Source organism: Lutjanus erythropterus, chromosome 6, assembly GCF_056507025.1.
Source record: "Lutjanus erythropterus isolate fLutEry1 chromosome 6, fLutEry1.hap2, whole genome shotgun sequence".
Classification (NCBI taxonomy): Eukaryota; Metazoa; Chordata; class Actinopteri; order Lutjaniformes; family Lutjanidae; genus Lutjanus; species Lutjanus erythropterus.
The window spans coordinates 4,177,712-4,308,477 of NC_139322.1; the positions used below are offsets into that span (position 1 = coordinate 4,177,712).

The 130,766-nt window shown below is 40.3% G+C and overlaps 6 protein-coding genes across 10 annotated transcripts; 2 read left to right on the top strand and 4 right to left on the bottom strand.

The window, feature by feature from the left end:
• Positions 1–2,710: 2,710 nt before the first annotated feature.
• Positions 2,711–17,201, bottom strand: tspan31 (tetraspanin 31). The gene is made up of 6 exons (XM_084720299.1): positions 17,003–17,201; positions 11,617–11,784; positions 11,376–11,456; positions 8,994–9,134; positions 8,480–8,590; positions 2,711–6,144 (listed from the first exon to the last, which is right to left on the bottom strand). Exons 1-6 carry the CDS (start codon positions 17,063–17,065, stop codon positions 6,070–6,072), a joined length of 639 nt encoding a protein of 212 aa, XP_084576425.1. The 5' UTR covers positions 17,066–17,201; the 3' UTR covers positions 2,711–6,069.
• A 2,786-nt stretch (positions 17,202–19,987) lies between these two features.
• On the top strand, positions 19,988–62,758 carry agap2 (ArfGAP with GTPase domain, ankyrin repeat and PH domain 2). Of its 5 annotated transcripts, none has more exons than XM_084720303.1 (19): positions 19,988–21,491; positions 41,502–41,560; positions 43,319–43,406; positions 43,666–43,751; positions 43,869–44,004; positions 44,185–44,319; positions 45,479–45,597; positions 47,464–47,619; positions 47,778–47,852; positions 48,854–48,958; positions 49,987–50,167; positions 51,527–51,652; positions 51,788–51,922; positions 53,535–53,594; positions 53,894–54,045; positions 56,308–56,398; positions 56,707–56,929; positions 60,309–60,588; positions 62,149–62,758. In XM_084720303.1, exons 1-19 carry the CDS (start codon positions 21,329–21,331, stop codon positions 62,353–62,355), a joined length of 2,577 nt encoding a protein of 858 aa, XP_084576429.1. In that variant the 5' UTR covers positions 19,988–21,328; the 3' UTR covers positions 62,356–62,758. The 5 variants fall into 5 exon arrangements, with proteins under 5 accessions (XP_084576429.1, XP_084576430.1, XP_084576426.1 ...); XM_084720300.1 differs by lacking the exon at positions 19,988–21,491 and adding an exon at positions 31,259–33,630; XM_084720304.1 differs by lacking the exon at positions 53,535–53,594.
• Positions 62,759–67,828: 5,070 nt separating this feature from the next.
• zbtb39 (zinc finger and BTB domain containing 39) lies at positions 67,829–73,613 on the top strand. Its single transcript, XM_084719914.1, has 4 exons — positions 67,829–67,933; positions 69,539–70,825; positions 71,295–71,657; positions 71,756–73,613. The coding sequence occupies exons 2-4, from the start codon at positions 69,581–69,583 to the stop codon at positions 72,722–72,724; spliced, it is 2,577 nt and encodes an 858-aa protein (XP_084576040.1). The 5' UTR covers positions 67,829–67,933; positions 69,539–69,580; the 3' UTR covers positions 72,725–73,613.
• Positions 73,614–78,022: 4,409 nt separating this feature from the next.
• On the bottom strand, positions 78,023–82,555 carry ackr5 (atypical chemokine receptor 5). Its single transcript, XM_084720305.1, has 2 exons — positions 82,395–82,555; positions 78,023–79,504 (listed from the first exon to the last, which is right to left on the bottom strand). The coding sequence occupies exons 1-2, from the start codon at positions 82,542–82,544 to the stop codon at positions 78,416–78,418; spliced, it is 1,239 nt and encodes a 412-aa protein (XP_084576431.1). The 5' UTR covers positions 82,545–82,555; the 3' UTR covers positions 78,023–78,415.
• A 9,277-nt stretch (positions 82,556–91,832) lies between these two features.
• pip4k2ca (phosphatidylinositol-5-phosphate 4-kinase, type II, gamma a) lies at positions 91,833–106,773 on the bottom strand. Its single transcript, XM_084720306.1, has 10 exons — positions 106,261–106,773; positions 103,967–104,064; positions 102,000–102,096; positions 101,702–101,851; positions 97,267–97,413; positions 95,287–95,325; positions 95,068–95,181; positions 93,831–94,095; positions 92,699–92,802; positions 91,833–92,478 (listed from the first exon to the last, which is right to left on the bottom strand). Exons 1-10 carry the CDS (start codon positions 106,417–106,419, stop codon positions 92,398–92,400), a joined length of 1,254 nt encoding a protein of 417 aa, XP_084576432.1. The 5' UTR covers positions 106,420–106,773; the 3' UTR covers positions 91,833–92,397.
• A 10,804-nt stretch (positions 106,774–117,577) lies between these two features.
• Positions 117,578–124,494, bottom strand: igfbp6b (insulin-like growth factor binding protein 6b). Its single transcript, XM_084720307.1, has 4 exons — positions 124,140–124,494; positions 123,295–123,329; positions 122,323–122,442; positions 117,578–119,271 (listed from the first exon to the last, which is right to left on the bottom strand). The coding sequence occupies exons 1-4, from the start codon at positions 124,474–124,476 to the stop codon at positions 119,158–119,160; spliced, it is 606 nt and encodes a 201-aa protein (XP_084576433.1). The 5' UTR covers positions 124,477–124,494; the 3' UTR covers positions 117,578–119,157.
• Positions 124,495–130,766: the final 6,272 nt, after the last annotated feature.

Below are 130,766 nucleotides of genomic sequence, written 5' to 3' on the forward strand. Positions count from 1 at the left end.
TGTTCTTGAGCTCTCCTTCTGCCCCCCCCCCCTCCCCAGCACCCCCACACCCACACATCACTGGACTCGTCCCAGCTGAAGGGATTAATGGCCTTCTGAAGGAATATCTCAGGGAATCAAAACCTCCTGCTCCAAGTGAATTAATTTTAACAGCTGCCATGTCGATGTCTTCCACCTTCAGCTCACAGTCGGTCTGTGTGACGAGAGTCGCAGGAAGAAGACACACACACACACACACACACACACACACACACACACACACACACACACACACACACACACACACACACACGGCTGATAAATTCCCTGCTTGTCCTGAGGTATTTATCCAAATCAGAGCGGCCTGAAATAACAGTCAGCGGTGCACAGAGGAGCGCAGACTCTCTACTGCCATCAGGTGGTGAAACGTGTCGTAACTTCAGTGTCATCACACCTGAACTCTGAAAACATGAACTCAACACAAATACAACACTTTTATATCTTTTTTTTTTCTCCGTCTTTAATGAGTTGAAATAAAAGAGCTCAGACAGGGTTTATTCCTCTTAAAGGGACAGTTCATCCAAAAATCTAAACTATATGTTTTTTTCCTCAGTTTGTAGTGCTGTTCATCCAGTTACAGAGGTTTTGAGATTCGTGCTTTCTCTCTGATACAGAGGTCTGCAACCTTAACTCCCAAAAGAACCGGCCAAATAAAGACAAACAGAAATATCTGTCTGGAGGCACAATTTTATTGCATATTTCCCCAGATGACTTTTTTATGAGAGGGGGTATTTGGGATCCACAGCTGGTCTATGGAGGGTCCACATAGCCACAGCAAAATTTAGAGGAAAAGGCACCATTAATTGTTTAAATGTTTTGTAATTTTGAATATTTTACATCATTATATTTTATTCTATTTTATTTTATTTTATTTGGTGAATAGGCTACAGATTTTTACCCAAAAAATCACCAAAAAAAAAAAACCCTCCAAGGCACTCTCTTTTAAATCAATTAAAATGTCTTTATTGTCCCAGCGTGGTCATGTTAGACCTTACAGTCTCGAGTCTTACTTCAAGGGATAGTTCACCCAAAAATGAAAATTCAGTCACTCACTCTCATGCTGATTGAGGGTCAGCTTTAGTTATTTTTAGTCCACAAAACACTGCTGGAGTTTCACAGGAAAACAGCGCTGCAGAATCTCCCAAAGAATGGAAGTGAATGGTGAGCAGTTTTCAAACATAAAATAAAGAACCAACAGAATAAAATCAGAAAATGCCTCCATGCTTCTCATCTGGTGTAATCCAAGGCTCCATTTTTTATTTTTGGGTGAACTATCCCTTTAACATGGCTGAACACGCTGTGCGGTCACTTCACAGAGACGAAACGCACCCACAGTACATAAAATGTGGTTAGCAAAAAAACTGACCAGGATGTTCCTGCATCCACTCGCATTTTTACAGTTTGCAAGTCAACATGTTTTTTTCTGACTTTTCTGACCCATAATCCTTTGTGATGGGTGTGTGAGCAAGAGGGTCAAAGTTCAAGGCGCCATGTTATGAGGAAGTAGTTTGTCCTAATTGTTTAAAAGAAAGATTTGGAATGCAGGGTAAATATTTTAACATTATAATTATGTAAATGTTTTCATAATTAATTCACATTTTGTCTCACTTAAACTAAAAATGTATGTGTTTTGTTTGCTTGTAGTTTTGTTTTGTTTTTGTTTTTTCTGTCAATGCTGCAGAAGAAGAACTGCATATTATCTGTGCTGCAAGATAAGGTGCAGTAAAAATTGATGGGTGGTAATGGTGGTTGACATTGATTGAGGCTGAGGATTTACTTTAGATTGATAATTAATTGATTTGGAAAGGGTTAAAGATGTAGGATGTGTGGATATATATATATATATGTATGTGTACATGTATGTCATGAGTCAATAAAAAAACTTAATAAATGTCTTTTTAATAATAAAACATCACATTTTAGAGTGAGCTTTGTGACCAGTCTATGACATCATGCAGTCATGTGTCACACCTGTCAGGTTGATGGATGATCCTGACGAAGAAGAAGTGCTCACAAACACATTTTAAGAAATTTGCGCACAAAATTTGAGAGAAATAAACCTCTTGTTTGCACAGAAGAAGTCTGGGATTTGGTTTCTTTTTTTAACTTCAACTCATGAAAACTGGGAGAAAAAACAGAAGTGTTGCATTATATTTTTGAGTGTAATCTCACAGTTTGTTATCAAGCCTCAAACTGACCCCAAAACAAACACAATAACACAATTACACCATTCAGTGTGCTTTTTTTTTTTTTTAAAAGACACCCTTCATTTTTCCAGTTTTATTATTTTTCTATATTGTAGATTAATACCGGAGACATCAAAACTATGAAATATGAAATTATGTTGTGAAACAAAGGAAAATCTTTTCTTTTTAAGAATCTGAGACTGTCTTCTGCACTTGCAATCAGAGATTTAATATCATCATTATAATTAAATCTTTGATTGTATGTGCAGAAAAAGATGTGCAAGACTTTTTGCTTTGATTTGTCGACCCACAGTCATCCTCCATGTATGACTTACACATGTGCAAAAGTTTTCTTAACATTCTTCAAAATAGGCACCTTTTGCTTCGATGACAGCTTTGGTTTAATCTGAACCATTTCTTAAAAAAATAAAGAAAAAACACTGACTGATACTGTAAAAAGTGAAACAAAGTCCAGAGGGAAACCATTTCCAATTGAAGGTTTTATTATTTGGAAAATTAAGTCTCAAAAATTCAAGATACAATTGGAGAACAAGTGCACACAAATTCAAAGTGTAATATCTGGCATAATAATGCTTAAGATCTGTCAAAACGTTTGTCTACACCAGCGATGACTCCAAATCAGCAGCAGGAAATCCACATCAGCCAAGTTGACAGGTTCAAGTAAGACATGTAATTACAGTTAGTGTTAGTCATTTTTAAGTTAAAAGCAATTCAAAAGAGAGAACACATCTTAAAAAGAGAGAATTAATGAGCTTTGATTTTATCAACAGGTGATGATGTCCAACATCGAGCTCGGCATCAAAACTACAACATAACTTTAGCCGACTAATGTGCATCATCAAACTTAACTTAAATAGATTCTGAAAATATTTAAACAAGTTTTTATTTATTTATTTTTTTTAACAAAGCATTTAACACTGATGAACAAAAAACTGATGGCAACAGAGAACAACATAATAATTCCACAAAAGAATAATTCTTTCAAAATATTTCTTTTTAAAAAGAAGAAAAAAATTGCAACCAAGAGAAAACATTTTCACAATTAGCACTATAAAAACAAAACTTTTTACGTTTGTGATGAGGGCTGGGTATCGATACTCGACTGTACCAAGCAGTATTCAAACGTCTCCAGTCAAATGATACCTGGATTTGATCCTGTTTGTACCCAGATCAAGAAAAAAATGACTAAATCTAAGTTTTTATGTAGCCAATCAGTGTTATTTAATTTACAGGAATAGCTCATCAATGTGCTGCTGTAGACAGGGTTAGACAAAAAAAAATCCATATTAGTTCAAGTGGATGCTGTATTTAGGATATTTCAACAGTTTTACCTCACTGTCAGACAGCCTGTTCTGACAGGAAACTGCTGCTGTGTAAGTGAAATATGGCTCTCTCCAAACCAACCGAACTCCACAGGTGAAATCAGTCATTTTACCTGACAGCACAGAGGAGATGTTTACCTGCCGCTACCTCAGTCTGTTAGTATGTTTCTCATTGTGTGATTTTGATGTTTTAAACGGTTTGTTTAGATTCACCAAAGTCACACACACAAACAAACAATTGAGAAAGCAGTAGTCCAGCGACTCCCATGTTCTGCGAGGAAAAATTACTGATTTTGCCTATGGAGTTTGGTTGGTTTGGAGAGAGCGATATTTGTCTTATATAAAAGAGGCTTCCCGTCTGAAAAGGCTGTCTGACAGCAAGGTGAAGAGGTGAAAATATTCTAGATATAGTGCACACATAAACTAACAGTGAATTTTTTTTGGGTGAACCTTTTTTAATTGGCTAACATACGTTTTGTCACTGCCATGTCTCTGCTTCTCCAAACAGGCCACCATCCACTGTACTTCATACACTGACTGATCGGTATGTAACTCATACGACCTCACTTCAAATAATCCAGACTATCCCTTCAATGCCAAGTGTGACTGGCCCTCTACTGCAGCAGCTCCAGCCCACACAGTCTGTGATGTGGTGAAGTTGAGCGCGGCGTATTTGACGGACAAGACGTTCAAAAGCACGGCTGTACGAGACGCTTGTGTTGTCTTCATTCGTGAAATCTTGAAGGATTATTTCAAGAACGCTTCTGTTCACACGATGAGCATCAAACGAAGTATCCTGTTGGTACTTTTATCACTTTAAAGGGAAAATTTGGCACTTTTACATGTGGACGTCCAGTTAGTGTTGATGCTAAATTGAAGCAATAAAATTCTTCAGTGCTGCTGTATTGACAGAGCTGTGCTGGCAATGCCTACATATACCAGGATGCATTGCACATGAGCTCCTACCTCCCACGCCCACGTTGCTGTGTATCACCAATCTAGCTTATAAGTATAATTTTGCTGCCAAAAAACACATAGTGTTAGGTGAGAAAAACACTCATCTATCTCCGCTCCTGTCAACCCAGAGGTGGACTAAAAATCTAAGCTGAAACAGCCTGTAGTTCTTCCTTAACACCAGTGACATCACCGTGACATCACTGGATGCAAGAAGAAGAGATTTTGCAGCAGAAGCACTCTTTAATTTAAAAAAAAAAAAAAAAATTAAACCCTGCATCCACATGAAAAGTGGTGTTTTTTCCCCTTTAAAGGTACAGATATTCTTTTTTTTTTAAAACGATACCCAGCCCTTGTTGTTAGAAGCAGTTTTGGCCAAATTCACCCAATTAATTCAAATCAAACCGCACTTATTAAAATGTACATTTTTGTGTTTTCTTCCAGTTACACAGGAGGTAATGATAACGTACCCGACTCCACGTCTCTACTACCAGAATCTATAGAATACTAAGCAACATCACTGTGCGACACAAAGGAACATAGTAAATACAGGAGGGGTGGATTATTGTGGCCTTCGCAGACCTCAAATATGCAGGCAAACCTCCCGACTAGAGGAGCAACTACATGGCAAACCCATCGAGAATGAACTTCTAAAAGAGTATGTACAACATCAAGGCTGCAGTCCGTTGGCATCCTAATATCTCTGACTGTTAAAAGTTAGCTGGCTCAGTTACAGTTCATAAATATTTGAACCCGAATGACTAGCAACTACCTAAAATCTATTCTTGCTACCTAATCCTGTTTAATCCCGGCATTTGTGGCATCTGGGAAAAAAAAAAAACATTTACATACAATTCAAAAACTACTTTACAACACATGTCCTGTACGTGTCTTTAAGAACAAACCCTGGACATGTTTGGGTTTACAGTTGTACACATCACCGATAGCACTGACCAGAGGAATATATTTGTCGTTAAGTGGTGGCACTAACGTTAGAGACGAGAGGAAAAATTTCAAGGTGCATACAAGTTATTCGTCGAAACACTGCACAGTCATTTGGTTGGTGCGAGGAATGAAATCAACAACAAAGGAGGCTGTTTGTCTGTGCAGGCGGAGGACACATGCAGAGATGTCTCATCGCTTGGAAACTTGGCGGGCCGCAATCGGGAGATCTGGTACTCAAAATCAAGGCCGGGCCGCGACACCAACAAGTCACACTTCTTGGTGCTGACGCGCGATTCCTTTCATACTCGAGTATCCAGGTCCTCCAGCTCGAGCTCCGGCGTCATTTCTGGACAGGTGACGGGTTTGTTGGGAGTGTCTCAGTCTCAGGTGAAGCTGTGTGTGTCGGTTCTCAGTGTTCTGTCAGGTGCTACTGTACATGCGCTCGTCCATTCTGTGCTGTTGCTGTTGGTTGGGTGGTTGGTTGTTGTGGCTCTGTTATCGTATGCCTGAGTGTCTGCCTCTAGATGTGCATTGATGATTCTATGTGTACCAGTGTGTCTGAAACTGCATCTACGGCGCCGCGCTGCGTTCATGGGAACAGACTATAGGAAAGCACTTGGGTTCGCTCGTGGATCCTTCTGGTTCCTGTAGCGCACGGCGAGCCACACCCCCAGGATCTGTTGAAGAAAAAAAAAAAGATGAAGCCTGGTCACACAGTACAGCATAATTCACCCATGGATTATTACAAGCAGAGAGAGAAAGCAACAAAGTACAAATACTTTGTTACTGTGTAAGTTTTACTTTCAACATTTTAACACAAATATCTGTATTTTCTGCTCTACATTTTCACTACAGGCTCATTACTTTAGTTTTAATGCATTTCAGAGGAATTATTGATTATTTTTATTCCACCACCATCCCAACATCAAGACCGATTTCAGCCTAAATGGACAAGAACACGTAGAAAAGAAGATTCCTTGAACTAGACCAAAACGACGTAACAAGATGTAACATGAGGGAAATGATGCAACAGGATGAAAGTGAAGTAACAAGACATCAGAGGAAAACAACGAAACAAGACGTAAAAGGATGTAACAAGACAAAAATGACAAAAGATGAAAACGACATAACAAGACGAAAGCATGTAATGAGACAAAAAGGATGTAACAAGACATGATTATAAGATAACTAAATTAGCCGTCAGCTATTCTGATAATTGATTAATCTTTCTGAGTACTTTCAGTTTCTTAAATGTGAATATTTTCTGGTTTCTTTACTCCTCACTGACAATAAACTGAATGACTTTGTGTTGTGGACAAAACAAGACAATTGAGGACGTCATCCTGGGCTTTCGGAGACACTGATTGACATTTTTCAACATTTTCCAATGTTTTATAGACTAAACAATTAATCGACTGATTGAGAAATGATCAGCAGATCTATAGATGATGACAATAATCATTAGCTGCAGCCCTAGATCTAACACGAAAGATCGAAGTAAACACTCTGATGTCACAGAGAGCATCACTGCTCATATCTTTTATTGTAAAATCTCTGGTGCAATTAGTTGTTTTCATGAGTTTATTACCCGGTGGGAAACTTTCCTCATTGTGGAATGTCTAATTCAGATTCACGAAAAGAGAATATTTGGTTCACACAGTATTCAACCATCGACTCCTGTCTCCTAACTGTCATGAATGTTCATTCTGTCTGCGTCCTTCTTTTGTTGAGCTGTTTATATTCGGACAAAATGGATGTTGCAACACAGTTAATAATCTACGATAGCTTCCTCCATTTCTGACTCCATGTTCCCTCAGAGGTCAGCGCTGTCAAGACAGTTTGTTACTGGTTAACGGCACAAATCTGTGCATCAGTGTTCACCAAAGTCTAACTCGACCCAAAAAGTTTGGATTTACTTCATCCTTGAGGAACAAGTTTACTGACTGACCCCTCACTGACCCCTCACTAAGCCCCGCCCTACTTAGTTACTGTTGCTACGCCTGCTAACCTTTCAATTCTCACACTGCATGTACACATTTTACGGTGAGAACAGTGGCAGATTTCACATCAAAATTGGACGTAATTGTTGAAGCATGAAGTCAGTGGTTCCACGAAGAAGCAAACACAATCAGCTTTTCATTTCTAGCTGATGACGTTGGATTTTGTCGGCTAAAATGACTCTCACAAGCAAATTTCACATGTGCAGCCGACTCCTTGAATTGTCTGAGAAGTCCGTCTCCAGCTGATATTTTAATGTTTCCAATCTGACACGTTTTACTATAAGAACACTGTGAAAGTGTTTATGTAAAGTTAGCTAACAGATGTAACTGAAGCTAAAGCTAGCTCACATCTCAGTAAACATTGGTCGGATGGTGAAATACAGCAGGTATATCTACTTGACAGATGACAGAAATACACAAAAAGGAAGCGCAGGGCCACGATTAGTGCAGCAAACCTTGAGACGGGTCAGACCATAAAGGACAGCTGGGATAAGAGCTAAGCTAACCTGACCGGGACCTGAGACAGATGAGATGCATCGTTGTCGACCCCACATCCTCCTCCTCAAACCCCCACAGAACAAATGCAGAGGCAGTGGGATCTAACAAGTTTGTCTGGAGGTAAAGTTACTGCAGCTAGTAAGCTAGCAGTAGTTAGCTGGACGTGCTAACGTTTTGCAGCTTATGTTCGAGCAGATAAAGACAGAGTCTAATCCATTCACCACATGCATGCTCTTATGTTTCACGTCTTTGAGGGACTACAAAGACCAGACTCATGAAATGTTGAGTATCACCCTTTTAAGAACCTCCAACAACATGGAAAGAAATGGAAAGCTTGACAGTCCTAGTTACGATTGCTGTGGTATGACTGGACAGATGCTGTTTGGAGGCGGGGCTTAGCCTTTCAGAGGAACAAGGACCTTGTTTACTGGATGATTAGCTCAAAAAAAATCTCAGAGACTCTAAATGAGCAGATGGTTTGCAGATGTATGTTTTTTGGGAACTGGACGCTCACCTCTGTGAAGCTGAAGAAGAGTCCGACGCCCCCGAGGATCTTCAGAGCCTCTGTTGCATGATTCAGCATCATATCCCCGCAGGTGTAACAGGAACCTTTCTTTTTGCATGACTGGAGTCAAAGACAGAAAAAAACGGAAGAAAAAGGCCTTTAGTCTTGAGCAGGATGAGTCACTGGTCTGTGAGCTAAACCAGTATTAGCTACCGAAATCTATTCTGAGAACTACAGGGAGGCCTACTTTTAACATATTCTGCTGAAGGGAAACACTTATGTCACAGCATCTGAGTGGGAGATATTGTGTAACTGGAAATACACTAAGAAACTGCCATATTTATATTTATCTATGATGCAAGTGAATAGATCAACATTTGGCTCTTTGTAATCTTAATGAAACAGACACAAAATACTGTTTAATTATGCAGCAACTCAAGTCTGCATCTGTTGATTTTATATAAAGAAATAGTGTCTTTCCTGATGGGTGTAACAATAAAAACATTTGATAATAAAGACTTACAGCGGTGCAGTATTGCAAGTCCTGGTCAAACTGTGTCCGACTGGCCGTGACGTTGAGCAGCCCGCAGCAGTTCAGCTTGCTCTCCAGGTCTATCTTGGTCTTATTGTCCAACATTCCCCAAGCAGAGTTCAAAAGCGTCTCCTGGAAAAGCCAATAAGAAAATAAAATGAAGCCAAAGTCTTGTTAAAAATGTATGTAGACAAAAATATGTTTTGGTATGTTTAAAGCAACATTATGTCATAGGGTGACTGGATGAATATAACGCCGATCGACGATGGGATGAATCCATCACAGGCTGGTTTTCTTGGGTCTTATTTGTCATTTTATTTTGCTAATATAATCTTCTGCAGAGCGACAGATGCTGCTCCACACTGTGCTGAGGAGTGAGAGGGAAACAGCCTGCAGACTCAGACTCTTTGCACCGTTTTCACACGGTGAATTACAATAATAATAAACTTAATTTATATAGCACTTTTCTTAACGAGGTTACAAAGTGCTTCACAAAAAATAGGAACAATAAAAACACCCAAAGCAAAGAAACAGCACAGATAAAACCACAGAAGGTAAGAAGGGAAAGATAAAACATCACTAAAGTTTGAAGGATAGAATGAGTTAACAAAATTAAAATGGCCAGAGCAGAGTGATAAAACCCACTGACTTCAATTAACAATTCATAAACGCCTTCCTTTAAAAAGGGTTTTAAGTGAGGATTTAAAAGAAGCTGATGATGTGGCCTGTCTGATCTCGACGGGGAGACTGTTCCACTGTCTGGTGGCTCTGACAGCAAAGGCCCACTCGCCTTTGGTCACGAGCCGGGATATGGGAACATCCAGCAGAGCCGCGACCATCCAGGCACATAAAGAGTCAGCAGAACCTTTAAATAGTTCTGAGTAAGGCCTCTTGTTCCGTCGAATTAAATTAAGGATTTAATTCTACATAACAAGAGTTGGTGATTGTTGGAAGAGTGGACAGACTAACAAAGTGTGTTTTACGAGGAGTTAGAGAACAACATTAAAATCATTTTGATGCCACACAGACTTCGGTGGGGAAAATGTTGCCTCTGTGATTCCCCCTCTGGCCGGGTCCTAACAAGTGCATGAGGTTTTTCAGCACACACCAGGGTGATGACATAGAACTGGAGCTGGTCCACACCAGGATGTGTAAAATGCAGAGACGGATTCTGACTGTGTAATTGTACTTTGAACAATTGTATATGTCACAGTTAACTTGACCTTTGCCTTCATATTTTATGGATAAACTCCTCTGCCTCAACTCTCTGATTTACAGAGTTTCCTGATGGTCAGTGAAGTAAACAGTTAGCTGTACTGCTGGACTGTAAGGTGGTCAAAAGTATTGGTGCAGCAGTACAGAAGCTATAAAGTGCTTATTCAAGACCCCAGTTTAGTCTTCCTGAAATGTAGCAAGCAGCAAAACCAGTTGTTTGTTTTTTTTAAGAACAAAATGATCCTGCTTTGTGTTTTTTTTCCCTTTCTGCCATGGTACTGAAAGAGGTATAGAGACTCGTTTCTTCATGCTAGTGCTGCATCAAGAGTTTTATATTCTGGTATGGTGACAACTCTCAGAGCACCAGGGGAGTGTTGGTGTTTACACCACCAGCTTGGACCGCCACAAGGACAAAGTTTTGAGGCCTGGAGCAGAGGGGGAACGGTGGCGGAGAGCTGCATCATGCTAGAACCGGAGCTGGGGAGCTGGGGAGCTGGGCAAGTGGGAAAGTGGCTGGAGACATTGTGGCAGAGGTGAAGAGACGGAAGAGGACGTCAATGGAGGAAGATAATAAGTGAAAAAGAGTGACGGAGCAAGACGCCGCTGGGTAAGAATAAATGTTAGACTGGCTTTTAGTCACTGGTGAGAGGCTTGGTGAAATAAAAGGCTGACAGATGCCGAGCTGACCTTCTTACTTTTGGACATGTTAGTAATATTCGTTGGCTTATTATATCTTATGCTGTCATACTTATTTGATGTAATGTAACTGTAACACATACACATGTCCTCTATTTATATCAGTATGAGAAAGGTGAGTTGCGCTTTAAAAAGGGAACCCTTTTTTTTAGCAGATTTTATTTGTCAAGCTTGAGAGAGAAGGCAGAGTATTCTGTTTAAGTCTGAGCTATGAAATGGACTGTAATTTTGTATTTAAAGGAAAGTGTTTGAAACTGTGCACTTTTTGTGTATGACACTAAAATAAAATGAAATCAATCAATCATGTACAGCTGTCCTTATTTATGACAGGGATGTTTAAGTGAATTGCACTCTGAAACTGGAGCACCGAATTGCAAAAAAAGCCCTAAAGAACAAATATTACATAATGTTGCTTTAAAGTGAACATTAATGCAGCATTAGAGACACACAAAAACTGCTCACCTGCTGCCCGCGGTTCATTGCCAAGCAGGAACAGGAAACTCCAAATTGGAAGAGGAAAACAATAAAAAGAATGACCATGTACTGAGAGCGAGAGGTCAAAGAAACAACAGTGCAAAAACTGAGACACACAACAACAACACAAACACATTTTCACATCACTGTTGTATCACATGTCAGTGCAACTGATGTGATAACCATCTTGTGAACTTGGGCGTCAACGTCGACCGCAGGGAAAGGATACAAAGAAGAGCATGACTTGGTGGTGGTGCATCGCTCCGATGAGACCCACGATGGCAATGAGCAGCAGGAAGACGCCCACTGCGATGACCCCTCCGATGATGTGGATGCTCGACACCAGGCCGAACCCCTTCCCCCATGCTGCCACTCCGATCAGCAGCAGCCCGACCAGCTGAAGGGAGCAGAGGGAAGAAAGTTAACCAGAGTCAGCTGAGGCAGCGTGCGTCTGATGGACGACAGCTATCACATGGTCACAGCACAGAGTACCACAAACACCAGTTATCCTATAAACACCAGTCAGGAGCTCTGTGATGACTCAAGTTAAAGTGTTTGTCAAATAAATAATGCAGGTGGAGCACAGAGAAAGAAACAGGCTGACTAGAAGTGAGATTTTAAAGGGATAGTTCGGACTACTTGAAGTGGGGTTTATATGAGGTACTCATCATTGTCAGTGTATTATCTACAGTAGATGTCGGTCAGCATGTCCACAGTTTGGAGAAGCAGCAGAAGAACCGGTGTAGGTAGCTAAGCGATGAACTGCTGTGGACAGGATCCGCAGCAAAATATATTTTAGCCACACTATATTTAGAATATTTTCACACTCCACCTTGTTGTAAGACACCTTTTTCCAACAGGAAACCACTGTTACATCAGCCAAATATCACTCTCTCCAAAGCCACTGAAGACAAAATCAGACATTCTGCCTCTCAGAACACCAGGGTTGTTGGTCAACCACCGCCTCCAGCTGTTAGTTTATGTGTTACTATGTGACTTTGGTGTCTTAGAGCAGTCATTCCCAGAGACTGGGTTATGACCCGCCTGTGGATCACAGCAGATTTTATTTTGGTTGTCAAATTCTGCAGAGCTCAGTTGGTAGAAAAAAATCCCCGTATACAGAGACTAAGCAATCCTGCCAGGATTTCACAGCCTTGTTTTGATTGTTTCGGCTTACAACAATGTGTTCCAGGGAGAATAAACCTGCACTCTGACCTGAGTGCTCCAAGGAACCTTAACAGAAAAAATTTCTGTAATCCTGAACCTAACAAAATATGCTTCATTTGTAAATACAGAAGTGGGCTCGGGAAAGAAGTATAATCTTTTTGGAGCTCAAACTCAGTCAAAACAACAAGCACAAACTTATAAGATATAAAGAAAAAACAGCAGAATATAAATGTCAATAACAATGACAAACATTATGTCCTTTTCAGTACCGTGACAAAATAAAAAAAATAAAAATACAAAAAAAGGTAAACAATAAAACACTGAGTCAATTCACTGAGATGTGCATCTATGATGTTTTTGCAGGGGCTGCTATGATTGGTGGAACTTGCAAACCCAACTTCCTGGAGGAACTGGCTGAGAGTCCTCAGCAGCGTTCATGGCTTGGATTTCTGCCTGTGGCCCTTTGGTGCATGCCCCCCTTCTTTCTCTCACCCATTTCCTGTCCTATCAAATAAAGGCTAAAAAGCTCAAAAAATAATCTTCAAATTATATTTTGCTCCTGACCCTGCCCACAGCAGTACATCGCTAACCTTCCTACACTGGCACTCCTCTCTGCTTCTCCAAACTTGAGCCCTACCGACCACCAGCTGTTGTATATAATACACTGACTGCTTCATGCAGTCCCGCTTCAAAAAATCTGAACTATCCCTTTAATGTTAATTGTTCATGCAGCCCTGTGTCACAAGACTGTCACCCTCTCGACGATTACCGTTTTGATCATCTGAAACTAATTAAAAACACTGAGTTTGCTGTTAGCTTTTGTCAGATTTTTTTGTTTCTTAAAAACTAACTGCAAAAGAAATTATCTATTAAAACATAATACCGACAATTTCATTAACAGATCGAGCATGTAACTACTTCTCTGTTGCCAACTCTGGTCTCAGATGTTGCTTGTAATATCAACAGCTTAAAACAATTAGTTATACTTTTCCCTTTAATGGGAACCAATAAAACTTAACACTGTGTTGTCACGTCTGACCCAGAAGAATTTGTCTTTTCACAAAGGGACTATTTGTCCTTTCTTGTCTTTTCTGTGTCTTCCCGCACTGCTGTCACTGTCCTCATTCTACACAGCAACTACAGCATCATCACACTGATGACAGTTACAGTGACTCAGCTGTCGACAGGATCGGTGGCACGTGTTCATGTTCCAAAGTTTTCTCGCTGGGTGACTCGTCTGTGTCTCTTGTGTTTCTGTCAGCGATAAGCCTTTCACACAGGAGACATTTTGACGTGAAATAGTAGTGTAAACACAGGTGTTACCAATCATACTCATTAAGGTACAGGACCTTAATTACACCTGTGTTTACCCGACTATTTCATATCAATATGGCTGCTGTGAAAAACGTCTATGAGGCGACTGGGACAGCGAGCTCTCAGGCTTACTGTCCAGGATGGCTTGTTTATTTTGAACTGACGCTTGTTAGGTAGGAACGGGTGACGTTAAACAGCGCTGGTTGTTTATTAACTGCATTTTAAAGTACATTCTGTTTCACTTTGGTCCCAAATTTGGTGAAATAATAAAGGATAAAACTGTTAAATTACATTGTGGTTTTAGCTGCGGTAGAAATTCATATTCACTCATTCACAATGCATAAATTAAAACAATTACATAATTTAAAAACATTGCATAATTTAATTTAATTCTAATTCAAATCAGGGCTGCAACTGATGATTATTTTCATTGCTGATTCATTTTTCATTAATCCCGTCAAAATTTGAAAAGTAGGTCCAGACGTTTGGATCCATTTTTCAAGCCTTTCTTGTAATGATTATTTTTATGATTAATTAATGTAGCTATTTTCTTGAGTAATTGATTAGTTATTTGGTCCTTAAAAGGTCAGAAAGTGGTGAAAAATGAGACCAGAAAGAAATAACAAAATATTCACATTTAAGAAGCTAGAATCAGAGAATTTTGCCTTTTTTTTTTTTAAACAATTCAAACTAATTAATCAATTAACAAAACAGTTGATGATTAATTTAAGAAGCAATTAAAATGCAGTAAAATTCCTATATTTTCTGATGTGGAGGGAAAAAATTACACCAGTAGGCAACTTTATTTGCATTTAACGTGTAATTTAAGTTCAATGAGACACTTTGAGGGGTTTTCATAATATTCATAGAAGTGTTTATTTTTCTGTTACCTGCTAATTTTTATTTTATATTACATTTATTTGCAATACAAATATATTTGCAATACATTACATATAGCATGCAGTATTTAAAATATTGTTCTATTTTGTTTTCTTCAACTTAATTAAAGGTTTTTTCCCTGATGGTTATTGGCTTGGGATGATAGCGATTAACCAATTATCGATTCATCAGTTATTAAGAATTTGGCTGATCAAGTAAAGCTTAATCAATCTACTATCCCACAAAGATTTGAAATAAAAGGGGATTATTTTATGAGGGCTCTGTGTGTGTGATCTGATATTCACGTATAAGGATTTAATATGAAGTCCTTCACTTCTTTACACATTTCATTGGCTGTGTTGCTGTGGCAATAAAGCTTTGACTGAGGAGGGAAAAAACACATTTGGTATTGACTGATATACGCATTTTTTTAAAATAATGATTAATTGATTGTTAATGCTACCAATGATTGATTAATGAAAGTGCTTAGAATTTGCAGCCCCTCTAATAGCTAATACCTAAAGCCTAAGACAAGTGAAACCGATGGAACAAATTGAACTGTCAAACTAAACCACTGCTCCTGCAAAATAAAAGAAGAAATAAAAAAGCAAAAGCTGTTTGGTCATTTTAGCAGAGTCCAGTTAAACCTCTGGGCAGGAGGCTCAATCCTTTTCAAGTGGGGAAGCGGCACGTTCTCCTGAACAACTTGACAGTCACAACAACAGACAGACAGTTGCATAGTTTGTCTGCTGTGGTGACTGTTGTGCAACGTTCACTCCAATGTCTTCCTAAATGTGAACACTTGACAAGCTTTAAAAGAATTAAGACAGCAGATACAACAAACCCAATCAGGAGGTTTAATTTCAAAAACTTGATATTTAAGTCATGTCTAAACTAAACTGTGGGTACATTACGGTCTCTAGAAAATTATGAGGAATGCAAATATGACGCACAAACGCATTCACAATTCAATTTAATTATAAGCTCAGCTCAAAGCTTAACTGCAATGCAGCAGAGTTATGCAGCATGACAACAACATTTATGGTTCACCATGTTCTAGATGAACATATCATACCACAATATTAGAGCTGTGATAATTAATCTGACAGTCATTTTCTCATTTAATCGACAAACCATTTGGTCTGTAAAATGAATAATGGCCACTGCAATTTTCCACAACCCTAGATTACATCTTCAGATTGATTTTGTTGTGTCCATGAGTCCAAAACCCAAAGATATCGAATTGTTATGATACAAGACAAAGAAATTAAGGATTCACAACAAATTTTTTTCAGCTGATACTTAGCCTACCTGATTCTCACAGCTGATGTATTTGGGCTGCAATTATTGTATTAAAGGTGACATACAAATAAAGTTTTAATAATTATTATTAATTTTACTTTGTTAAACATCTTTGTCAAGGTAACTACTCATTTTTATGTGACCTCACGTACCTTTTTAGGCTGTCTTTAGTGCTGGACATTATGCCGGAGAGTGATTCTAAATTGTCTCTTTCTTATATGTGAAGGAGTTACAGGACACAATCCAACCTAATGCAGCTCAAACCACAGACTACAGCCTCAGCAGTCACCATAAAGGGCCAGTGTTCACAATGTTTAGCCTTAACAGAGGTAACGTACAAGACAGATGTACTCAATTTCACTAGCACAGGAAGTACAGGGAGTTAGCTATTTCTTGATCTCAGTTTGACCACCATAATCTCACAGTTTATTTTAACTGCTGAGCTGAAGCCAAAATGTTGACTATCACAACTCACATGACTGCCACACAAACACAAGACCTGATTAAATCTTGTTGTGACAAGTCAGAGACACCGATAAGAGAGATGATGTGGGAGACAAACTGTTCAAGCATGTCCATTTCACATTTTAGGTCAGCTGGCCTCCGGCTAACGGAGCTTCTTACACATAATGGCGATAGCTAACAGGCTAGCGAGGTTAGCTGAAGAGCTAAGAGCAGGTACTTTCTACCTATTATTCTAGTAAGCTAACGGACACTACAAATACCTAACTTTTAATATATAATAAACAGAATCGAGTCCATACCGATAATCATCTGTGAAGTGCAAACAGAAGCATGTGAAGTAAAAGGTGACATCATTAGTCATTTGTCTGCGCTGTAGCTAAACTAGCAGCTAGCTTAGCTAACACTACGCTCCTTCATTTAAACGCTAGTTAGCCGGAGCTAATTTAGCTAGCTCAAACTTAGCATGATGATCCATTTTGTTCACTCACCATATAAACCACGTTCAGGGAACAAAGCGCATTTTTGGAGCAGGTGAAGCCGCCACAGACCATATTCACAGACCTCTACCGGCCGACTCACGCTAATAAATTATAAATAAAAAACAAAATTAGAGAGAAATCAGCGCTGTCTGGTTCTGCGGACCGCTAACGTCGGGACAAATGTTTTTGGTCAGCGCGGAGAGGGCGTATCTGATTACGTCAGCGCCGCAAGTGACGTAAGGGTGTCAACCAACGTCATTGTTGTAGGATGAGACAAATATGGAACAATCAGGGCCACATCCTGCTTTATTAATCTGACAAATATTTGTTGTTAAATATTTTTTTCTAACTTAAATGTAGCGTGACGCTGCCACCGCCTTTGGCAACAGAATATTTACCACAGGACAAGGATCTAATACACAGAAAAACAGATATTCACTGAATCATTAAAACTACAACTAGACACCCCAGAACAGGAAAAAAAAAAAAAGAGTTCTGTTTTTTTTTCCTCCTCGGCCCATAGACTTTACATAGTGGAGATGTCACAGATTTTTTTCAGCTTGGGCAAAGTTTTACAAATATATAAAAAATTCACCATAGAAAGAGTCATAATTGAGTTTCTTTGTAGTTTGAGGTGTCCTGTCAACAGTTTTACAAGTATTTCTTTTACAATGGTGGACTATGGAGGAAAATGCTTTTTGGGCAGGTGGGGAATTTTCGCCGCAATACTGCAAGTGGCCTCTAGGAAAAAATTGGCAGCAAGGCTGAGCGGCAAAAACATGTCCTTTAAAATGTGCCTGCTATTTTGAACTTTAATTGGGCCTGAAAAGTTGAGCCCGACAAAATTCTGTCTGAAACCGACTCGAACCCATCCCTCATTAGAATATTTCAGACCAAACCCGATTACAGCCCGACATTTTCCTTAACAAGCTTCCCTCTGCGTCCCAGACAGCAAGAGTCGGCAGTGACAGGGACAATACATTGGGGGAAAATTGAATCTGCAACAACTAAACTGGGGAGAAAAATGAAAAAAAAAGTACTACTACTATTACCAAACCGAACCAGCGCATAAAATATGCGAGAAATAAGGCCCGACCCAAACCCATTGGGTCCTGTCGGGTTCGGGCACAGATCTCAGGCTCTACCACTATTGTTAATATTTGAGGGACGCTGTCAGTGACGACCCTCTTGCCTGCCTCCCTGCATCTTCCTGAATGGCCTTGCAGCTCAGAGGACGAGATGGGCCCACTCCAGTGTTTGGGTCCAGTTGTTTTCACACCCGATGCGGACCACGCCCGAGCACAAACCATGCTCGAGACTACCTTTACAAATGGGCCCGGGCCCGGGCCCGGCTCAATGAACCATGCCCCAGCACGGTACGCAGTGCCCACATTTATCAAACAAACTGGACTTTGGGGTCAGGTATGCTCAGCTCCGTGCCAGGGTCCACACTGTGAAAGAACCCTGTGATTCATGAATGGGAATATATTTTATTTTAGTATATTTCACAGAGTGGTGGTCTACATGTTAGCCCTGCGATGATCTGGCGACTTGTCCAGAGTACCCCACCTCTCGCCCAGTGTCAGCTGGGATAGGCTCCAGCTCCCCGCAACCCTTCAGGGATAAGCGGTTACAGATGATGAATGAATGAATGAATATTTTATGTGAATATAAAAAGGTTCTTGGTAGAACCATCTGGGTGTGTTCTGGATAAAACACTTGGAATATAAAAAGGTTCTGTGTAGAATCCCTTTAGTGTGTTCTAGATAAACCACTTGAAATATAAAATGGTTCTCAGTAGAGCCCTCTGTGTGTGTTCTGGGTAAAAATCTTGGACTGTAAAACAGTTTTCAGTAGAACTAGGTTGGTCCTTGTTGGTACTCTTATAAGGTGGAAAGATTTTACAGAACCTCCAGAGAAGGTTCGGGGTCAAACCATAGATGGGTTCTCTGTAGAACTATATATCTTACAAAAGGTATAAGGTGGAACCTTTAATAGGTGGTTCTAAGTGTAACCCTTTATGTTGTGTTCTAGGTAAAACTCTCTGAAAGGGCACCAAGTGGAATCTTCATAAAAGGTTCTCCCAGCAACCAAAAATGGTTCTCCTGTGGGGACAAGCCAAAGAACCCTTTATGGTTCTTGTTAGCATCTTTATTTCTACAAATGTACAGGTTTCATTTTTATTGTTATTATTATTATTATCATTTTAATGACCCTTTAAAGTTCTGGCCAAGTAGTTTTACCAGCATAAAATCAACACGAAACAGAATAGTGAGATTAAAAAAACACAAAACAAAATATACTCAATAAAACATTAATCCCTTGTCTGCCTCACCTCAAACGCACCTGTTTGAGTTCCTTGAATCCACCGAGAGGAGGAGGAGGAGAGCCGGAGGTCAGCAGCTGTATCCCGGTTGACCAGAGGAGAACTGATCGGTGATGTAACGGATCAAACAGCACCAGTGTGGTGATGAAGAAGCCAAGGTCCGTGGATATTTCTGCAGGATCATGTCTGACAGCAAAGAGGTGAAAATAACAAAATCCACCGTCAATCAATTTGTGACCATAAAACTCGAGCTCTTACACAAATGACACGACACAGGAACATGTCAGCATATTACACAATAAGTTTAAGGTAACAAGTAAACTTATAAACGTAGTTTTAACAGCGCGAAAACACGGAACTTACTGTGACCACGACGTCACTCACCTCATGAAGAACAAAAGCATCAAGGAAGAGATCAAGACAGGAAAGAGGGTGGAGAGCAGCGGGGTATCATGAGTCTGTCAGGGTGACTACAGAGGCCTGAACGTGTCAGGTTAAAACTGTGTACACACACTGTGTTATTATAATACTACATATTACAAATATTTAGAAATTTTGAAAATTACACACAAGGTGTCTGTACTTAACTGAGAAGTCATATTGTCAGTCAGTGGTGGCAAAAAAATAAAAAGGGCACCAGCATGCTGAAAGTTGTGATGCACATTATCACACTTTGGCCACTGGAAGCGCTCTCTCAAGGGCACTTAGTTACATTTTGTTCACTGGAAGTGAACTCTGACAGGCACTTCATTATATTTTGTCCACTGGAAGTGCACTCTGAAGGGCATGTTATCACATGTTGACCACTGGTGGTGCACTCTAAAGTGCACTTTATCACATTTTGGGCACTGGAGGTGCATGCTAGAGGGCACTTTATTATATTTTTTTCTACTGGAAGCGCATTCTCAAGGGCGCTTTACTACATTTTGTCCACTGGAAGTGCACTCTAAAGGGCACTTTATCATCCTGTGTCCACTAAGAAGCACACTCTAGAGGGCACTTTGTCACATTTTGTCTGCTGGAAGCACACTCTAAAGGGCACATCATATTTAGTTCAGAGGAAGCACACTTTATTATGTTTTATGTTTTAAAGACATAGACATAGACAAAGACATAGAGAAAGACATAACAAGACAAAAAAAAGTACATGATGTAACACGATGAAAAATATGTAACAAGAAGAAAAATAGCATAAAAGACATATAAGACAAAGAAGACATAATAGTTAGTAAACAATGTAAAAAACACAAGAAGATAAAAATGACAAGACAAAAAACAATGTAAAGGACATAAAGACATGACATGATGAAGAAGATGTAATGACAGGAAAAACGACATAAAAGACTTAACAAGATGAAAAACTAAAAACTACATGAGAGACTTGGGATAAAACAGACAGACAGAGACTCGACTGTGGAGAAACGGTGAGGTCAGTTAGCTTTGCACAGAAACGGCTGGTAGAAACGTCCTTCAGAGGACGACGTTTTACTTTTATACTTTGAGTACATTTCAGAGCCTGTGCTTTTTCACTTTTTCAGCAGTAAAGAAGTTGATTCAGTACTTTTACTTTTACCTGAGTCTTTTTTTTTTTACAGAAGTATCTGTACTTCTACTCGAGTTCAGAACGTGTCCACCTGTGTTTAAGGTCAATATCAGCCACAGACGCCTTGTCACAGTGCGGCTGCCACAGTAGTCAGAGCTGTAGTATAGTGAGGCATATGGTTTAAAATAAGGAAGTGAATTGTTCAGTTCAAACCTGCAGAGGAAACTGAGACACACATTGTCGTGAGCTGACTTTTGTGGTCTAGAAAGAGAGCTAGAGAGAGAGAGAGAGAGAGAGAGAGACAGCCCGAGCAGCCGCCGCCACCAACCACCGCCGCTTCTTTTTCTGCTGCTTCTCGTGTCTCTTAAGTTCGTGTTCAAGCTTGTGGAACAAACAGCCGGGAGTTCAAATGGGCTGAAGCGCTTGGCCTTTTGCTTCGGTTTTTACAACAGATCCATGTGTCAGGATGAACAGCAACAGTAAATCGGTGAGCTCTCCTGCAATAAAAGCAGAGATCAAGAGGTTTGAATCTCTCCAGAGTGCAATCAACAGACTCTCCAAGCAGTTTGAAAGAGTCGCGGATCAGCAGCTGCGCTCAGGCCTCAAAGTTTACCTCCACAGTATCCAAGGTAAGGTCAACTGTGACTTTTATCTCCTGTATTTAGGGGAGAAAGCAACATATTACCTGCATGGTAACTGGTGAAAGTCTGATTGAGAGGTTATCAGACTTTGGTGGTGGTCTGACTTCCAGGATGCTCGCTTTAATGCATTTCTTGATATGATAAACAGGAAAAGTCATGAACAGTAAATGGTTCATTCTGTTTTTTCATTAGCATTATGGGGTGTTAGGGGAACATGATTGCGTAGGTGATTGATATCTTCCTCTGTGCTTCCTGTGTCAGTTGGTGTGCCTTTTCCGGGGAAGAGTTCCTCTGTCGATGTTCGTTTTCAGTCACAAAAAAAAAAAAAAAAGAATAGAAAATCACCTCCTGGCGTCTGGTATGTAGTGGCATTTATTTATCAGTCAGCCTCTGGACACGGGCAACCAATGGCAACATCCCTCAGCAGCCATCGCCATGGCAGCAGGATGAAACCTGCTGTGCGGCCTACTTCCTGTCTGCCAATCTGCAAAACTGCCCTCAAAGCCACTTCCTTTCAGACAAACAGGGCCTTTACATGAGAAGCAGATCGGTTTTACATCATTTCCTCATATCTCTGCTTCCCACCTTTTCTTGTTAATATGACACAATCTGTCACTATCACACGCGCAGTGTTTTTCTTTTTTTTTGTCTTTATCTGCAACATGTTTATGTAGAAGCAGCATGTGCAAGGTCAGCAGGTGAAAGAAGTATGTGGAGCCTTTACTTAAAGGGACAGTTCACCTGAAATTCAAAAGTACACATTTTTCCCCTGGCCTGTAGTGCTGTTGAGTTTTTGGTGTGAGTTGCAGAGTTTTAGATATCAGCTTCTCTCCAATATAATGGAACTAAATGACACTTACCTTGTGGTGCTCAAAGCACCAAAAATATATATATATATATGAAAAACTCAAAAGCAGTGTCTCTTTACAAAAATCATGATCCGGTTACTCAAGATAATCCACAGATCTTGTTGTAAACAGTTTCATGTAAGAACTACGTAATACTGTGCTTATCACCACCCAACCCCAAGAAAGTGAGGAGAGTTTTGAGATACTTGTACTTTACTTGAGTATTTGCTTTTTGTCCCAATTTTCTACTCCACTACATTTCAGAGGAAACTTTTAACTTACCTACATTATTCTGACGTTTGGAGTTACAGTTACAGCTCAGATTAAGATTTTAAAAACACAAAAAGATTTATGAAATAGAACAACTGTTAAAGATTAAGCCTCTGGTTCCAAAGCATTTTGGCGTATGACCTCTTATTAAAAGGTCGTGTCAGGCTGGGATCCACCTGTCATGTTCTACTTAAAGGTGTAGTTCACCCAGAAATGAAAATTCAGTCATTATCCACTCACCTTCATGGCGATTGAAGGTCAGGTTTAGTTCTTTAGTCCACAAACAACAGCACTGCAGAACCATCCAAGCAATTTAAATGAATGTTTTGTGAATGTTTCTTTACTGCTTGTGTGGCATAATCCAAGTCTCCTAAAGCCCCAACATGTCGTTCACACACCGTCACACCACACACACCAAGTTCAGACTAGGGATGTTCCTGGCGACTAATTTCCTTGTCGATTAAATGCCAAATTTAATTTAGACTAGTCAACTAGTTTAACAGTAAACACTCAGCAAGCTGTCAAAATTGAGCACAACTTAACGTTAGCAGTGCTAACAGCAGCAGCACCTTAGAGGTAACACTTAACTAGCATTGTGCATGAATGAAGTATTGATAAATAGTTTTAATGACTAGTGTTTCTGGTTAATCGTGTAGTCTACTAATCGTGCACACCCCTAGTGCAGATGATGTGCACATGCACATGAATGTGCTAAGGATCTATAGTGAAAATTTTGGTTAAAACATGGTGTAAATGAAGTAAACTTGGCATGTTTTAACTTTAGCATTTTATGTTCTTATTCTGTTGTTTTTCTTACGTTTGAATGATTGATTTTGATTTGATTTTCATTATCAGGTGAACTATCCCTTTAAGTAATAATATGAATCAATGCAAGACTTTTACTTGTCGTGCAACACCTGTGTGATACTTTTACATAAAAGGTCTGAAATCCTCTCTTATCTCAGTTTAGGATGACATTTAGGAAAACATGTTATCTTAGGATAGGAATTTAGCTGAATGGTCCTAAGTGAACAGTTTCCATAGACCCTGACCTGAATTCAAAATAACTGTCTAAAATGGCAGCACCACATCAGGAGCACAACATATTATTGAAAGTTTCTCAAACCCTCTGATGATGTGCCAAATTTCCCAGACCAAGTTTTAAAAGGTATCTATCAACGGCCAAGACGATTCGTTTTGAATTTGATCGACGCGCTTCGTCCATCCAAATTTTCAGCCTGGAACAATAATTTCAAAGAAAACTTACCAAAAAAGGTGAGATTTCCTCTCAACTCATCGAAGCTAAAACTGAATACCCGTCTTTTCTTGTCCATTCACAAGCCAGCCAGTGACACGTGAAGTGAGACAGCTGTTGTCATGCATACTGGCAGTCCAGTGGACATTTTAAACACAGATACAGACATGACAGGACGAGCGCCGACTGAAGAATCGAGTTTACAGCTCCGGTTAGGATTAAGATAAGATACGAGGACTGAGAAAGATTAAGGGAGCTTTCACGCCTTAAAGTCCAGACCATAGTCCAAACCAAGGTGTATTTTCATTTGGTCTGGTTAGTTTTGGTTTCACATTGCAGTTATCCAAGGACTGTGTCTCCCTATATTAGACACTGATTGGTTAGTGGACAGGCGTGTGTCTGATGTCAGTGTGTTTACAGTTCTGCAGGTCACCTGACTTCAGTGGCCATTTATGAAGAGAGATTCACATCACCACATTATTATTATTATTATTATTATTATTATTATTATTATTATTATGTCTAAACTAGGCTGAGATTTAGTCAGAGACGACAGTCTGAGGCTGCTGTACTGTAACTTTATGACTTTATGACAGTTATCATTCTCTCAGGGTTTAGACGTTATTTCTGTTCTCTTTTTGGGATCCTTTCCTTTCTAGGAAGGATGAGGAACCGGGGATCATGATAGACATGTATGTTTATTTGTTTTACAACCTGCTACACAGCAGCTTTTCTGCATTTTCGTATCATTTTCCTACCATTATATGGAATGAATTTTCCACCAGAAGGGGACGTGGCCATGTCAACTTGAGCTGGATGACATATTGCTGGTCTGAAGCGCACAACTCAGACCCGAGCAGGTCTAATCAGACTGAAAACACCTGTGTGCGGCCTTTAAGTGAAAGGGATGATGTACAGCGAGATGGTAATTATTGCGAAATAAACCCCAACAGAGTGACGCATGACCCCGAGGCAAAGCAGAGGAACCTGAAGGGATTTACTTCACAATAACAACCGGCTCACTGTATGTCATTCTGCTTATTACTGTACCTGATTTCTTTAAGTGTCCAAAGCAACGGTCAGTTATACAGAAATAACAGACCTTATAAAGGTGTAACTGATCAACCAGAATCGAGTATTTAACAATAATCTATGATAATACATCGTATTTAGTAAGCTGATTGTTTGTTTTGGACAGGAAAATCAGTGGTAAATTAGTACAAAAGATTTCCCTCTGTGGTGTAGTGGTATAAAGGTCAGACTGGTTGGAATAACCTCATGATAAAACAAGCTTACCTTCTGATTTAATCTGTTTATTCATTAGCAGGTTCCTCTCATTCCCATTTGTCTGTGAATTGAAGGTCAGTCAGCTCCCTGATGGATTTTGAGCTTTGAGGTCTTTTTAGGATCTGGCTGATCTTGAAACACTCTGAAAGGCATCCTCCCCTCTGCCTCCATGTGTAAAAACATTCAGTCGAAGGTTTTTCTTTCTTTCTTTTTTTTTTATGTGTATAATTAGGCTCCTGGAGTGTCGACGGCGTAGTGAGGATCAAAGGCAGCAGAGTTTCCTCTGTGGGACCTGGATCTGTGAGTGTGTAGAGTTCACTGGTGCTAAAAAGAGAGCCACCTCTCTTTTGGACTTAATAAGCGAGTGGGACGTGGTCGACTGAAGCTGTGTGCCAGAGAGAGGATGAGAGGAAAAAGAAAAGAGAAAAAAAAATGTTTACTGCAGCATGACAACAGATTGCTTGTCCCTCATTCTTAAAAACTGCGACAGCAGCTGTATTTTGAGGGGTTTTTGATTTGTACTCTTCGATTATACAGAAAAATATATTTTAAAGGATCAAACTCTTTTTTTTTTAATTAAATGTAGACATCAGAGAGAATAATATAATAATAATATGCTATGAGTAGAGAAGAAAAACTTGTTCAAGAATATTTCTCTGCTGTCACACAGCAGCAAAGCAGATTAGAAAGTTACTGAGAGACATTTATGATCAGCTCTGAGACAAAGCTCAAGATTTCACTGCATAATCTGTGTCATTTGATGAAAACACAGAAAGAACTGAGGATTCTCAGCTCGCCATTTTCATCAGGGGTATTAATGACCAATTCAAAGTGAAAAATTCAGAGTTTGTGTCCAATGCACAGCAAAGTAATCATGACAAATCATGTCCTACCAAACAAACAAACAAACAAACAAACAAACAAACAAACAAAAATAGTTCTAATTCTTTTGTGGAAATATCTTCTTTAAAGATCTATATATGAGAAATATATGTAATTTCTGAAATGTTTTTGTTTGCTTTTTATTTCTAAACTTGCTCTGCCATAAAACACTCCTGTCCCAGACAAAAAAATCACAATTTCAAACAATTTAAAAATGTGTTAAAATAATTTGAAATCTAAAACTAACAATACCTGCTGATAACACAGGTGTAAAAATGTGATATTATAATCATATTTGTTTTAAAATGATTTAATCAGGCATAAAAAGGGTTAGCTCTACCCTAAGGAATTTTTTTCTGTTTAGGAAAAGTTTACGTGGAGGTACAGGAACACAACTCTCAATTCTCTGCAATAATAGAATAATGTTTTTGAAAATAGCACTTTTTAAAATCAATTTAATGAGGTAAAATACATAAATAAAGATATGTCAGTGTCCACTTGGGTGACCCAGTCACTTGTTCTTCCTGTTATATCCATTAAATATATGTTAATAAAAAATAATAAAATGAGTTTACATGAACAAAAACATTCCATGGCACATTATTAAATATTTCTTATATGTTTTATATTATAATACTGTGACTTTTTATGTGTCTGATGACAAAATTCAAGTCCTCAGTTACAAAAAATGCTGTTTAATAAAAAAAAAAAAAAATTCTCGGAGGGAAGGTTTAATAAACAAGAATCTGATCTTTTTAAATATATTTTCCAGCATAGTGAAAATACAAAAATAACCCCCTCAAAAAGACATACAGTTTTGTAAAATATTTGCATTTTATTAATGACAAAAATGTGTTTTTAATGGAAACAAAAAAAAGTGCTTTTTCAGAAATGTTGTTATTTGTTTTAGGAGAGGATGGGAGGAAAAAAAAAAGAAAACAGTGGACGAGGGAGAAAGAAGGGGTGAGGTGGAGCTAAATGAAGACATTTAAATATGAATCTGACTGGTGTTCACTGCAGCATGGCAACAGAGGAGAGAGACTGAGGGGGGAAAAGATGGAGAGGACAGCTCACAGTGAAGGAGAAATGAAAAATCACCCAGCATGACCACTGCCCTTGGCCAGTGTCCATCTGACAGCGCCTGCCCATGGGTGTCAGTGTGTGTGTGCGTGCTTTGTCTGCGTGCATGTGAGTCTCTTCACACACAGAGAAAAGAGTGTTTTCTAAAAAGTGTCTGCCTGAACTGAAGACAACCTGATTTCCTGCGTTTTATGTGGGTGTCTATTTCAAAATAATTAGATTCACTGTGCAGCGCTTCCAACTGCAGCAACCTGACGTGCACCTCAGCTCACATGTCATGTCCTCACACTTGTTAAAAATGGATTTTACACACACGCAACGTCACTCCCCTGCGAGTGTGTGTGGGTTTTTCAAAAAGCAGATTCCTCCGTGAGCCGTTCTTTAGATTCATGACTCCTCTTCTTCTTCTTCTGTGTTTTTAGAGGCTGCGGTCGCTCGCCGTTGCTCTCAGGTTGTGCGTTTTTTTCCCCTTGAACCAAAGGCGGCTGGTTGTCAGAGGTCTTTTGTATTCAGCGAGGGTAGTTATTGCCCTCTCACTGACTGCGGGAGGGAGGGGGAGCGGGCTGAGCAGGTGGACAGTCAGATCGTGTATTATGAGATGATGGTGGGAGGCTGAGAGTGGTGCACTGTGGGTAGAAGCATCCTCTGATTTCACATCAAGGGTATCTTTTTTTTTTTTTAATCAGAGAGTAATTAACACGAAATTACACCGGGTAATAATTCAGGTGATGGGTGTGTAATCGTGTCGGCTGCAGGGTTTTTGTTGCTGCATGCAGCAAAATTCCAGCAGCTCCTCTTGTACTTTTGCCTGTTTGTTTATTTATCGATCAGATTGAAAGGAAATGAACCTGCAACTATCAGTTAATCTTTTAAGTACATTTTCAAGAAAAAAAAAACATTTTATGGTTATAGCTTCTGAAATGTGAGGAATTTCCTGCTTTTCTTTGTCTTACATACAGATTTTTGCTGATATCTGATATGCTGATAGTGTCCAGCTTAGTTTGGGCAATTGCCGATATTTTTTTTTTGGCCACCTAATTGCAGAAAGTATCTCTTGTAATGGAATTAAAATGTTATCAAGCCTACTGTTATCATGATGGCTGATGGCAGATGCATACATAAAATATGCTATTTAAAATGCACACATTCACTTGTAATGATCAGTACCAAAAAGGGATAGTTCAATGAAAATTCAAGTCATTAATTACTCATCCTCATGCCAAGTGAGGGTCGGAAGTGAAAGGTGACCAGTTTTCAAGCGTAACAAAACAACAGAATAAAAACATAAAATGTCTCCATTCTGCTCGTCTGGTGTAATCCACGTCTCCTAAAGTCCTGACATGCCGCTTGCACACCGTCACACCACACACACCCAGTTCAGACGGTGTGCAAATGAACGTGGCTCCACGCTAAAGATCTACAGTGAGGATTCAGGCTAAAAACATGGTGTAAATAACATTTTTTTTTTGGTCAACTTGGCATGTTGGGGCTTTAGGAGACTTGGATTAAACCAGATGAGCAGTATGGAGGCATTTTATGTTTTTATTCTGTCGTTTTTTTATATTTGAAAACTGGTAACCATTCACTTCCATTATTTGGGAGATTCTGCAACTCGGTTTTCCTGTGAAACTCCAGCAGAGTTTTGTGAACTGAAAAACTAAACCCGACCCTCAGTCTGCATGAGGGTGAGTAGATAATGACTGAGTTTTCAACTATCCCTTTAAAGGAGAAATCTGTAATATATTTACTGTAATAAATCATAAAAATTACCATGATATGTCATTAGTTAAAATAGTCACTTCTCTACACTACAGCCACTGCGTCCTTCATGTGCTTTTTTTCATTTGCCCGTTTCACATTTATTCACCTTACATGGAGTTAAAATTAATGCCGAATGAGTTTGTGTCTGTTTACGAGTCATAAGAAATCATTAAAAAATCTTTTAGAAGGAGTAGATTGTGCACGGACGGTTAAATTGATCAAAATATTAATGGAGTTTGGCAGACAGACAGTCACTGAACTCCAAGTCCAGAGTGTGTCTTTTCAGAGCCGTGAGTTTTTATTTTAACTTTACATTGATAGACAGGACTTGTCCTTGCTCTTTATTGTCTTCTTCTATTTTCTTCTAATTCTAATGTTGTGTAGTTTCAGTGTTCCTGCATCCTGCCTGAGCTTTGAGTCTGGGTAGGACTGTCTGTGGACTGGTTGCACAGCAGACACCTTTTGACACGTCATACCCAGAAAACTCACAGGTGTATTAATGACTGCTGCATTCCACTCAGGGGAGGTCCGTCCACTGTTCATACCATTTCGCTGTCACTGTGACCGGGACACCTGCTGGAGTCCACCTATGTTTTTCCTGGTCTGACAAGTCAAAATGTCTGCTGTGCAAACACTACGTTGCTATTTGGACTATTATCAGTACTCACTCTAGTATTGAAAGAATGTGATTGGCTCCTCCTTGTATGAACGACGCTGAGCAATCATTGCAACTTCTCGCATCTTCAGCTACTGTCTTTTTTGGAAAAAAAAAAAAAGCAGTGAACTGTGTACAGTTAGGGGATGATCTTTTTCTTGCCATGAAATAAAAAACATAGACTTGTAAATATAAAGTCTGGCCTACAGGGTCTTACAGAGTCAATGAATTTTTCCCAGTTTATGGTTAACATATGTTGTTGTCTTCTCCATTTTGTAAATATCTACTATAATGTCCATCCATCCATTTACAGTTGCCTTTTTAGCAGCTACCTGCAGTATATTTAATAAATATTCATCCATCTTAAACCATCCTTGAGGTGTGAGACTAAAAAAATACATGCTAGGACTGCAGTGGTTTGGAAAAATATCAAATTGCGATTATTTTGAGTGATTATTATTAGAGGTAATGATGATTTTTACATCATTATTCTTATTTTGATTGAAAAAGCATGTTAAAATGATTTTTTTGAAGGAATCTGTACCAATGATTTTATTTCAGTCCGTGTAGGACAGGACATCTCTGCCTCAGTGACATCCATTCATTAATTAAGTTTTTTGACACGTTGCCTTTAACAAATATCGCACCTCCTGCGATTTGAAAACCGCAGACAGACATATTGCGATTTTGATAAAAATTTGATTAACTGTGCAGCTATATTTTCTCCATGGGCGCCCAAACACATTTTTAAAGGCACAAAACGTTTTTTCACATCCTTCCTCATATGGAAAAATGGCCATCCTACATTTTAATGGTTAGTAGTAAATAATAGTGTGCATGTTTAGTGTTTTTGCATTCCGTGGTCCAACTATTGATGTCCAATATGCTGTTGTCCTCTCACGCCACTGCTCGCTTCATGCTGTGAGCCCAGAGCTTACCCACTTCTGCTAATGAACACAGGCCGTAGTAGGCAATAGACTACAGATCAATACACTCACAGGAAATCTCTTTCACTCACATGTGCACACACAGACACACACACACTCTCACACACACAATGAACCACTCACACAGAGAAACACCATCTTGATACAGAGATTCTGGGAGCGATTGGGATACAGAATGTACCACAGGAGGAGGAGGAGGAGGAGGAGGAGGAGGAGGAAGGACATGGAGGAGATGATTGTGCCACCAGAGCCAGGAAGATTGTAACACCTTAGCAACAAACAAGCCAAGCCTCCTACTGAGGAGGAGCCACACGGAGCCACACACACACACACACACACACACACACACACACACACACACTCTAATAGACAGCTGAAGACAGATGGATGATCTTGATGACACTATTCTGGCAGCTGTATAAATGAGACACCCCGCACAAGTGTCTTTTTTCCTCCACAAACATGCATCCATCTTTTTTTCCCTGTGTGTGTGTGTGTGTCACTCCTAACTAACCCTCCCTTCTTCCTCTTCTTCTTCCGTCTCCCTGCCGCTGATCTTTCCTCCCGCGGTCTCCCCTCATTTAGCAGGTCCGGCCTGTGCGTGTGTGTGTGTGTGTGTGTGTTGTGTGTGCGTGCACTGCTGCTGCTTTTACCACCAGCCGTTACTCGCTGCCTCCCCCTCCTCCCTCCTCCTCCTCCTCTCCGGCACGCAGGGAGAAAGATGGAGGGGAGGGGATGGGGATGGGAGGGATGAGCAATAAAGAGCAGAGCAGGGACCCTGCACAGTCTGAGAGGAGCAGCAGGCAGGAGAAGCGGAGAGAAAATAAAGGAGGGAAAAGCGGTTCTGCATTGTATGGATCGTCCATTGGAACAAGGAGGGGCATGTAGAGGGAGGAGATTCCTATCGGTGCGTTTGTGCGGGAGAGAAACGCAGAGTGTGAGAGGGTGTGAGGGTGTGTGCATGTGTATGTGTGTGTGATTGGACTCGTTGAACCTGTGCCGTGCGACGGACGGCGTCTCCATCGGGAAAGGCTTCGGTCCAGAGGCGGTCGGCGAGCTGCTGGAGCGCCTCCTCCGTGTTGTCATGCTCAACGCCTGATGCGCTCAGAGGACGCAGGCTGCCCGGGAGACAGCGCGAGGGGCGTGATGGCCGGACGCGCCCTGACTCGGTCATGCATCTCCAGATATCCGCCCGGGCTTCTTCTGCTGGCTTCTCCTCCTGATCCCCTTCAGCCCTCATCAGTGTCCTTCCTGTGCGTCTCCGTGAGGCTGCCTGCCTTCCTGCCGCCGCCGCCGCCGCACACTCTGAATGGATGCTGCTGTCAACACACATGTGTGGCTCACAATGAGAGCCCATGATCTGGACTGGATGGTGCACGGTGTCACGCTGCTTTAGGGTGACACTCATGAATTTTTAAAGACTTTTACCTTTTCAGGTTACAGCAGCTGCTGTTGATCACATTCTTGATGACGTATGATGCGGGCCAGTTGTTATTCTGATTTGAATCAAGAGGATGGACTGAGAGACATATGAGATGGAGCTGCTGCACATAAAAATAAGGTCAAGTAAATAATTACCATCAGGAATGAGGCATCAGACACCATAATGAAGATTTATTTGGCTCAGTGGCTGCATACATATTCAGTGGGTAGATTTTAATTGGGTGTTTTCTAGGGACAAAAGAGCTGATTGGACTGCACTGACAGTCTGCTGAAGGTTGTCAGGAAGAGTGGATTTCCTTTTTTCTATGTGCCAGAGAAATGAAAATTGCAGTCAGAGAAGAAGAAATCCGTGACTGACATTAAAATCCGAAACAAAGAAATAGGGATTTGGGGGATGGATGGTTCCGAGGAGAAACTTAATCTCCCTCCGTGTAAGTTTTTTGTCACAGATTGTTTCAGGTCCCAACACGCTGTCGGACTGTCAGTCGTTCATGTCGCTCTGTCTGGTTTCATTCATCTGCTGAAGTGTGTCTACTGAAGCCTGACCACATGAGCGGAGGCGGCGCCCTGCAGCAACGCACCACCTACCTCATCTCCCTCACCCTGGTCAAGGTAGAGGCTGTGGAGGAGAATGGAGGGGAGGCCAAGAACAGCGCCCAGGGGAAGGAGGTGGAGGCCAGGCCGAGAGAGGAGGCCGCACAGAGAGTGGAGGCTGGAGGTGAAGCTCCTGCCCGGGCGGAGAATGGAGCAGGAGTGGATCTGGGACAACCACAAAGGGGTGAGGATGCTGCTATTTTGAAAAAGGCTGAGATAAGTGGTGAAGTCAAAGATGGAGGGAGGAAACCCGTCAGTCCTCTGAAGGATAAACCACCACCCTCCACTGCTGATGTCCCGAGTTTAGGGGGTGAAAAGCCACCATGCAACCTCTCAATCCCCCTACCTGCTGAGAGAGCGTCAGCTCAGAAGACAAAGTCTGCAGAGATCAATTTAACACGAGTTGAGAAGACACTTTCCACGCCCGAGGCAAAGCAATGCACGTCCCCATCGCTGACCATGACACCACCTACGGAGGTGATGGAGCCCAGCCGCACCCCGACCAGGACCAGTCTCCCCATCCGCCCGGTGGGACAGCGTCCTGTGAGCCTGCTCAAGTCTCACAGCAGCGCTGCCACCCGCGGTCGCGATTCCAGAGAGGGTCGAGAGCGCAGCCCTACCTCGGCGCAGAGCCTGGACCGCAAGGACTGTCGCATGCCCACACGCTCGCCTGGCCCCTGCAGGGCCTCGTGGGCCGAGGCGAGCAGGCCCGACGGATGGAGGGACATGCGGGATGAAGGTCAACCTGGAATACCTCTAGAGATTGGAGGCAGCATGGCTGCAGTGATGAGAGATATCCCCAGGAAGGAGAGACTAAAGACGGGCTCGGCCTCCCTGCCTGCGCCTGCCACCCAGGCCTCCACCAAACCTGCACGCAAAGGTAAAAGCCGCACGCTGGATAACAGCGACCTGAACAGCCTCTCTGAAGACCTGGGGCTGGCCAGGGAGGCCCAGCAGGCGCAGCAGGGCCAACGAGGCTCCGCTAAAGACAGGAAGATGCTCAAGTTCATCAGTGGCATTTTCACAAAGAGCAGCTCAGGGGCAGCGGGGTCGTCCTCCACAGCACCTCCTGTCTATATACAGAGAGACTCCAGTGAGGAGGAAGGTAGGAGGTTACAAACGCACACCATAATGCCACTGTCACCTCTTCAGCTCTAAATCCATCCTTAAAGGGATAGTTTGGATTATTTAATGTGGGGTTGTGTGAGGTGAAGCAGAGAGGTGCACCAGCACTGATGCCATGCACTGAGCTGCTGTGGATGGCGTTAGCATCAAGGTATTTTAGCCACTGACAAAAGGTCCACATAAAAAGATCAACATCATTTTAAGTGTATGCTATGTTTAGAAGATTGGCAGCACTTTACTTTGCCACCAAACAGCCTTTTCTGACAGGAAAATCATTACATGAGCCAAATACCGCTTTCTCCAAACCCACCAAACCCCATAGGCAAAATCATTAATTTTACCTCACAGAACACAGGAGCTGTTGGTCTACTGCTGCCTCAGTCTCATAGTTCAGTGGTGTTATTGTGTGACTTTGGTGTCTTAAAAGAATAGTTTGCATTCACCAAAGTCACACAACAACACAGATTGAAGCAGCGACAGACCAGCAACTCCTGTGTCCTGCAAGGTAAAACTGCTGATTTTGCCTATGGTGTTTGGTTTATTTGGAGAAAGTGATATATTGCTCGTAAAAAGGCAATTTCCCATCAGAAAAGGCTGTTTGACAGCAAAGTAAAGTGATAAAAATATTATGAATACAGCACACTCTTAGACTGATATTTATTTTTTCAGGTGGACCATTTTTAAGTGGCTAAATTATCCTTTGTTGCACAGCAGTTCATTTCCAAGCTTCCTAAACCGACACTGCTTCTGCAAACCGGGGGCGTACATCCACCTACTGTAGCTGTGGCACTGACTATCCTAAGTACCTCATACAACCCCACTTCAATAATCTGAACTATCCCTTTAGTGTTGACTACATCCATGACAACAGAACATTATCACACATGCTCCTGTCTTCAGTTTCTTGCCAGACAATTATCAGAGTGTCACCCTCTCATGTGTGCACAGGCATTTAGATTGAGTGTGGGTGGGGTTGGGTGGGGTTGATCTTTTCACAGAACCTCACACAGAATGCATTTACAGCTTATAAAACCGTCACGTGCCCGAGAGACATTTTCCCGAAGCCATGTGCAACTACAAATTGATGACAGATGAAGTTCTTTGATGTGAGGACTGACAATAGAATCGTCTTGGACAGTCTTAATCTAATTCCCCTCAGAGTGCGGGCAGATTTCACACCGCTGGAGGGGTAATCTCTGCACTCACACACACACACACACACACACACGCACCCCACACACTTAAGCAGCGTTTCCCAGCATGGGTTTAAATCTCATAATGAAGCCGAAGGGGAGAGGAGCTGGTGGCAGGATCACAGACGCACCGCTCCAGTTGGTTTTTGCCTCGGCTTTATTTTCCGTGAAGCTGAAGCGGTTGGAAGAGAAGGAAAAGACATGAGGCGATATTTGTTCACCCACGTCAAAATGGGAAGTGTGGATCCACAGCCAATCAAGAACATTTCTAATCCGGGCTTTGATATTCCACCCACTGCATGTTCTACCACTATATGTGGCTTCCTTTTTTTTCACTGTCCCCTCTAACTCTTTGTCTTTGTCTCTGTCGGGAATTCAATTTGAATTCCATCATCTCAAAAGCAGTCATTTTAAGGCATTTATCTGAGCCAAATACAACAATTTCCAAACCAACCAAACTCCACAGACAAAATCAGTAATTTTACCCTGCATAGTGCAGGAGTTGCTGGTCCACTGCTGTTAGTTTGATGGTGTTAAAGTGTGACTTCCTTGTTTTAAAAGGATAGTTTGGATTCACCAATGTCACACAGTATTACAGACAAACTAACAGACAGAGGCAGTGGTGGACCAGCAACTCCTGTGTACTGTGAGATAAAATTACTGATTTTACTTATGGAGTTTAGTTGGTTTGTAGAAAGCCATATTTTGCATGTGAAAAGGTCAGAAGAGGTTAAGCAGTCAAAATATTCTAAATATAGCACACACTTAAACTGATAAATTCCACTCACTGCCAGAAGCCGTCATTTTAAGGTATTTATCTGAGACAAATATCACTTTCTCCAAACCAACAAAACTCCATAGGCGAAATCAATCATTTGAACTCTCAGGAGTCTCCACCTGGTCGTTGTTTTGTGTTATTTTGTGACTTTGGTGAATCCCAACTATCCTTATAAAACGAAGAAGTCACACTTTAATACACACAATCTAACAGATCGAGGCAGTGGTAGACCAACAACCAACTTTAGTTGGTTTGGAGAGAGCGATATTTCACTTATAAAAAAGGCAGTTATTTCTCTGAAAAGGTCTTATGGCAAGGTAAAGCAATAAAAAAAATCTTAATATTGCATACACTTGAACTGATATATTCCAACTGCTGCTTGTTCTTCTACTATATGCGGCTTTTTTTCCGTGTGTCTAACTCTTGTATTTGTCTCTGTCAGGAATTCAGCTTGAGTTCCATCATGTCAAAAGTGGTCGTTTTAAAGCATTTATCAGAGCCAAATGTTTCTCTCTCCAAATCAACCAAACTCCAACTGCAAAATCAATAATTTTACCTCGCAGAACACAGGAGCTGCTGCTGTTCTGCTGCCTCAATCTGTTAGTTTGATGGTGTTAAAAGTGTGACTTGGGTGTTTAAAAGGAAAGTTTGGCTACACCAAAGTCACAAAATTAACACACAAAAAGTAACAGGTTGAGGCAATGGTAGACCAGCAACTCCTGTGTTCTGTGAGGTTAAATTACTGATTTCGCCTATGGGGTTTGGTTGCTTTGAAGAGAGCCGTATTTCGCTTGTAGAAAGGTGGTTTCACGCCGGAAAAGGCTGTCTGACAGCAAGGTAAAGCAGTGACGATATTCTAAATATAGAGTACACTTAAACAGATATATTCTACCCACTACATGTGGCTTTATTTTTGCCACCTTCCCCTCTCACTCGCGTCTTCGTCTGTGTCAGCCATTCAATTTAAATTCATGTCAAAAGCAGTCATTTTAAGATTTAGAATTGTCGGTTGTGAGTCGCTGCTTCTTCCTCGACGCCGTGTGTGTCGACGGCTGCAGCGTACAACAGTGCATCTCTTTCACAAACATGTTTGCTCAAAGAAAGAGCGAGTGTCAGCCGGTGGGAGTGAGTGAGTGTGTGTGTGTGTGTGTGTGTGTGTGTGTGTGTGTGTGTGTGTGTGTGTGTGTGTGTGTGTGTGTGTGTGCGTGCATGTGTGTGTTATGTATTCATTCACTCATTGTGTATTCACACTGTTACACATGCACACTGTGGATTCACTCAAGTAGTGAGACTGGCCCTGCACACACTACACACTATACACACTACACACACACACACACACACATACATACACATACTGAGGGCAGGAGGAAGTGTTGCCATGGCAACCGGCAGGACTGCTGCTTCTGCTGCTGCTTCAGAGGCAGAGAGTCTGATGAAACAGAGGGGTGGAGGAGGTGTGTGTGTGTGTGTGTGTGTGTGTGTGTGTGTGTGTGTGTGTGTGTGTGTGTGTGTGTGTGTGTGTGTGTGACCGTGCGTTGACACAGGCTTGAGAGGGTTCTGACAGAAATCCAAAAGCAGAATTAAGTTCAAAAATTGGCCGTTTTTTTCGGATGCGAGCTACAGGCTGCATACATATGGGGGTTGTAGTGGATCACACATGATTGGTTTGGAGCAGGCAGTGTGGATAATTGGCTTTCTGTAGAAATGTGTGTGTCGAAGCAGCAGAAGGATCACACTGTCTGATCACTTTTGGCAACAGGAGCGGGCCATGAAGAGAGCCTTGAGTCAGAAAGACAGACAAAGATAGACAAAGTGTCTGTGTGTTTTGTGTGGTAGGAGTTGCCCTTTTTTCCCAGGGAGCTGCCTGCAGCAGCAGCAGCAGCAGTTCGTATGTAAGCTCTCGTTTTTTCCCCCTTCCTCTCATCTGAAGCACATCATCACCGGCTGCATCTGCGTACAGTTGGCCTGGACGCTGCGTAGATTTAGAACCAGGCTCGAGTTTAATCATCGTCTGTCTTTGAAGGACACATCACACACTCACACCCAGGAGAGCGGGCACTATATCTGTCAGCCGAGTCTGCCAAACCCTCCTGCTCTCCTCTGTTCTCTTTCTCCGTTTTATTCCTTTTGTCCTTGTGCATTTTCTCTCTGAATCAGTGTTTTGTGACATGTTACAGGCATGAGCCACATGCTACTGACTTTGGTGATTCTCTGACTTCTCCTCAGGAACCATCAACAGGTCAACATTTTAAGATAAGATAAAATAAAATAAACTTTATTGATCCCACACTGGGGAAATTCATCAGCTCGAAAAGTACAGGTAGAAAAAGGGGTGAGAGATAATAGAATACTAATAAAATAAAGATAAAATAGAAGAATATATATATAAAAGAAATAACAGTAACAAGACTATATACACTATGGAGATATATGGACAGATATATGGGTATATATGAATAACTGCAGGATAATTTTACCTAAGTTGTAATACACACATGGTGTGTAGCATTATACACAAATGAAAAATAATATACAAGGCAACACTAAAGACGTTTATAACAACGTTGCTGGAATATTGCTAAAACATCTTGATATGTTAGCTAAAGATACCAAATCCAAAAAAAGAAAAGTCTCCAAGTAGCCCTGCACAATTAATTGCAATGAAATTGCAATATGGCCAAGTGCAATATCCAAATTGCAGCCAGAATCAAACTGCAATTTTTTTTAAAAAGGAAAAATGTGTGAGAAAACAGCATTATAATGAGATACTGCAGTGCTGCAGAGATGACCTGCCTTAAAAATCTTGTTCTCCAGATGAAAGAAACCAGAGCCTCGGTCAGGAGCTCCGACTGGAGATTTGACCGAGCAGACACGTCTGTGATGGTTCAGTCCTCCGCTAACATGAATGGGAATAAAATGATTTTAATCTTTCCAAATGTTATCGGACTGAATGGATCAAATTCTGTTGGTTGGCAATTATATTTCATGGTGGACCACATGAGAAATTGATCAGGCTGCTGTGGGCCAGACACAAATGATATAAGGTCCTAATAACGGCCAAATAATGGAATGGTCAGAAGTGTTCTGTATAGGTCACTTTTACTGTATTGCCATGTGATGAATTGTGGGAAAATATTTTATTGGCAATATCCAAAACTTGATGTTTTACAGTGAACCATGCAGGCTGCATACATGTTACAACAATAGTCGCAGCAAAACTAGAAGAAGAACAACATAAACAACATGGATGTGCAGCACTGAGTGAATAAAGTTATACGGTTCATTATCATTACCAATGATCACAGCACTGACCCCTTTCAAAATAAAGGTCTCTGTATCTGGTAGACCTTTCAGTGGGCCACATCCGGCCCCCCGGACCGCATTTTGCCCAGGTCTGATCTAGAGATTCAGAGACTCGCCTATTTTTTCTGCATTATGTGCGCATTTCTCTGCAAAAATACACGTAAAAAATGATCTGTTGACAGTCATATCGACATCGTATCAGCAACAGGACACCTCTCACTGCAGTTTCATCGTCTGCGTCTGTGCAGTATGTCACAGACATTTTTCCTTTCTCTCTTTTCTCTTCTCATTCCTCCCTCCATCACTAACTCTCTGAACGAGGGGGGAAATCACTTTTCTTCTCTTCAAACTGTTCTGTAAACTCGATGTAGAAAGACGCTGTAACGTGCTGTTGCTGTTGTAGTTAAAGAAGACGTTTCGTGGGAGTTGTGACCCTCAAAAAATGCTTTACAGCCTTTTCTTTCACAGTGTAAACTCATGGAAAAAAGTGTTGTTGGTCTGCTGAACATCACATGGTATTGTAATTACATGGGACGGCCGCTGTGACAAATTGGCTTCAAAGCGCGGCGCTCCTCCTGAGGATCTGATGAAGTTTAACATGACAATCCTGAAAATTACAATGTTTGGGTTTTTGTTTTTGTCTCAAAGGGATGGTTCATCCAGAAATGAAAATTCAGCCATTATCCACTCACCTACATGCAGATTGAAGGTCAGGTTTAGTTTTTTAGTCCATAAAACACTGCTGGTGTTACAGAATCTCCAAAACAGTTTTCAAAAAACAACAGAATGAAAACATAAAATGCCTCCAAACTGCTCATCTGGTGTAATCCAAGTCTCTTAAAGCCACGACATGCTGAGTTCATTCAACCAACAACGTCATTATTTATAAAACTAAAGGGTCTGAAATTTGAAGATTTGGTCGTTTGATCATAAACGAGATTTGCTACTAAAATGCAGACAAAAGGTTTAGACATTAATTCAAATTTTACTGAGTACTAAACCATGATTTTAAAAGTAACTAAGTAGATTACACCTTGTAAGGAATACTTAAGTACGAGCAAAAGTACAGACTTTAACATCTACCCATAAAAAACTACTTAATTACAGTAATTTGAGTATTTATAATTAGTTACTTTCTCCCCTGTGAGCAATAATCAATTTTAGCTCGGTGTTCCTAATAAACTGGTCACTGAGTGTATGTTTTTTTTTCTGTTTCTGAGTCAGTTTTAGCTTCTCCTCGGGCTTCTCTCTCTCTCTGTTTCTCTATTCTCGTCCTGTGAAGCTGCAGCTGGGTGTTTGGGTGTGAGCGTCACATCACATTGAGGGCAGCACACCACCTCTTTTGCCCAGCAGGGATGTTGGCACAGCTGTGTGCAGCCCAGCCCCTGCAGACCACTGTACTGTGTGTGTGTGTGTGTGTGAATGTCTGTGTGGTTTCATCTTCAGCACAATCAAACACACACACACACACCAAAAACAGGATCTCAGTTTTGCAGCGAACACATTAAAACTTGTCTCAGTTCATTTTAGAGCTGAAAGGATTAGTTGATTAGTCAACTGGCAGAAAAATAGCTGCAAGTATTTCTAATTATTTTTTATCTTAATTGTTTCAGTCATTTTTCAAGAAAAAAATTAAAAGTGTTATCTGGTCCTGCAATGTGCTGATTATCATTTTTCCTGTTTTATAGAATATTTCTCTATATTTTTGGGTCGTTGTTGTCATTGTCATTTTGATATTTCCTGGACAAATCATTAATCATTTGATCAATTGAAAGTTGAACCAAAAATACATATTTCTTTCCTCGAACCTGTGGTTTTTTTTTTGAAGAAAGGATTTTTCAAGGGTTCTTTGCACGTGTAAGAGTTCCAATAAGAATCCTTTTTGGAAGAAAAACTTCTGTGAGGATTGTTGAAGTTATGGGTTTGTCAAGGGTTTTCTTGTACCATAATATAAAAAGGTTCTCTGTAGAACCGTATCAGTGTGTTCTAGATAAAACTCTTGGAACATAAAAAAGTTCTCAGTAGAACCCCCTGGGTGGGTTCTAGATAAAACCATGGGAATAAAAACAATTCTCAGTGGAACCCCCTTGGTGGGTTCTTGTTCAAATCCTTGAAATATGAGAAGGCTCTCAGAAGAACCCCTGGATGGGTTCTAGATTAAACCCTTGGGATATAAAAAGGTTCTCAGTAGAACCTCATCAGTGTGTTCTAGATAATTTAAAAAGGTTCTCTGTAGAACCCCATGGATGGGTTCTATAAAAAGATATTGGAGAGCTGATATCGGGGTGGGGGGCGGGTTTGAATCTTTGAACAGTAACTCAGCTGTCCGTCACTGACGTCACATGGGGAGTAAAGTGGATAACGAGCGGCGTGTTGGGTCTCCTGTCGTGACTTAAAGGTTATTTTCATTAAGACGACCGGCGAGGCCTCACATGTGCTCGTGGCGATCTGTCACGTAACAGCTGTGTGATTTATGATGGCTGCCTTTTTTTGTTACTGTACCTGATGACAATGATGAATCTTCCTCTGTGTCTCTGCTTCACTGACGGTTTGTCTCTGTCTGTCTCTCTCTAGTAAATATTGCCAACAGCCAGGAGTGGACGCTGAGCAGATCCATCCCCGAGCTGAGACTGGTGAGACACGAGCGTAACACTCACAGCCAACACACACCTGTAACACAAACACAAGAATTCACTTCATTCATTCCTAACAGTGTATAAACAGTGCAAACTATTGTACCCAACAGTTTTTAATTCAAGTCAGTTTTATGTTACTGTGACCCAAAAACTCATCATATTTTTGGTCAAATTAATTCTTAAAACTCAAATCATACACTACGACTGGATCACAATAACAAAGATTAATTTAATCTAAGATCTCACCAGAGATTAGCTAAAACTAACATTAAAATGAATAAATTTAAATCTAAAACTGTGTGGCATAATTAAAAACAAATATCAGTTTAGTAAATCCTAGTTTATATATTCAAACTAAAATTAAACAGTTTAAACCAGGGAGATGTTTGCTTACCAAAAGTAAAATAAATATAAATAACAAAGAAATATGAGTGCTGTTGGGACCCAGGAAGTAAAAAAAAAGAGCAGAGGAAACGGTTATCTTCTGGCTGCTCTGTATTCCTTAACAAAATGTTATATTGTTTGTTCATTGTAACAGATTGTTACGTTGTTTGCTAGCTAACAATTGCTAAAAAGTTACAAAACATTAACATTGTTTGCTAGCTAACATTAACTAAAAAGTTATCAAAAAGTTACATTGTTTGCTAACTAATGTTAGCCAAAAAGTAAACAAAATGTTACATTGTTAGCTAATGTTAGCTTAAAAGATAACAAAATGTTACATTGTAAGCTTATGTTAGCTAAAAAGTCAATAAAACTTTGTTTGGGGCGGCCCTGTAGCTCAGCTGGTAGAGTGTCCGCCCCATGTATGGAGGCTGTTGGTCCCCTGCAGCGGCCCGCTGGTTTGACTCCTACCTTTGCTCCATGTCATCACCCCATTTCCTGTCTGTTCTTCAGTTGTCTTATTGTAATAAAGGCAAAAAAAAGCCCAAAAACATAACTTAAAACAAAACAAACTTTAGATCGTTTGCTAGCTGTTTCCTAAAAGTAAATAAAATGTTCCATTGTTTGCTAGCTAATGATAGCCAAAAAATTAACAAAGCATTATATTTTAAGCTAACATTAGCTAAAAGGTTAACAAAACATTACATTGTTGACTAACATTAGCTAAAAAAGTTAATAAAATGCTACATTGCTTGTCAGCTGAAGTTAAATGTTACATTGTTTTTGAGCTTGTTAAAAAGCTAGCTAGCTTAGTTAGCTTACTCATAATGGGCAGAGAAGCTCCAGTTTCTCCTCCTTTGAGAAAAACTTATTGGCAGAATTCCATTCAAGTTAATCCTCCTCAAATGTAAACTTAGTTAAAACTGTATCACATGTTAAATTGGAGTTTTTGTATTTTACCCATCTCTCTCGCTGTCCACCTGTTTAAATATTTTCCTGTAAAATTCCTGTATTTTTAAGTTCTTTTTGTGTGTTTTTTTTTAAAGAAAAAGAGTTAGCAGAGCCTGTCAGGCCTGTTTGACATGTTTGCTGCATTCCCCTTTAGTAAAGCAGGTGGAAATACTTTTTTGCAAATTTTGATTCTGATGAAAAGAAAAACGATGCAGATGAAAATGTAAATTCTCCCGACAGATCAGATTAACTGACTGACAGGAACAACAACATTTTTGATGGAGGAACTAAAAGTTTGTTCTCAACATGTTTTAATTCAGCCAGAGGGATATTTGATGCTTTACACTGTGATGGTGCGTTCAAGCTCACCCTGAACGAACCTCATGGTGTTGTATTTCCTTCCCTCCTCTCTTCTCTCAGGGCATTCTGGGAAGTCTGAAAAGTGGCAAGTCAGCGCTGGTGAACAAATACATCACAGGCAGTTATGTTGCACTCGAGAAGCCGGATGGTAAGAAACATAAAGTCGATCCTTCAGGGTTCCTACATCTCAAATTCAAGCACTTTTCAAAAAGCATTTCCAAGTTTTTCAGCACCAAACAACATTGCCACTGCATGTACCTTGGTCATTCTGTGTATTTGTTTTTATTGTCTGTCCTTTTACAGCTATGACAGTTCAATTCTGTGGATTAATAAAGTTGTCTATCCATCTGTCTTTCGTGCGTCTGTCACCTGCTGCTGACTAACTTGTCTGTCTTTGTCCTCGTCAGGTGGCAGGTATAAAAAGGAAGTGCTGGTGGACGGACAGAGTCATTTATTACTGATCCGGGAGGAAGCTGGTCCACCTGATGCACAGGTACTTCTTTGTGTGTGTGTGTGTGTAAGAGACAGTATTTAGTATGCAGAACTGAAATACCTGCAGACTTCAGCGTCGTCATCATCATCATCCATCATCCTCCTCTTCCTCCTGCAGTTCAGCAGCTGGGTTGACGCAGTCATCCTGGTCTTCAGTCTGGAGAACGAGGCCAGCTTCAAGGAGCTGTACGAGCTCTACAGTCAGCTGAGCGCGCACCGCACCGACGTCCCCGTCATCGTGGTCGGCACCCAAGGTCGGCACACCAATCACAGCCATGTATCTGGATTATTTTAAACAAGTTTTTAGACTCAACAAATGAAAATAAGTAGCAGAAGTCAGACTAAACCTCTCTGTTATATAAAATAGACTCTTTCCTGTACTGTTTTGTCAAAAATTACAGTTTTCTGTTCTGTGATCTTGTTTCTTTTTTCAGATAAGATCAGTAGCACCAACCCCCGTGTTATTGAAGACCAGAGAGCCAGACAGCTGTGCATCGATGTGCGTCACTCGCTGTTTTACGAGACCTGTGCCACCTACGGGTTCAACGTGGACCGAGTGTTTTCAGAGGGTGAGTTCGCTGAAGTTCTGTTTGTGTTTCATCAGGGTGAGCAGCCTGATTCAACATGAGGGAAAAATGTGGTTCAACTTTACAGTACGACTGCACTTATAAGTAATGTTAAGGCTTTATAAAGCACTAATAAACAAGTTATAACACAGTTTTCATACATTGATGTTGGCTCACTATTAGGCAAGATCCAGTTACTGCTTACAGCCAATTAATCTTACGAATGAGTTACTAACATCTATAACTGGCAAAAGGAGCGTTACTGTGTGGAGTAAATCACTTCAGCTGATGATTAATGATATTATGATATTATGATGATTAATTTAATCTAAGATTAGTTCTAATCAAAGTTTAGCAAAACCAGGTTTAACAAGGTTTGCACAATTAAAAACTAATCTCAGTGTAGTAAATCCAAATTTAGCAATGTTAAAATTAAATAGAGGTTAATCAATTGACATAATACTACTACTACAAATATTTCATCGTTTGATTGCTAGCTAAAAAGTTACAAGTAAAAACATTACATTGTTTTCTACCTATCAAAACATATATATATATATATATATATAACATATATATTGTTTGCTAGCTAGCTAAAACCTAAGCTAAGTTGTTTGATTTATCAACTGAAGTGAAACAAAGAAACACGTAATAAAATTAGGTTGAATCTATCCATTACCTTTCAAAGTTTTGGTGCGACTGAATCAAATTTAATCTAGGTTTGGAGTAAAAACTAATCTAAGGTTTGTTGAGAGGTTTGGCTTTAACATTTCTTAGTTTGAAGTTTAGTGCAACATAATTTAAAGTTACACTGAACTAAAAATTAATCTTTGTTTGTGTTAGTGAATGATTTGATGCCAAATGAAACTTTCAACTATTAATATTTTCTGATGGTCGTTAAATGTAGAAACTTATTAACAAATATGTGATGAAGCTGACAGGAATAAATGCTGCTGATGGAGAAAATAAAGTCAGCTCAGTAAAGAATGAGATCTGAGGCTTCACAGTGCAGATAAACATGATGTGGGTTCACTATTTGGCAAGCAACAGGTCACTGATTTCCTTTCTGTCTAATGTGTTTTAACAGCTCACCAACACCACCTTTTATGATTACTGCTCATAGTTGGTCGAGTTTAACGGCTGCTCTTTTTTTTTTTTCCAGCTGCTCAGAAGATTGTAGCTCAGAAGAAGCAGGCGGCGCTGCAGGCCTGCAAGTCTCTCCCCAACTCCCCCAGTCACTCTGGAGGCTCCACGCCTGGATCAGCATCGTACCCCAGCCAGGTACCACAGCTGAACATCTGTATTTATTTGTTTTTTATTTCTATATCATGGCAAACATTCAGCCCAAACCACGTGGAATCACAAGACACATATGTGCCTGGTTATAGGTAAAAGTGAGGGTGCAAAATTAGCGCCGGGGAAAAGGTGGTACGGCAGGAGAATCTTCACATGTTCTACTTTTTAGGATTGAGCATGAAGCTTTTAATATCCTCCATCATGAGCCGTCGGTTCTCAGTTTGAGAAATGCGGTGATATTAGAGCGCTGAACACTGATACATTCAGGTGTGAAACTTGTTAAGTTGTCGTTATTGTTCCTCCTTACTGTTTGGGTGAACACAATTTTTCTCCGGTCTAGACAGATATTACATAAGGCCTGATAAAAATAGGACGCAGATGAAAGTGTTCTGCTGTTGCCACGCTGGTGTTTTCTTCAAAATTAAAGTCCTTTTTAGACTTTTGGCTGAGCATTTCTTATTTTTCCGCTCACGTCCACAGAGCTCCAGGAGGGTTTTTTTTAGTAGTGTTGATGTTCTTCTGTTGCCAAAATAGTCCACTTTTTTCTGTGGATTTCAGTACGGACGAATAAAAGAGACAAAATTACCTCTTGAAAATGGCATTCCAAAGAAATGGTAGAATTTTTCAGATTCAAACTGAGAATGTGGAGCTTTTTGTAAGCAGTTTTAGTGCTTAAGCATTCGTCTTAGGATTCTCAAGTGGGGTTTTATGAGATATTTATCCACAGTCAGTGTATTACCTACAGAAGATGGCAGTCGACACGCCCTCAGATTGGAGAAGCAGCGGAAGTAACAGTGTAGGAATCTAAGTGGTGAACTGCTGTGGACAGTTTGTGAAGTGTCAGTTTCAGTGTACACTATATTTAAAATATTTTCACAGCTTAACCTTGCTGTCAGACAGCCTTTTCTGATGTGAAACCGCCTTTATATAGCTCAAATATCACTCTCTCCAAACCAACCAAACTTCATTGATAAAATCAGTAATTTTACATCAAAAAACACAGGAGTTGCTGGTCTACTGCTGCCTCGATCTGTTAGTCTGTTTGTGTTATCATGTGAGTTTGGTGAACCCAAAGTATCTTTTTAAAACACCAAAGTCACACATTAACATCACTCAACTGAAACACTGAGGCACTAAAAGTCCAGCAACTCCTGTGTTCTATGAGGTAAAATTACTGATTTTGCTAATGGAGTCTGGTTGCTTTGGAGAGAGCGATACTTGGCTTTTTAATATCTTTTTAATATCTTTCTTGGCGATTACCACCCACTACATGAAAAGGGTATAATTAACCATGAAATTTTGGGGTCATGTCTAAGAAAATATATTACTTGGTAATTACTACGTATTTACAATAAAATTGTTGGACCAAAGTAACTAATACTCAAAGTACTTTTACTTAAATATTTTTCCAGCACCAGTACTTTTACTTGCAATTGAGTATTATTTTAGTAATGTAGCAGTACTTGTACTTGAGTACAGATGTTCAGTACTCTTTCCACTGCTGCTGACTGTGATAAGTACCTCACATCACCCCACTTCAAATAATCTGAACTCTGTCTTTAAGTATTCATCTTACATGCATTATAAAGTTCAATTCATCAATCAAGCTGAAATGTAATTTTCATCGCCATCTCCAAGACCGTCCATCACTTCCTCTGCATCCACCCCAGCTCACACATTCCCCTCGTCCGCGATGATCGACGACTGAAAAATTCATACTGTCGATCATCACCCCGCTCTCTGTAAACCAGTGTTTCATCTCTCAGCCCATTCTCACTCTCTCCATCTCCACTCCCATCTCCTCCACCCCCCTCCTCCACATGACCTCCTGACCTCCCGCCGTCCTCTCAGGCCAGTAATGGCCCGAGCTGCGGCTACGCCTACTCCCTCCCCTCCACCCCTGTGGTCGGTCACAGAGATCTGCGGGTCGCATCGGGAGAGGGGGGAGGCGGCAGTGTCAACTCACGCGCGCTGAAGAACATCCCCAGACGGCCCTCCCTCTTCAAGGTCAGTTGTCGCCGGCCCGCCGGCGTCTCACACCTTTTAGTCTCCTTGTGTCATCTCTCACTATCATTTCACTCCACTCAGCTCCACCTCCGACTCTCTCTGCTCACATCCTCCGCCGTGTTTTAACACCTCTGCTGCTGCTGCTGGATGTGTTTCAGAACCGGGATCCAGACAAGAAGGCCGGTGATGGTAAAGGAGACCTGAGCGGCGCGCGGGGCGTCCCCATCAAACAGGTTGGGTTCACGTTACAAACACAGTACAATTAAAGGCTCATGCCAGTGGTGGGACACATTCAACCTGGGTACTAAGAATAAATAAAACACAAAAAACAACATAAAATACTGATATTTAAAGATATCGCCTGGAGGGAAAAAAGCTGTGACCAGGAAGTGGTTATAACCAGATGCTCCAACCTCAGAAGATCGGTTAAACATTATTTATGAAACCCACAACAAGGAGAGACAAACCTTTTCTATAAAAATGCAAACAGAAAAATTTAAGGGAATGTGGTCAAAATGGATCTTCTGCTTTTGATTTTTTTTATGCATTTTTTTGAGCACCACAAGCCGAATCCCATTTAGTCTCATTATATTGGAGAGACGTCAGACATCTCTAGGGCTGATATCTCCAAAACCCTGCACCTCACACCAAAAAAGAAAAAAAAAAAATCCAGATGGACAAACAACGCTACAGTCAGGAGGGAAAATGTGCATTTTTGTTTTAGGGGTGAACTGTCCCTTTAAGGACTGTTGGTGAATGAGGCCCAGTGTTCTTAGTTTCTTTGTTTTACCTGATGAAGTGTTGTATCTGTAAATAAAGTTATATGGACATAAAGGACAGCGTGCAGGGGTTCTCCGTTCTCCTCGCACTGCAAACTGTAAAACAAATAAACTGAATTTTAACGAAGTGGGTATTTACATGCTTGCAGCTCAGTTTGCTTGCAGCACAATAATTTGTACCAATTCCCTCTTGAGCAACAAGGTGGGAACAGAAATGCACTCGTCTATTTATTTCATCTTACGTAAGCAGCACAGAAAACATTTGTTTCATCCTCCTCAACCTTTCTCAAGGGTGATCTATTAATACGGAGCTTTCAGCTATTGTTGTTGGCCCACTCTTCACACTTTGAAGGGATCGTCTCTGCTGTGTCGACGCTAAATTTAGGCTGATTTTTCGTTTTGTTTTTCGAGCGCACTGACCTTGCTTGTGTTTTTTTTTCCTTTTTTTTTGACAGAGCATCCTGTGGAAGAGAAGCGGGAGCTCTCTGAATAAGGAGTGGAAGAAGAAATACGTCACCCTGTCCAACAATGGCACGCTGTCCTATCACTCCAGCTCCAGCGTAAGAGAACACCACGAGACAGATCAATACACCAGTAAAACACAGGGAGGATTCAGCCAGCGACCCGAGACAGAGAGAGAGAATATCTGCAGCTTTTTACATTTAACTACACTTTCAGCTTCAGTGGATTTCAGTACAGACACATTCGTCTTAAACTGCTCTGTAATTGCTTTGGAACTTTTGCTCAGCGATTATTGATGGAGCGAGTCAACATTTGTACAGACATTGACTTTTCTGCACCACAGGAGAGGAAGTTTTAGTCCAAAAAAAAAAATCAAAGCAGATTTTAAAATGAGTCTGTGTGATGTTTGTTAAGCCCCTCCCCCCCAAAACAACTACCGTCCAATCATATTTAGGAACTGTAAGGTAAATCAGGCCTGTCAAGCTTTGGATCTCTGCATGGATCGTGATATCAGATGAAGATGTAAAGGATAATGTACAGAGAGCAGATCGTTACTGTGAAATAATACATGGCTATGTTAAATACTCGATTCTGATTGGTCAATTACAGCATTGCAAGATCAATTATTTCTTTAAAGCAGGCTGTTTCTACAAAGAACAGACCGTTGCTGGGGACGCAGTTCTGATCATAGATCCTGGAGGAACAATAAAATCATATTTAAATTTCTAAAATCATTTTTTTTTTTGGTCCATAACCATGTAACCAACATGATAATGTACAGAGAATAAGTCTCTATTGTGACATAAAGCCACTAAGTCAAACACCAGTACTTTTACTTGTACTTGAGTACAGATTTTCAGTACTTTACTTTCCACCACTGTTCAAAACTGTACCAAAGTATAATACTTGAAATTTATTTTCCACCTCTTAATAAGTCATTAACACAGCAGTTTGCTAGCCCTAGCTAACATTAGCCAGTATGAGCTACAGGTCATATCAAGCTGTTTTATTGTTAATGAATTCAAGTTATAATTTGTAAGACGATGAATCACTTTTTCAGTTACAGAATCTTGCTGATTTGCAGTAAATTCCTGGTGAAGATGTCTCATGTTGTTGTTGATTTCAGGACTACACTCAGAATATCCACGGGAAGGAAATCGACCTGCTGCGTGTGACAGTCAAAGTTCCCGGGAAACGTCCTCCGAGAGCCGTGGCTCCCGCAGGCCCCTCGCTCGTCCCCCCCAGCTCTGTACCTGGAGTTAACGGTCTGAGTAAAGACCTGACGGCCGCTGATAACACCAGTACAGGTACTGCTGCTGCTGCTGCTGCTGCTGCTGCTGTCTGTGTGACACTGAGCGTCTCATTTACAGGATAAGGCTGACATTATTCTCCACTTCTCTGATTATCAACAAATGCTATTAAAATTAAATGCTTAATTTTGATGCAGGATAAGTTGAGGGGTTTTGAAAGAAAATAAGCGAACAGCTGAGACACAGGGCTTTGGTCTCACTCACTCCGCATCAGTGAACGACAGCCCGGATGGAGCAGATCTGAGACCCACTACCTGCTGAACACTGACTCAGCTCGGGCAACTACAGAATATAATCGGGCTGCACAATTAATCAGCATTTTATTGAAATCGCAATATGGCTTTCTGCAAGTTTCAAATCGCAGGAGGCGCAAAATGTGTGTCAAAAAACTTTTAAATGAGGCAGAGACATATCAGATGGTACAGATTCCTGAAAAAATCATGTTTTTCAATGAAAATAAAATCAACAATGTAAAAATTATTATTTCCTGTAATATCGCAAATCATATCGCAAAAAAGCACGATCAACATTTTTTCAAAATCATTCAGCCCCAGAATATATCAATTAATTTTCAATAATAATAACAAGAGACCTAGAACAAAAGTACTTGCAGTTTACTTAAATGTACAACCAAGCAGTTTTTATCTGATTATAAAACCGTCTGTTTAATACAGATGAGACCGGGTCAGATTTCCTTATTACTGGTTAATTCCACCAGGCTGAGTACGTCTGCGACACGGTTTTAATCCAGAAACAGATTCAGAAACAGCCGAGTGTTTTGCCTGTCTGAAGTATGTTTACATACTCAGATTTTCATGATTTGATCGTCTTTCCTTGCCGTTTCTGCTTCTACCATCGATAAATACAATATGTAGTGAAATAGTTTCTGTACTGTTTGTATGATCGCAAGTCTGCATGGGGTCTTTTATTTTGAAAATTGATTCTCTTTACTTTTTCTGTGTCTGACTTCCTGCCTGGTGGACTTCAGTCGTTACAGTGCTTATTATAGTTATTTACAGCATGCAGACCAGAAGAGCCTGTGTTTCCATTTTCCCAGGCAAAGTTATGTGACATTGTTCACTTAAAAAGAGGCAGAAGAAGATTTTTCCGTAGATAATTTTATTTTAGAGGCTGTATTTTGCGGAAACAGTACCGCTTTTGTCCACAGGGGCCTCCAAAGTCAACACAATATGAAAGTTCCACGTAGCCACTTTAATTAAATTATCTGTATGTTGTATGATGTTGTGTGTTGACTGATGGTTGCAATTGTGTCAGAGTTTTGGCAGTTTCATTCTTGCACATCATATAAATATTATTTACTGTAAGTAAACCTTACACGTCTTCTCTCGCTGTCAGTTCCTCAGTTGTGTCCGTCGACCCTCTCTGTGGTTGATGACCGATCTGGCGGTTTGTCGCCTCAAGGCGGAGACAGAGGACTCCAACGCTGCCCGTCCTCGCTGTCCACCAAAGCACAAAGTGTTGGTATGTACACAGAAAATGAATAAAAACCTTTTATTTATCGCCACCAGTTAAAAAAAAATCACTGTATCTCCAGTAAGACTGTAGCTGCTGCCATATGTATTCTGTATGATTCATTATTTTTGCGCCAAATGTCAGATGCCCTTGAAGGGGCAGCCAGTCCCTTCGCTGGGAAAGACCCCAACCAGGCGTCTCCCATGAGCGACAGGAAGAAGAACAGGAGGAAGAAGAGCATGAATCAGAAAGGAGACGCAGCCGTCGGGCAGGCTGAAGGTAACATCACACAGAGATTTAAGTCTCAGCTTTTACTACATGCTGTTCTTTGTTTCTGAAATACAACTACTGCTGCTGCTAGTAGTGTGAGAAAAAATAGACTTTTGTAATGTCAGCTGTATAAACATGCAAGTGAATTGTAAGAAGCAACACAGTTTTTTACATTTGCTAACAAGTGTTTACCTACTTAAGACACTTTTTCTAACATAGAAACAGACTTACATCACACATTTAGCCAAATAATCAATTTTCTGCTCTAAATAAAAAAAAAAATGCAAAAAAAAAACTTTCTCTACACGTACAAACTGTTTCCTCCTTCGGCTCCTAACTGTAGTGTGGAACTGTTGGTTATAAAGCTGAGTCTCGTTTCGCCTCAGCTTGGCTCGTTAGGCATCGGTAACCAGCCGTCTGGGCTAATTTCACACAGAGGAGGAGGAGGAGAAGTGAAGTAACTGAACACATGGACCGGGGCTTTATTTGGCTCTTTTTCTTCCCTCCTTCATCACTCTGACCGCACAACTTACAGAGGTTACAGCTGGCCTCACTTCTTATATAGTTCACTGGAGAGGGAGACACACACACACACACACACACACACACACACACACACACACACACACACACACACACACACACACACACACTTCTCTGTGAGCCTAAACAGAGCAACAACACGGCTACATCACAGACAGATGTTACCCCTAAAACAGCCTCCTTAAAGGAGGATGCTCAGGCCGGTAACAAACCTGGTTCAATATCAAACCATTCTTTTAAAACAGGAGTATATTTCAATCACAGCACAACTTTCAAAATGTTACGTAACAGTCGATGAAATGACAAAAACAGCTTGACTTCTTATGACATATTATGTTCCCTGTAGTAGAAAGAAAGTAGTTCTGGTAGATTTTACTGCAGAAATAAAGCAGTTTGTGGATTATCTTGAGTAATCGGGTCATGATTTCTGGAGAGAGACGCTGGTGTAGAGTTTCTCAAATGTATTTTTTTTGGTGGTTTTGGCATCGAAGGACGAGCAGCATCTCTAATACCTCTACAGCCGATATCTCCAAACCTCTGCAACTCACATAGAAAAAGCGCAGATGGATAAACAGCACCACAGGCCAGAGGAAAAACATGTATTTCTGATTTTGGGGTGAACTGTCCCTTTAAGCTTTTTAGAAACATGTTAACTGACTGCAGTGGTACGGTCCACAGACGGGTGTTGTCCTAATTGTGTTTAGAGTTGTTGTAGACAAAAGCGATTGTAAAAATCTAAAACAACAAATAACGAAAAATTGAACGCAATAATAAAATATTTAAGAATGTTTTCAATGTTTTGAAGAAGTGCAGCGTTTGTTATTATAAACAGTTCAAAGCTATCAAAATAATATGTTTACATATTCACATTATTTGCATATTCCTACGCAGTTTTCCTTTTTCTTATGTCTCTGTCGTCTCCTTCTGTCTCCTCTGGGAGGATGAACTGTAGATTAGCGAAGGTGTTTGTCTTTTCTCTGAATGTTTCTCAACAGCCTTTTTCTTAACTCTCGTGCTTGTCTTTCTCTGTTTCTCTTTTTTTCCTCTTCCTGTTCCTGCTTTATCTCTCGCTCTGCAGCCAAACGCAAAATGTGGAAATTAAAAAGCTTTGGTAGCTTGAGAAACATTAATAAGACAGGTAACATGTGAGGGTGATGGAGCTGAATCAGTATCTTCCCCTGTGTCTGTTTTCCTCCTCGCTGTGCCTGACAGTTTAAGTTTGACTTGTTCATTTCACTTGTTTTCATTGTAACAACAAGGTTTTTCTGTTCTCACCTTCCATCAAACTCCTGTTCTGTGTTGTTTTGCATTTGTTTTTTTTGTACTTCCTCCACTCACGATGGATTCATGATGCATGATTCATTATATTAATACAGCTGTCTTTGTACACATGCAAATCTGACCTGAGTTTGTTCCGCTTCCCTTTTTTCCTCGCAGAGGAAGAGAACGCGGACTTCATCATAGTGTCGTTCACCGGGCAGACGTGGCACTTTGAGGCTCAGAGCCTGGAGGAGAGGGACTCATGGGTGACGGCGATAGAGAGCCAGATCCTGGCCAGCCTGCAGTCCTGTGAGAGCGGCAGAAACAAGGTACACTCGCTCTGAAGGCCCTAAAAACCTATTTTCTCAATCAGCTGCTTACAGTGCAAACCCCAATTCCAAAAAAGGTGGGACGTTGTGTGAAACATAAATAAAAACAAGATGCAATGATCTGCAAGAACTCTTCAGCTTGTATTCACTTAAATACAGTAGAAAGACAAGATATTTAATGTTCAAACTGATAAGCCTTTATGGGTTTTTTGTAAATATACACTCATTCTGAATTTGATGCCTGCAGCATGTTCCAAAAAAGTTGTGACAGGAGCAACAAAAGACTGTGAAGGTTGTATAATGCTCAAAAACATCTGTAAACTGGTAAAATAACAGGTGACGGTATCATGATTGGATATTAAAGGGGCATCAGTGGCTCACAAGCAAGAATGGAGCAAAGTTCATGACTTTGTGGGCAAATAGTCCAACAGTTTAAGAACGAGTCTCAACACAAAACTGCAGGAATTTATAGATTTCATCATCTACAATCCATAATATCATTAAAAGATTCAGAGAATCCAGAGAAATCTCTGCCCGTAAGGAGCAAGACTGAAAACCAACACTGAATGTCTGTGACCTTTGACCCCTCAGGCAGCACTGCATTAAAAACTGCATTAAAAACCCACATTATTGTATAAAGGATACTACATGGACTCAGGAACACTTTGGAAAACCGTTGTCAGTAAACACAGTTTGTCTCTGCATCTACAAATGCAAGTTAAGACTCTACCATGCAGAGAGAAAGACAACACATGCTGCCATCCAGATGACGTCTTTTTCAGAGACGTCCCTGCAGTGAGGAAACGCCAAGATACATTGTGGACGTGTCTTCGCAGTCCAGACCTGTCTCCCATTGAAAATGTGGTAAAGTGGTAAACATGATCCTGAACCAACTTTTTTGGAACATGTTGCAGCATCAGATTCAGAATGAGTGAGTTTGAATGAGTTAATCGGTTTGAACATTAAATACCTTGTCTTTGTGCTGCGTTCAACTGAATATAGGTCAGAAAGTGTTTGCAAACCATTGCATTATGTTTTTATTTACATTTTACACAACGCCCATTTTTTTGGGAATTGGTGTTTGTACAATTTCAATTTAATTTCAGTTCAAATGAGGTATTATTGGCGTGGGAAACAGAGGTTTACAGAGCCTGATGCACATTGCGGTATTTCACCCAGCAGATATGGATGTTTTTTGTTTTCAGTCTTTTTGGGTGCTTGTCAGCTGGTAGTATTTAGTCTCTGATGTCTTGGTACAGTTGGCAGGTGGTTCTTACTATGAGGGACCGGATCCTACAATAACACACGTCTTCTTGCCAAAGTTAAACCAGTGACTGCTGCTTTTCTCCACGTCTTAAATGTCTCTGCACCGGTTTCAGTTTAGCGGTCAAATGGAGATCTGACGACGGCTGTGTGATTGTTGTCAGCGCTGTCAGTGAGATCTGATGAAACACAGTCACACAGTCCTGATGACGCAGATTAGCAGAGTTTTGGAGAGGTGAGGCCAAAACAGAGCAGCTTCTAAACCCGCCGACGAGTAGATCAAGATCATCTGAGCAGATTTTTCAAGACGAGTTCAACTTTAGTGATCTTTGACCTGTTCGGTCGCAAGCCTTCTTAATCTTTACTGTGCTGAGCTTTGAAGGAAATGAGAGTCGGAAATGTTATGTTTGCATTGTCTAATCAAACAGTATGTGCAATAATTTACATACATTTCCAAAACCCGGTTCAAAGCTCATGTTTTATTTAGCTGTCATATTACAGTCAAAGGTTTTCACAGAGGGAGTTTTTAATATCTTTTTATCAAACCATAAATCAGAAAATAGTGTCAACAGCCATAAAAAATACATTTTCACCACGTTATTAGGGATTAAATGTCATATAAATCAGGTTATGAATGATATATGATGAAATCCCTCGGTGGAAACCTTCAAAATGAAGATAAGGGGAAAAAAGGAAAGTTTGATGGATGTAAGTGCTGCTGAGGAAGGTGTGAGCATGAAGGCACTGTTAATATTGATCACACAGGAATTTATTGCTTCAATTTTCTTCATTTACCATCATTGGTGACTGGAAATCCACATTTCAAATTTAAAACAATGTTTTTAGGGGCTTTCAACACATTCGGTGTATTGTTCAGCTCTAAAATATGTAACATATGCATAGATGTATAATTTTTAAATATAATTTGCTCTTCCAGTATAAGTAATTGTGCAACAAATGAGCTATTTAAATATGTGTTTGTGCGTTTGTGTTTTTCAGGCGCGGAGGAGCAGCCAGAGTGAAGCCGTAGCGCTGCAGGCCATCCGCAACGCCAAGGGCAACAGTCTGTGTGTGGACTGTGAAGCACCAAGTGAGTTCTTAAATGTCGGCATCTTTCCCTCCAGCTGCTGATTTCCTCCGGAGGATCATCCTGCTCTCATGCTCCGCCCACAGCCTGCGGTGGTGTCAGAGTTTACACACACCAATCACAAGTGATTCTGACACCAGTTTTTCTTTTTTTAAAGAAGCTGTGAGGACAGTTGTAGGCAGCTAATCACATCTGTACTCCACCACTGGGTTGAAAATCTGTTTTTTCAAGCAGTGACTGTATATTCTGATCTGAGTCAGCTCATTATGCACGTACTTCCTGTGACCCGTCTCCTTCCTCCTGCCCCGCAGATCCCACCTGGGCCAGTCTCAACCTGGGTGCGCTGATCTGCATCGAGTGCTCAGGGATCCATCGAAACCTGGGGACTCACCTGTCCCGCGTTCGCTCTCTGGACCTGGACGACTGGCCCGGAGAGCTCACGCAGGTCCTGGCCGCCATCGGAAACCACATGGCCAACAGCATCTGGGAGAGCTGCACGCAGGGCCGAACCAAACCCACGCCTAACGCAACCCGGTGGGTACAAAACCATCAACACAGCTGTTAAAAGGTCCAGAAGGGTCCAGAACTGAAAAAGTTTTGTTGTTGTTCAGCAAAAGTAGTTGCAGGCAGATAATTGAATATGTCTCAGTTTTATATCTTTATATCAGGTTATTGTTTCTACATATTGATCCTGACCTCTGATTTGACCTTTGACCCTATTTTGAAGTTCCTGTGTTCTGCTTTTGCAAAGCTTACCAAACAATATTGGGTCATACCAAAACAAAAGGCAGTAATTTCCATTTTATCTGATCACTTAGCTTAGCTTTAAAAAGACAGCTATGATAAAATTCTGCCATTATCCCTCCTAATATTGTTATAAAATGTATTATATATTGTGGTATGCTTGTGATGTTCAAAGTAACTTTTAAAATCAAATTATTTCAATGGTTTTGGGTCGTTTCTGAACATTTGAAGCTACTATTATTTATATTCTGATGAAATTAAATTTCCCCTGGAGACAGTGCCGTGATCAGATCCTCAGTTTGTTTAAAAGTGACTTTATTTAAGTGTGTAACTCCGTCTGAGTGTGTTTCAGAAACTGTATTATCATTTATTGCCAGTATTCTCTGTATTATACAGAAACAAATCACAGTAACTTCAAAGCGCTAGAAATAACAGAAACTTCACTTTGAAGTGACGCAAAATAAAGATTCAGCATTTCACTGGAAAGTTCAGACGGTGGTTTGCAAACTTTACGATCAAAAGAAAAAAAATCTCTCTTTTCCCTGAACACTGTTCTTTTTTCTGATGGCGAGCTTATGGAGACTCAAGAAGACGAGCCACCGCCAAAATTTAGAGGAAAAAATACCGAGCTGTAGATGTCGGCTGTGGCGCATATAAGTTGACAAAACTCTAAAATTAAAAATATATTTTTCTTCTCTGGATAAACTTGACTCTTTAAGTATTTCAAAAATTGCTCACAGTGAACTTGAGTTATCATTATTTTGGTTCCTGAAAATGAAATGGTTTAAATTGAAAATATAAAAATTCTTAACATCATTCAATTACTCTTCAAAGCTTACTAAATGTTTTTTAATACATTTTTTTTTGTTTTCTTAAAATCAAAGACTCAAGTTTATCTAAAGAAAAGTAACTGAACAAAAGATCAGAAGTTGGTAAAACTTTTTCAGAATCTAAGAGTTTGAGTTTGAGCTCAAAACTCAAAAATCTATTGCAGTACGTTGCCTAGAAACTTTGAGTTCTCTCAACTTTTTAGATAAATGAAAACGTTGTTCATTTCCATATAATTTTTTTTGCCAAAGTCAGAGGGAGCCACCGGAGAGGAGCTGAAGACCCACATGTGGCTCCAGGGCCACAGGTTGCAGACCCCTGGTTCAGGGAGTTCTTGCAGTTACTGTAATTCCGTATATTTGAGAGAAAATATTTGTCCCTGTGACAAAAGATGTCTTTAATGTCACAAATTATGAAAAATGAAGAGCTTGCCTTTTTTCCTTTGTAGAGCTTTATTGCCACAAAATGACAGAAATATAGTATAATATAGTGTTTAATCGCCTGAAAATAAGAATTGTTGTGTTTCTGTTACATTAGAATTAGTCATTTATATCTACAGAAGGTGCCGGTCCTTTTCCACAGAGGACGCCATTTTGCACCGTCACGTTTCTACAGTAACTGAGAACAAACAAACCAAACACTGACTCTACAAACAGCCTCGCACGTTTCTAAATCCTGTGCACTGCTCCTTTAAAATTCATGAATGCATTTTCAGACAGCAGCTGGTTTCAGGTCATGTCTTCACAGCAGGTTAAAACACACTATAATGTAGCTGTAATCAGATATAAAGACATTTTCAAGTGTTTATTAACATATTTGTCACCAATTAATCTTCTCCTATGAATCATCCATGACTGGTGTGAGCAGTTAATGAATTATTGATAACTTGGAATCACTCAGCTTGAGAGCTGTAATCATATTTAATATTTTATGACAACACATGAATAAATCTCTACATTTATTAAATGTTTTGAACAAATCACTCACGTGTGGATTTAAAACGGTTTATAGACGTGTTTAAAACTCATGAAGACACATTCAGTATCAGGGTTTCATCATGACTTTTTTACCTGGCTAAATAAAGGTAAAATAAAATAAAGTACTACAGGAAAAAATAAAGCACATTTGTAATCCTGGATTAGACATCTGTCACAGTTTATCAGCCAGGAAGAGGAGGAAGGATCCAAATGCAGCGGGAGAGTTGGACTTCAAACGTTAAATAAGAAAACCAAACACAAAAGCTCTTACAGAGATGACGGAGGTGAAGCAAAGACAACCAAAACAATCCAACAGAAGAGACACAAAAATCAAAAGTCCAAGAAAAGTAATGATCCAAAAGAAACCATGCAGGGAAAAACACAAAACAAAAAAATCCACAAGAAAACACGAAGATACAGACAAACTGACGAGGACGAAATAACAAATGAAGGAAAAGACATCAGAAACACAACGGAGAGGGAGGAGGACAAAACACAGGAGAGGTCATCAAGAACAGGTGAAAATAATAAGTCATCAAAAAGAAAACAGACAGACACAGGAAGTAAAAAAGACATGCCAAAATAAAACAGGAAGTGACCAGACTTAAACTGAAATAGATGGACTTCATCAGTGTACGATAAGCCCATTGATTGTTGACATTTTTATTGTTTATCTTTAAATTATACTATTTTTATTATCTTTTTAGCATTTTATTATTTTAGAAGGAGATGGCGTATTTGTTGAAGGCAAAATGTGTCAAAAAACTTTTAGATTAATGAATGTTGTGAGACAGGAATAAGAGATGATTTACAAATCAGACTCTACAGACTTTAAAAAAAAAACACACCATAGAAATAGTTTTTCAATCAAAATAAGAATGATGGAAAAATTATCATTACCTCTAACATCGCAAATCATATTGCAGTTTGAAATATCAGTCAAAATAATTATATTTTTATTTATTTTTATTTATATTATATTATATTTTTTCAGAATCGTTCGGCCCTAGTAATTTAGCCTGCTTACAAAATGATGATCTCATAATAAACACACATAAACTTAAGAATGTTTACAAGTTGTTTAAATAAAATCACAATGATAGACTTTTTTCATATTCATCAATGATCAAAGGACCAGATTGCTGTTGTTTAAGGGCCAGATTCGGCCCTCGAATCGGCCGGCCTTCGACCTTTGTCATGACACAGTTTATATACTAATGAAGGCCCCGTTCCATTTAGTGGAGCAGAGTCTTTCCAGTAAGTTTAACGTGTCCAATAGCAGCACTCTGACTCTGAGAACATGGACAAACGTTATGGTTCTTTGAAGAACTGACTGGATCTCCTGTCTCTGTCTGTCCTACAAGTGAGGAGAGGGAGTCGTGGATTCGTGCCAAGTACGAGCAGCGGGCGTTCGTGGCGGCCCTCCAGGCGGCCCTGGGGCCCCAGACTCCAGAGGACGGCATGCCGGCGTGGCTGCTGTCCGCGGTGACAGAGAGGGATCTGCCCAGACTGCTGCTCCTTCTGGCCCACAGCACCAAGGACCAGATCAACGCTCAGCCGGCCGGGTCCACCTCGCCGCCGCGCACGGCCCTGCACGCCGCCTGTCAGCTGGGAGACGTCGTCATGACGCAGCTGCTCATCTGGGTGGGTTTGATTCATACTGTCCCTCTTTGACTCAACACATTACTATCAGCTGCTCATATTAGACAATAAAAATAGACTGTGAAAAGCAAACAGGAATGCAACTAAAGAACAGTACTTATATGTACTTAAGTACAAATTTTAGTCCCTTGTACTTTACTTGAGTATTTCTATTTTATGCAATTTTATACTTCTACTCCACTACATCTCATCTTACTCCTCTACATTTTTCTGACAGCTTTACTGACTTGTCAGATAAGGAAATGTAAAATTTGGTGAATTTTAATTTGTTTCTGATAAACTGAAGGATTAAATGTTCCTTTTACGGCCTGAGAACATTCTCCTACTCCTGCAGTTTATCAACATCAAAGGCACAGAACAGTAAATACATAGAACTTCAGCATGACTCAATTTCGCTTCCTTTTCCTTTTTTTTTCAATGAATCATCAGTCTAAATAGTCTCATCTAAGAAGCTCTTCAGATGAGGTGGAAATATAAACAGGAAGGGGACTTTTAGTTCATAGTTTCATTCTTAGTTTAGTTCCTCAAACAGAGCTTCATACATTCAGAGACTCAGACACCAACCAGGACTGAAATATTTGTGATCATTTGATTGAACTCAGCTTTAAAGATTTAGCAGCGTCTGAGCAAACTTCAAATTTCAAATAAAGTCCTGATTTTGACACAGGGCCCCTCTTCGTAGTAGCCAAATATCACTCTCTCTAACCCAACCAAACTCTGTTGGTGAAATCAGTCAGTTTTCCTTGCAGAACACAGGAGTTGCTGGTCTACAGCGGACTCAAACTTTTAGTTTGTTTAGTCTGTTATTGTGTTACTTTGGTGTTTTAAATGGTTAGTTTGGATTCACCAAAGTTGCACAAACAAACCAACTGATTAAGGCAGCGTCATATCTGCAACTCCTGCAAGGTAAAATTACTGATTTCACCAATGGAGTTTGGTTGCTTTGCAGACAGATATTTGGCTTAAATAACAGCAGTTTCCCATCATTACTTTCAAATCTTGTGGTGAGATTAGAGAGAAGAACATCTATGAAGTTTCCCATGATGTGTATGATGCAACTAGGGCTGTGATGGTATGGATTTGGTGCGATGGCAGTTTTCAGTTTTATTGTATGTTATTGAAGCATAATGTCATAAGCGCAGCGTAGTTTCTTTAAGGAATGTGCATAATATGTGTGTGGCGTGCAAATTATGGAGAGCGAGCAGCAGACTGAGTGACGATGTTCTTATAGTGGAACAGAAAGTTGTCAGTGTGGCAGTAAATGTACATTTCGGGTTTCAGTGCCTCAGTTAATCAACGCTGCAACTCAAGACCAAGAAAAATCTCGTCTGTTGTTTCCCAACTGCTGGAGAAGTGACGGGGTTAGCCCTGAAGTAAGCTGAGCAGGAAAGGCTAACATTAAGCTAATGCTAAGGCTAGCATATCCCATTTAGAAAAAATAGCAAAGAGCTGCGTTTCACTGCACACACAACCTGCCTTTATATTATTTTATCATATTATTATTTAATATTAAGCTAAATATCATCTCTCTCTCCTCCACAGTACGGAATCGATGTGAAAGTGAAAGATAACCAAGGCCACACGGCGATGAGGATTGCCAGAAAAGCAGGGAGCAAAGGCTGCATCGACATTTTGCTCCAACACGGGTGTCCCAACGAGACGTCCCCGCCCACCGCCACACCCGTCCTCTCTCGCCGGTCCAGCACCGCCAGCCTGGGCCGAACCAGCTCCAGGAAGCGGGTGTCGTAGCGTGAACTGAAGACGCTGCCGCGCAGGGATGAGCGGGGAGACGAGAGGAGGACGCTTCCGGTTTAGAAACCTTTTTAAAAAAAAAAAAAAAAAACACGGACACAGGCAGAAGGCCGACGACGGGACTCTATCATAGTATTAAAAAAGACTGAGCAACATATCAAACAACTTTAAAAGCAATATTAATTTGATTTGTTTGATGACAGATATATTGCTGAAATACTGTGTTGTTGTTGACCTCATTTTAAAATGACTCAAGTAGAACTTTGTAGCTGTCGTCTGTAATTTTAGAGCAGACACCTGAACTGCTTCTGTTTCACTTCCTCCACAAGAAGTGCAATAATCCAGCTGTGATGATTGAAAAGCAACAAGTTTTAGAGCGAACCGCGTCGGAGCGCCTGCGCGGTCAGAGAATCAATACATCGAGAGGGTGCTGCTTTTACTCTGATTCATTGTGACTGGACCAAAACAGCGAGCATTTCCTTTGGCTTTACAAAATAAAACCTACAGTATGTCATGTGGTTAGTTAATGTGTGCCTGTCGCAGCGGTACAAAGGTCACGTCGACCGATATAAACTGTTGCTCAGCAACGAATCAGCCGAGATTATTCTGCTTAGACTAGAAAAATGGATGGTTTGGAATATGAAATATGTCAGTGTTACTCTCACAGGTCAAAGATATGGCGTTTTAATATACTGTAAATGTAACTATACTACATACTTAATGTTAAACTGTAACGAAGACACAACTGAAAAATCAAAGACTCAATTTTGTAAATGATTTCTACTGGTAGTTTTGAAAATATGTCAGGTTTGTTTTTTCATTGTCTCTTATAATTTCTTACTCTCCTACATGTCATGAAAGCATAAAGCGGCGAACAAACGCTTTTACGTGTGCGACCACGCGGCCGTTTGTTCAGAGTTCGATTTGGGACGGCCCGAGACGACTGCATAGAGACGATGACATTATTCACGTTCATGTTACTGTTGTGTAGGTCTTATCCCCATGAGTTTACAGTGAAGTATGAAGAGTTGCAGGTGTCACTGGTACTTCTGACACTTTTGTGGGTCGTGTGAATCCCTCATGAGCTAAAAGAAATGGTTACTGGAATAAAATAAACTTTTTTTAATTAGCATTATCGTGAGCATGTTTGTTGTGTTTCGTCTATGCAGTCGCTCCTGTGAGTGAGTGTGTGCGTGATCACTGGACCTGCAGCTTGTCTGCAGCTAATCTAATTTTGCAAATCCACTTAAGTCTTCTAGATATTATTAGAAGTCAAATATAATCCAAATTTGAAATGTTGTCATGTATTGTCATCCACTTTCCTATTTTGGGTTTGACTTGTGCGTGTTTGTGCTTGAAATTTATTCTGAAAATTATCCCATTAACTCTTTCCCCACCACAGTTTTCTTTTTTAAGTTACCAGTCATCCCCAGCATTCAGTTCTCTTAATATGTTGAAAAAGAAAGATTAGATTTTCTAGTTTCGCAAGAAAAATGTTTTGTTCGAGCTTCATTCATTCTTTTTTGATAAGCACTTGATTGTTGGTTGGCTGCATCAAAAGATCCACTTTTCAGACAGAAGAAAACAGTGTTTTTGTGAGACATTTCAAGAGGCCCGGGGGTTGGAGCGCTCTCTGCAGCGGAGCCTCCTCGCTGTGTCGCGGCCGCTGTGGACGTTCGGGGACGACGCTCTCTGACCCCTGGATCAGCAGCTGAGCACCAATGTTTTCATGCTGGATAACACCTTCGTCGTCTTCTGCTGCTCATTCCAGGGGTTCTCTTCTTTTTGACGTCACAGCCTCGCAGTGAAAACAGCAATTAATGAGAAAAATCTCTTCAGTGGCGGAGAAATAATTAATCCTCCATCCAATCATAAAAATCCATTTCAGTTGCCATGTGGGTTCTTCTCTTCTGCTGCAGCTGCTCTTTGACTCTGAGCCAACTCAACATTATATCTCACCTTTAACACAAACAGTGATTTAACCTGCTGCCCAAATCAATATCCCTTTAAGTGTACGCTATATTTAGAACATTTTCTCCACTTTACTTCACTGTTAGACAGTCTTCACCGAGGGCGAACTGAAACCGCTGTCTGTGTACTCTTTACAGCCACAAAACGGTCATTTTTCTGCTGGTCGGCCTCTGCCTCGATCTGCTGCAGGTAACGTCAGGTCAGACCTGAACAAATGTGTTAAAACACCAAAATCAAACAGTAACACAAACTCCTACAACTCTCCGTGTGTCCTGTGAGGGAAAGAGAAGTTTCTGTCCATGGAGTCTGGTGGTTATAAAGAAAACACTGTCTGATGACAAAGTAAGGCCACAAACATGTTTTCTAAAAAAATAGTGTACACTTAAAGTGCTATTGATTTTTTGGTCAAATTTTTGTGGCCCTTTTTTTAAGCAGCTAAAGTACATTTTGCTGCAGCCTGCGTCTCCAGCAGTCCACAGCAGGACATAACTGAGCTTTCATGTTTGGACTGTCAATCAAACTGTGGACACGCCCACACAGTCTGAGAAATGATCTAAACCGCAAACTGAGCTGTTTTTGAACCAGATTTTCTAATAATTATGAACATTTGTTTTCATACAGAATTTTGTGGATGTTTAATGAGAAACTAAACTTTGATATAATACATGTATTTTTTACTTTTTCAAGCTTGTAGTATTAAAACCAAGGTTTTAATACTTAATATCATGACTGTACTGAAGGTTCTCTGTGATTCAGAATTTTTGAAAAACCTTCAACAACTTTTTTTTTATGGCTTCATGTCGCTGTGCAGCTGTGGCCATGGCACTATGGTTTTAGGTCACCCTGTTCTCATTTGAACTTGACATAAATGTTCTCGTGCTCAGTTCAAAGGAAGCTCTTAACTGTGCAGGAAACTAGTGAACAACGGAGCTTCACTTTGCAGGAAGTTGACAAGCAAGATTACCCATAAATCACTGCACCAAAGTCAAACAATAGGACTGACAGATGAGTTTTACATTGCATAAATATGTTTATATTTTTGATATTTATTGTTAATTTACAATTATTCATTTAACAAATTGAGAGGCATCCAGCCAGACCAGCTGGACCACGACCACAGAAGAGAGCTAACTTGGCTTAGACCTGAGACAGCGAGCCAGAGAGAGAAGCATCATCATTCTTCATCAGCCCACATCCTCCTCCTCAAGCCACTTCTCTCTGAATCTCCTGCACACCTTCAACATGTAGAGAAATGGAAAGCTTGTCAGCTCTAGTTATGGTTGCTAAGATACGATTGGACAGTTGCTGTTTGGAGGCGGGGCTTAGGGAAGGGTCAATTGCCCCCTGGTGGCTGGCTGCAGTATAGATACAAAAAGGAGTTTTATGTCATTGACACCTGAGCTCTGCTCATCTCTAAGTCGACCAGCTGTGTGGACAGGAAGTCGATACCGCGGCTCCAACGCTGGTCACCACTGCACAGACTGTAGCACCAAATTACGTCACCAATGCAAAATGATGGCGCTTGTATCTTCTCGTATTTTGGTTTCAGTTTTGTACAATGGGGGGAAGTGTTAAAAGAATGTGATTTATTTTATTTATTTCAGATGCTATCATGCTGACCTTTATTTCACTAAAATTCAGCTTGAATCCTTTTTTGTTAGTTGATTCCCCTGATCATTAATAATTAATCATTAGTAATTGTTGGGTGGGGAGAGGTGAAAGTTTTTCTTCTCCTCACAGATAACATAGTTCAATCAGTTTTTCTCATCACCATTCATGTTCTGTACTTCCTGCTGTAGCTGCTTTCTGCCACCAGATGTCACAATTTGCACTGTTTCCCATTTCCACTGTTTTAAATGGATGACAAGTCTGTGCACAGTGAACACTGAGCTGGTGATAAGAACAATTTTTATCTGACTAACTTCATTTTACAAATATTATGTGTAATTAAAAGTTAAAAAAATTAATAGTTAAACTTGATTCAAGATGTTAAACTGAATTTAAATCAGAAAACTCTGATTTACAGGTCAAGTATGTAAGATTTAGAAATAAATGGAGTATAATATTCACAAGTATGTTTTTATTAGTGTTTTTAGTATGTTTGTTAGAGTAAGAAATTCCCTCAAGGTGTCCTGGAGATATCATGTTCATGAGAATGGTATGACCTGAACACATTAGCAGAACACGCTGCTAGAACTGAGGAACTGATTAACCAGGGAAATTCCACGGACAAACCAGTTTTCCAAGAATAGTTATTTGAATTTATGTGTCTCTATCTCCAAGGAGGAAAGTTAAGTTTATAAATAAAACCTGGAAAGTTTGAAAGATTTTTTTTTTTCCAACATCACAGCTGCAAAGTAACACAAATTTAAGTCTTCCAAGTTTAAAGAACAGGAAATTAAAAAATAAAGTTCCTAAGATCTCTTTGTTCACACAGGGGTAAATCTGCAGAGGTAAGTCAGGATATGACCTCTGCTTTGGTTAAAAAGCATTCTTCCTTCCATTCTTCCTCTGAGGGATAAAACTCTTTGAAGCCATAAATGTATTTATTTTTTTTGTACTTTTCCTATGATTAAAATAAAATCATAATAAAAAAAAACATCTAACATCTTGGTTTCTGTCATAACAATTCCAAGGTTAGTGACTGAACCCAGAACTCCTGAGAGTAAGAACATTAAAAGAGAAATTGATTTAGTGTCTCTTCCACAGAAAGAACACACAGGAGAAATATCTGCTTTGAATTTATTCAAAAATGATTTGTTTAAATTTGTTTAAATAGTATTACTTGTCAGCTTATTTCTAGACGGTACATGCTGATTGTTTCAGTACGTGCGAGAAGAAAACATATTCAGACAAGAGCTTGTTTGTGGAAACTGGAAATTGTAATTTGTGTCTTATAGGCAAATAGCGCATCAATAAATGCTTCCTCAAGTTCAACTTTTCTGTGTTGAACTACAGTACCCCTTTGACTCTGCTTCCAATATAACAAAGAAGGCTGTATGAAATCAGAAATAATCCTATGTAAATAGATAAATAAATAGATAGATAGATAGATAAATAAATCACTTGTGTAATTTAGATTTGAGTTTACATTGCCCTTGTACAGCTTGATTGTCAATATATTAGTTTTATTTTTATTTATTTTGTTGTTTTGTATTTATCGTTTTGTTTATTATATGAATTTTCCGTATGCTTGAATGTAATATAAATTTATTTGTAAAATGTAAATTTTGATACCCTTTCCTCAACAGCTTGTTACCTTTTGCCAGGCCGCCACAGTAAATAAGAACTTATTCTTAATGACTGTTTAAATAAAGTTTTAAAAAAAAAATATATATATATATATATATATATATATGAAAAAAGCTAAATTAAAAATGAAAAGAAATGTAATTTTAAAAAAAGTTTGCGAACGTTTTGCACCGACCCATCCAGACTGCAGGGGGCGCCTTCTGCGCTCTTTTTGTTGACATACGTCATCAACAAGCGACGGACGAGCGAAAGGTTTGTTGTAATTACAACATGAATAATCCGTGGACGACCACCGGAGTGAAAACATAAAGAAAGAGCGGATCGTTCGTCGCCTGCAGACACATTTCAATGGGTGAGTCCTGAAAAACGAGACGAAAACATGAACGAGAGCGAGATTTTATAACGAATAAACGTGTAATCTGTGTGTGATTCAGCTGTTAGTGAACAGTTTTCATCATGTGTCTGGACTGTCTGGAGGGAAAAAACTGAGCTCGGTTAGCTTCATGTTGGACTGATGCGGTTAACATCTTAAATTTAGAGAATAAAACAGGCAGCAACACCTGAAGTGATGTAACTCAACGGTTCTCTTGTTAAATGTCAGTTTTTCTTTGTATCTTTGGGATGAAGGTGACAAATACTTGAGATTATTTAATGTTTTTGCGCTGCTGCAGACAACAAAACAACCAAAGCATGAACTCTACAATGATCTAAAATACATCTAAATCTGGTGCCTGTTGTCTTTGTTCGTAAAGCTGTCCTTTCAACTTCAGTGTAAATGAATCAGTTTTTGATTATCACAAGTAATCGACTAATAATTGATTCCAAAGACAACTATCCATCACATGTTGCCTAAATTATGCCTGATCAGATTTATCTGATCTGAAAACTGCAGTTCAGTTTGAAGTTGTCACTACAGTCGAAAGGTGATTTAGGGTCAAATAAGTTGATTCTATCATTTTTGGGCTGCTATTAACTATTGTTTTCATAGTTGATTAATTTGTTAATTTGATTGATAGTTTTCTTGATTCAGTGGTTAATGTTTGTTTATTTTAAAATGTCAGTGATTGTGGAAAATGTCAGTCAGTGTTTCCTGAAGCTTACAATGACGGCCTCAAATGTTTTGTTTTACTCACAACCCAAACATATTAAGTTCACTGTCATTATTTTCATAATCGATTCATCTGTTGATTATTTTCTCAGTTAATTGATTTGTTGGTCTGTTACTTACTCTCTTACTGTCAGAGAAGTAAAGAAACCAGAAAATATTCACATTCAAGAAGAAATCAGAGCGCACGTGTACGTCCATGTGCTCTCGTTTCTTCTTCGTCTCTGATTTTTCAAGTCTTTAATGTAACAATTATTTTGATTATCAATTTATCTGTCAATCATCATTTTCTCAATTAATCAATTAGTTGATTAGTCCATGAAATGTCAGAAAATCTTGAAAATTGTTGATCACTGTTTCCTAAAGTGTGATGATGACCTCCAATGTCTTCTTTTGTCCACAACTCAAATATATTCAGAGAAAATACTCAAATACACAAAATTACTCAGATGGATTCATCAGTTATTGAAATAGTTGGCAGTTAATTTGATAAGTGATTAATCCTTGCAGCTGTGGTCATTTTGCTGTTATTAGTCTTTGGATTTATTTGTTATGTAGCACATCAACAACAAGACAGTTTAAGAAGGGAGGGATTGTTTACACAGTGAAATCGGAACTTGGACCACAGCTGATTATTTTTGGGGTTGTGAATAAAACACGACATTTGAAGACGTCATCTTGGACTTTGGGACCCACTGATTGACACTTTTTCACCATTTCCTGACATTTTAAAACTATTAATTGATTAATTCAGAAAATAATCAACTATTAAATAAATAATTGTTAATTGCAGCCCTATTATTGTTCATCGTCTTGTCTTCTCTGCTCTGACCGTCTCGTCTCCTCCTGCAGTTGGACTGTAGCGCACCAGGAGCTGCAGCAGCAGCAGCAGCGATGAGGATCCGGCTGCAGGGTCCGGGCCACGCCGCCAGCCTCCTCACTGAGCTCAACCGCTGCCGACAGTCACGTCAGTACTGCGATGTGCTCCTACAGGTGGGTAACCGCACCTTCGCGGCGCACCGTGCGGTGCTGGCCTGTGCCGGGACGTACTTCCGCAACCTGTTCGCCCGGGCTCCGGCCTCATCCTCCACCGCCTTCTCCCTGGAGTTCATCTCCCCCGCAAACTTCGAGAAGGTGCTGACGTTCGTCTACACGGGCGAGATCCTGACTGATCTCATAGACGTGGGCGTGCTGTACGAGCTGGCGGAGCGGCTGGGCGTCAGTGAGCTGGTGAGGGCCTGTCACGCCACCTTCCCCGACCTTCAGGCGTCTGTGTCTGCAAACTGTAAAGCGGGAAGCTCAGGAGACATCAGCTTGGACTCCAGCATGGTGGCTGCTGCGGCGTCCACGGTGGCTGCAGCTTCTGTCTCTGCGTCTTCTGTATGTTCCTCCGCCGCCTCCTGCTCGTCCTTGTCCTCGTCTGCTGCCCCGACCCCCGCTGCCGCTCCGTCACCTCTCTTCCAAGCCAGGACATCCCGGACCGGCCGTGAGGCTCACCATGGAGCTCTGTCTCTGGACCTGAAGGCGGAGGACGTCCAGTCTCACATCGGGTACGGAGAGATGGCAGCAGATCATCAACCACCAGCAGGACACAGTATTCTAACCAGCAGCCTCCCCAGTCAGTGTGACGGCGTGCTGCCTGCAGGGCCGGTGCTGCAGCTGAAAACTGAGCAGGGCCTGGAGGAGGAGGAGGCGGAAGGCAGCTGTGAGGTCAGGGACAGAGACGGACGGACAGGAAGCTGTCTGCCTCAGAGCAGTGACGCCGCGCCGTCCGAGTCCTGCTCTTTCCCAGACTCCTCGGCTCAGCTCGGGGCTGAGGCCTGCGACCCGACGTCGTCCTCAGCAGAGGCCGTCGGCAGCCTGCAGGTGGGGTCGGTGGAGGGCGGCGTGGTGGACGTCCAGAGGGACGGCGGGCTGATGTTCGGAGAGGTGGAGGAGGGGGAGAACGAGGAGGAGAGGGAGGCTCTGCAGGGGAACGGAGCGATGGAGGGGACGGAGGAGGAGCAGTGGAGACAGCTGGCTGGAGAGATCATCGAGCTGAGCGACGACGAGAACTTCATGGAGGAGGGAGAGGAGGAGGAGGATGAAGACGACCTTGTGTGTGTGGAGAACGGAGCGGGAGGGAACTCAAGCAGCCAGGTAAAGTTTGGATTTGTCAACACGATTCTCCTAATGCACAATATGATCGTTTAAAGTCACAATTTGATTCAATTTCAATTTTTTATTTTGCATTGAGGACTCTGCTGTTGTTAAACTGTCGGGTCTTGATTTGTACAAATCAGCTTTTGCAAATTCCTCTTTAAAAAGATCTAAAAAGTCTATGATTAGGGCTGCCACTAAGGATTATTTTTATCCCCAATAATCTGTTGATGATTTCATTGATTAATCGATTAGTGGTTTGGTCTGTAAAGCATCATTAAACCGTGAAAAATGCTGATTGCTGATCGTCCTCAAATGTCTTGTTTTTGTCCAAAAGACAAAGATATTCAGTTTACTGCCATAAGAGGACTAAAGAAACCAGAAAATATTCATTTTTAAGAAGCTTAAATCAGAGAACTTGAACATTTCTTATTAAAAAACAGAATAATAGCGTTCTTCTCTCTTGCAGGTGACAGGGAACATGCTGTCGTGTAAAGCCTGCGCGGTGCCTCTCCCAGCAGACCCGGCTGCCATCAGGAGACATGCTGAGACCCACCTGACGGAGCTCGGGCTCTGCCGGGTGTGCGGGGCCTCGTTCCCGGACCGCGCCGCTGGCGTCACCCACTCCCTCTCCCACATCGGGGTGCAGCTCTTCACCTGCGACATGTGTCACATGCAGTTCTGCAGCCAGAACAAACTGCTGCGACACCACCGGCAGACCGCCTCCTGTTACACAATACCACAGGGGGCGCTGACCAGCAGCAGCAGCCAGGGCCTGAGCGCCGAGCTGCAGTGTGCCGTGTGCACCAAAACCCTCAGCAAGGACTTCCAGGTTAGTGGACTTTTAACATTTTTAAATGTTAAAACCAAGTTTTTCTCCTGCTGATCTCATGAGGTTTACATTTATTTCATGTTCCTTTCCTCCATCAGACGGTCAAAGACCACCTACTGAGCCACGTGTGTCCTCAGAGCCTGAGCTGTGGCGTGTGTCACATCCCGCAGCTCTCTCTCTGCTCCCTGCTGTGGCACGCCCTCACACACCTCTCCCTGCCTGTCTTCACCTGCCCTCACTGCGCCCGCTGCTTCGTAGAGCGCTCCCTCCTGGACAGACACATGGCCGTGCACGCCGAGGAGGCGGCGGCGAAGGAGAGGGAGCGTTCGGCGCTGAGGGCATTCAGAGTTGGGGCGGACGGGGTCGGCGGAGCGGAGGAGCTGCACTGCTTCCTGTGCCCGCAGACTTTCCGCTCCTCCTCTGCCTTCCAGTACCACCTCAGCCTGCACAGCACCGAGTCCCTGGGGCCTGGCGGAGGCGCCGGAGGCCAGAGCTGGCTGGGCAAACGTAAAGCCGACCAGTCTCTGGAGTGTCCTCCGTCCTCTTGCTCCTCCTCCTCTCCGCGGGACGCCAGCGGTCTCGTTAAAATGAGCAACCTGGGTATGGGGCTCGGGATGGGCTTCAGCTTACCTGATAAGTTCTTTCAAGGGTCCATGCACGGACTGTCCTCCGGGGTCCTGACCAACGGGAGCTCGGGGCAGGACGGGCCCGGCGGAGCAGCAGGCGTGCGTGGGAAATGGTACCGGTGTCGCTACTGCGGTAAACGGTTCGCCCACTCGGGGGAGTTCACGTATCACCTCCGCATCCACACCGGGGAGAAACCCTACCAGTGCAAAGTGTGTCTGCGCTTCTTCAGAGGCCGCTCCACCATGATCTGCCACCTGAAGACGCACGCCGGCGCCCTCATGTACCGCTGCACTGTCTGCGGCCTTTACTTCTCCACGCTGAAGCTCGTCTCGTCGCACATGGAGCTGCACAAGGACCACCTGCCGCCGGACTTCAACATCGAGCAGACCTTCATGTACAACGATCACTCTAAAGAACCACTGCCCACTGTGGACACCTAATCGGCTCCGTGTGCCGGTCCGGTGTCTGTCTCCTCGTCCCCTGTTCCCTCTCTGACACGTCCTCTGTGTCTGGTTGTCGTGGACCACATACTGCATATGATAGACTAGGGCTGCTAACGACTATTTTCATTATCGATTTTTGATTAATCGATTAGTCTGTAGAATGTCAAAAAGCCTGTCACAACTGAGCCTTCGCTAAGCCCCGCCTTCGTTAGTAACTCTTGCTGCTCCTGTCAAACTTTCCTCTCCCACAGAGGCAGATTTAATATCGACATTGGGGTAAATCAAAAAAGACCTCACCGTCCAGACAAATGAAACGCAGAGTGTCTCTCTGCTCTCAGCCTCCTGCACAACTTCAACATGTAGAGAAATGGAGAGCTTGACAGCTCTAGTTATGGTTGCTAAGCTATGATTGGACTGTTGCTGTTTAGAGGCGGGGCTTAGCGAAGGGCTCAATTGTCCTGCGTCTATCCAACAAGTTTAAAATGATATAAAACAGAGAAAACTACGGAAGCCTGGTGAGGTGAGTGAGAAATGAGGGGAAAATTGTGGTGATTCATTTTCTGAGTCTAATCTAAATAGTTTTCTCTGCTGTGTTTGTGACTTCAAGGTCCAGTGTGTGAGTTTTACTGGCATTTACTGGCAGAAATAGAAGATAATATTCCATTATTGTATAACCACCTGAAATGACTTGTTCTGGGACACTGGAGAGACATGGCGGTGCAACATGGTGGCCTCCAGGGAAGAGGACCTGCAGCCACGGTGGATATAAAAGTCTCATTCTAACAAAAGCATGATTGTTGTTTTCAGGTGATTATACACTGATGACAGCATTCAAATCCAATTCCAAAAGTTGGGACTCTGTGTAAAACATAAATAAAAACAGAATGCAATGATGTGAAAAAACTATTTGACTTTAATTCAACTGAATACAGAACAAAGACAAGATTTTTAATGTTCAAACTGATAAACTTTATTGTTTTTTTGTAAATATGCCCTCATTCTGAATTTGATGCAGCATGTTCTGGAAAAGTTTCAGGATAATGTTTCCCGCTGTGATACATCAGCTCTTCTTTGAACACTCAGTCAGTGTTTGTGAACTGAGGACACTAACTGTTGAAGTTCTAAAGGTAAATTCTTTCTCATTCTTGCTTGATATACGACTTCAGCTGCTCAACAGTCCACAGTCTCGTATTTTGTGCTTCATAATGCACCACACATTTTCAATGGGAGACACGTCTGGACTGCAGACAGGTCAGTCTAGTACCTGAAGTCTTTTACTACGAAGACACGCTGTTGCTTTTCCACTTTGCGTCAGTCCATCTCAGATGAGCTCGGGTCCAGAGAAGTCTGCAGTGTTTCTGGATGTTGTTGATATATGTCTTTCTCTTTGCATGGTAGAGTCTTAACTTACATTTGTAGATGCAGAGACAAACTGTGTTTACTGACAACGGTTTTCCAAAGTGTTCCTGAGTCCATGTAGTATCCTTTATACAATGATGTGGGTTTTTAATGCAGTTTTTAATGCAGTGCTGCCTGAGGGGTCAAAGGTCACAGACAGTCAGTGTTGGTTTTCAGTCTTGCTCCTTATTTCTCTGGATTCTCTGAATCTTTTAATGATATTATGGACTGTAGATGATGAAATCTATAAATTCCTGCAGTTTTGTGTTGAGGGTTAGGGGTTAATTTCATACTTGTGAGCCACTGAGTCTGTTTGAAACATGTTGTAGGCATCACGTTCAGAATTAGTGTATATTTACAAAAACAGTAAAATTTATCAGTTTGAACAGTTTAATCAGTTTAACTGAACATAAGTCCAAAATGATTTGTTAGATTATTGCGTTCTATTTTTATTCACAATTGACACAATGTCCCAACTTTTATGGAAGTGTTGTTTTACTTATGAATATTATATTCCATTTCTGCCATATGCTGCCAGTAGATCCTCCTAAATGTCTCACACTGGAACTTTAAAACCTTTTCCTGTGAAACTCCAGCAGTGTTTTGTTTTTATTCATTTTTGGGTGAACTATCCCTTTAAGTCACAAACACAGGAGAGAAAGCAGACTGAGAAAATGTTTGTTTTCCTCACTTTTCTTCCATAGAAAGCAGCAAATCCTCACACTTGAGAAGCTGGAACTCTGCTTTATAACTGATCAAAACTGTTGCAGATTACTTTTCCGTTAATCAGCTTATTGATTAATGACATCATCAGCTCTATAATAGACTTAGACTTTTAGAATGTAGTGAACATATCATCTGTCAGATGCCGTTCACTGAGCCTTTAGCCTCTTTGAACTAAGACAAAAAAGAAGCCTGTCGTTCGTCAGTGAAAGAAGGGAAACTGTCTGTATCTTTATAAAACATCAGGATAGGTTTTTAAATGTCAGTGATCGATCGATAATTACACTGTTATTAAAGTAGCACCTCATTGTAGCATAGAAATTATTTTCTTATATTTGCAGTCACTATTTTCACACACTAATTAACTGTACGATTGTTTTTTATGTCTCACTCCACTTAAACACGACCAGCCACGTAAAAGAAGAGTGCTTTTTATTTGTCTGTCATAGAAACATAAGATTTTTGGCAGTTTTATGAAGAATAATGCCATAAATCACATGCTGCTAGAGCGTGTGACGCCTGTCGTGCTGTAAAAACATGATATTTAAGTGCCCATCACATTTTTTTGTGTAATATTTGTGTCTTACCTCATATTTATGACAACAGTGCAAGTATTTATTATTTTGTTGCCTTTATACTTTTTGTTTCTAAAGCTATCTATGAATGTTTGCCTTTTTTTAAATATTGTTTTTGAAAAGAATAAATAATAAATGCCTCTAGGAAGACTGTTATCAGCCCTGAATGATTTTTCTAATCTGTTTTGGAAGCGTCCCACGGCACAAAAATCCGTCCATCATCAGAATTTCAGTGATGAACTTGCAGAATCGAGCGTCATATTATGAACCTCCTGCTTCCAGGGGCTCGTGACCTTTGTCCTCTAAAAGCTCGGCCTCTTCCTGTTATTGTGCCATCTGTGGACCGACATGCCCCCCTCTTTCTTTTTCCTTTTTTCTGCCTTCTTATCGTTTAAACAGAAAATGGAAGATAATGTAATGAAGATCAACAGTAACTGAAAGGAGGGAGAGAGAGAGAGAGAGAACAGCAAAGTGTCTCAGTAAAATAAACACAAAACGCTTCCAAACGTTCATGATGTCCCCACAGTGTTTCATTTCTCTGCTACTCTGTTGACAAAGTTTACAGTTTAACTCTTGAGTATACAGTTTTTCTCATCTGCTTGAAGAGCACACTTGAGGAGGTTTAACTGGCAGCCTGTTTGACGTGGATTGAGCAAAAATAATCAAGTTCTCAAAGGAGAAATTCAGGATGACAAGGCTAACTAACCTTTTAGCAAGCAAGCAAGCAAATAATGTCACATGTAGTTACCTCTTGAGCTAGCTAGCAAAATAACTTTTTTAGTTGGCTAGCAAACAGTATAACTTTTTTTTTTTTTTTACTTTTTAGCTAACCAGTAAACAATGTCACATCTTGTTAACTTTTTAGCTAGCAAGCAAGCATAACGTTTAGTTAACCTTTTTAACTATCTAGCGAATAATGTAACATTTAGTTAGCTTTTTAGCTAGCTAGTTAACAATATAACATTTAGTTTTTTGCTAGCTAGCAAACATTTTGTTGACTTTTTAGCAAACAGTATAACCATTTTGTTTTGGTTTACTTTTCAGCTAATGCTAGCAAACGATGCAGCATTTTATTGAAGAGTACAGAGCAGCATACAGTCATTACACAATGGACAACAACCATTTGTTCTATATGTCTGTGCCATTTGTCGACCATTTGCATAGTTCAGTATGTGCCAGAAAGACAATCAGGAAATATTTCAAAATGAGTCATATTCTTTTTCTCCAAAGATAATTTTACTTGAGAAAACAAATCCTGCTGCAACCTGCACCAGAACTTACACTGTTTTGAGCTGCTCTGTTGAAATACTGTGTAAAAAAAAAAAAAAAAATTCTCAGAAAGCTTTTACAACAGTGAGAACAGTCATATAAACACAAACTCTTCTTGGATCCCTCTGCCTCTCTGATCTGAGAACATTCCAACACAGAGTCACATCTTTCAACAAGAGTTGTGCAAACGAGTTTCACACAGGTGCATTAGAAATCTTTAATTATGCAAATAATTTCTAACAGGTAGAGACCAGCCAGAGAAATTAGAGTTTCTCAGCTGAACCATGAGAACACTTTTTTTTGCTAGCAAGTAAATGTTTAGTTGACCTTTTAGCTAGCTAGCTAACAATATCATTTTTTGCAAAACTTTTTAGTTAGCTAGAAAACAATATAAGCTTTTTTTTTTTTAAAGTTTTTAGCTATCTCAAAAATAATGTAACGTTTTGTCAGTTCTTTAGCTAGCTAGCAAACAGTATAAATGAAAAAAACAAACTTTTAGTTACCTTTAAGGTATCTAACAAACAATACGTTTAGCTAACTTTTTAGTTAGCTAGCATATAAAGTAACACTTAACCTCATAACTAGTTAGCAAACAGTGTAACAACTTTGTTCCTTTACCTTTTTAGTGAACACCAGCTAGCAAACAATGCAGAATTTTGTTAAAGAACAGAGCAGCCGTTTTTTTTCCCCTTTCCTGGCAGCTCTTGAATATATATTTTTTGTTAATTTATTTAGTTTAATTTAATTTGGGTAAACATGCATCTTCATGTTGATAAACATTTATTTCAGTTTACATTAAAAAAAAGACTTGCATTCACTAAACAGACATTAGGTATTAATTGCTAACAGCTCTGCTTAAAATTTAAATTTGGATTTATTCTTTTAAACATTTTTTGCAAAACTCTGTTTCGAACTAATCTTAGATTAAGTGAATCTTTGTTGGTGCAGCCCAGAGTGAATCCTAAACAGTTTGGGGTCTTTTGATGAAATCTGTGTTAACTGATTTGAAGAAGGATGTGAAAAATGTGTGAAACCTTGTAAAAAAGTGTAAACACATTTAAGACAAGACTTCAAGATGATGATGAAGATCAAGTGGATCCCAGTGTCATTAAGCACATCTAGAAAAACTGTGAATGGATACAAACAGTGTGTGACGGAGTTTTATTGCGTTTCAACGGGTGACCATGTTACAGAACGTTCAGATAAATAAGCACTTTAGTAATGTGAGCTGTGATTTATCTGTCAGATTTGTGATGGAATCAAATACCCGTCCACTCAGTTGAGACTGCTCTTATCTGGAACCGGACTTACAGACAGACGGATGGACGGATGGACAGATGGACGGACGGATAGCAGAGTTGTTTACACGCATTCCTGGTGTGGCACTATTCTCCCCCCTGTGCCACGAGATTTTAGAGTTCCTGTGGGAGTCGAGCAGCTTTGAGGGAAAAAAAAACATCAAACATTTCCTGCCTTCCTTTGCTTAAAACTGTGATCAGATACATGATAAAAACAACAGGATGGGGATTATTAGAGGAAGGTGTTGGTGAGCCCATCAGCTACGTAACAAACGAGTCTCTGACCAGGGAGATTAGTACAGTCTGAGCCTCTGAGTGTATTTCTGAAGCACCACCACTGGATTCAGTTCTGTCAAACCCTTCCTCGCTTAGAAAACTCTTTTCACATCTCAGTTCCTTTCTTTCTTTCTTTTTTTTAAATTTTTTTATGAGCCAACGTCAGACTGGCTGGTGCTGGCGTTACTTAACTTGCGTTGCTTCCCCAGGTCGCCCCCGCCTCCGTTGGGAGCGTTGGGCTGGGTCGTCGCTCCCGCCTCGTTCTCTTCTCTGGGAATGCAGTTCATCACGGTGTTGATCAGGTTGTTGCGGAAGCTCTTGCTCAGGAAGTTGTAGAGGATGGGGTTGGCGACGCAGTGGAACAGAGACAGGCCCTGCACCACGGTGAACGAGAAGTAGAGCACCTCCACCGTGTTGCAGCTGAAGATGTAGGGGTTGATGTCGTCGATGGTCATCAGGAACATGACCATGTGGTACGGCAGCCAGCACACGACGAACACCAGGGAGTACACGTGCACCAGCCACACGTCCCGCCGGCTCTGCACGTCCGGCGTCGTTTGAACCGCGCGGGCGATCAGCACGTTGCAGGTGATGATGACGGCCGCGGGGCCCAGGAACTGGAAGATCAGGCAGAGGAACGACACGGAGACGAACCACTCGGTGAAGGAGCTCTCGGGCATCATGTAGCAGCCCGGCTCGTCCCACTCTAGAAGATCGACGTGAATGTTCTCCATCAGAGCCAGGAACAAAGAGAACACCCACAGGCCTCCACAGAGCAACCAGCGGCGCCGGCTCGCCACGGGGAAGAAGGCGGGAAACGTGGGCCTGGTCAGGGACAGGTAGCGCTCCAGGGTCATGAAGGCGAGGAAGAAGGAGCTGCTGTAGAAGTTGATGACGTAGATGAGGTTGGTGACCTTGCACAGGAAGCGGCCCCACAGCCACACTTTGTCCATGGTCACCTCCATCATGAAGAACGGCAGGATGACGATCACCATCAGGTCCGACAGGCTCACGTTGATGATGCAGAAGAGGACCCCGTTGGCCGAGTGGCGTCGGCGCCAGTTGACCCAGATGACCAGCAGGTTCTCCAGCAGGCCCACCATGAAGATGAACAGGTAGAGCAGGAAGAGGGCGATGCGCCGGTAGTTGGCGTCCAGCTCGATGGTGCACTCGTAGATGAACCACGGCGTTCCGTTCAGGAAATCCAAGGAGTGGTTGTACTCGTGGGCGCTCATGGTCTGGAGTGAGAAGCAGAGGAAAATTGTTTCATATCTGGAGAGAGTTCAGATTTACTTTGGGGTTAATCTGATTATGTTTTCAGACGTTACATAACAGAAACACAGGAGGAGGAGGAGGAGAGGAGGAGGAGGAGGAAGAGAGGAGGAGGAGGAAGAGAGGAGAGGAGGAGGAGGAGGAGGAGGAGGAGAGGAGGAGGAGGAGGAGAGGAGGAGAGGAGGAGGAGGAGAGGAGGGTGGCAGCAGACGTGCTGGGTTGAATGGTTTTGAGAGGCCGATATTAAAACCACAACAGGTTATTAGACGCCATTTCACAACCTACAACGTGCAGCTCACAGAGTATAAATGTCTCACTCTGATTGGCCGCCTGCTCAAGCTTTGATTGGTTTAAAATTAAAGTTATACTTCCTGATTTCTGGAATATTTATATTTTACTTTAGGTTTCTATTATGAGGTTTACCTGCTTTCAATAGTTTGTTACTTTTCTACTTTGTACTAAAGTAGATTTTTCAGGTATCTGTACTTTACTTGAGTTGAGATGAGACAAGTTTTTACTTTTACTCTTTACACTTTTAACACAAATATCTATTTGTATACATCTTCAAAACAGTCTTATTACTTAAGTTTTGATGAATTTGAGGGAATTATTATTTTTATTTTGCATCATTGCACATCGACTTCCCAACATCAAGACTGATTTCAACCTAAATGGAAATAAAAATGTCAAAGAAAAGATGATTTCTTAGTGTATTTCTCAGTGTATATCAGGTACAAGAGACCTAACAGGATGAAAAAGACGAAACTTTTTTAGATGTAAGATTCTGAGTTTGAAACAAAATATAGTGAAGACAGTCGCCTTGAAATTATGAGGTAAAAAAAACAACAACAAATCATAAAATGCCTCCATATTGCCTGTCTGAACTGTCTGAACTGTCTGAACTGGGTGTGTGTGTTGTGATTGTGTTGTGTTGATAACATAATCTGTCTATGAAATTTGGTTCCCACAAAACATAAATAAAGCGTCACCTGTGTGGTTATTCCGTATCATAGCAACCAGAATGTCTCAGCTGAAATAAAGCAGCGCCTCCACGGCGCTCTCCTGCGCTCCCAGCTGAGTGTTTTCACAGGAGTGTCTGACGTCGACGAGGAAACAAGGGCCTTAAAGAGACCCGAGCTAGAAGTGTGTTTCAGACAGAAGCTGCAGCTGCGGTCAGTTTGAGACCAATAATTTTAAACATAAACCATGTAAACCTGTTCTGGTAGAACCCAAAATCTTGAAAAGGAGAACAGTATTACTGCTTTAGGTCCCAAACTCATTCCAGATTCAAACCCAAGATACACATAATGCAAATGTGTCACATAGTGATGTCACCATGTAACAGAACAAAGGCTGGATTAAAAAAAAAAAGAGTTTTAGGAAACCTTTTACCTTATAAGTTTATAAGTTACACAAAAACACATTTCATTAAAAGGTATAATCTACTTAGTTACTTTTAAAATCATAGTTGAGCACTGAGTACAGTTTGAGTTAAAGTCCAAACGTTTCATCTGTATTTTAGTAGCCAATCAGGTGATCTGATCACAAACGGGCCAAAGAAAACCAGGACATACAGAAACAAAATGCAGAAATAAAATGCTGCGGCAGCACAAATCTGGAATCAATCATTAATCAATTAATTGCTGTTAAGAATTTAACCAAATTTATGGATATTTAATCAATAGTCATGTCTGGCAGAGCCATTTGTTGAATAAGGAAACTTAAAGACTTAAAATGAGAAAACAAAAAAGACAAAACATGACATGACATCAACTGTAGTAACTAACTAATACTCTGAGTAGTTTTTGACAGATACTTTGCACTTTTACTTAAGTATTATTCTAACACCAGTACTTTTACTTATAATTGAGTATTATTTTAGCATTGTTACAGTACTTGTACTTGAGTACAGATTTTCAGTACTCTTTCCGTCACTGATAATAATGGATCAAAATCACTGCAGCTTTATCACAGAGAGTTTTTTTTTTTATTCCATGATTTTTTTCTACTGAGTTAAAACATGGAGCCTACAGTTCCCACAATGCAGCTCGACCACTAACAGTTCTGTCTGACATTTGGGTGTGTTAAGCTGGTAGCAGTTAATGTAACGTGGAGCCTCTAGTCTGCACAGGGTTCAACGCTGTTTTTTTTTCTGACCACGTTAATAGGTCAGAAAACTTTTTTTTTTTTTTTACATTTGAATAGTGGTCACCATTCACTTCCATTGTTTGAGAGATTCTGCAACACTGTTTTCCTGTGAAACTCCAGCAGTGTTTTGTGGAATAAAAAAATAAAGCTGACCTTCAGTCAGCTTGAGGATGAGTAGATAATGACTGAATTTTCACTTTTGGGTGAACTATTCCTTTAAAATTACTTAAGACACTTAAAGCAACGTGCTGTTTCATTCTCCCTGGAACAAGTTGATTTTGAATGAATTATACAATAAATAAATAAATAAATCACAACTTTTTTTTAATGCAGTTTAGCTTGTTCCTGCAGTTTTTTTTTGCAACAAACACCTAAAAACATTGCAACTTTTTATATGAGCTGCTGTGAAATCATGCATTTTAGGTCGAGACAGTCAGCAAAAAAAGCCTATGAAATCCTGGAGCGATTATTCAGCTCACTCGACACCCTCAGATTTTTTTTACTCGCAGTCTTTCAGCCCCAGCTGATGCTGACTGATGTGACTTGAGGACTTCTCACAGCTCCCTCTGGAGCACAAATGGCTCTCTAACTTTTCTCACACACGCAGTAGTAAAGACCCACGTGTAAAGTCAGTGGAGTTCCCTCTTTATGTGCAAATTTAAGGTGGAAATCATTTGCATATATCAATATAGTTGGACTTGGCCGTACCTTGCTGTGATGATGAGTGTGGTTGAGATGAAGAGGGCAGGTCCCTTCTGTGTGAAGCCTCGCAGACACCAGATGACTTCTTCCAGCTCTGATGCTGAGGACTATCTGAGCCATCGAGCAGCCTGGAGTTTGTACCCTCCCATTTCTCATTCACACACCCACCCACACCCACACACACACACACACACACACACACACACGCACACACACACACACACACACACACACGCACACACCCACCCACCCACCCACACACACACACACACACACACACACACACACACACGCACACACCCACCCACCCACACACACACACACACACACACACGCACACACCCACCCACACGCACACACACACACACACACGCACACACCCACCCACACGCACACACACACACACACACCCACCCACACGCACACACACACACACACACACACACACACACACACACACACACACACACACACAGATCTAACAGGACATCCTCAGTGCGTTGTGGGGAGTGTAGAGGCTCAGGACACACAGCTCAAGAAAATGTGCATTAATTTGGAAAAAAGAGTTCAGAAAGGTGACTGACAAAATATGGATTCAGTACACGTGGGAGAAATTTGTACAAACAGAACGAGACTTAACACAAAACAGTAACAACTCCACACACACACACACACACACACACACACACACACACACACACACACACACAAAGACTTTGCAAAAGTAAAGACTAAAATAAGAACAACACAAAAATAGGAACTGAGGAAACGCTATCATAAATGAGGAAACACCAGAGGCTGGACAAAAACTCAAAACACAAAATAATTGAAAAACAATCAATAAATACATTCATTCATTCATTCATTTTCTGTAACCGCTTATTCCGTAAGGGTCAATCAATAAATAAGTAAATAAATAATAATCAGTGGATAAAATAAGCTGGGAAAACATAATAAGATGTAAAGTTCAAGTAAAGGCCAGGTTAAAAAGGGAGCTCTCTCTGCTTTTAAAAATATCAACACTCTCCGCGGCCTTCAGGTCTTCAGGCTGATCCAGAGACGTGTAATGAAAGGACGCCTCACCGTGGGATTCACGTCTAACAAGGGCTAACTTCAACCAATCAAAGAAATACCCTCCGGCTCTGGTATAACTGATGCTGTCACAGTATCTACGCTAACCTCTTTAAGGAACCGCCATGGACGTTTCTCGCTGTTGTCACACTGACTGGCCGCACCACTTTTCGTGCGGACGCAAATGTTTAACTTGAAGCCTGGCAAGACGGATTCCCGCGCAATCTTGCAAAGTAGGGTTTGGGTATTTACGGCACTTTAATGGAAGAACGTGTAGCAAAAATGAGCACAGCGGTCCAAATAGTGAGCTGGATATACAGTCTAAGGCTGAAGTGAGTTCTCACCCCACACATCATTTTATGATTTTAATTACATAAAATATATTCATTTTATGATGCATTTTAGTTCACGGTGATGAAATAACCTGCAGAATCCTGTATGGTAGAAATGGTGCAGAAAACAGTAAAAAACAGGCCCCACATTGCAGAGAACAATGCCAGGAAGTCCCCCCCCGAGCTGTGGAGCGTGACGGGCCGAGTGTAGAAGGTTGGTGGGAAGCCTGGGCCACATCAACCTCACTGAGGAAGGGGGCTCTTTAACCTGGACGCACACACACACACATCCTTATTATCACCTCATTTCAACACTAAAAAGCGAGCTGCAGTCTGGGTTCACTTCGGCCCCTGCAGGCGATGACGGAGCAGATGAGGTTCCACTTTAATCCAGAACATGATGAGCAGGTTTTTTTCCTTATCTGATGAAATGATGCCTCTAAGCGACCCAGAGACGCTCCTGGTGAGTCAGCTCAGATCGCATCCTCGCTCGAGGGGCAGCAGAGGTCATGACTGAGGCCAGCGTCATACGGACAGAACGCTGGCACGTTTGTGTTGGCTGTGATTCACACTGATTAATGGGTTCTGCTGCCTGGACGTGGTGTTCCTTCTGCAGCCCCGGATCGTCAGCAGTTTGTTGCTTAATGACCCCTTCAACGACGCCCTCCTTCTGCCTCGCTGTTCATCCTTCCCGAGTCCTATTGTCTCAGTCCGTTGGTTTTCTGGTGGAACAAGTAGGAACCAGTCAGCGAATTCTGCCTCCTCTGATGAAACAGGAAGGAACCAGTCAGCAGAAACACATCTTCTGGAAAGAGTGAGACAAACAGCAGTCCCTGACCCTCACCACATTATCTACGACTGGATTAAAACAACTAGAATGACAAACACCTGATATTCCGACCTGCAGAATCTCAGAATAACGTTAACTTCAGGTCAAGACTAAGGCCTGGTATTAACATATGTCCTGAGAGATCCAATCACAAGTGGACTGTTCTAAGTACAGGTGTGAACGCATCTGAGGTCCGATCGCTTGCACCACGTTCGGAGGTGGTCTGAGCCACATGTGAGCACGTTGTTACAGCTGTGTGAAGGCAAACGTGTCCTGGGCCATGTTAAAAGATCGACTATGTAACTGACATCCTGTAGGTGCATCACAAATTACGCACGGACTCTCTTGGGCTGGAGATATACTCGCTTTGAACGATGCATACAAATCCGCATCCGTACGCATCATAGCTGCCTGGCGTCTTCTCGCCTGCGTCCATTTGGAGGGATGGTTGTCCTCAGAAATGCTACGCATGCGTGAATGCGAACGTGTGGTTAAACAAGTATTCAGAAACAGTCAAAAGTTTGGGCACACTTCTAATTCAGTGTTTTTTCTTTATTTTTTTTATGAGAAATGGTTCAGATTAAACCAACAGTGTGAAGAAGAAGAATCTAAAATATCAAAGAGCAAAAAAACATCCTGGGTCAACAGTAAAAAGGAAAAAGACTCTTGCACACTGTTTTTTGTACTTTGAATGAAAGATCTGATTGCAAGTGCAGAGTCCTTTATATTCTAGATTCTTAAGAAGTAAAACCGTACTTTATCTCGCTTTTCACGTCTCACTTTCACTTTTTCTAACCACATAATTCCATATTTTGTAGTTCTGATGTCTCCAGCATGAATGTACAATGTAGAAAAATAATTAAAACAAAGAAAAAACATTGAATGAAAAGACTCGCACTGTGGATGTTAGTGATCACACAAGTGGCCCCTGACTCCATTGAAAAATTGTGCAATTTGTGAGTTACTAAGCAAGGAGGAACTCACAAGTTTGTGAAACTGTGTTCCTGGCAAAATCTATTTGGGCCTTCTTGTAAATTCGACAATGGTTCTACATGATGTTCTTTCTTTCTTTGTGTAAAAAACATTTTGTCTGTACGTCCCAGCAGGCTGCTGGTTAAAAACAACGATGCATTTTGCAAATGTGTTTATTGGCATACAGTGAAAGACACAATGAGACACAGTGTCTTCAAAAAGCACGATAACAAGTGACTTTGTCTTCAATTAAGGCACCAGAAGTGTTTTTATTTGTAGCTTTTTTTTCTCTTTAAATTGAAACAATGAAGGGAAAACGAGCTGCTTCAATGGAAAATACTGACAACACTGAGTCCATGATTCATGGAGGGAGTCAACGAGCGATAATTGCTGGAAATATTCAGTAGTTTTCTGGAAGTAATAACTCTTTGGTATTTTTATATCTGATAATGATGACACTGCAGGATCCGTCTGCATAACTGAACCAAATGTGCCGCTGCTCTGTGACTCAGTTTGTATTTAGATCTGAAAATGTCCTCAGATTCTATTCTGAGTTCTGCTTTCTGTCAGGCATTTATCAAACAGGCCACGCTAAACTGTGATGTGTTAATGAACCACGCGGTTTGTGTTCAGCACGGCTGTTTGTTTGTATTCTGCTGTACCTGTGCTGTTCAGACCAGACCGGGTTCTCTTAATGAAGCAGCAGGTTCTGTTCTCCATAGAGTCTGATTCACTCACACTCACTGACAATGAACAAGAACGGATTCATTCAAACTTTAATTGGTGTCATTTATAAGATTCTTAAACTGAGAGGATGTGGTCTTACATGGTCTTCTGCTGGGACATTATGCAAACCATTGTAGGTTGTTACCGGTTAAATATAGCTCCATATTATCTGTCATATCTTAGACAAAGTTAAATCTATTTTCTAATGCAAAACTTCCTTGACGAGATTATTTTTTAATTTTTGGACAATTTCTTTTTACTTTCTTGAAATTCCTTGTTCTTGCAGTGCAGGACAGAGGCTGTGAGGTGCAGCAGGAGGAACACTGATACTCTCTCTGTTCAGGCCTCTGACTGTCAGTAAAGTCTGAGATTCACACACAGTCAGAAAAAGTGTGCATCGTCCTGAGCGCCTCACAGAGCTCTGCTGCCCGCCGGCTGACAGAGCTGGTTGTTGCAGAGCAGGTAAAACATAAAGCTCAATGTGGGCTGACAGGAGTTTAGTGTGACACTGAACCTAAAAAAAAAAAATGGACAAAGAAATGGCTGATTGGTCAGTGATGGACATTCAGCTGCTCTGAACAGAGAAGAGACCGTCTCTGAACGATCAGATCTCAGATGCGTCCTGAGTGCGTTCAGACCCGTTCTCAGAGGTGTCCACTGGATCTCTCAGGGACCAGGTCTGAACAGAGACTGTGCTTTCAGCTAAATGCTAACATGCTAACATTAGACAGGCGTAATGATTTCCACGTTCAGCATCTCAGTTTACATGTGAGCATGCTAACATTTGCTAATTAGCAAAAACACAAAGTACACCTGAGGCTGAATATCAGTCAGTCCTAAACCAACATCCTGTAAATTTTGACCTGATGGTGGCGCTAGATGAAAAGTTAAGGGATCGCCAACCTGATGATCATTTATCCTGAAGGGAACATGAATGACGCCATCATCCCTGTAGCCCAGCTGTTTAAACAGATGGGAAGTAACTAATTACAAATACTTTGTTACAGTACATAGGTAGTTTTCAGGTTTTGTATATTTATTTTATTCCCTACATTTTAACACAAATACCTGTACTTTCTACTCCTTATATTTTCAAAAACAGGCTCATCACTCGTACGACAGACGTAACAAGACGAAAACAACGTAAAAAAAAAAATGCAACAGATGAAACAGAGAGTCAGCTGTGGAGAAAAGGTGACAGTCACCTTTAAAGGACGTTTGCATCAGCTGTTTCTGTACAGAGGACGACTTTTTACTTTTATTCTTGAGTACATTTCAAAGCCTGTACTTTTCCACTTGTACTTGAGTAAAAAAAGTGAATGCTTTAATTTTTGACACAAGTATTTGTATTTCTACTTGAGTAAATAATGTGTATACTTTTGCCTCCTCTGTAGAGAAACATTAACATCTACAACAGCAGGAAAAGGCTTCTGTTTTTAGGCCCGTTGGATCTGTGTCTTGTCATCATGCACACACTCACACATGCATGTTCCAAACAAACAAACAAAAAAAAAAAAAGAGTCAAACACTTTTCACAAGTTCTTTGTAAAATATATTTTGGTCCAAAAGCTGATTTTGCAAAAATACAACATGTGCAATCATGGAGTAGATGAGGCATCATACAGAGAGAACTGTATCTACGCTGCCTTGCCAGTGTTTTGGAGAGCTGTGTCAGATCACTGAGTTAAGGCTAACTGCATAAGCTACTGAAATGTAGTGTTACTGTCGACGATGTTTTACACAGTACCCTGGTTATCACTAAATCTCAAACGTCATCACAATACACAGACAACAGTTCCTAGTTCTACTGATAGATTTTTCTACATCTTTTCTTATCACAATGATTCACAGAGCGCATGTTTGCCTTTTTTTTTTTGTTTTATGCACAAAACACTAAGAAGGAGAATGTCCAGAATAATGATGGATGGGCTCGTTTTCAGAAGCGTTTTGATGTGACGTTTTTCTCATTAAAAAGGCAGGACTGATCCGAAAAGCTGGATGAGTCGCTTCCGAGGTCGGCCGGTCCACGATCGCTGTGCAGGCCGTGGTAACCGGAGTGTTTACAGGCTAAATAACAAGTCGTGTTTTCTATTTTAATACCACACATTTACTATTTCAAAGGCTGTTCTGTACATCTGATTCTAAATTTAGCAGAGACTTTGGTGGAAAACTGGATTTGGTCCACTGTTTCACTGAACCGCCCTGTCACAACAGAGGTGATTGAATTGTATGCAAAGTGCAAATCCTGCTGTGATAAAGCTTTGATCCCACACATTTGGCACTCGAAACATTCAAATGGCCTGCTTCAATAGATAAATAACTTAGTGTAGAGTCTAGACCACCATTATTTCTCATCTCCGTTTAAGATTAATCATTATTCTAAGTTTTACGGAACAGTTTGACATTTTGGGAAACAAACTTATTCACTTTTTCACTGAGAGTTAGGTAAGCTCCAGCTAGTAATAGAAAGCCACAGCCAAAAGTTAAATTATCTTAGCATAAGGGTTTGAAAAAGGGGGAGACATCTCGTCAAGCTCTGTCCAAAGGTCTCTGAAGCTCATTAAGATATCTCATTTATTTCATCCATACAAAGACTGAATTGCCACAAATTCTCATCTTTAGCAGCACTGGCAGGTGGATTTAGCCATTTTTGGATAAGTCTGACTCATATGACATAGGCTCTTGTGATTTCAGTCGGTATTCTCCACCTTCTGCCTGTTAGCGTTTTCAAAGTCCCTGTCGCTACATGAAACAACAGCCTCCAAACTAGCAACCTACACTCTTAAAAAGGGTACTTTAAACAAAGATATGGTCTGTGCAACAATGCCGTGCGGCTTCTGCTGCAGGGGTTTTAGCCATTATAATACCAGAGCGGCCTACACACACGCACATGTTCCCCCTTGACACCATTTTGCAGGGGCGCCATCGCTGCAGTGCCACCCAGGATGATTATGATTGGTTTAAAGAAAGCCAGAGTGTTTTTTCCCCCTTATAGCAGAATGATAATGTGTTCAGTCAGTGCAGAGGCAGGTCTGACTATGAGAGACTACTACTGACAGAACCAGGCTGAATGTTTCCCCCAGTTTCTTCTATCAAGACTAACCCACGCTAACCATCTCCTGGTGATCACAGATTTTGTCGTCAGACGGCGTACATGTCGCCTCTGTGCGGACGTCCGTGTACTGGCCATTTGTTGTGACCACGCAGACTCATCCGCAGACCTTTCCATACGGCCACTTCAGATGCCGATCGACTGCACACGTGTGGAGCGTTTCCTCCAAGCAGACTTCAGAAACTAACACAAACAGAACTAATAGGCGTCCGCAGCTGTCCGTGCATGTGTCCATTACAGATACTAATAGAAGTTTTAAAGGTGCCCTGTGGAGTTTTCTTAATTATTAAATTAATCCGCTCGAGTCATTAAAATAAAAAAAAAAAAAAAGTCTAAATCCTCTGGTTTCAGCTTCTTAAATGTGAATATTTCCTGGTTTCTTTATTCCTCTCTGACAGTAAACTGAATAATCGTGAGCACAAGGACGTCAACTTGGACTTTGGGAAACACAGATTAACATTTTTAACCATTAATCACTGTTAATCGAAGAAAATAATCAACTGATTAATGGACTATGGAAATAAGTGTTAGTTGCAGCCCTATTTACACGTTACCCACCAAAATAAACTGTCTATCCTTCAGCTGAGAACAAATGTTGAATTTATTTTCTTTGTATGAAACATTTGCAAACCTGATTTAACTTATTTTAAATCCAGCATTGTTTACGTGTTTACTCGCGTGCATAATTACTGTACAAGACACCACCTTTTCGTCTCGTCTCTGCCTGTCAGTCATTATTCATAACGTGTCACTTTGCAGTCTGATGATTATAATATAATAATGTTTATAAATGGTCATTTCTTCATGAGCTCTTTGTGAGACAAACATAAATATAAACATCAGAAGCGTTAAAGTGCTGCATTAACTTCTGTCAGTCAGTGGAATTTGATTTCCTCACGTTGGTCCTGATGATGCAGGACGACAATCGACAAAACTGTCCAGTCACAAAGTTACCTGTCAGTCTGTAAAACTTCATTTGTTTATAAAAAGTCTGAGTGAAGAGGAACTAAAATGCATCATGTGTCATTTTTGTTCCCCCAAAAGGAACCAAACTACAGATTAAGGCTCAATTATTTACTTCAGATATGCATACGCCTACAGACGAAGCCTTCTGTCAGTGCTTGTTTATTTCGTCCATATTTCTGCACGTTTTCTGAAAGCTGACCGATACAGACGAACCAGAGCTGAAGCACCTGTCGTGTGTCGCAGTGAAGCCAGCAGCTCAAGCGAGACACGACCACAGGACACAAGGAAGTTTTAAAAATCCTCAAGTTGCTGCCTCTGCTTCTGCCTCTTTTTCAAGACGTACATTATTACAATCTTCTCATGGTCGCCGTGCTCGACGTATCTGATGTTTCGCTGCGTTTCATCTGTAGTTCCACGTTCCCTCATTCACTCACCCTCAGCTGTTGAGCCACACATGGAGAGCAGACGGCGGGAGAGGAGCGAGGGATTGTTGTACTGAAACACACTCGCCCTTGATCACTTTCAGCCCAAATTAACGTGGATCGATATGTCAGTTGTAGCTTAAGTGTCTTACTTGTTTTTTTACAAATCATCAAAAAATACCTGCAGACTCATTTCAACGAGGCAAAAGCATCTCATGCACTGCATCATGATTATCAGAACTATGACTGCTGCAGGTTTATATCTCACAAAACAGATTTTTTTATTTTCATGCATGGAATGTTAATTAATCTGCATTGTGACTGGTAAATAAATAAATAAATATTTTTTGCAGTGAATGCATGACAGCAATGGATTGTGGGTGACCATCGCTGCAGACTCGCTCCTTCAGCCCCGCGAGGGTCGAGCTCTCAGAGTTCACTTCAGATTTGAGCAGAAATGGAACGACACGTGTGACGATGGCGGCGAGGGGAAGTGAACGGGGGCAAGTTGAACAACCAATGAAACGCAGCAACTGAACTGAACTTTATGGATTTATTTATTTATTGTGTATTTATTCATACATCTTAATCTGTTTGCTGAGCTGACACACCCCTTTACTTTACCTACTTTCTATTATTATCATCATTATTAACATCTATAATTTTTTTCTGGATTATTTTCCTTTTAATAACAAACATTTTGGTTCTTTTTTTTACTTTTTACATGTTCTCTTTTAGTATTTTATTATTTAGTGTTCTTAACTTTTCACTTTCTTTTTATCTACTGTCTGGAGTTTTCACTTGTTTATTGATTGAATTTAATTTATTTTTCTATTCTGAGTTTTTATCCTGCCTCTGGTTTTCCCTTGTTTACGACAGCGTTCTCAGTTCCTGTTTAAAACGAGTGCCCTTTTAATTTGGTTCTTTATCGGGTTTTTATTGTGTGAAGCACTTTGTGTTGCATTCGGTTTGTTGCATGAAAAATATTATATAAATAAAGTCCGACTGATTGACTTTGAGTGGCGCCCAGTAGTGGATTTATTGCTTAAGATCCACGCCAACATGATGCATGTTGGACAATCACAGTTACAAATAGTTTAAAACACAGGTATCTATTTTTGTACATTAAGGGAGCATAAATGAGCCTTTATTTCTTGCACCCTAAATGCATCTTGTCATCTAACTTTTGGAAAGAAAGCAAATAAGCGCCCAGAGTTCCAAACTCTTCCTCTGAATTTCGTTCACGCCCGGGGAACCAGACAAAAGCAGACATTTGATCTTGCACTGATGTGGTCCAACACTTCTGAACACTGATCGACAGCAGTTTGTTTCCGTGTACCCAACTGCTCCAGAGTTATTCTGTTAAGAGTGCTTAATATCTAGAAGAAATGCTCCTTAAATCTTAAAAATAAATATATGCATCAGAAGTAGTAAATAATATTGCTACAATGTAAGTAGTCTCGCCTCGGATCACCACCTTTAAATGCTGATCCGTGTGTGCATACTATTTTTGGTCGATGGTAAAATAGACTTTTAGCTCTCAGTTGGATCGACTTGTGGCAGTGTTCGTGGCTGAGCGTTACGCAAAGATGTTTGAGATGAAGTCGCGGAATCGTTTGGCGTACTGCTCGGGGTGGACTGTGGAGATTTCAGCACCAGCCTGCAGCACAAAAAAAAAAAAAAAAAAGAGACGGAGACAAAGAGCAAAGAAAGAAAAAACAAAACAAAGGTCATTAACATCATCTGTACACAGCGTATGCTTTATGACCTGACATGAGAGCAGACATCAAACGTTTGCCCTCTGCGCAGGTACGACTGAATGTTTTGAGCAGCCTGACAGCAGCCCGCCGCCTCCTTCCTTCCTCTCCTGTGCTACTCACCCCGTGTTTGACAGTTTTTGCTGCATGAGCGGCTTTCTTCTTCGTGTCATACTGAGTAAGTACGTCGATCAGGCCCATGAAGTAGACCTCCCTCTGAGGGGCTCCTGAGATGAAAGGCAACAACCAGGCTCGTGTTATTGAGCTGTACTGACAGTATCGTGTCAGCTGTGACACGTCTTGCGTAACAATCATCGAGATTAAAGCTCCGTGTTAAGAAGTGAATATCAAAACCTGTAAAACTACATCATTATTTTCCAGATGACGTAGATGGTGACAGTGGAGCTGAAATAACAAACGGATATATGTAGAAGATTCCAGAGGAACAAACAGATCCTGACAATTATTTTCTTAATTAACTGCTGCACAAAGTGGAGACTGCAGGCCAAAGTTCACTCACCATTATAAGATAAGAAAAATGTATTTTAAAATAATGTAAGTCACTGTTCATGCGAGGTAAAAATACTCTTTAGGATTCCTAATGATTAAATATTTTTCCTAATCTGAGCACAGCATCAGAGTGACACTTTGCTCCGTCTGTAAGGGAACTTGGGATCTTAGAACCTTTTTGCATCTTAAAACACAAGTTAGCTTTTGGCCCCTGGTGGCCCTTCGTTAAGTTTCAGTTTTGGTTCTCCATGCAGGGTTTGAAATTTGCTCCCGACACCGGCCAAACGAGTGAATTTATGAGAAATGAGTGAATTAAAACTTTGTGGAGACATTTCATTTATTTATTTATTCAGATTTTCAGTCAAGTTCATCAGAAATGCTGCTGAGAGCTCCCTGTCCTTTATGGTGGACTGTTTAAGTTCTGAGTTTGTTAAAGTTTGACGTTAAAAGAGAATTCTGATTTAAAAATGGATCTTGACTGCACTGCTGCACCACTGCTTGGCTGCTTGATGTGAGCAGAGAGAATTAAACATTGATAATCATAAATTAATAAATATTTAATTAAACTTTTTATGGGAAACTTACACAAAACTCAGTTACACATAAAAGTGTGATTGCAAAGTGGTAGCTGGTAAAAAAAAAAAAAAAGTGTAGGAAAAGTCTGAGGATCACCAAAATCATTCAAATTCATCCTCATCCTACTTTTCCCAGACATCACAGTTTAGTTTCAGTCTTGAATCCTCACCTGCACAGCTCTTGACTGCGTACACGTCCACGTAGGGGTCGAACTCCCCGGGCGGCAGGGGTTTGCAGGCAGACATGTAGCCAGCGATTCCCTCTGGAGACGTGCCGTAAGAGCCCACCGTGGCGCCCGCAGCCAGGCCGTTCTCCGCCTCTGGTTCTTCCTCGTTGGAAATCTCCTCGCCTTCGTCCTCCTCCCGTTCAGCTCGACCCACGTCGTGGATCCCGAGCAGCAGGCTGTAGTCCATGATCTTCAGCTTCACCAGAAACTGGAGGAAATGGGAGAGAAGTTTACCGAGAACACTGATTTACTGTTAGATTGCCAATTAATCTATCAATCTGTTGATCTACTAATCATTTTCTGTTGTGATATTTAAATGATCCTCCTATATGAATTTCACACTCATCCTCCTGCTGCCAAAATGGCATCACAGCAGTGGAGCGTCCCTGATGTGCTGCTGCTGCCGCTGTGTGGCAGAGACATGCAACAACACTGAAGAGTCACATCTAAAGATACTGGACAAACTTGTCCAGTGTGCACACGCTTCATGAGTCAGACTGTAATTTTGTGTGCACTCTAACAACATTTATACGCACACATTAGTAAATGAGGCCCATCACATGCTGAGCAGAGACGTACAATTCTGGTTTTATTTTCCAACTAATTCTGGCTGCACACATCTTATCCGTTACCTGTGTTCTCTGATTACATTCAGACACAGTTCTTATAATGTCAGGTCTCAGGACATTTTATCTTTTACCTCTTATTCACACTGAATTTGGCAAAAGTGGGTTCAAATACTCTGCTGCTCATGAATGAATTGAGCTCCAGAAATACATGAAGTTACTTTCTCTTATTTTGTTTGAACACACTGTACTTGTGACTGTTTTTTTCCTTAAATGTTTAAACTGTGTCTGTGAATTATTTGTCTGTCTGTGCTAAAACTTTACATGTTTATATTTGTACACAGGTCTCTCTTGAAAAAGATGTTCCAATCTCAATGAGACTACCTGTTTAAATAAACGATAATACATTTTTTTTCCCCACCAAAGTGCAAAGAACATCACGTCTCTCCTGGTTGACTGGATGTGTTGTTTGTCGGGGTTTCCTCCAGGTGAAATGTCTGATCATGTGTATGTGTCACTGATCACTTGTGTAATGTGTAAACAACAACAACTCACGCAACATTATAAGACAGACAGTTGTGTGATGAGATTAGTACAGGAATCTGAGGACCGACCTCGACGTCTCTGTTGACCTTCTCCATGAACTTCTCCTTGTCCTCCTCGGTCACATACACCTTCTGCATGTTGTTCCTGAAGTCCATGTCCTTGAAGGTAGGAAGCTCTTTTCCCTTCAGGAATAAAAATACATCTTTAACAGGACATACGGGATAAACAGGAGACAACTGGTCACATAATGATATTAAACTGGACAGAAGTTAAGATGTGTCATTTACCCTCTCTTTGTCGCTTGCTTCACGAGCCACCAGAGAGCCCTGCAACAACAAACTGTTATAAATATTGTGATGATATAAAATAAATATACAACACACCAGTCTGTCTGTCTGTCTCATTCTCCGTCTGTCTACATTATGTAAGGGATCATGTACAGCACTCAGGTCATTATTGCAAAATAAACCCTGACAGGTTGATACAGGATCCAGACACAAAGCAGAGCGGTCTTGCATCATCCAGAAGGCGTTTATTTCACAATAATGAGCTGCTCGCTGCAGATTATCACACTTATAACATGCCATTACTCACCAAAAGATCAATAATTTGACACAAAACATTAATTTAAAAGTATTTTTTTCTCTTGTTCTTCATAGGAACGGTCTGTTATACTGAAATAACAGATATTAGAATGCTGTCAAAAATCAATCAATCACACGGCTGGAGCTCGTCCAGAGTCCTCGCCAACACCAAGGGAGTAGAGCAGAGCTTAAGGCACTGTTACTTGTCCATAAAGCACGAAATGGTCTCGGGCCTGAATAAATCTGATTTATTTGCACGTTATGAAGCAGCCTCAGATCATCAGGACCAGGTTCACTCAGTGTTCCCAGGATCAAAACCAAGCGAAGAGAAGGAGCCTTTAGTTTCTCTGCTCCCCACCTGTGGAACAAACTTCCTGAATACCTGAGATCAGCTGAAACTGTCAGCTCATTTAAATCAGACTGTTTCCTGCAGCTTTCCACTAAAGTAGATACACAACCTTTTCAGATAATCTGTAGCTACTGTTTTTATATTTGTTTGCTTTCACTTTTGTTTTTCTGTCTTTTAAATGTAATTTGTATGTTTTAACTTCTTCTTGGATTGCTTTTAACTTTTGTTTTTATCAAATCTCAAATGCAATTTAAACTTGAATGTTTTATTTTAATGTATTCTATGCTCCTGAAAAGCACTTTGCATTGACTTGTATCTGAATGGTGCTATATAAATAAAATTGCATAGCAATACATTTCTTTACTATTAATAAATTAATAAATTTCTCTATTCAATTACAGCTTTCTAAGATCTGTTATTTCTGTACAGCAGACCGTTGCTATAAAGAACAGGCTGCTGCTATGGGCACAATTCTGTTCATAGACTCTGAAGGAACTATAAAATAATTTTTAAATCCATTAAATAACTTCTCAAGTTATATTTTGTGTCAACTTATTGTTTTGTTTTGGTAAATAACCATGTAATAAACTGGATAATACCACACATCTGGGTCTGTCAGGGTTTATTTTGTGATAATGACCTGCTCACTGTACGTTATCTCTTATTTAACACATTATCATATTAAAACAACCAAATACCAAGTATCCTTACTTAATCATATTATATATTGCGCTGGTCTATAATATTTACATGTAATAATAATAGCAATAATAATAATAATAATAATAATAATAATAATAATAATAATAATAATAACAATAATAATAATAATAATAATAATAATAATAATAATGATCTATTTATACAGCAACAGAAGCTACAAACTACTGTACGTAGTTGAACCAAGATTAAAACATTTCAGGACTGAGACAAATAATATCAGATGATTAAAATAACAGAAAAACAAAATGGAATAATAATAAAGATAGGAGCAACGATGCAGATAAGACATGTTGGAAATATATTACGCTTTATATATTTTTATTTCTATTCTTGTTTTTATTTTCTATACTTGGCCTTTTTTTTTTACTTTCACCTTTATCAGCACTTATTTCTCTCCTTGCGCTGCTGCAGCACCTGACTAAAGGTTTATCTTATCTTATCTTGGAACGACGCACAAGGTGTGAAGCAGCAGCTCGTTATTTCCTGTGTCTCTCTGAGCCGTTTTGTTGCTGTCAGAGAGAAATCAGTTCTGCAGGGTTCCACATTGGCGTGACGACAAGTAGGATGTGTGATTAAAGGTCAGACTGTTTTGGCGTGCAGTTCCTCCTCACCTTCAGGTCGTACTTCCTGTGCACCACCAGTCTGTGGCTGAACATGTTCCTCATGACGATCAGGTAGGTCTCCTCGTTGTCCACGCTCACCCGGTACATACCCAGGAACTGTGGCAGCAGGGTGCTGCCGTGACACTTCACGATGTGCTGCGGAGGAGGAAACAGCGGTGAATTTGCATCGCATGTGCAAAGAGTGGAAAAATACATTTGACTATTTTCACAGGTCCCTTTGACTGTAAACCAATTACTGAGTGTATCCAGGTTGGGCTGTTCGCCCAGCTCAGCAGTCACGTTCAGTTAAAATAGACTTCAGACTGACCTCATTCAGCGTCCCATGAAACATGCCGGGCAGGACGTTAAAAAGACATCTCTCTACGCTGCTTTTGTTTTGTGCAAAGATATATAATTTTTTTTATTTCTAACCCTCCTGTTTCAGAGAGTCGGGTTCAGTCTGCAGCTCCAGTGTTTCAGGATGAGCCAGGAGCTCCAGTGAAAACAGCTGGAAGTGTTGGAGAGCTGAACAGCTGATTATTATTTCATTTAATCAGTCAATAGCTGTTTGTTTAACAATATCAGAAAACAGTGAAAAATACATATCAGTCCTCAAATGACCCAACAATAGTCAGATTTTTGCCATACAGGAGTAAACAAGACAACAAATATTCACACTTAAACTGAAATCAGAGAATTCTGACTTTTTTTCTTTAAAAAAAAAAACTCAAACTGATTAATCAATTATCAAAATAATTGGTGATTAATTTAATAGTCAATTGTTGCAGCTCTAATCAGCAGCACCTGAAAAAGTTTGACAGGTGAAAAGCAGCAGTCCTTTGGTCTAGACTTTCAGACTTTTCAGTTTGATCCGGACCAAAGTTTTCAGTTTGTTTCTAGTGTGAAATTTTTGTTGACTTTTGGACCAACTATAGGAAAACAAACACACAAAAACAACCTGAGCCACAGGAGGAGACCAGATGTTTCAGGCGACCTGCTGAACTGTTAACACGCCGCCCGTCTACTAACCAATCGATGTCTGATATAGTGACACGCAGATGACGGCAGGACGTAGGTATGACATGTAAAGTTCTTTAATCCGCTTGTTATTTAACTGGACCAAATGTAAACAGTGTCTCAAAAAATACACCTTGGTTCAGATTTTGGTCTGGACTTTAAGATGCAAAAGCACCTTTAAAGGAGCAACTTAATTTAAATAGAAGCTCCTCCTACCGGAGATGTTGGAGTCCTTATGATGATGAAGTGGTGCATAACATTCATGTTTTAATATGAAGAGCCAGGATTATTCATATCTTTAGTTATTTGCAACAACTGACAACAATTTGAGAACATTTTACACTCCAACTTTTCAGTGCAAATTAAATGCATGAATACATGAGAACTACAGGGAGATGAAGAAGGAGACGAGGCAGAGGAGAAGAGCGAATATAACGCAGATCTATCAGTCTGTTTCTCACTGTAACACAATCTCCAGTCTGCAGCATTGTTCAAACACTTCATGCTACGTCATCCGAAGTTTTTACACCACGCCAACATTTCTGTTCATATTCATACACTCTGTCTCTCTCTCTGCTGCGATCGAGATTAAATCAGCTGATGATGTGAACGCTGCTATCTCTCTCAATCTCTCAATTAATCTCTCATTAATTGCAAAGTGATCCGTTCGATTCACAAAAAAATATGAGCACGTTCAATGAACACTGCTGATATCTAGCCTCACATCACATCGATTTATCATATTGATATATTACTGAAGTGCAAAACAATAGAAAGTGTTTGAAAAGCTGGTTCAAGGTTCAAAATCCCCACACCTGCCAAAAAACATGACACTTCATCCTCAAAATTCTGACAAATCATCCAAATAATTCCTAAAATCCACAAGTACAATGATAAAACTTTCTACAGCAAAGTCACCTCATCTGTTTTAGTACAACATCTCAACATCCAGAGCTTTTGCAGAGATGATTAAGCTGAAAAATATGTCAGGATTTCCTTTGATTAATAGAAAACAGCAGCAAACTAAACACGCAGCCCTGCAACTAAATATTGACAAGGAAACTGATACAATAAACTGCAACCTGCAAACTGTCCTGATGAATGGAGGAAGCTGTGCGATGCCAACGCAGGAGCTCTGATAACAATGAGTTCATTCAGCAGCGAGTGAATTAAAAAACACTCTGAAACAGAGCTGCCATTTTCTTCGTCTCCCTCCCAGTTCTATGTAGGCTGCGTAACCACAGGCTACACATTCCAATAAGAGCTCAAAGCAAGCAGCCAAAAGTTTACTCAGTGGCATGTTTTGCCTGAAGTGAGACCCAGTTTTGAAGCGTCCACGCGACTCAGCCACACAAGCATGAACGCTGATACCAGGCCGGGCGGCAAATGAGAAATAAAACCTGATGGGGACAAACAAAATAGAGGTGAAAGTTTGTCTCCTCGCTCTTATCGCTCCTACAACTGTACGCTAATATTTACATGCGCATAGATGTGTTGATATGAGCATTTGAATATCTTCAATAACACAATTCCATAACGGAGTATTTGTTCCAGTGGTTCTGTGGCGCCGGCTAACCTTGATCATGTTTTGTTTTCGTGTTCTCGTTCCATTTAGCTTTCCCCACAGGGAGGTCAGCAGTCAGATCCAGTTTGAGAGAAGCACCCTAAAGCCACGTTCAGGGTTTTAGCTCAGCAGGACAGATGTTCGCCGTCCTCAGGTTGCATATGTAGCCGTCTTCCTGCTCACTGCACCACTTTGCTGCTCCAGGCGAGATGTTAAATCTAAAAATAGTCATATTTGGGTCGACTTCCCTCACCTACGAGGCAGAAAATAAAAAAAAAATCCCCCTGGAGGTGCTCATTTTAGGAACTCTATGACAAAACGCTCTCGGGAGCTTGTAGCTACAAAAGGTCCAAACAAAGGTTAAAGAGAAAATGTTGTAAGTAGGACACACGGTGCCACAGATGAGAAGCTTCCTACACAGTTCAGTAAAGCAGACAGGAGGTGAACGATCCTGGTTCTGTGTGTGAAGTTATCATGTCTGAAAAACCGAATGAAGGACTGAAAGAACAGAAAGACGACGGAGGAGGAAGGATGCTAGAGCTTCCTACAGCTCAAAGTTCAAATTAAAATTCAACAAATTAACAAGAATAACTCATTATCTTATAGTACATAAACAATTTGGATTCAAAGTCATGTGTGGATGTTTAAAGGACGACTCCTTCTGCGTTCTTTTCTGGGTTTTCCAAAAAGTAGTGACATAGGTTACAGTGCTGATTCCCTCCCCTCCCGTCCCTCAAGCTATGGGGGTTTTTATGCAACAACGTCATCATGCAGAAACCTACGTCAGGTCACATGGCAGAATGTTTTTAGAGAAGCTTGGGAAAATAACATTTTGAAGCAAACACACACGTAATGCCACCAAAAATTGATTAAAAGCCTGGTATCTTAATTCCTCTGTGCCACAGAGCTCCATTGTTGTCCAAAAATGATTAAAAACACATCACTGAGCTACACTGTCGCACTGGGAGACATTTTCAACAGCAACACAGTCACTGTACAACCCCAACTCCAAAAAGAAGTTGTGACGATGTATAAAACATTAATAAAATCAGACTGAAATGATTTGCAAATACTTTATATATCAAAATATTTAATGTTTAAACTAGCTTTTTGTGAATTTGATGTCTGCAACATGTTTCGAAAAAGTTGGGACAGGAGCAACAAAAGACTGGGAAGGTTGTGAAATGCTCAAAAAAACACCTGTTTGGAACATTCAACAGGTAAACAGGTGACAGTATCGTCCTCGAAAGGATCAGTCGTTCACAAGCATGGATGGGGGGGGGTTTCAAGGACTTTTAAGAACAATGTTTCTCAACCAAAACTGCAGGAATTTAGAGATTTCACCATCTACAATCCATAATATCATTAAAAAAAAAAAAATCAGAATCCAGAGAAATAAGGAGCAAGACTGAAAACCAAAACTGACTGTCTGTGACCTTTGACCCCCCAGGCAGCACTGCATTAAAATCTGTATTAAAAACCCACATCATTGTATAAAGGATACTACATGGACTCAGGAACACTTTGGAAAACTGTTTTCAGTAAACACAGTTTGTCTCTGCATCTACAAATGCAAGTTAAGACTCTACCATGCAAAGAGAAAGACATATATCAACAACATCCAGAAACACTGCAGACTTCTCTGGACCCGAGCTCATCTGAGATGGACTGACGCAAAGTGGAAAAGTGTTCTGTGGTCTGACGAGTCCACATTTCAGATTGTTTTCACAAATCATGGACGTCGTGTCCTCCGGGCTAAAGAGGAAAAGGACCATCCAGATTGTTACCAGCGCTAACTTCAAAAGACATGTTTGTTGTGCTGTGAATTGCATCCCCAGATTTCTTTATCCATCCAGAACTGACCTGGTGATACTCTGACAGGATGTTGTGCATGTCTGCAACGTCCTCACTGGAGATCTGCTTGATGACCAGGGTGCGGTCGTAGGAGTTGAGGAGGAGACCCTCCCCCTGGTCATCCACACTCCTCATTGGGGGGCTGCGGGTCAACGTAACCTGAAGAGCAAGGAACCAAAAGCACACACGTAAGTTCGGAGATCATGAGCATCAACATCGTTATTAAAGGACATCAGCTCTTAAAAGTGACATCAGATGCACGAGGAGGAGATCAGTACACTGACTGATACATCACTTCATCACATACCTGATAGTCCAGATCCTCGATACCAAACCGTTCTCTTAGATTTCGGAAGACCTGAGGACAGTATTCTTTGAACTTGAAATGTCCTGGAAGATTTTCTCTGCAAAAGGAGACGAGACAGGATAAGTGAGCAGGATCTGGATGAACTCATCGGTGTTGTCTTTCCACCACGACACGGATTTTACAGTACCGTCATTACTACAATAAATGCTTTAGCAGAGGGGTCCTCAACATCTTTACTGTTTTCTTGGAAGAAGAGTTGGAAGATACAATACGAGCAAAGCACGCCAATTTCTCTGTTGTTGGTTCCAAGAACCAACCCAGAAACTACATCCAACGTTACTCCCACCATCTGAAGTGGATTCACTGTATTTTTTATAGAAGTGTCCTCAAAACAACTGGAAAACCTGTACACAAAGCATGTTAGCCAAGGATCAATCAATACCAACATTTAACTATTAAGCTGTTAGGATTTTCTTTGCGATTATTTTCCAGGTCAGTCTGTTGTAGTTGACATTAGCATGTTCTGCAGCGAACGTGGCTAACTGTTAACACTGGCTCTTTATTTAATACTGAGAGACAGTGAAGAGGAACTGTGTTAACGTTACGCCTCATTTGAAGCCAGTTCAATAAGCAGAGCAGTAGGTTGATGAGGGACATAAACTTCATACTGCAGCACAGTCTCAGCTGATTTTGGTGCTGCATGAAATCTCCTCTGCTGTGTGATCTGCACCGGTTTGTGTGTCTGTCGCTGATGGATACACCCAGCGGTACATTAACTATTGTACTTATGTTTATATACGTTTTGTTTTCTGCCTTAGAAATGCTGCAGAGAGGTCTGATCCAGTCCTCGTCTAACTCTGAGAATGAATCACATTACGTTTACTAATTAACCTACATTATAGGACGGGCTATTCCTCCCAAAACACATGCAGGCCTAAATATACATTTTCATTTTAATTGCTATTTGGAGCCATTAAACACACCCAAGTTTCTAACCATTTTCTTCGTTCTTAAAGGGATAGTTCACCTTAAAAAAAAAGAAAATTTCAGTCATTATCCCCTCACCCTCATGCTGACTGAAGATCAGGTTTAGTTTTTTATTCCAGTTCTGCAACACTATTTTCCTGTGAAACTCCAGAAGTGTTTTGTGAACTAAAAAACTAAACCTAAGCTTCAATCGGCATGAGGGTGAACAGACAATGACTGAATTTTCATTTTTTGGTGAACTATCCCTTTAAGATATGTTCCCTTATATTGCCAATACAATGTAAAAAGATAGAATCATGTTTTGCGTGAAATATCCCTTTTATTTTTGTAATAACGAGATATAATACGGTCATTAGGGCTGGATATCGGTTCTCAGTACCTTTAAGGAATCGATTAAACCAAGTTACATGTAGAACTGAAACTTCTCCAGTCCAACAGTACCTGCACTTAATCCTTTTGGTACCCAGCTCTAGAATAAAAATACTACCCATATGGTTTTGCTTGCAGCCAATCACTGCCAGCTTTCTTTATCATAAAGAAGAGCTTTAAAAAAAAAAAAAAAGGTGTCAACTGATGTCGGCATCAAAATTTTTTAAACGATACCCAGCCCTAATAGTCATCATAATAAAAAATAAACCCGTGATTTAAAATTTTGGTCATATCACCCACCACTACAAACTAATTAACAAAATCTTAAAAGAGCAAAACATCATTTTAACTCTACAGTCCTTCACAGACTTCAGTCCTTCACAGACTTCAGTCCTTCACAGACTTCAGTCCTTCACAGACTTCAGGACTTTCATCTGTTCATGTTCTTCTTCAACTCAGGCACAACGAGAGCAAACTGCCGCAGATTTTATCTCTCAGGAACAAGTTTCTTTAAAGTTTCATAGAGACAGTGTCCTGTACGTTTAAATACGTCTAATTTCTTTGCATGTAATCTGATCCTGCTTTGCTGAGTTGTAATTTGTGTGTCTTACTTGTTGAAGAGGTGGTTGTTGACTTTGATCTTCGTGTTGGCTTTAAAGTCGTCGGGCAGCAGCATGACAGGAACAGGCACCTGGTTCAGATCATTGATCTGAAAGACAAGACGATTATTTAACAGCCTCCATTAAAGTCTAAAACAGGACTGCAGCAGACAATTATTGTCATCACAAAACTACTGATTAATTAATTGCTAAAATAAATTATTGACAATGACAATAATTGTTGGCTGCAGCCTGATCGATTCTTTGTCTCTAAAACATAAGAAAACAATGAAAAAAATGTCCATGACAACAACATAATTGGTTTCATGCTCCGACAACTGTCATTTACATTTTAAAATTCTTCTTTAAAACAATTATCTATAGGAAGGGATAATCTGCAATGAGCAGGTTATTATTGCAAAATAAACCCTGACACGGTGATGCAGATTGAATCAAGTTTATTAGATGGTTATCTAACCACTCAAAGCCAATGATTTGACTTCATATTAAGTGATTTTATGGATTTAAAAATGACTTTATTGTTCCTCCAGAGTCTATGATTAGAACTCCACTCCAACAGTCTGTTCTTCACCACTACAGTGTGTTTCATTTCATTTCAATCGATTTTCAATTTGATATTTAAATTGTGGCACTCCTGCCATGTATATTTACTTATCTGTGGTATCAAGTTCTACCTTAGTAATGTTAGTAAAAAATATTTACTCCTACTGTAATAGTGTTATTTTTTTTTAAAAATAAAGAGATCATATTTTGTGAAACTGAAGTTTGTTCAACCAAAAACCATACTTTCATTCCTTATGGGTCAGTGTAGTTAATACTAATAAAAACTGTGTGACACTGTGACGTTTTCTGCCGTTGCTGCCTATAAATCTAACAGATAAAAACATTCTGCATTATGTTCTGTTGATTAGAAAAGTTCTCATATTGCCGCACAACAAAACATATCCCGATACCAATACTGATCAATATAGCCGTGATAGGCAGCAGGCTCCGGTTCTTTTCTTTCTGAGTGTGGGAATTACAGTCCTCCATTAATCTAGTCTAAAATGAACTGTTCTTAAATTTGCAGTTTCTGATCTATAACGCTGTAACACTGACTGGGCTTCTTCACTGAAACACACTCACTCAGGCCACTGTGAGTCCAAACCATTCATACACCTTAGATGACGTTACACTTGTTATGCTGCATTCTTTCTCCCTTCAGATTCAGTGAAACGATAAGAAATTTCAGTGGTACTCGTACTGCAAAGATTTGTTCACTAAAGTCCCTCACTGTGTTCCTCCACAGCTGTCACCATGGTGAACCTGTGGTATTTCAGCTACAACAATCAATCAATTAGTTGTCGACTATTAAATTAATCACCAATGATTTCAATATACAACAAATCATTTTGAGTCTTTTTTTTTTAAGAAAAACAAGTCAAAAATCTCTGATTTCAGCTTTTTAAATGTGAATATTTTCTAGTTTCTTTACTCCTCTCTGACAGTAAACTGAAAATGTTGGGGTTGTGGACAAACCAAGACATTTGAAGACGTCAACTTGGGCTTAGAACAACAGTGATCAATATTTTTCACTATTTTTTGACATTTTATGGACCAAAGCCACCAATCAATTTATAATCGATGACTCGAGAAAATAATCGACAGATTAATGGATGACAGATATAATCATTGCCCTAAATTGATTAACCAATTAACTGTTGCAGCTCTAATTCTATTAGACACTTTTTTCACATTGACTCCTTATACATTTTATATTTCACTCATATTTGATATTCTATTGTTGTTATTTTATGTTATTGTAATTTTTGAGGAACCTGTCACAAGAGAGTCCTTCGGGATAAATTAAGGTCCATCTTATCAACATTATTGACAATTTTCTAACATTTCACAGACCACACAACTAATGGATTAATCGAGAAAATAATCGACGGATAATTCGATGATGAGAACATTATAATTAATAATAAAGTGTGACGCCATAATGTTCAGATCCGATCATATATTTAAAAAGCTGTGTAACAGAAACAGGGGACCAGATGTGTTTAAGTCTGTATATAGATCAGCAGCCCTCCACTTGTCGATATTTCGGCAAATCATCAGTGTTTTCTACTGATCATTTCCTTCTGGAGTCACAGAATCCGCCGGGTCACAGATTTCACTGTAACACCTGCTGGCAGTCTGCCTCAGCTGCTAACGTTCCAGCTAACGGAGCTAGCCTCATTTACATGGCACAGATACACTGTGGTTACCGTTAGCATGTCCTGTTAGCTTCACCGACTCACCGAGTGATTGACGCCCCACATGAAGACGCTCAGGACGGGGTCGCTAGCTCGAAACACTTTGACCTTCTGCTGCACAAAATGCTTCTTTTTCGTCTTGGTCTTGGGCGCCAGGATCACCATGGGACTGGAAGTGGCCCCCGAGTTTCCGAGGGCAGCCATGACGGGCGGACTGGCTCTCCTCGTCCCTGTTCAGAGAGCTCGTTCAGGCAGGCGGTGACACTTCTTCCTGATGGCTGCCGTTACTAAGCTCACCGATCTCACTAATGTTTGTCCCGCTGCTGCTCCTCCCCGGGTCTCTGTACCGACGACACGGCGACGGCAGCCAAAGGTCACCGCGCTGTCGAGCTCCGGTTTGTGTTAAAACGTTACTGACGCGGTTTCTATGAAGCACAATTTAACAGTTAAACCGTCGCGATGAATCATTACTGAACTTCATCCATGCGTGGCTACATGTTCCCAAAATAATCAGTGACAGTCCACCACCGCCCCCTCGAGCCCACCCATGTTATTATCAACCACGTGGTGAGATTATGACTGACAGGTGGCAGAAAGCCAATAAAATCAATTCTGGTGTGTCACGTGATACACAGTTGGGCGGGCACATCGTGTTTTCGTGGTGCGTACAAGCTAAGATTGACGGTCGGAATTATCAGTTCTATTGCCTTTTTTTCTTTATTTCAAACTGTCAGTCGGTAGTGGAAAGAGAGCTGAAAATGTATAAGGTATAAAACATATATTACTGTCATTTTGTTTTACATTTTCAATTTTTCCTGTTTGGTTTTGTCATTGTTTTAAGTTTCTTCAGGCAACAAATGGCTCCGGCAGACAAAACAATGTCAGATTAAGTGCATCACTGCCATTTCCAGACTGTTAAATATCCATGAACATGTTTTTTAATTTGGTTTAATTGTCAATGGCGATTTATCGATTAATCATTAATCATTAACATTGTTACTCCACACCTGTACTGCTGCAGTGTTTGTCATCCATATGTCATTGTTTGAAATCAGATAATTGTCTGTACGTTTACTTGTACTTAAGTATGCATTACAAGGTGTAATCTACTTAGTTACTTTTAAAATCATGGTTGAGTACTGAGTAAAATTTGACTTAATATCCAAACTTTTCACATCTGCATTTGTAGCCAATCAGGTGATCTGTTCACAAACAGAACAATGAAAACAAACACATATGGACAGAAAATAAAACAAATTAATTGCCAATTAATCCATTGATTATTTACTCAATCAATCAATTAGTTGTTTGTTCCGGAAAATTGTTTGAAAAAAAAAAGATTGATCATTGTTTCCCAAAGCCAAAGGTATTTAGTTTCATGTCACAAAGGAGTAAAGAAAAAAATAATAAATGATTTGACACAAAATATTGATTTTTAAAATGATTTAGTATTTAACAAAGTCATGTTATTAGAAAGTGTATGAGTGTATAGGCAGGTTTTGATTGACAGTAGCAATGAGCAACAGTGGTCGAAAGTAACTAAGTACATTTATTCAAGTAATGCAGTTATTGTGGTATTAAAGTATTCAGATCATTTACTTAAATAAAAGGAGTAAATTATAATGTTTGTACTACTTTAAGTAAAGAATCTAAACATTGGTATACAGTGTTATTGTTTGTAAAAAGTGTAGTTACATTAATTGTCAGTGTAACACTGATGATTGGTAGAACTGAGTAATAATAACAGGAAAAGTTAGTTAAAATTATTTGTACTCCCAAGTTACTTAACCATGCAAGATTACGTCAACTGTCTGTTTAAGTGCCTTTTTTTGATGAAGGAACCCAGATGTATGCAGATGTGTGTCATTCTCTGTCCAAACAAACTTTTTACCTCTAGAGGGCAGTAAGATCCCAAAACAAAGTCCCAACATCATGGTTTGAGGTGTAGACAGTTTATTTTAGTTTTCCTCATTAAAGGCCTCCTGCAGCCGTGTGGTGTTGAACTTCCATAAAGTTGTTTGATTTGTGCAGCAGAGTTTGATTTATCCAAACACACCTTTAGTCCCTTATGTGGGTAAAACTCCTTGTCTCTTTCTAAAGATCATGAACCAGTGATTCAGGATAATCCACAGACCTTCTTGTGAGCAGGTTCATGTAGGAACTACTTTCTTTCTGCAGTAGAATCTACCAGAACTACTTTATTTCTACTAGAGAGCAAGTAGTTCCTCTTTTAGTCCCAGCATTGCAGAGAAAGCAGACATCTCTACGGCTCATATTTCCAAAACTCTGCAACTCACACCCAAAAAATTCTAGATGTATGAATGTCACTACAAGTCAGGAGGAAAATATGTATTTTTGATTTTGGGGTGAATTGTCTTTTTAATGTGTAAATTTCTTCAACTTTTGTTGTATGTATGTGAATGTTGTGTAACTTTAACATAAAGCACCTTCATTGTTAGGTGCTTTCTGCACTCACCAGTTGCACTACAGTGTTTTATTATCCAGGATGTCTGATATTAGAGACTAATTTTTTAGCAAGTATTTAAATAATTTCTAGGGATAATCATTTTCTGTCATGGTTTGGGTTTTGGGCTTTTTCCTTGTTTTTTTTTTATTTTACCAGCTTTAGTTACCCTGTTTTCCACGTTAAGCCTGTTGCACATTTACCTTTTTTTGTCATTAAATCACTTTGAACTCTTTCTGCTCAGCCTCAGTCTGCATTTTTGAGTCTATTATCTTGATTAGTTGCACATACACAACATTTTGGGTGTTGTGATATATTTAATGGGTCTTTTCTCTATTTTGGGGGGGTTTTTTGGTTTGTGAATTAATACTGATATTTCTGCACATTTCTTCTTGTAATTGTCACTGCGTTTTCTCCGTGTTGTACAGTGTTTTTGCTGATTTGAACACACAGAGCCAGTGTTTGGTTTGTCTGTTCTGGGCTTCTGTAAAAACAGGAGGAGAGAACTTGCTCCATCTGTAGATATAAACATCTCATTATAAGGCAACAAAATCACAATTAATCTTATTTTCAAATGATTATACACAAATGAAAACAAACTTATGAACATTATCTTCCACTTCTGCCAATAAATTCCTGTAATCTAATATGGACAAATTATTTTAGCCTGTATTCCAAACTAAACTGGTGTCATTGTTTTGTATTTTAAGTTCAAATTTCCAATATGCTCTGAACTCAGCACCGTTTCTTGCATAATAATACATATGTTTTCTCTATGTGACAGGTGCTTTTTACATAAAAGCCCTCAACATTGTTTTGTTTCTTTTCTTTTCTTCAAATTAATTTTGTTAGGGAGGTCATTTACAGTTCAGAATTAAAAGACAATAATATAAATCACATTTACATCAGTACATACAAACATAGCTCAAATAATTGCATTAAGTCCTGTCTAAACAAAGATTATCTTCATTCTATTGCTCTCCCTTTCATTTTACCTTTTTCACATATATTTTCATTGGAAACCAGCATCATAAAAAAGGAAAATACAAAGAACAAACCTCTGCATTTTTTCCCTTTTTTGGTGTGTTATAACAGAGAAATAAAACAACACATTCCTCTTTCATGTGTGACATAGATGGAAAAAACATTTACATCATATTCATGTTTATTTATGTGGGTTGTCCCACATGAATAACGTGCAGTAAAGTATCTCCTGTGAAGCACCCGTTCTTGAGAACTGGAACAAATAACATCCTACCAATTATGTCAGATTTTCCGTCTGATGTGATTAGCGTCTACATTTAATAAACACATTTAAGTCAAGTCAACTTTATTTATACAGCACATTTCATATGATGAGCTGATGAGAAACTCAGTGTGCTTCAACATCCATCATACACGTCAAAACATAAAATAGCATATAAGGCAATAAAGTATGACACATATAAAAACAAGTAGGACATGATAAAAACATACAAGATAAAACAGTATTATTATTATTATTATTATTACCATTATTCCTTAAAAAAAAGGAGATAATAACAATACTGATTCCTAAAACAAACAAAAAAGAAAAACTAAACAAAATACACTTAAAATCTAACTAAAAGCTTGCAAAAAAGATACATATTTAGTTTGTTTTTAAAAGAGAATTCCAGATTATAGGATCATAAAGACTGAAAGCACCATGAGCTGATTTAGAGCTGATAATGAGGAGACTTTTATTTGACAATCTAAGGGATCTCTCAGGTGTGTATTCAGTGAGCATGTCGACAGTATAAGAAGGAGCTAAACCATTAAAGCATTTAACAACAATAATAAGAATTTTAAAATCAATTCTTTGTTTTATTGTGAAAAGAAGATAAAATAAAAGTTTAATCGCAGCGGACCTTGAGACGGGTCACCCAGCCAGAACAGACTGCAATTGTGGAAGACAGCCAGGATAAGAGCTAAGCTTTGAGTCTTCATCAGTCCACATCCTCCTCCTCAAACCCCCACAGAACAAATGCAGATGTAGTGGTTTGGCTGGAGGTAAAGTTACTGCAGCTAGTAAGCTAGTGTTAGTTAGCCAGATATGCTAACGTTTGCAGCTTATGTTAGAGCAGATGAAGACAGAGTTTAATCCATTCGCCACACGTGTGCTCTTGTGTTTCATGTTTTTGAGAGATGACAAAAAAGACGCCACCGTCCAGACTCATGAAATGCTGAGTATCGTTCTCCTTTAGAGCTTCCTTGCTAAGCTATGATTGGACAGCTCCTGTTTGGAGGCGGGGCTTAGTGAAGGGTCAGTTGAAGACCAAAAAGCAATTCTCAAGAATGAGTTCAGACAAAATGAGCGCTTGATCTTTGGTCCTGACTCTCTTGAGGACTTTAATTATCAGTTTGTGCCAATTATCAGCTTTAACACCTGGACGTTTTGTGAACTTTGTTCTCACAGAGAACTGAGTGACTCCAATCTGCAACCAAGACTCTTCAGATGTTTAATTTTGACATAGAACTGTGCTGTCTTCATATGCACATCATAATTGTGTTGTGAGATATATATTGTGCTTGACAGACAATACCACTGGCTTCATCTCATGCTCAATGCACAGAAAAGAGTCTCCAAGAATAGCAAACGCAACCACCCCAGATAGAGAAGTAGGACGTGTGGTGGTGTGATTCTACAAAGGATCATGCTTCCTCCTGTGTTTTCTGCGAGGCCTTCATTTCATATTACGCATGGACAAATGGGATATTCTATGCGGTTACCTTGGAAACAGGCATGTATCGGGTTCCTGTGTTGCGAAGCAGGAGAAAATGATCCTTTATGTGCCTAGTAATGGCAGAAAAGCAGCATGACTCTAATGTGCTCTAATGTGTAATTTCTGTTGCACTGCAGGTTACTGTGGCTGCAGAGGGGGGATTCTTCTCGCAGGCAAACGGATACAAGCATCAAACCTCGAACCAAAACTGTTCAAATCAGTAAAACAGAGTAACCTGTTCGTTTGCTGCTGTCGATGATTCAGACAAACCTCAGTGACTGTGCAGAAGTCTCTGTATTTATTAATGGGTTAAACTCTCACACCATTGTGAAATGAAAAAACAAAACGTCATCGGCGCTCATCCTCCCGAATTTTCCCACAACTGATTTACCATCACACTTCATCATCTTCATCACTTTTGTCACCATCCCATCCAGCACACTAATTCAAATAAATATTCAGGATTTTTTTTCTAGATGACTCTCTTCTGTTTAAGTTTTATATTCAGCAGCTTGTGAAAAAAATGAAAGTGAGTTTTTATTTTTGAGACAAGGACTGCATCACTGAGACCTGGACAGAAAATAAATAACTTAGAAGTACCAGAAATCCATAAACTTTGATTTCCAAAGTCTATTATCTCTCATGATAAATACCAGACTAAGACGTTAATGCATTTATTCAGTTTTTCTTTTTAAAGATAAAATAACACCAAAATGTAAATTCGGCAGCCAGTAATAAACTGTTACACTTTGATAAGTAAAGTGTGCTGCTTATTACCACATCTTGCTTTGCTCAGACTTTGCTCAAATTATCTTTCTCATAAACTACAGTGTTCCTAACGTCAGACTGGAGAGTTTTCAATTCACAGTTGTATATTTAAATATGAGACAAAAACCCCACTAATAACACACTTAACAGAGTTGAGCATCATGACCACATTAAAACACCTTGAAGTAACATAATATATCACTCTGCATGTGGTCACAAAGGTCCCATTTAACACCAGAAGTGCCAGAACTACTGCAACAATTTTGACCTTTGACTCCCAAACTCTCATGATAAATACCAGACTAAGAGATTAATGTTTATTTCTTAAAAAATGAAATAACACCAAAATGTAAATTTCGTAAACTGTATTTATATACTTATCAATATGCAGCCATCACATATAGTAAACTGTAACAGTATTTTTCTGCAGGATATAACCATCAGTGATCAGATTCAAATTTTAGATTAACCCACAATTATTCAGTTAATTTATTAGTTGTTGCTATTTGTAATAAGTGAGGCTACTTTGTTGAGATCTTAACATAAAAAGTCAGTGAGTTATTGACAAAAAGTGTCCCTGGTCTCCCGTATTTTATTTTGAATTGAGTTGAATTAATTAATTATTGGTCCAGGGTTTTGTTGCAACATGGAACTTTTTTTTCTCGCACACTGCTGCTGACTGTCCTGCTGTTAGGACGTTAGCTCAGTTAGCGGTCCTCTGGGATACAGCCTCTAAGATCGATGGGAGCCGGTTGACAGGGAATACGGCACCTGAGGGGATTTGATGTTACAGCGGCTCCGACCAGACTCTGATCCAACAGTGATGAAGACACGGTGGGTTCAGGCGGGGACAGGAGGTGTGACACAGCCGAGGACTGAGTGTGTTACCAAGTAACTTAATTTGTAAGTACCATACACGTCATCCATAGTGCTGATAAGTCTGCAAATTGGGAGGGGCTGCTCGTATCCCCCCTTATATGCAACAAAATGCAGTGACCCAGTCTGATGTTACACTCCGTGCTACCTGCCGCTGCGAGGGTCAACCGCGGCAACATTACATTTTAAAAAAAAATTTAAAAAAAGTTTGACCACAAGAGGGCCCATGGGTTTACAAAACCCACCAACCCTACGTCATCTACGCCACTGTTTATCCCTGTGATTTAATCAATGACACTTGTGTGTTGAAATAAGTGAACTAAATCTTCAGTCTCCTGCTGATTGTTCCAACACATTCACCTTTTTGCCGTTAGTATTTAACAGGCACCGTGTTTAATGTCCCCAAAATATACATTTAAATATATAAAATTAATACCATAAATGTGCCACAACTAGTCAACTAATGCCTTTAAGTGCCAATGACTGCTTGACCAGGAAAATCTTCAGCTGGGGGCAACCCTGCTTATGGGGAGTGGATTTTCACCCCTGTCCCGTCCCAGTCCTTTCCCGTCCCAGTCCCGGAAGAATGGCTCTTGTCTTTACCGTCAATCCACGGTCAAGTGCCTGAAAAAAACGGATCTATTGTGATAATGATTCCCGCTCCTGTTGACTTTTCCCTTTCCCGGTCCCATGGTCAAATATGAAATTCCTGCAGAAATCCTGTGTCTCATCGGATGGGAGCCTTTACTCACCAGAGGTATGTGGTGGTGTTTGTATCTGCAGAGACCCTGCAGCTCTCTGCCTGTATTTCCTTTCCTGCTGCACTCTGGACGTTTTTCCAAACCAAAATGTTGGCGTTTGACTTCTTGACATCTCTCTGGTGCATTTACCAACAGCTCGGACAAATCCTGCTGACTCAACCTATAAAAAATGTTATGTTGCTGATTTGCAGATTATAGACCAAACTAGAGGAGGTCACTTAGTATAGTGCAGATCCCTGCCAAGCAATGGATGGTGAAGCACCTACTGCAATGCCACCAGATGCAAACAGCTGATTTTTTTAAAGTTCTTCCAACATTAACATGACCTCCATGAACGCTGTCCCAAGCTGGAACAAGATTTTAAGCTGAAGGAATTTTTGATCACTTGCGGCCCCTGGTGGCTGGTTCACTAACAAGGCTACATCATAAGTTCAGCATTAAAGTATTTCAACTGGAACGGCAATGAGAATTGGGAAGGATGGGATGAGAGGGGATGGTAAGGCACCTGAGGGGTTGAATGGGTGAAGGACGATGGAGGTCGAGGGGAAGGGAGGTCGGTTGTTGAGCTGAGGCTAGGCTGGATGTGGCAGACCTTGTGGCTGACTGTTCGATGACCACTGTCCTAGTTGTTCCACTGTGTGTTACCTGCTAGGACAGAAAACATGGTCGTGAGAACTGAGACGAACAGGAGAGGCTAGGATGTGCTTATATAGGTATGCACAGGTGATCGGAATAAGAAGGGCGTCTGATTGGCAGGATGCAGGTGGTTGGATTTGTGGTCTAATTCCTGAACTTGAGTTCTAAACTACATGTAAGAAGAGTGAGAAGTCAGCTGTCAATGGTCGCATAAAACAGAGCAGTCAAAAAATAGAATTACTGCCTCACAGTTGTTTGTCTCCACCAACCAGTCAAGTTACAGTTTAAATTCATGTCTGTCCAGACTCATTTTATGTCTGTAGTGAAGACTTTGAAGAAATTTAATATGAACTTGTCACTATATTGATCTGCAACTTTGAAGGAATTTAATAAAAGGTTTTGAGTGTATTTTTTTGTCAAAATTGAAGTTTTCACAATACATGTGTGATTCCAGTGAGAAACATGCTGTCTTCATTTTTCAGAGGACTGATAGAGAGCTGAACATTATGATGTCACAGTAAGGTTGACCTTTGACCTTTTGGATTTAAAATGCCATCACAACATCTTATATACCCCGTTAGATTCTCCTGAAGCCCCAACAGGCCAAGTTGACCAATAAATGTTAAGTCCACCATGTTTTTAGTCTGAATCTTCACTGTAGATCTTTACGTTGGAGCCACGTTCACGTGTACATGCACACTGTCTGAACTGGGTGTGTGTGGTGTGACGGTGTGTAAACAGCATGTCGGGACTTCAAGAGACTTGGATTACACCAGATAAGCAGTATGGAGGAATTTTATGTTTTCCTGTGAAACTGCAGCAGTGTTTTGCAGAGTAAAAAAAATGAAACCTGACCTTCAAATGGCATGAAGGTGAGTAGATAATGACTTTTTAGGTGAACTATCCCTCAGAGAGTCTTGATGTGTCGGTCTCTTTAAAGGACCAGTGTGCAGGGTTTAGTGGCGAAAACACGAAAAGCTGTCATTTGTCTGTCCTGGGCTACTGTAGAAACAAGGTGGTGCAACATGGCTGCCTCTGTGGAAGAAGATCCGCACCCTCTGGAGAAAAAAACTTAGGGATGTGCCGAACAACTATTCAGTATTGGTACATTGCTGGCCAAAATCATTTGCTCAGATATTGTGTTTGTGTGGCAGGGAGACTATAATCCAATACAATCCATAAAATGCTGACTTAATTTTGAGTGACGTGCTGTAAAGAGAGCTGTGTCACGAGTAAAACAGGTGAGCAGCGTGTGTAACGTGAACAGAATGTGAATAACTCAAGGAAGGGGGGAAAAAAGCACATCAACTGAGTGCAATTAATACAGTTTGTTTAGATTAATTTTGAATGTTTGCACGGTTCCATCCAATCAAAATGTTGCTAAAAGCTCTCTGTGTGAAAGGGTTTAAATAAAAGAAGCAGCGGTGTTGCATAACTGAGTCATGTTGTGGGCTGTATGTTCTTCTTCCTTCATGGAGTGTTTCACAGTTTGAGCATGATGATTTTTTACATGGGGACGATGAGCAATGCGCGTCCATATAAAGAGCTCATTTGTTTAAAAGAGGGAAAGAGATCAGATTGGTTGTAGTATCAGCAGATACCAGTTAGTATCTGTAACTGTTTTAACACACTAACGAAATATCGTGTCTGTGTTTCACCCTGTCCCTCGTGGCTAAAGCTACATTCGTGGTGCCATGATGGTGTCTTCTCTGGAATGGGTGGAGGAGGGAAGGAAGGCAGGGTCAGACAAGTTGTCCTTTACAAACCAGCCATAGCAGCATTGCTCTATGAGTCACAATGTCAGTCTGTTGGTCAGTCGACCACTTTGCTCCAGGCTAAAATATGGATTGCTTTTGATGCAGTTATCAATCCTCTGGCTTTTCCTTTAGCATCGCTATGACTAATGGTATTCGTTGAAATGTCTGTTGGATGAATGGCCATAAAAATTTTGTAAACACTTCCACAGTGCCAAGAGGATGGGTCCTGATTACTTTGGTTAACCAATGACTGTTCAGCTGGTGCCACCAGTAAGTCCAAGTTTTTAATTATCCAGAGAGACATCTCAATTGGGCATTATAACAGTTAATCGATGAGTGATTAGCTCTTATCCCAGCTGTCTTCTGCGATCGTGGTCCAGCTGGTCCAGCTTGGTGACCAAGTCCGCTGCACTAATCAAGTTCCTGCAGTTCTTTTCCCCATGTTGATGAGTGTATTTCTGTCATCTATCATGTAGATACCATCCGACCAGTGCTTGCTGAGATGTAAGCTAGCTTTAGCCTCAGTCTGTTAGCAGTAATGATATATCATGCATGCTGCTGTCAGGTAACTTTACATTTACAGTTTCACCGGGTTCAGATGAAAACATGGAAACGTCAGCTGGAGACTTCTCAGCTGATTCAAGGAGTTAGTCGTAGCTTAAATTGGCCAGCTGGAAATGAAAGACTGCTTTTGTTAACATTTCTAAGGATTCAAAGACCTCGTGTTTCAACAGCTACTCCCAATGTCGATGTTAAATCCGCCACAGTTATCACTGTAAACTGTATAAATGCAGTGCGAGCATGGAAAGTTTGGCAGGCATAGCAACAGTAACTAAGGAGGGCATGGCTTAGCGAAGGGTCAGTTGGAGAGAAACTCCTCCTCTCCAAAACTCTGCAGCTCACACCAAAACCACCGAGATAAATAAATAGCACCACAGGTCAAAGGGGGAAAAAAGTATTTGCAGATATACTTTCTCTTTAAACAGCATTTTAATATGGAAGTTGGAGGAAACTGAGCTAATTCTAACTACTTTATAAACTATGTATCATGTTTTATAAGATGTTTAGGTTTGTATGTGAAATATGAATCTGTAAAGTAACTAATAACTGTTGCTGGTAAATTAATGGAGTAAAGGAGTGGAGTAAAAGTACAATAGGTCCTTCTAAAAATGCACTGCAGTAGAAGTATTGTGGAATAAAATTAAAGTATTCAAGTGAAATTGTACTTAAAATGTACTTAGTTACTTTCTGCCATACGGTCTGGCTTAGGCTGACTGTTTCCATGTGCTGTTTGTCTTAAAAAGAGATTCTTCATCTAAATGAAGCTTTTCTTGTAAAAAAAATAAATAAATAAAAATAAATCCTTTATCATCTTAATAATCTCTTTTCTCAACTTCTGCTTCTGTGTTTCATAAAAAGAACACACCCAACAGCCGTTGTTATATTAATATATGTTTAATTCTTCTCCATTTTTATTATCATTATGTTTTATTTTCATATTTGCAAATCTTACAGGTCCTTTGTGCACGGACCTATCATCACGGCACACACATTGGCACAACAAGATTGTTCAGAAATAGATAAATTCTAATCACACTTTAATAGCACACAATTTCATGACTTTTGCAAGGACTTGGGAAAGACATACTATAACAATAACAAATTGGAGCATTTTTTTTTCCTCTATTGAAATCAGAATTTTGTCGTATGATGTGCCAAAATAAAACATAATAGTAACATGGACATTCTCAATTCTCAAATAAACAAAGCATAAATAAAAAAGGAAATTAAAAACATGAGATATAACCATAAGATGTGCAGCAGTTGAATAGAGCTCTGATGAATGTGATGAGTTTTGCCATAAAGGTGCCTTTAAAGCACAACACTTCCCCTAACATGAAATAAAATAATCTCTGTCTTTAAATAAGAAACTGCTGACAATATAAAAATACATGGCATTGTACTGTAGTTCATTAAATAAACCAACAATTCATATATAAAATATTATATTGACGTGTATAAAAATATGCCTTACAACTTTTTGAAAAGGGTAACAGCCGTAAGCTTTTTGTCTGCCACTTCAGAACACACAGTCGACCACAAAATTCCAACATATGTACAAACAATCAACTAATAAGCAGTCAGAACGCCATTTTGACAAATAAAATGAACAGAAGCATCCAGGATCATATTCGTATGACTATTTTTTCTGACTCGACATATATATAAGATACTGTAAGATTCAAGCAGTACTTGATGGAAATACAGACTCAAAAATAAATTAATAGAAAAGAAAAAATATTCTGTCAATTAGTTGATATCAGTGTATCTTTGGAGAGAGGGAGAGAGGACGGTGAGGGAGACACATTTTTCAAACGTTTGTGTCGCATCACCTGCGTAACAGTATTTCAGCCCACTGAGATCAGAACAAACACAGGCAGTGTCAGCTATCCTAAAGGAAAAAACAAAACAAAACAAAACAAAAAAACAAAAACAAAGAAGAAATCAAAATCTACCAGAAAGCCAGGACAAGAGCCAGGGAATATAGAGATCATTCGGAGTTAATACCGCTTGGATCACTGAGGCAGTTCACGGAGCGTTGATGTGAGTGAGCATGCAGCGTTGTCACCAGACGACGCAGAGGACGCTGCTGCAACTGTTGAACATTCAGGCAGATGTTTTTGTCGCTGCTGCTGCTGCTGCTGCTGGACTGTGAGAGTGTGTGTGTCTTTGCTTCTAGAGAGGACATGAGCGTTAACTGGTGTGTGTTTCCCCATAGGAAGTGGTTTAATCCCTGCTACCTCCTGTCCAGGCAGTGTCTAGCACATGCTAAAGCCACCCCCTCTCCCTGTGTTCCTGCTCCTCCACCACCACCTCCTCTTCCTCCTCCTTCTCCTTCTTCCTCCAGGCTCAGAGCAATAAGACAGACTCATCCCTCACTCCCCATCGCATGGTAAAGTACCATCCTCGCTGGCACGTGAGGGCACGGGCGTGCCGAGCTCGTCCACGCACCAGCAGTGGCCACGCTGCATGCCCTTGGAGGAGCGGCACTGTGTGAGATTAGAAGACAGAAGAGAGACAGACGGGGGGGGGGGGGGGGGGTTTTTTTTTTTTTTTTTTGAAAGGGAAGGAGGGCGGAGATTTGAGTGGGAGAAAGGTGGTGAGAGAGGAGGAGGAGAGAGAAAATGATATGTCATCATAGCGCAGTACTGATTCTCTGAGCTCACAGCTGAAGTGTCAGTTATTCTCAGCCCCTGTGGTCACAGACAAATCTGTGGATGCTGCAGTGGAGTGCACCTCTCACACTCTCACAAACACACACAGTGACACCAAGTCAGTGCAGCAGAGACACATTTTCACATCACACAAGAGCTTGAAGAGCACCCCATGCACTTGAAACATACAACATACAAGACTGTACTATTTAATCCTGCATATTTTGAACTGAATTATACATCAGATCGACTGTCGACGTTTCTGTCTCACTGGTACCTTTGTTTTTTAGGTCCTGACCTTATTGCATCTGAAGGAGTTAGTATTTTTCTTTATTTCTTAGCCCAAATAAATCACATTTTTGAAAGCCTGAATATTCTCGATGACATTCGAAACTTGGCACACGTGTCAGTCATGGTAATAAATTTCATATTTTTGGGGTCTCATGTATGGGTGTGGCAAAAATGGCTCAGTAGCGCCCCCTACAAACTTTCAAAAAAGTATCCCAGCCAATCTGTTTCACCTACATGTACAAAACTTGGTAGGCACGAGTATCATGTCCAGATGTACAAATGGTTCTTGGAGCCATAGCCTAAACTCAACAGGAAGTCAGGACGTTTTTGCCTATTTCCGGGCGTTTTTTTTTAAAAAATGAACTCCTCCTACAGAAGTGATTAGATCAACATCAAGTTGGTGTGTCCAATCTGGAGACCTCTGAGATGAAAAGTTAGAAAAAGATTTCATTTTCATTGAACGACACACCCATGATGTAGCATTGAATTTCGCTGTTTTGCCATTAAACAGGAAGTTGTTGTAACTTAAGTATAATCAATCCGATCTGCCCCAGACTTCACACATCTTCATGACAATATTCAATCATAGTCACAGTGCCACCTACTGGTAACAGGAAATAAAATTTAGGATGTTTAGGAAATAACAATGAACTACTTCCTGTGGTGTCCAAAACTGCATCGCTGCTTGTAGCTTTTTGTTTTATTTTTTCTCTCTTTTTTCCTTATATTCTCTTTTTTTTTTTTTTTTCCTTTTTCTCCTTTTCTTCTTACCTTGCAGGGCAGTTGGATTCAAGTTCACACGAGAATCCATCATGCCAGGCTTCAAGTTATCTGTTTGTGTCTGCACTAAAAGTGGTGCAAGCCAATCGGCATCCTAGGAAGGACTACTGGCAGCTACGGGCGTGGTCTTAGGAGCGGCCATAGAGGCGACCATGTTAGCGTAGATATTGCAACAGCATCAGTTATATCAGGAGAGGAGAAAACTTATTTGTTGAAAGGGGAGCAGAGAACAGCACTGAAGGATTTTCTTGCTCTTCCCTCGACCAACTTCGACAAGAGTTTGATCTGACTGATTGAAGTTAGGTTAGTTAGGATTAGAGTTCAGGCCACTGGCCATATTTTTTGTAAGTGGCTACCCTTTTCCAAACACTTTCTAAGGACGACTTCCCAGATGCTTCTGTGTGACAAACCATCTGGCCTGTCAGGTTAGTTTTCATCCATCATCACTCCTATTATTACCTACTTTTCTTTTGTTGTATTATTTGTTGTGTGATTACTGCCAGTTGCACATTGTTATCATCACTTTTTATCCTTTACACTCTTTCTTTTCATTTTTTTGGATCAGTTCTTCTCTCACATTTTCGTAGATAGAAATTTTCACATATAAATGATATAAATTTCATGGTCACTTTAACTTTTCACTTTGGTATCTACTGCAGTTAGTGGTATATGAAGTTTTTGCTGTAATTTTTTTGAATGGTGATCTATGGGAGTGCCATATAATCGTCAATATCTCAAATCTTATACATGCTAAAGATTTCATATCTGGCACACAGGTGCCTCGTGGAGCAATGCTCAACATCTTACAGCATGTGTTCAATAGCGCCACCATGTGGTTGGTTATTAAGCATTTTACATTTTGGCTAATAACTTATGAACCGTGAGGAGCAGAAGAAAGAATTTGGGTACAGTAGATTCCTTGGATGAAGCTGACTGAAACTGTATAAGCCACGCCCACTTTTGCCTGTGTCAATTTTCTGCCATTTTTGATTTTATGCAGATGTTTTTCATGTTTCATATTTTATCCAATCTTCACCATTTTTTTTGCACATACCATATTTAGATGACCCTGAACAAAACTTGTCACTTTGTTTTTATTTATATCACTTACGTTTGTCTGTAATTGCTTATCAAACTTTCAGAGTGATGCATTTAATGGGCCATACCTTTTCAATGCTTAATTGGACTGCAACTTAATTTGTGTATATTATAGCTACAGCCACTTTGCACAAGTATGCAAAATTTCATACAATTCTGCCCACAGGGGGCGCCACAGTAACAATGAAACATTATGTTTCTACAGTTCTGTTACCTTTAGAAGAAGAAGAAGCTGTGAGATGAAACTTTACACAGCTTCTTCATAAGTATGTGTGCGAAATATTGAAGCATGGCACCAACAGCTCCACCTAGTGGTCACTAATAAAACACCATTGTATCTTTTGAATGCATTATTTCAGAAGCCGAGCAGCAAATGCAGCAATCATTTGGATTTTCTTCAACAAATGTGAATATTCTAGTTTTTATTGCATTCTCTTTAGTCTTTACTCCCAATCATTTTAGTTAAGTCTTACCTACACGATAGACAGAAGGCAGGGAAGATTAACTCAGTTTAGTTACCAGACCTTTTCCACTCTCAACTGTGTTTCATTGTTTCATCTGAACGCAACATTTCATGAGAAGGAAAGGAAAGGGAGGAAAAAAAAATTTTGTTGTACACTGTATGACTTGTATCAGTCCTTCAATAAAAATTAAGCTAAAAAAAGAAAAAAGATCCAGCAAAGTTCCAGTCTGATGATGTTTCAGGTGAGACTCTACCTGCTTTTTCCTGTAGAAGCCGCGGGTGTCACAGTTGGGTATATAGATGTCACGGTCGGACTGGATGATTGTCAGCTCCAGACCCCTCAGGACACTATTGAGCAGCTTGCGGCAGGGCGCCTGAAAACAGCAACGCAGAGTGTGACTTCAAACATCACCGGAAGCAAACACACACACACACACACACACACAGACACACACACACACACACACAGAAGAGAGAGAGAGAGAACCTGTCTTCATCTACAGAGTGGCAGTGGCAAGCTGCTATCTCCCCTCAGGTGCTTGTACTGGCAGAAATCCTCTTTGATCACAACACATGTGGATGTGAATCACAAAGGATTAGCTACAGTGATGCAGCATCAGAGCCAGGAGCAGAGAATATGTATATTTATATCAGATGTCACATATTGTATAACATTATATAACCATATTGTTACACAATGCTTTGGCTTTTCAGGTCACTGAATGGTTTGAAGTGACTGTGCGTTTTTTTTTTTTTTTTTTTTTTTTTTTTAATGTCACTTTATGAAATTAAATCATCTCGATCAATTATGTGACTATTGTTGTTGCCATGATAACACACACATATATTAGTTCAAATGCTGCTGCAGATCACCCGGCTCACAAAAGTGAAAGATCTGTGGCGGCGGCGGCAGCGGCCGAGTCGAAACTTTCCTGATTCACATCATGCTCAATTAGTTCTGCCGCATAGCAGCACACACATCATGCACCATAATGCATGGCTTCAGGGCAGAGTGTGTGTGTACATGCCACTGCAACACCCCAAACAGCAGAGGATCTATGGGAACTCTCTATAAGACAATGCAGCTCGATATATACGACCCTCTCCATCACATATGATGGGTATTAACACTTTCTTGTTATATAAAATCTCAAAATTGTGATCATTTAGGTGATGATCTGTTAGCTGTGCTCATTAAAGACTGTAAAATAAGAGCAAGAACTTACTCTTTCAATGTCACCACTGTGTGAGGGATGAGGACCTGAGAGGAAATGACACACCGGCATGAGAATGTGACATTAAACCATCGTAGCCATTAACATCAAACCACATCCAATGTCATGTTTCTTACAATATATGCTGCATGTGTACAATATTTAGACTTTAATATCTGTCTTTTTTGCTCAAGACATCACTAAGCGGTCACTCAGCTGAGGTCTATCTGGGCTGGTCATTCAAAGAGAGACCTAATTTCCAGCAGTATATTTCCTTTTCCTCACATAGTTAATCGCAGTGTCTCAGTTTGAACAGTAGATGGAGATCACTGCAATAAAAAGCAGCTTGATCAGGATGTAGGTGACACTGTGACAGTTTCACATTCATTCTGAATTCTCTACAGAGAGGCTGACTTGTAGGAAAGATCATTGTCATGCACCCTGTCACTGAAAATATACAAATCATATATATGCAGGGATATGCATTTTCACTTGCACACTGTTGCAGACTGAATCAAAGCTGCTTTTTTTGTGATTTCTGATTAACAGATCACAGTCCTGTACAATAATGATGAATTATGCTTTTATCACAGTGACTCCAGAGGCACTGCTGAGCTCTATTGGATGCTGGAGGTTTGCAAATTCATCTGTGGTGCACAAAATGCATCCAGGCTTAAATGTCACACACTTATTATTGGCCTTTCTTTTTGTTGGTGAGTGACACAGCATCACATGCAAACACAGGAGACACACTGTAAATACAGTCTAACCTGCCTGCAGCGTCCATGCATGGGCGCATGCATGTACGTGTGCATACATGATTTCATGCACGTGTGCGTGTGTGTACAGTGTCTTACCTGTGGGGTGGGGCCTCTCAGTGGGACTAGTCCTGCTGTGCTTGGCGCAAATGCCCCTTCCCTGCAACAGAGCCTGGAGGGGGCTGTGCTCCCGTGGCGGGGGAACACAGCGGAGCCCCTTGGCACAGCTCAGGGTGTACACGCCACAGGGCTCTCCCTGGGCCAACACTGACGTGCTGCCGGCAACATTATGGTCCCTGGGGGGCCGACCTGCCCCCAGTGGATCCCTGCAGGAGGGACAGACCTTGAAGGGGCCCAAGCGGTTTGCCCCGGTCCATGATCCGCAGTGAGCAATCAGCAACAAAACAACGGTTGTTAAGTTAGAAAGGATAGGCATTTTGTGTCCAGGTCTCAGGTTCTCTCCACTCTGTCACTCTCTGTCAGTTAAATGTGGCTGATGCTATTTCTGGATGTATATTTCTCCCTCTCTCTGCCTTTCTCTCCCCTTTTCCTCAGTCTTCTTCCCCCGTTTCTATACAGTAGCTTTCCTTGGTGCTTTGCCGGTTGAGTCCCCTGCAGTGCCAGAGGAGACAAATGGAGATCGAGAGAGACACAGCAAAGCACCAGCTTTTAAAGATCTGAAAGGCGGTGATAGAGAGTGAGTGAGTGAGTGAGTGAGTGAGTGAGAGAGAGAGAGAGAGAGAGAGAGAGAGAGAGAGAGAGAGAGGGAGAGAGAGAGAGAGAGAGCACAGTTATGACACCTTCAGGGGCTGGGACTCAGAGAGAGAGAGAGAGGGAGAAGAGAGGGAGGGAGGGAGGGAGGTGGCAGGGAGGGAGAGAGAGCAAGTGGGGGGTGGATTATGTTCCTTTCAGAAATTATCAAAGTCTCCCCACCCTTTCCTGTTATATACTAACACATACATCCAGCCCTTCTTATGCATATAGTAGGAGTCATGTTCAGCTTCTTGCACTTTCTTTCCAGTGTCAGAGACCTTTCTGGAATAATATTTGCCATGGTAACAAATACAAATGTATATGTGCCTCCATCAGCCTCGCCACTGCAATGCCATTTGCAACGATAAATGCACAGCAGTGTGATTTTTCCTGCCTGGATTCTGTGTGAGATTATGACAGAGAATATTTCCTGTACAAACATGTAGTACTACAGCTGAGTCCTACGCCTGATATACTCTATCTTTTTCTCAAATGACAGAAACTCGTAGCACATAAAGTTTAGAGAGTGCTGAATTAATGAGTCGTATACAATAATATAAATCCGAAAAGAAATGTTAGTTGTCTAAGAAATTGGGGATGTATTACAGAAACTTTCTAACTTGCAGATTCTATATTTGTTTGGTAACCATTGTAATAAGGGTTAGGACCTCATTTAGGAAAGATGACAGTTGCTTGGTCAACGTTCCTGTCCTAACTGGAGATGAGAATTTTTTATTAAAAAAGCATCCTAACTTCCCAAAATCTTAAACAGATTCTCCAAACTTTAGGATGATTGAGCTGTCCTAAATTTGAACTTTTCCAGCTGTCGTAGTAGCAAACTTACTAACTAGCTATTAGCAGCTCATGTTCTGTAACAGTACTTATGTGATTTTTTTACCTGGATTCTGTATGAGTTCATGACGGAGAAAGTTTCCTGCACAAACATGTATGTTACGGCTGAGTCCTTCGTCTGAGTTACTCTGTCTTTTTGTCAAATTAGAGAAACTTATAGCACATAAAGTTAAGAGAAAGTTGAGTTTATGAATTGTATGCAAGATGAATCAGCAAAGAGATTAACTGTTTGTTTACAACCAAACTGGGTCTGCATTACAGAAACTTCCAAACCTGCAGATTCTTTAACGGTTTGGTAACCATAAGGGTTAGGGCATGATTTAGGAAAGATGACAATGGCTTAGTCAATGTTTCTGTCCTAACTGGAGATAGGAAATGTGTATTACTCAAGGGTCCCATTTTGCCAAAAATCTTTAGGATAAGTGAGCTGTTCTAGCTAATGGTTGGTAACGGTAATGTGGGAATCCACCTCAAGTTGCTAGCTGTCCCTGATTCAACTGTTATCTAGGAATGTTCCTATGCTAACAGAAGATAGGAAAAATATATTACACAAGTATTATAACTTCCCAAAATCTTAAATAAACTCTAGGATAACTGTTAAGCTATTCTAACTTTCAATTCCCCACTTATAGTAGTGGCTAACTTACTAACTAGCTAATGGTAGGTAACACTATCACAACAGCAGCCAATGGTATTGGTAGCTAATGGTAGTGTTTGCTAACAGTAGCTTATGGTAATGTTAACAAATAGTAGCTAAAAGTAGTGTTATCTAACTGTAGCTAATGGCAGTGTTGACTAGCTAACAGAAGTTATTTTGTTTTTTGAACAACTTGTTTCTGTTTTCTTATACATAATGTACTATTACATAATGCATACACAATATACGTATGTATACAACGGAAAAGAGACAGTTGGGTACCTTATAGCAGTGTTTTGTATGTGCATATTTTCTAAAAGTATGTTCAAATAAAGTCTTTCAGATTAAGATTTCATTACTCATTCCTCTTCTTCATCATCTGATAGACCCACACATTTCAAATAAACAGCAAATGTTTTTCAACATATCTTGTTTACCTTTTCACATTTATGCCACACTTTTATAAAGTAAAGGTTGTCTAATGGTAGTATTAACTAGTAGTGTTAGCTTGAGTCTTGATATTAAGTACCTCTTGCTATTTTTTTCCTCCATTTGTTTTTTGTGTTTCAATGTATGTTTCAGTGTGCTTAAAGAAACAGCAATTACATTCCTTAGCCTTGTAAGATGAGTAAACTAGTTTTGGTTGCGAGGTAACAGACACAAAAGTCGGTAAACTATGTTGGATTGAGTATTTAGGATTTCCTAACCTGATAGGATTCCTACAGTTTGTGAAGATTTGATTCTATAATACCAAATCGTGAAAATAATCTCAGACTCTTCCCATCTTAATTTCAGACTTAACACATGAAGTGAAGAAGTGTCACATACTGATGTGAGGTAAGTTTTTGCAGCGTACACAAAGTGAAACTGTGCCACAGCATAATCAAATCACTGCTGAGTCAGATGTGTAATGCATTGCCTCAACAGGAAGGCTAATCCAGTCTTTAATTAGACTTCTAGATTACATTTCAGCAGCTATCAGATATTAACCGACTGCATGGAGCACATCACATGCTGAAAGTGTGAGGGCAGCGAAGGCTATCTGCTCACCATTTGTTTGAATTGGAAGAGTAATCATCTGGATAATTAGGAGGAGGAGGAGGGTGGTGGGGAGGACTCACTTTTGAAAGAATGCACACATCGACCAGCCTGGGCCAAACTGCTAATAATGCAATCCATCGCTCCACTCAGCCAGGGAGGATTTTCCATCTTCAAAAGATCAGTACAGAGTCCTTCATCCCTCTATCCAGTTCACAACACTTGATCCTGCCATACTGATGTGATAAAAATGTCTTACCGTTCTGTAAGGTATTCTGGTTATTTGTTGTATATAAATTATGTGAATGTGTGGCATTTTTGCATTAAGATGTATAAAATTGCTAGACATTATATCTTGTTGAGCTGTTACATTATCCCAGATGTTTCCAACAATGCTTAAACTCAGAGAAATCCATAATTTATTAAAAGTAAAGGGGTGTTTCCTGCTAGCCGTAACAGGAAAACTTTAACTAACTCTAAACTTTACTATTACCTCATGCATGAATGTGATTTCTACCTGAATCACGTCAGATAGATTTTTATCTGCCATGGCAAGTGAAGAAAACAGTGTGAATCCCACGATTCCACACCACTTCACAACACATCAGAATGTCTTTAGTTATTGTTGTAATGTGAGAGAGAGCCCTGGCGACAGCAGCTTTCATACTTACTAAATTTAAAATTAAACCTCTCTTTAAACCTCTCCTCAGTTTTTATTCTAAATCGAGACAGAATTTAGTTCTGTCGAGATGAACCCAACTGGGCTTTTATGATCTGTCTCTTCTTTCTTTCACTCCGTTAAAAAAGTTTGCTAGTTGCTGCAAGACAGTCTCTTTTCTTCCTTAATGTGCTGTTGCCTGTTTATTCTTCTTCTATTATTTGGCCAACAAGGTTTTCACAAAGGATGATAAACATGAGCTTCTCTACCAAGCCATCATGAGTAGGCTAACTAACTTTTTAGCTAGCTAGCAACAATGTTTTATTAACTTTTAGCTAGCAGCAAACAATGTAATGCTTTGTTTACTTTTTAGCTAGTTAGTGAACTATGCCAAGTTTTATTAACATTTTCGCTAAGCTAGTAAACAGTGTAATGTTTTGTTTACTTTTTGGCTAGCTAGCAAACAATGTAACATTTTGTTAACTTTTTAGTCACTCTAGCAAACACTGTAATGTTTTGTTGACTTTTAGCTAGTTAGCAAACAGTGTTAATGTTCTGTTAAGTTTATCGCTAGCTAGCAAACAATGTATTATTTTGTCACCTTTTTAGCTAGCTATTGAACAATGTAATGTTTTGTTAAATTTTAACTAGCCGGCTAAAGTATAAGGGGTTTCTCCCCTTATTTATACTTACTATGTCCACACAGCACTCAAATTATTTAATTTTTATTCATATTAATTTGGGTAATTGATTAAACTTTATTTAATTTCAGTTTACCTCAATAAACCTGAATTTCCTAAACAAAGATTAGTTTTTAATTGTGTCACAAAGCTCTGCTTAATTTTAAATCTGGAGTTACTGATTGTAAGCCTGGTTTTGCTAAACTCTGATTAGAATTAAGATCAAATTAATTCTTGTTGGTCCATCCCAGTCAAAGTGTCTTATAGTATAAACACTGGGGTAGCAAAACTGCCACATGAGAAAAGTATTCTAGTTTTTTAGTTGGTTTAGTTAGTTGCTTTGCTGTAATATGCACATGCAGGACGTATAAACAGCAAAATAGCAAACAAAATCAAGGATCTGCACATGACAATCATTGGTAGAGGCTGGCGGTAGGTAGAGTGTTGAGGAATTCCTCTCTTATCTAGAGTCCCTCTGTCTCCTGTGTTATCTGACATTTTCTTGCTGCCGTGGGTTCTCTGAGGACAGATGCAACATGAGCACACGACCAAAAAAAAAATCCCAAGAAAAACCAAAACAATGAGAATTTCACAGAGCATAAGAAAATATGAATATTGATGGAGTTATCCTGTGTCTTACTACCTTTAAAATGAGTTTATGTGCAGGATATTTACAAAATGTGCAGACACTGCTGTCATTTGCTCCTTCAGCAGTCGTATAGATGTGATGGAGCACACTGACGTAGCCACTGGCCTGTGCTTGCTGGAATTCAGGGCTACATGAGGCCAAAATCTGCTGTGCCATCAGCAGCCTGTTGTTCTGATTAATCTTGGCACGGAGGGCAGAAATCACCTGCCGTCTTGTGTTCCCATCAGCTTGCGAGCTACAGCACTAGTCTGTTTCCACATATCAGGAGAATGTTCCAAGGCACACGCCAGACCGACGGGGGCTCTCTTTTCCACACTGCCCTGGGCTCTTCATTTTTCCTCCTCCAGCCACACACTTTCTTCCCCTCTCTCTCTCTCTCTCAGCTCAGGTCTGTCCCAGCTGGCTTACAGAGTCTCTCTGCTGCCACTTCTGCTTTCAACAGAGCAACCAGACTGCGGAAACTGCTGTGCCCTGATGAGTGGTGTCCCCCTGACCCTCTGTTAGCACCTGAATCCAAGGTTTTGATGGTGATATTTCAGTTTAGGATTGTAAAACACTGTCAACAGAAGAGGGGAAATGTTGCACTGTGATACTCACCACACCACATGAAACAAGTTGGTCTGTAAAGTGGTTTGTAGTGCAGGCATGACTCAACACATATTGCAACAGAAATGCTTTCAACTGTTCTGCTCGCATTTAAACATGTTGTTTATGTAATACCACAAGTTTTAAGAAGTAGGGCAAAGTTTTGAAAAATACTGAAATAAGTGATGCCACAATTTTCCTGTCACCACCTATGTCTTCTTGTCTGATGTCCACACAAAGCGTTCAGTGCTGTCCACAATCAACCAGAAACTGTGTACAGCTCTGGTGGACTCAGATGGCCCCCCTGGTGGCCCTGTGTTCAAAGAAAAGTGCCCTCTTGGTTGCCCCTAAGATAGAAAAAACATGAGAAAGTGCCCTCTAGGGTGCCCTTTACTGGATAAACTATGGTAAAGTGTCTTATAAGGTGCCCTTCTAGTGGATAAAATGTAATAAAGTTCCCTCAAGGGTGCCCTTTCAGTGGACAAATATGGTAAAGTGTCTTATAAGGTGCCCTTCTAGTGGACAAAATGTGGTACAGTGCCCTCTAAGGTGTTCTTCAGGGGACAAAAATGGTAAAGTGCCCACTAGGGTGCCCCTGCAATAGACAAAATGTGGAAAAGTGCATTATAGCAGTGTTCCCCAACCCTGGTCCTCAGGGCCCATTGTCCTGCATGTTTTAGATGTTTCCCTGCTCCAACACACCTGATTCAAATGATCAGGTTGTTGTCAGGCTTCTGCAGAGGCTTGATGACGAGCTGAGAGAGAATTTTTTCTGAGTATTTTTTTTTAGGTTTGAAGAAGTTTGGTTTTTATTTTGAACGTATACAAAATAAATTAAACAATAAAAACATCAAAAGTATGTTAGGAATAACAA

What these genes read in the sequence shown, in the direction of transcription:
- pip4k2ca (XM_084720306.1), bottom strand. Translation starts at nt 106,419, where the DNA reads ATGGCTGCCCTCGGAAACTCGGGGGCCACTTCCAGTCCCATGGTGATC. An exon ending in AAGCAAGCGACAAAGAGAGG is followed by an intron (nt 95,182 to 95,286) that starts GTAAATGACACA and finishes TTATTCCTGAAG; the next exon opens with GGAAAAGAGCTTCCTACCTT. An exon ending in CGCAGTCAAGAGCTGTGCAG is followed by an intron (nt 92,803 to 93,830) that starts GTGAGGATTCAA and finishes CTTTCATCTCAG; the next exon opens with GAGCCCCTCAGAGGGAGGTC.
- ackr5 (XM_084720305.1), bottom strand. Translation starts at nt 82,544, where the DNA reads ATGAGAAATGGGAGGGTACAAACTCCAGGCTGCTCGATGGCTCAGATA. An exon ending in ACACTCATCATCACAGCAAG is followed by an intron (nt 79,505 to 82,394) that starts GTACGGCCAAGT and finishes TTCTCACTCCAG; the next exon opens with ACCATGAGCGCCCACGAGTA.
- zbtb39 (XM_084719914.1), top strand. Translation starts at nt 69,581, where the DNA reads ATGAGGATCCGGCTGCAGGGTCCGGGCCACGCCGCCAGCCTCCTCACT. An exon ending in GAGGGAACTCAAGCAGCCAG is followed by an intron (nt 70,826 to 71,294) that starts GTAAAGTTTGGA and finishes TCTCTCTTGCAG; the next exon opens with GTGACAGGGAACATGCTGTC. An exon ending in CCCTCAGCAAGGACTTCCAG is followed by an intron (nt 71,658 to 71,755) that starts GTTAGTGGACTT and finishes TTCCTCCATCAG; the next exon opens with ACGGTCAAAGACCACCTACT.
- tspan31 (XM_084720299.1), bottom strand. Translation starts at nt 17,065, where the DNA reads ATGGTCTGTGGCGGCTTCACCTGCTCCAAAAATGCGCTTTGTTCCCTG. An exon ending in ACCAAGTCATGCTCTTCTTT is followed by an intron (nt 11,457 to 11,616) that starts GTATCCTTTCCC and finishes TCTCGCTCTCAG; the next exon opens with TACATGGTCATTCTTTTTAT. An exon ending in TCTTCTTCAGCTTCACAGAG is followed by an intron (nt 6,145 to 8,479) that starts GTGAGCGTCCAG and finishes TTTCTTCAACAG; the next exon opens with ATCCTGGGGGTGTGGCTCGC.
- igfbp6b (XM_084720307.1), bottom strand. Translation starts at nt 124,476, where the DNA reads ATGCCTATCCTTTCTAACTTAACAACCGTTGTTTTGTTGCTGATTGCT. An exon ending in TGAGAGGCCCCACCCCACAG is followed by an intron (nt 123,330 to 124,139) that starts GTAAGACACTGT and finishes ATTTCCTCTCAG; the next exon opens with GTCCTCATCCCTCACACAGT. An exon ending in GCTTCTACAGGAAAAAGCAG is followed by an intron (nt 119,272 to 122,322) that starts GTAGAGTCTCAC and finishes AATCTCACACAG; the next exon opens with TGCCGCTCCTCCAAGGGCAT.
- agap2 (XM_084720300.1), top strand. Translation starts at nt 32,481, where the DNA reads ATGAGCGGAGGCGGCGCCCTGCAGCAACGCACCACCTACCTCATCTCC. An exon ending in AGACTCCAGTGAGGAGGAAG is followed by an intron (nt 33,631 to 41,501) that starts GTAGGAGGTTAC and finishes GTCTCTCTCTAG; the next exon opens with TAAATATTGCCAACAGCCAG. An exon ending in CGCTGATAACACCAGTACAG is followed by an intron (nt 50,168 to 51,526) that starts GTACTGCTGCTG and finishes TCTCGCTGTCAG; the next exon opens with TTCCTCAGTTGTGTCCGTCG.